This window comes from Melanotaenia boesemani, chromosome 2 (genome assembly GCF_017639745.1).
Source record: "Melanotaenia boesemani isolate fMelBoe1 chromosome 2, fMelBoe1.pri, whole genome shotgun sequence".
NCBI lineage: Eukaryota > Metazoa > Chordata > Actinopteri > Atheriniformes > Melanotaeniidae > Melanotaenia > Melanotaenia boesemani.
Genome location: NC_055683.1, coordinates 35,121,523 through 35,240,871, shown reverse-complemented (window position 1 = coordinate 35,240,871; position 119,349 = coordinate 35,121,523). Strand labels below are relative to the sequence as shown.

The window sequence follows — 119,349 nt, the reverse complement described above, 5'->3', positions numbered from 1 at the left end:
GCTTTTTGTTCTAGCAGTAATCTCCAGTTACTACAGGAGTTTAACATAGAATTTAAAAAAATGAAATTATGGTTTGATGGAAATAAATTATCATTAAATTTGACGAAAACCAAAATAATGGTGTTTGGAAATGATCGAACAATTTTGCAGAATGAAATTATGTTGGATGGGGTAGAGGTTGAAAGAGTGAATGAAATAAAATTTTCAGGGTTGATAATAGACAAACAAATTAGTTGGAAACAACACAAACAAATCCACAGTAAAGTTTCAAGAAGTTCAGCAGTATTAAATAAAGTAAAACGGAATCTACATCATAAATCACTACATATTCTATTGCTCATTAGTTCGTCCATATTTTAATTACTGTGCAGAAGTTTGGGGTAATAATTACAAAACAATAATACATCCACTATTTGTTCTCCAAAAGAAAGCTATAAGGATCATCCATGGGGTAGGTTACAGGGATCATACTAATTCATTATTTTTGCAGTCAAAATTATTAAAATGGAAAGACATTATTAATCTACAGACTATACAATTTTAAGGCAAAACACAAATTACTATCTGTAAATATTCAAAGACTGTTTACAGAGAGGGAAGGGGGTTATCTTTTGAGCAAGAAATTTAATTATAAGGTCATAAGGGTGAAAACAAGGAGAGGAGGAGAGGTTTCTGTATTTCTGTTTGTCGAGTAAAATTGTGGAATAAGTTGAATGTGGAACTCAAGCAATGTCCAAATTTAAAACAATTTAAAAAAATGTTTAAAGATATTACTTTCGCACATTATATGAATGAAGAAGCTTCTTTTTGAAATGTGTATTGTTTGGGTTGGTTTAAAATGAAATATCTAAATGAAATGCTTGCAATGGTTGAACAATATGAAATCATTTAAATGTGTACTACGACGCAGGGCTGTAAAGTTCAGATGGGAAACTAATAGGAAGTGAAAAATATTATTTTAACTTTGGAGAAGGGGTGGGATTTTACTTCTTCCCGCTCCTTTTCGAGCATGAACTTTGTTTAATTTTTCTTTTTTTGTATTTGGAATTTTCCTGGATGTACATTTGGTTTTGTATGTGCTCGAAATAAACTTACTACTACTACTACTATTACTACTACTAAATTCAAGTCAGCTTTACTTTTTTTTAGCACCAATTCATGAAAAAGTAATCTCAAGGCACTGTATAATCCAATTATAATCCAGTCAAATCAGATTTATTATATAATCTATAGCATCCAAATTTAATATAATTCTGTTAATTTAAATCAGTTCATTAAAAAAAAAAAACATCTAAGAAAATGTTCCCCGCTGAGACCCCTACAAAGCCTAAATCTACAAACCCCAAATAAATAATAATAATAAAAAAAAACCAAACAAAAAAAAAATAAAAATAACAGCAAAACATCAAAAACACAGATACACAAGGAAAGAGACAGAAAAGACCCATAAGGAGATACTCAATAAAGTACACAATGCACAAAATAACCATACAAATTTCTTTTAACTACAAAGTAATACAAACTACAAACCCATATGAAGCAAAAATAGAAAAGAACTACAAAAATAAAAACCAAGGGATAATATGGACAAAAATTGTCTTTAGAGAAGAAAAAAATAAATACAGACAAAAAAACAACATCAGTGAGGCAAAACTAAGAAATAACTACTCTAATGACTAAATAAAGGACAATAAAACAGTTAAATACAAAGAGTTAAACATGTTAAATTATCTATAAAAGACAAATTCCAGATTTATATATGAAGAAACATGAAAGAGGCAAAACAAAAAACTTCAAGACACAAATGACCACAAAAAGCACAGAAATTACATCACTACCTTACAAAGACATGTGTAATAAATACACAGATGAACAAAACCTAAACAAGATAGTCAAAAAAGACAAAATAAGAAGCAAAACCAGACAACTGAAAATAGATAAATTAAACCTACAAAGAGAAAAATGGAAATTAGCTTAACCAAAGAAAACAACAAAAAGAAAAAAAAAACAAACAAAAACAATGCAGATAAAAAAGACAAAACATTCAAAAACAGATTAAAAAAACTAATTTCATGACCACTGATACAGAAAATAACTGCAAAGAAAAAAAAACACTGATGACCACAAACATACAAAATAACTCTGGAGACAGAAATGATGATTAAAATGTAAAACTGCTAATAAATTTACATAAAGTGACTTTCAAGAGAGACAAAGCAGCTACAGAGAGACAAAACAGATTACTACAAAAATACAGAGAGAATAAAATTTCAGATTACCATCAACAAACAGAAAATGACCAGGAGCAAAACCAATATGGTGATAGTCCAGTTTCATGGATGAACAGCCCAATGGGGCACGCCAACATCTCTAAGTCATTTAATATAAATAAGTCATAAAGCTGAAAGATTTTACCTTATAAAGTAAAAACATTCTGGTGCAAATTAAGTTCTTTAACTGTTTCAAACTCTCATTTTATTGTGCAGTGTAGTTAATATTGCTTCAAAACTATGAACTTTCATTCTGCTGGACACTAGGAGATGAGGCGATGCACTTCCAAGCTAACAAGCTACAATTCACACTTGCTTCCGGACACTTCTCCTTCTAATATGATGAGATATTAAGTTACAGCCACTTTCCCATGCTTATTCTAAATGTAGCACAAACTGGTTGCCATGTGTTTCCACCTGCCATGGATGTTCACACAGCCATAGGTGAAACACACATTGGACACAGTTACATGTTAACTTGTAAGCAAAGCAGACAACCTCATGAGTTCCCGGAAGGTGGCTAAAATAACAAGCCTATGTCATGGTCTGTTATGTTACTTGTTTCGGTGGTTTTATGTTTTTTCTGCATACCCATGGCACTAAGACAAAGATTGCTGTTGCTCATAGGATTTTAAATATGAATTTAAAGACATTTAAAAGGTCTCAGCATTCAATCCTAAAATAAGTGCTGATTCAACACTAAAAAGGAATTCAAGGATTAAATTATGTAATGATTTCTAGGCCAAACTTACTTATTACTAGTACAGAATTTTACAGCATTTTAAAGTAGTGTGCAATAGTGACTTAGGGGAAATTTTCCATCTTTGTTGTACACTGTGATAGGCACTAACAAATAAACACAATGCTAGTATCCACTGCATGTTTACAGAATCCACATCAAAACAGAACGACAGCCAAGTCTGCTCTGATTGGACAGATCCAATAGGCTATTAAGACTCCGCCCACCATTTCACATTAACACGGTTAAAGTTTGAAAATCAAATTAAACATTTTGGATACCAGATGAATACAAACCCTCTGTTGTTTTCTATAATGCATATTTAATAATTTCCTGTGTAGTCTCCATATGTATTTTTTTTTTTTTTTTTTTATTTGCTGTCTACCTTTAAGTTTTCCTTTTGCACTGTTCAGCATATTGGGTTTAACATTTCATTAAAAAGATGCAGTGTAAATATAGTTGTATTGAATTTTGTTGAGTTCCCTTATAAAAAAAAAAAAGAGAGAGAGAGAGAAACGATTAAGAAAAACTGTCTGTACTGGCAATTGGCCTAATGTTTACCCAGAATTCGAACATCGCTGTAACCCTCAGTATTTTCTTTAAGTTGGGATGTTTATATTGTCCTGACATGTCTTTGACTTTAAGCCAGTTAATCTTACCAAGCGGTGCCTCAAAGGCCGATGTGAAGTCCAGGAAGATCCTGAAGGTCATCATCATGGAGACTTGGTTTTTATGTGATTTTTAAACAGAAACCCACATGATGATTTATTATTTCATGCTAAATCATCCCTGTCTCACTGAGCGCACTGATAAAATGATTCATCATGCTTAAATTATAAGCCTTCGCCCTGCTGAACATTCAACATGAACTGCAGCTGAAGACGCTTGTTAATGGTATGGAAGGCATGTAAAAATAGTACATGAGGATCATCACCTGTTGCTGCTGACATGTTCCTATTACCACTACAGATCCCGTGTCGTAAGTGTCAGGGACAGATCGATAATGAAGCTTGATTTGACATTTGAGCGACATAAGTGACATTGCCAAGTTTAGAGCTCGCTTCAGCAGCAGCTTCATCTGGATAAAAAGGAGTCTGAGCCCCCTGCAGGTGCTCAGTCGAAAGTCTGTGGTCTACTTGTCTCATCTACAGAGGTGGTTTGGAGCTGATTTTTCTCTGCTTATACAAAGAAAGGTTCATCCTTTAATTCAGCTGACCTGGGGCTTGCAAACCCGGTGAGTTACATGCACACATTTTTATAATTTAACAATTAAACAATTTAACATTTCACTAACATATTGTATTTCCTTCTCTAGGTGTCAACATGAGCTCAGATGCTGAGATGGCCCAGTATGGGCCAGCGGCCATCTTTCTCCGCAAACCCGAGAAGGAGCGAGTCGAGGCTCAGAACCGGCCGTTCGATGCCAGAACAGCCTGCTTTGTGCCCAACACCAAAGAGCTGTATATTAAGGGTCTGATCCAGAAGAGGGAAGGTGGCCAAGTCATTGTGAAGACTGAAGCTGATGAGGTGAACTTTCCTTCATACAACACAAGGCTGTCGGTTCAATTTTGACATATGTAGGGACATGAAAGTGTCCCAGAGACACCTGTCCTCCTGGACATTTTTAGTAACATGTAAATGAGTAAATAGGACATCTAAACAAGTAAAAGTTTAAAATGGAAAATATTCCATTCAGGGACAGACCATAAAGTTTCTGTTTGTTTGTATATTTGGTTAAGATATCTGTAACTGCACGAGTTAAATACATCTGTTCCCCATTTTATTTCACATCATAGTCCATGTAAAAAAAAAACAGTTTGTATGATGTGGTCATCAACATCACAGAAATGTACTTTAATCACACAATATCCACAGAAGAAATCCACAACTTATATTTATCAACCTAATTAAAGGAAAGGAAGGAAAATATTAACATTAAAAGTTTACATTACAAACACAGTGATATACCCCTTTTACAAAGTACATCATCATCATCCATATAGCTGTATATATTTTGAAAAATTAAATCTATAAGTGATCGCTTTGACTCATTGCTATTCCATAGAATTTGTTACGTTCGAGGGATGGCTCATTTTTACATGATTATTATTCTCATTTTAATTTAAATCATGTAAAAATGACTTTGGGATCTGTACCAAACAAAATCTTTTTATTTTATTTATTTATTTATATTTTTTTGTATGGACAGTGTTATGTGAAGGTCAGGTAAACAATTCAGTATTGTGACTTTCATTAAATTTCAATTAATTATGTAGTCCAACTGATTCATGCTAAGGAAACAAGTTTTTTGGCTTAGTGACTATTACTATTATCATCACTATTATTAATGACTTATTTGCAGCTGCAAAATATCTTTTGTGAGTTAAACTTTTATTTTGACTCACTCTAAAATAACTACTGATGTCCTCCTTTCTTTTCTTTGCTCCTGAAGTTCTGTTTGAAGACACAACCTCTGTTAGCGCTGCTCTCTGACGCTAGCTAATGCTAACCAGCAGCGCTAGCTCTTTCAACACAAGCTACATTTACATGGACAAGCAATGAGTCTATCTAATTGAAATCAGTCTAATATGAGATTCTAACAAAAATGGCCCATCAGATAAGCCGAAGTGTTTACATGATGCATTTTTATTCTGACTGGACGTTGGATTGAATCAAAAATGTAAAATGATGGGTACAATACAGGAGTTGCTAGATATTGGTAGTGACATGTCCCTGTCATCCCTACCCAATTCCACACCTATGATACATCAGTCAGTTGCTTTTTTTATTTTTGCAAACTGCACTTTAAATTAAAACTCACTTTTCCAGTTGACATTTTCTGTTTTAGTGTTTACTTTTCTTTTTATGTTCTTCTTATATATCTAGACTGTAACAGTCAAGGAGGAGGATTGCCATCCCATGAATCCTCCAAAGTATGACAAGATCGAGGACATGGCCATGATGACGCACCTCAACGAGCCCTCCGTGCTGTTTAACCTCAAAGACCGCTATGCCGCATGGATGATTTATGTCAGTAATAAGCTTCTCTTTTAGCCGACTCAGTGGTTATTTCTCATAGATCATGGATGTTCTCCTCCTGCAGACCTACTCCGGGCTCTTCTGTGTGACCGTGAACCCTTACAAGTGGCTGCCAGTCTATGACCCACAGGTGGTAGCGGCCTACAGAGGGAAGAAGCGCATGGAGGCCCCGCCACACATTTTCTCTGTTTCTGATAACGCATATCAGAATATGCTTACAGGTGAGAAATAGTACGACTCTGTTAAAACAAGGGCAGATGTTGCCAGATGTATGTGTTTAATGCTTTACTCTTCTATGTTAGATGCTGATAGACCAAGATTAATGAAGTACAGGTCACTCATATATCGCATTTATGTTCAAAGGCACTTTAGAAATTACACTCTTATTTAAAACTCATGTCCACAAAGCAGTCAAATGATGAAGGAAAATAATTCAAATAAATAAATAAATAAGTAAAAATAATAAGTTAATAAGTATTAAATAAGTAAAATCAGCTAAAAGTCTGGAAATTTAGAACTAATTTCTAATTAAACTCATTTGAATGATCAGTTCTCTGTCAATTTAAGTCCAAAAAGAGAAATGATAATGTGCTCTGTTCTCTGTAAAGTAAAATAATTGGAGGTTTTGTGGTTTTGTAATCAAGCAATTTTTCTTGATATTTGTGTTTGGTGAATTATTTCTTTATTGTAACAATGGTTCGTGGTAATAAATCTTATACTGTTAGAAAGCTCATTTATTTTCTTTCTAAAAGGAGCCACATTTATAAAGAAAATGTGTTTGTGGGATGAGCAGCAGAGTCGACTATGGGAGTTGTGCCTATGAAAAACTTTTCAAATCTTATCTGCCGTTGATAAACAGCTGATTCTGTTATTGACTCTTGTTCGTTGTTTACTGGACTGGATGATTGAAGTCCAAAGAAGTGGGACACTTTGACAAGTGAACACCTTCTTTATTTAACAAACAGGGACGTCAGTATCGTGTCGAAGAACTGTACACAGCCACAGCAGCCTGGCACCTCCTCATGCTGGTCACCAGCTTGATCACCTACTGCTGTGAGATGACATCCCATTAAATACCAATATTTATCACAAATCAGCCAATGTAGCCGTGTTGGTCACTCTGGCCAAATTCTGGAGGTAGTCTCTGATAAAGCCCGCTCTGTGAGGGCAGGTGTTGGCATCTTGGAAGACAGAGTTTGGTCAGAGACTGTGAAGAAATGGGATTACCACTGGTTGCAGAATCATCTTGATATCCTTCTTTACTTAAATCTCCAATGAGGATGAGACTTGTTTATCTTTCCAGAAGGTTAAAACATGTTAGTAGCAGAATAAACTGCATTGTATTGGCAGAGATTTACCTAGTTTTGTCATAGCCACACCCTGCATACTAACTCTGTTGCTCACAGCTACGAGCTAGTTCAGGCAGACAACTCAAGCTGCCATGCTGCATCACATGTGATCTGCTACATATCAAACACACCCATCCAATCTGGGGCCGTCTATTTAAGCTGCACACGTCTTCCTTTGCTGTTTGCTTCATGCTTGCTGCCAATATCGATGCTGCTGTTACTGCACATTGGATGCTTTTGTTTTAAGCCCCCCCAGCATCCACCTGTAGCTCCAGTTGAAAGAGGAAATGTTGTTCAGCATTCACTCCAAGACTTAATTGTTTAAATAATGTGCATTTACAAGGAGTGATGTAATCGGAACCTAACCACCAAGCTACAATGCTCCATAAAGCTTTTATCCATCAACTCATGAGTTGTCTGACTGAAATGCACTTTCCTTACAATTGTGGCTTCCTTTAAAACAGAAATAAACAGGCTTTCCAATACTACAACATTAATTGCCAAGAAGCACTGTTACAACAAAGAAATATCCCAACAAACAGTTTTTTCTTACTTACTTACTGGTGCTAAGTTGATATGCAAGTGCTTTTAATTGATTAAACTTTTTTCAAATGTCTTTGTTTCTGACAGATCGTGAGAATCAGTCTGTCCTGATCACGTGAGTTTGTTGCATGCAAATTTTAAAAAAAATGTGCCTCATACTAAAGGCTATTCAAAGAACTTTTGAGTGTGTTTTCAGGGATTTTCTTAGGTGTTTTGTATCATGTGTTGACAGTGGAGAATCTGGTGCAGGAAAGACAGTCAACACCAAGCGAGTCATCCAGTACTTTGCGACAATCGCAGTGTCTGGAGGCGACAAGAAGGAGCAAGCATCTGGCAAAATGCAGGTAATGGAGCAGAGGCAGTAAACCAGCTCTTTGCTTTACCTTTAACAAAATTATATTTGTGATTCTGATGGAAGTGGATTTTTTTGCTCAGGGGACGCTGGAGGATCAAATCATTTCCGCCAACCCTCTGCTAGAGGCTTTTGGGAATGCCAAGACTGTTAGAAATGACAATTCCTCTAGATTTGTAAGTTTTTATGTGGGAAAATATATTAAATAACAAATTATGACATAATTTACTTCAACCTTAAATGGCTTTCTTTAGTAACTTTTTTGATTTGACCGAATATTTTATATTTCAAAGGGTAAATTCATCAGAATTCACTTTGGAACAACAGGAAAACTGTCTTCAGCTGATATTGAAACCTGTGAGTTTGTGTCTCAAAACTTATACTTCTAGTAAGAATATATCCTGCATGCCATTAATCGTTGCCAGTAATTCTTTGCAGATTTGCTGGAAAAGTCAAGAGTCACTTTTCAGTTATCTGAAGAGAGGAGCTACCACATCTTCTATCAGATAATGACTGGGCACAAGCCAGAGCTCATAGGTACAGCAAGCATGGCCTTAAAGACACATGTAGATTTAAGACGGAATTTAAACAAATGCTGTTCCATTTGCTCTTCTCTGCAGAAATGCTCCTCATTACAACAAACCCATATGACTTCCCCATGATCAGTCAGGGACAGATCTCTGTGGCCAGCATCGATGACAAAGAGGAGCTGATGGCCACAGACGTGAGCAGGATCTCCACTTCTGAGCAATTCTTGCACACATTCATTCCCATCAGCTGATTGTTTCTCATTTAACAGACTGCCATTGATATCCTGGGCTTCACCAATGAAGAAAAAGTCTCCATCTACAAGCTGACAGGAGCTGTGATGCATTATGGGAACATGAAGTTCAAGCAGAAGCAGCGGGAGGAGCAGGCCGAGCCCGATGGCACTGAGGGTGAGACCTTTATTAGTTGTCAGAAAGGACGCAGGGGCTGTACGAACTGAAACATCCTGCTTGTTTTTCAGTGGCGGACAAAGTTGCTTTCCTCATGGGGCTGAACTCTGCTGATCTGCTGAAAGGCCTCTGCTACCCCCGAGTAAAAGTGGGGAATGAATTTGTCACCAAGAGTCAAACAGTCCCTCAGGTACAGTAACAATACTAATGAAAGTTTTTATTATCTATCTTAGGTCTATAATTATAATAGTGGACGAGTCACTCTACCAAAATATGCTGATCTGGAGCTGGTGTCTGACATTTAAACAGCTCTTTGTTTCAGTTAAAACATCAACCAAACCACCAAACACCAAACCAGAAAAAAATGGTTTAACACCAGTACCAACTCTTTCTTGGCCAGAGCAATGAAATATTTACATCAGAGGCAGGGGGCATAGGGTTATTGGGACCAACACGTTTAACAGTCTAAAACCAGCATCTAGTCAGCTTAACTCAAGGAAGAATATAAAAAAAACTCAAGTTTCAGCACGGTTCAGACATGTTTGTGAATGCAACTCAATGTGCCGCAGCGAGCAGTTGCCATTCTGTCTTTACTTGTCTGACGTTTTGTACACATTCTACGTCACTTCCTCTCTTTGGTTCACTGGATGGTCAGTTTGCTTTCACACTGTTAACAGACCAGCCCAGAGTTCACTTGTAAGTGGACCGAGAATCCTGGTTTTCAAGTGGATCAGAGTTTGCTTCTTTGGTCACATTCATGCTGATGTTGTTTGGTCTTGTTTAAACGATCCCTAGGCTGCTTCCACTAATAGTCCAGTTCGTTTGGAGCAGCAAGAAGAAGCATCCAGACTGTGGGGCAGACCAAAGAAGCAAACTTTTGTCTGCTAGTGAGACAGACTTTTTTCTTCTTCCACAGTGATTGTTTTGGGGAATACGTCCTCTAGTAAGCAGTTGTTGTAACTATATGATGTTGTCCAGGTGGTTTGGTCATTTTAAGTGAAGTGCAGTGTGAAAGCAAACCGAACCAAAGGGGAAAAAATATTCGGAATTCCCTGCCTAATCAAACTGAGTACCCCGGGTTATCCTGGTGTGGATGCACCCTAAAAGATCATCCCACCAAGTGAAACTTAAAATGTAGATATCATTCTGAATAGCTGCTCACCACAAAAGTACATTCCAGAAAATGGCAGCTAGAAAATTGCAAGAAGTGACATGATTGTCCAGGTTGGTTTTCACCGACTGAAAAACATTACAGGTCTCAAGTTTCTCTCATTGTCATCAGTATCTGGTCTCAAATACTTAAGATTGAACATTATGTCAGACTGAATTAAGACTCAATCCCAGTTCCTTCCTTTGCACCTTTTCTTTTGGGGATCTCTGAGTTTTGGTCATCCAAAGGCCTCTGTTGAAGGGCTGGATGACCGCTGACATGCAATAGGGCCAAGTAGTAGGATCAAGGAGGGACAGTGGAGCTGGGTCCCAATGGAGCAGAAAATTACATTAAACAGAATTATATTGTTTTACCTCATAAGGTCACCAATGCTGTTAGTGCTCTGGCCAAATCTGTGTATGAGAAGATGTTCTTGTGGATGGTAATCCGGATCAATGAGATGTTGGACACAAAGCAGCCAAGGCAGTTCTTCATCGGTGTGCTGGACATCGCCGGGTTTGAAATATTTGATGTGAGTTTCAACTCTCGATTTATGATTTCAGTTCCACAGGATTTACTTTTTCATGTTTAAGTCAAACATTCATGTTGATTTCTTTTTAAAGTTTAACAGCATGGAGCAACTTTGCATCAATTTCACCAACGAGAAGCTGCAACAGTTTTTCAACCATCATATGTTTGTACTGGAGCAAGAAGAGTACAAAAAGGAAGGGATTGACTGGGAGTTTATTGACTTCGGGATGGACCTGGCTGCCTGTATTGAGCTTATTGAAAAGGTAAATTAAGTCTACTGAACCCATAATGTGCAAACTTTATCATGGGTAACTCACATGTTCTAATAATGCACTCAACAGCCAATGGGCATCTTCTCCATCCTTGAAGAGGAGTGCATGTTCCCCAAGGCCACAGACATCTCCTTTAAGAACAAACTCTATGATCAACATCTTGGAAAAAATAATGCCTTCCAAAAGCCAAAAGTTGTCAAAGGCAAGCCTGAGGCTCATTTCACTCTGGTGCACTACGCGGGCACCGTGGACTACAACATCACTGGCTGGCTGGAGAAGAACAAGGACCCGCTGAACGAGTCGGTGGTGCAGCTTTACCAGAAGTCATCAATGAAACTGTTGTCGTACCTGTATGCCTCGTTTTCTGGAGGAGAAGGAGGTACAATGTTTGCAAAGTGGGGGGAGCGGACATGGAACCTCTGCAAGGCCTCAAACCATTGCAAATGTCGTCTTTTTGATAGAGTCAGGCGGGGATGCTGGAGGTGGCAAAGGTGGGAAGAAAGGAGGAAAGAAGAAGGGTGGCTCATTTCAGACTGTGTCTGCTGTTTTCAGGGTAGGAAATGATGATGATGATTACTGCATGTGCCTATTGTCCAAGGTGGAGCCGCCCTGTAGAGTTTTCACCGAGATCCACCTAATTTATTGATCACACCATATTATAAGCTGATGCAGCCTAACGGCCAGGTATAAGCATGTGCCTGCTATATTTTAGTTTTTTCCCTTTTTTGTACAAAGGATAAAGAAAAACTCTCTCAGAGTCAATCATAAATGGTGTCTCAGTAATTCTGTCCAGCAGAGTGACTCTAGCTTTGTCATTTACAATACAAACAAACATAATTTATGAGAAAAAAAAAAAAAAAAAAAAAAAAAAAAAACATATATATATATATATATATATATATATTAAAAGATTAAAAGATGATGAAATAAATACAAGTATATTGTATGTTTCTGTAAATAAAATAGTCAAATTTGTTATTAACCAAACTGAGCTGTACTCATTTTCAATAAACTTCATCACCTGTTTTGCCTATTAAAATATCTGGCACTTGTTTTTTTGAAGGAAAATCTCGGGAAGCTGATGACCAACCTGAGGAGCACCCATCCTCACTTTGTGCGATGCCTGATTCCAAATGAGATTAAAACACCAGGTACACACATTAGTCCAGTTCAAGATAAACGTTATGAAAGACATACCAGTTGATATGTGTTAACCTGAACACAGGCATCATGGACAACCACCTGGTCATCCATCAGCTACGCTGTAACGGCGTGTTGGAGGGTATCAGGATCTGCAGGAAGGGGTTCCCCAGCAGGATTCTTTATGCTGACTTCAAGCAGAGGTCAGCACTGAATCCTACCTTGAAGTACAATTTACAGCCAGCTAATAATTTAGATTTATTCAGATCATTCTAGTGTGTGATTACCTGTTTTTATCTACATCCAATCAGATACAGAATCCTAAATGCAAGCGCCATCCCAGAGGGTCAGTTCATCGATGGAAAGAAAGCTTCTGAGAAGCTTCTTGGTTCTATTGACATCGACCACACACAATACCGATTCGGCTCCACAAAAGTACGCGTCCAAATCAGTCACAGAGAACGATCAGCTGATTACTTTGAACTTTACTTTGACTTGGTACTGTTTTTTTTACCAAATTGTTGCAGGTGTTCTTCAAAGCTGGCTTGCTGGGAACTCTAGAGGAACTGCGAGATGAGAAGCTAGCTTCTCTCGTGACTCAGACTCAGGCTGTTTGTCGTGGATTTCTGATGAGGAAAGAATTCTCCAAATTGGTCGCACAAAAGTGAGAACATCATTAAACTACGTCTTCATTATCCATAGAAAACACTCAAATAAAAACCAAAATATGCTCATGGTTGTTTTCAGGGATTGCATCTGGACCCTGCAGTATAACCTCCGCTTATTCATGAATGTCAAACACTGGCCATGGATGAAACTGTTCTTTAAGATAAAGCCTCTTCTAAAGAGTGCAGAAACTGAAAAGGAGATGGCCACCATGAAGGAGGACTTCATCAAATGTAAGGACGATCTGGCAAAGTCAGAAGCCAAGAGGAAGGAGCTCGAGGAGAAAATGGTTTCTCTGCTGCAGGAGAAAAACAACCTCCTCCTGCAAGTACAGGCTGTGAGTATCAGCACACGAAAGCCACAGATCTCAGTCAAATCTGGGTGCACCTTATCATGCTTTAGCCCTGTTTTTCCCTCAGGATTCAGAAAACCTTTGCGATGCAGAGGAGAGATGCGAAGGACTGATCAAAAGCAAGATCCAGCTTGAGGCCAAACTCAAAGAGGTGACCGAGAGGCTGGAGGACGAAGAGGAGCTTAATGCGGAGCTGACGGCCAAGAAGCGGAAGCTGGAAGACGAATGCTCCGAGCTGAAGAAAGACATTGATGACCTGGAGATTACTCTGGCAAAAGTTGAGAAGGAGAAACATGCGACCGAAAACAAGGTTTGTGATGGAAAATTGACTTTTTGGCTGAAGCTGGTTTGAGGCTAAAACTGCAAACAGGGACAGAAATTAGGGAACCGATAACTAAAGACCTGATAATTAACTTATTCATGTGTTTGATCTGTTTGATCAGGTAATGTGCATGTTTGTTTTTTTAAACAGGGACAATGGGGTCTCATTAGAAGAGAATAACCGTTTATTAGTCATTAATTTGGAAGTTTTTAGCAGCAAACAAGTATACACATCAACACATCTAGGCCAGTGGCTCTCAAACTGTTTTCAACATTGTAGAATAATTTTTCAGTCCGGTGTTAAACAAAAATCTGTGACCTATCAGAATCTGTGACCACAGGGGGCGATAGTGTACATTTCGCTGCATGTACTAAGAAGACTAGCAAAGTTTTAAAAACACTTGCAATTAGGTCTCAGTTAATTGTAATGCAGGTACAGTAAAGTCATTCTGCAGAGAAATCTTCACTATCGCTTCCTGTGGTCACAGATTTTGGTGTAACACCGGTACCCCCTAAACCAGTGGTGTCAGTTTACATTTTACTTCAGAAACCACATACTTAACAGTTTGATCTCAGTTGGGCTGGACCGGTATAATAGCATCATAATAACCTATATATATAATCAAAACTCCTAATTTTTCCTTTGTTTTAGTGTACGTTATCAAGCTGTTTACATTTCATGAACTATTATTTTAGAAAACACTATTAACAACCTGACATTTTTGGAAACAATCAAGTGAAGTTTTATTAAAAGTTTGACTCTGTTAGACATTTACCTAGTTTTGTTAATTTATTTACATATTTATTTACTTTTAGATTACACTTCAGTAGTCCAATCTAGCTTTTTCCATCTCAGCAAGTTAGCAAAGCCGAACCTCCCTACTAATGTCTTTGATCATGTTATTCACCTGTCCATTACCTGCAGATTGGACGACTGCAACTCTGTTCTTTGGTTTGGATGAGTCCTCCATTCATTGTTTCCAGTTGGTCCCAAATGCAGTTGCATGTCTGCCAGCTGGTGCTAAACAAAAGGAGCTTATAACACCAGTGTTAGCGTCTCTTCACTGGCTTCCTGTTATATACAGCATCGAACTTGGAATTTTACTTTTTGTTTCTTCTTACTTTCTGAGCTGCTGATATTCATGCTCCAGCAGGAACCACAAGCCCCAGTTTTCAATTGATTTTAACCACTTAAATCTTGAGGTGACAGAGCCTTTTCTGTAGCAGGTCCCAGACTCTGGAATAGTCTTCCCCTAAATATCAGAGCGGCACAAACACTGGATCATTTAAAATTTCTACTCAAGATGCACTTTTATGAACTGGCTTTTGACTGAAACAGTCTTGTTTTTAAATATTTATTAGTTATCACTGATCTATTGCATGACTATTTAATTGTATTTTAGATTGCAAAGCACTTGGGGCAGCATGAGTTGAAAAGTGCTGTATAAGTAAATTTGGACTTGACCTTTCTTACATCTGTGATGAGGCTGACAACAGCAGTCATGAGAGGTTTAGTAGGTGGCAATGAGCTAAGCCAATCGTGATGTGTGGAGTGTAGAAGGTGAAGATCTGGTCAATCACTCCTTTTTGCTCCTACAGATTTGCATTTAGGCATAGCTCAGAAACTGTTGTCATTGTGTATGCAGTATGATTGAAATTCCACTTGAACATTTCTGTATATTTTGTTGTTTGCAGGTTAAAAACCTTGTAGACGAACTCGCTGGTCAGGATGAGAACATCACCAAACTGACCAAGGAAAAGAAAGCTCTCCACGAGGCCCATCAGCAAACACTGGATGATCTTCAAGCTGAAGAAGACAAAGTCAACTCCCTGACCAAAGCCAAGTCCAAGCTTGAGCAGCAAGTGGATGATGTGAGTTTCTGTAATACATAAAAAAGTTTGTGTTACTTGACGTCATGGTTAACGTTTGTAAATTGATTTGCTTTGATAGCTTGAGGGCTCATTGGAGCAAGAAAAGAAGATCCGCATGGATCTGGAGCGAGTCAAGAGGAAGCTGGAGGGGGATCTGAAGCTAACACAGGAATCCCTGATGGATCTAGAAAATGACAAACAACAATCTGAGGAGAAAATCAAGAAGTAAAACATGTTTCTCTTTCAAGACACAGAGTTAAAGCTTTAAACTGACTCCTGTATATCTTCTTGTCTTTGCAGAAAAGAATTTGAAAACAACCAGCTGCTCAGCAGGATCGTAGATGAGCAAACAATAAACAACCAGCTCCAAAAGAAGATGAAGGAGCTTCATGTAAGAGAACTTAGACTATAATTAGTTGTCCTTTCTTGAGGGGATTTACATTTCTTTCTGGTTTCAGGCTCGTATCGAGGAGCTAGAGGAGGAAGTCGAGGCTGAACGAACAGTCAGAGCCAAGATCGAGAAGCAGAGGTCCGACCTCACCAGGGAGATTGAGGAGATCAGCGAGAGGCTGGAGGAGGCCGGAGGAGCCACCGCCGCTCAGGTCGAGATGAACAAGAAGCGCGAAGCTGAGTTTCTCAAGCTGCGTCGTGACCTGGAGGAGTCCACGCTGCACCATGAGGCCACAACCGCCGCACTGCGCAAAAAGCAGGCGGACAGCATGGCCGAGCTGGGCGAGCAGATCGACAACCTCCAGCGGATCAAGCAGAAGCTGGAGAAAGAAAAAAGTGAACTGAAGATGGAGATTGATGATTTGGCCAGTAATATGGAGACAGTTGCAAAAGCAAAGGTGAGATTAATCCAAACTGAATTTGTGTATTAAAAAAAGGGACTCAACTCATTTCACTGCTTGCTTGAATTTATGATCATTTACATACTTTTAGGTAAACCTGGAGAAGATGTGTCGTACGCTCGAGGATCAGCTCATGGAGCTAAAGACCAAAAATGATGAAAACATGAGGCAAATCTCAGATCTGACCAATCAGAGAGCTCGTTTTCAGACTGAGAATGGTAATGCTGCATCCCCTTTTATTGCTTGTATCACATCTGACTCATTAGTTGTGAAGTGATGGTCAATTTAGTTCAATGTAGACTAGAGTGTGTTGAGTGGGGGAGTCCTTTAGTACTGGAGGCTGCAGGTTCTGTATGAACTACCAAGATTCATTAAGACCTAACAAAATATACTATGAAAGAATGACCACCAATGCACTTTTACCCTGAACCTAACCATTTTCACCCATTAACAAATGACATGCCAAATGCTGAAGTTGTGTAGACATGACTCATAAAAAGTGCTGAAAATTATGTTGAAAATGAGGGTCCTGAAACTGAGACTGCAGATTGGATCCCAAAACTACTGTTTCCAAGCCTTGTACTTCCTGTTTGCAATTCAAATTCAAATTCAAGGATTGAATTGGTATTTAGGTGAAATTCTCAATTCAATCCTGAATTTTGTACAAGCCTGCAACACATTAAGAAGTTATAGATGGCCAAGATTTTCCACGTTTTAATCTGCTTCTCTGTGTGGAAGCAACAGAGAGTTCCAGATATCTGTGAATGAAAGTGAACTGATGCATATTTCTCTAATTCATAGCTTGAACCTTTCTTGGTTGATGTACAGGGGTACAATGTAAAGGGGTCGGCATGGCTCAGTGGGTAGACAAGCCTGTCGAGCTTGTGTTGAGGTGTCCCTGAGCAAGACCCCGAACCCCAAATTGGTCCCAATGGGTTGTGGTTGAGCACCTTGCATGGGTGAATGGGTGAATGTGATGTATGATGTAAAGCGCTTTGAGTACTATTTCAGGTACAGAAAAGTGCTATATAAATACAGAGCATTTATATTAATCTATGCCCTCACATAGCTCAACTTTTTCAGGTATCTGTGTGTGAACTTGAACTTCTCACATCTTCCTTGCACGGCATTAGCCATTTGTTAGCTGGAAGAATGCTAACTTAGTATAAAGAGTTACATCTTGATAAGTTACAAGCTTTAACATATTTTTTTCCTTTTCTCGGTTACAGCTGAACTGTCCAGGCAAATGGAAGAAAGAGAAAGTCTCATCTCCCAACTGACCAGAGGAAAACAAGGATTCACAACTCACATTGACGAGTTAAAGCGGCTGATTGAGGAAGAAACAAAAGTAAACAAAGCTTCCACTAACAGACACGTCATGTCTCTGGTCTGTCTGCACAACATTTGATATATATGTCTTCTACAGGCCAAGAACGCCCTGGCTCACAGTCTGCAGTCTGCTCGCCACGACTGTGATCTTCTCCGGGAGCAGTACGAGGAGGAGCAGGAGGCCAAAGCTGAGCTGCAGCGCTGTTTGTCAAAGGCAAACACCGAAGTGGCTCTCTGGAGGAACAAATATGAGACCGATGCTATTCAACGCACCGAAGAGCTCGAAGAGGCAAAGTAATCACACCCCTCGATTAGATCAGCAGACCTAACTTTATTTTTTTTTTTTTTTTTTTTTTTTTTAACTTGTCTTGTCCAGCATCGTTGCAAACAGAATGATTGTCTGGCTGCTGTCTGGTGCTGGGCAATTTTACTCTATCAAGCAGGGATTTATACTACATGTATAAAGTCCCTCTTGATGACATGAAAAACTTTATTAAATCAGACTCTTAATGCTGGACTCGACCGGAGGGGACAGAGAGAGAGAGAGATAGAAAAGAAAGTAGAGAGAAGAGGGAGGGGAGAGAGAGGGACAGAAAGGGTGTGGGGAGTGCGGGTGGGGACTTAAAACATTATACAGAAAACCATGTAATCCATACTACTTGCAACATATATAGCTACGATCATCCTGGCCAGTAGGTCATTACACAACTAGTTGATAATAGTAACAATAATAATAATCACAATAATAGTAATAATAATAATAGTAGTAGTAATAATAATAAGAGTAAGAGTAATAATAATAATAAGAACAGAAATAATAAAAAAAAAAGAAAAAAAAAATATGATAATAGATATAAGTGAAACTGCTGTATTCAAGAACACGCGCAGAGAATCCTGTGTGGATATGCTGGAGAACTCGGCCACATGGCGACGCAAAGACTGTGTGGAGACGTTCAGGAAGGAGTGACCATGCAGAGTGATCATGCAGATGCCACCTCACTTGAACAGAGGCCAGAGTCAGGCCAGCGGTCCCGAGACCCAGGCCACCAGCCCCCCCATAGGCTACAGATCCCGACCGGTCCACAGAGACGACCACTCGCCCGCCCAGGAAGGCAGCAGCAGGAGACCCCAGCAGGAGCCGCCCCGCAGACACAGGGCACCGGCCCCGGCAGGCCGAGGCCAGCAGTCCCCGACCTAACTTTAAATATCACACATAATGAAGCATTTTGTGTTTTCATCTGCACAATATGGGTTTTCAAATATGTCCTTAATTACGAAGAGGAAATTTATTTGCACCAGCAGGTTTCAACCAAAACCAGTCGCTCAGCTAAACATTAAAGAACGTCTGCAGATTTATTCATTGCACACTACATACAGGAGCTTACTTCATAGTGCTAAAGTTGCTGTTTCCATTTAATTTAATTTTCATTTTAAAGAAATTTCTAAAGATATGACTAGGAAATCACCAGTAAGATCACTGGTAACTCCCACGGTGGCTGCATTTGACATCCTTAACCATTAACTTTTTGTATTTCACTTCTATTGATCAACATTTGGGTTTTTAAAAAATATTTCATCAATAGAAAGTACAAAAAAAAAGGTTTTTAGCTCATAAATCCAAGCTTTTGGAAAAAAAATTATGTCAGCAGCCTCATAAAAGTTAGTAAATTTACCAGATTTACTCTTGTAATGCTCTAGGACAGAAGCTTGAGAAGCCTTGTTTACACTGGGGCCCAACTTTTCCAATACAAAGTGGTTTGATGCCGCATTCAAATATTAACACTGTATTGGTTTAACTGATCTCGCTCTTTGTTTAATTTGTATTCAGTAACTAATCCAAGCTTACAATAAGATCATCACAAAGACATTTATGTATCACATGTAACTGAACCTGCACGGACAACAATAGACAGGGTAACAATTCATGTGGATAAAAATCAAGCTGCTACAAGAACATATATAAAACTTCAAGTCACGCTTAGTAACACAAAACTACTAATTATTCGATTTTACGACAAAACAAAAGGGAAAAATGGAACCGTAATCAACAAAATGAAACAGTGAAAAAAATATTTATAGTTTATTTATTTAAATAGAAAATGTTTAGATAATTTATTTAAATAAACTTCTGTAGTCCATACTTTTCATGAAAATTTCCCAACGTCTCCGCAAGCATTGGATGTTTGGTTTCTAGATGCTTTCTAGTGTTCAAAGCTTCAATGTTTCATTGCTGGATAGCGTTAGCTAACACCTCACACCCTGTTTTCTTGGTTCTTACCCCTAATCCCAAATCTGTATTGAAGAAATCGGTCTGTAAGTTTTGGGTAACCCTAGTCCTTAGTTTTTCCTTGTAAACATATATTAATAATTTTTGCCAAGGCTAGCAGCTAGCTGAACGTGTTCTTCTGTTCATTGGAGTTTGTTAAACGTCTGACTGACTTAATAATGCCACCAAGTGGTGGGAAGCTGCATTGCAACTGTTCTTCTCATGGATAGTGATGTCTTCAGTTGATAAATTGAAACTGAAAGTTTTTCACAGCCCTTTAGGTGGCACTTGAGGCCAAAGTATGTGGCGCAGCACCACGGTTAAGAATCATTGCCCCAGCACACTTCAATTTTATTTCAGTAACACAGTGAGAATATCTGCTGATAGGAACACAACCTGAAGGAATTCAGTGTTTTCCAGGTTTAGAAGGTGTAACAGTAACCACACAGAGTTTGGGGATACAAACCACGTTTGCTATCACTGACCTGCAACACAATATGCTACATGCTTGTTTTTCACTCCCTCCACCACCTCATCCTCCACCTAGGCTCCAGGTTAGAATTCCTCTCATCACTCCAAATTGAGGAAACACAATGAGTGATGGGGTCAGAGCCAAACTTCAGTCATATTCCTTTCATAAACATTTACCTGAGCTGTTTGACTGAACTTTAGTTTTACACGTTCTATTTTCTTCCGGTCAGGATTAGATTTTTTTAAAACTGGATTTTGGACAATGTGCTTGACAACTACAAAGTTTGTTTTTCTTTTTCCTGTAAAAAATTTTCTGTAAATTTTTTACAGGAAAAAACTCGCCCAGCGTCTCCAGGAGGCGGAGGAACAAATCGAAGCGGTGAACTCAAAGTGCGCTTCGCTCGAGAAAACCAAACAACGACTACAGAACGAGATGGAGGACTTGATGGTTGATGTGGAAAAGTCCAACAACTTGGCTGTCACGCTTGATAAGAAGCAGAGAAGCTTTGACAAGGTAACTTCTTACAGTTATTGTAAACACGTCAAACGTTTTCTCACATCTTTGACTCCTGCTTGCTAATGTTTGAATGAATTCAGATTTTGGCAGAGTGGAAGCAGAAGTACGAGGAGTCTCAGACAGAACTCGAAGGCACTCAGAAAGAATCTCGATCTTTGAGCACTGAGCTGTTTAAACTGAAGAATTCGTACGAGGAAGCCCTGGATCATCTGGAAACGATGAAGAGAGAAAATAAGAACCTGCAACGTGAGTGGCATCCTCTTGGTTTGTGAGATGCTGTGATTAAAACCAGTTGTTCTGAAAGCTTCCTGCAATCTGGTGTCTTAAATCACAGAAGAGATCTCAGATCTGACAGAACAGCTTGGAGAGACCGGAAAGATGATTCATGAGCTGGAGAAATTCAAGAAGCAGGTGGAGACGGAGAAATATGATATGCAAACTGCACTGGAAGAAGCTGAGGTAGAGATTATTATTGACTAACAAACACTAGTAATGTCTTTAGTAATATTAACTATCCATTTAAATGGAACAAATCTGTTTAAGACCTCTTTGGAGCAAGAGGAGTCGAAGATCCTGCGAGCACAGATGGATCTGAACCAGGTCAAGACTGAAGTTGATCGAAAAGTTGCAGAGAAAGACGAGGAGATCGAACAGCTGAGGACAAACAACCAGAGAGTGATGGAGTCCATGCAGACCACCCTGGATGCTGAGGTCCGGAGCCGGAAGGACGCTCTGAGAGTGAAGAAGAAGATGGAGGGAGACCTAAATGAGATGGAGATCCAGCTCAGCCATGCAAACAGGCAGGCGGCTGAGGCTCAGAAACAACTGAGGAACGTTCAGGGGCAACTCAAGGTACAACCACACATTACTGAGGTTCACTTATATACAGCACATACCCATGTAGAGCTGTGATTTCATTTCAATGTAAAGCCGGCCTTCCTGTCTTGTTGTTTGGAAAAAAAATAAAATCACTGAAATATCGCCATGGAAACTGTAGCAGGAGTGAATGTGTAGTAGGAAGCAATGCATGCAGGTTTAGGTAGGAAACATATAGATGATGGACTGTACATGCACAGATGAGCTGGGTAATGAAGACATGTAAGAGCTTCTCTTGTCTCCCTTCCGGATGATTTGTACATTGAGCTTCATAAGGCATGTTACAGGAACAAAGAAACAAAAGTCCCACTGGTGCTTTTTTTTGGTGTTTTTTGGTGCCTTTCTACCACATGCAAACATTGGTTTAGGGTACTGACAATGAACCTTTTAGAAAAAGCTTTCCAAAGTGAAGCTTTTCAGAAACTGTGTTATTTACATGTGGACAAGATAACCTAATCTTGTTTGGCATTAACAGATTGTACACCACCATCTACAGGGCAATTGCTAATCTTGTTAGCAGGGCTTTTCATGTGTTTGCATCTAAATATACGGTTAGTTGCTAATTATACTGAAGAACAAAGGTGTGATATCACGTTACTGAAGACAGTGTTACATAAACACAACTCCTACAACACAGAACCATTTTTTTGCACCATTTCCTGGATTAGCTGGACCAACGTGGCTTCAAAACCAGGGGATTGACTAGATTGACACTTTTTGGTTGGGATTCTGACATGCATGTGTTTTTGTGGAGACAAGATTTTTTAAGGTACTTAAATGGGAAAAACTCTGCTTTGCAAAATACCAATGTTAATGGAAAAATGTTGATGGACCAACTTTCAGACAGACTGTCATTATTAAAGCCACATAGCAAAATTAGAACGTGGAAATACCAGACAGAACAAACTAAATCACAGCTCTCTGGACATCATGTGAATCGTGTAGAGATGGTGGCAAACAGCAGACATTAAAACCCAAGTAAATGTATTTCCAGGATGCCCAAATACACCTGGATGACTCTGTTAGAGCACAAGATGACATGAAGGAGCAGGTGGCCATGATGGAGCGCAGGACAGCCTTGATGCAGGCCGAGATCGAAGAGCTCCGAGTGGCCGTGGAGCAGACGGAGCGCAGCCGCAAGATCGCTGAACAAGAGCTGGTCGATGCCAGCGAGCGTGCAGGACTTCTGCATTCCCAGGTTGTCTGATCCCACTTCCAGCTCATCAAACAATCCCTTCTGACTTGCTTAGTTTACTGATTGTCTGTACTGTTCTGCAGAACACCAGTCTTCTGAACACCAAAAAAAAAGCTTGAAGGAGATACGACTCAGCTTCACGGTGAAATAGAAGAAGCTGTCCAAGAGGCCAGAAACGCTGAGGAGAAGGCCAAGAAAGCCATTACTGATGTGAGGCTTGCTTCTGATCAGCTGGGCTTCTGTTTTGTTATTGAAGCTTAATGATTTGTGCTTGGACTCCTCCAGGCTGCCATGATGGCTGAAGAGTTGAGGAAGGAGCAGGACACAAGCGCTCATCTGGAGAGGATGAAGAAGAACCTGGAGGTTACGGTGAAAGACCTGCAGCAACGCTTGGATGAAGCTGAGAACTTGGCCATGAAGGGAGGAAAAAAACAGCTCCAGAAACTGGAGGCCAAGGTGTGTATACAGGATACACACATTTTAACAATAAACCTTCTACATTTAACTGGATCTGCATCAAAATGCTTTTACAACTTGTTTAATAGGTACATGTCATGGTAATAACTGCATGGTAACAAGAGCTGAGTTTTAAAAAATATAGATTAATCAACAATGCTTTGCTGTGGAGTGACTTCTGCATCAGTGACAGAGATGTAACATGGCTCAGGCATTTCAGTCTGGACTGAGACGAAGTACAAAAAACTCCAGGGTTCTGTCTGTAACGAGCACATGATAAAGTTTGCAGTTTGTAAAGTGGCAGCTGGAAAAACAATCTTTTAGTTTCATGAGCCAAAGCCCGAAGAAATCATCATTACATTTAACCCAGTAAAAAAATATATTGGGTGGCAGCTGGCTTCAACTTTAATTAGATTTATAAGTTTAATGTTTTTACTTCATTCTAAAGAAGAAAACTAAAAATCCAACAGAAATGTTCAAAATCTGTCCTCAGGTCCGTGAGCTGGAGAACGAGCTGGAAGCTGAGCAGAAACGCTCCACTGACGCCATCAAAGGAGTCCGTAAATATGAGAGGAGGGTCAAAGAGCTGACCTACCAGGTAAAGCTAAGTCACAAACCCGCACACATTTAACTTTTGGATATTTATCTGGGAAATATTTGTTTCCTTCAGTCTGAGGAAGACAAGAAGAACAACATTCGTCTGCAGGACTTAGTGGACAAGCTCCAGATTAAAATGAAAGCCTACAAACGACACGCTGAGGAAGCTGTGAGTCAAACACAATCCAGACATTCAGAGGTGCAGCGAAGCCTCAGATAACCAGTTCAATGAAAAAAAAAAAAAAAATCCACTTATTCCCAGGAGGAGCAGTGCAACGTGCACATGGCCAGATTCAGGAAGGCCCAGCATGAGCTGGAGGAAGCTGAGGAGAGAGCTGATGTAGCTGAATCGCTGGCCAACAAGATGCGAGCCAAGAGCCGAGAAACTGGGACGAAGGTAGCGTTCTCCAAAGTTTATGTACTGAAACATGGCAGCTGATAAACTGAGAGATCAGATTAAATCCTCCAAAAGAAAAACAGCTTCATAAAATAATTTTTTATCATCAATCCGTTTGTTTTCCAGGCTCCAGAGGGACCAGCTGAGTAGCATGAAGACTTCACCACCAGATACGAACCTGTGTGTCGCAGTATGATGAGCAGCACTATCATCTCACCTGCTGATGGGTAGCTTTATTATTTAGGTTTCAGTATAGGCTATTAACAGTGGTTAAAGCCTTAAATAAAAAAAACTATTTTTGCCATTGCATATATAAAAATTCAATGACATCATTTATGCACCTGCATGAAAAAATAGGATGTTAAATGCACATTTTTCTCTCACGTTAAAAGAAAATATAGCTTTTCCATACTGGCTGCAAGTAAAAAAAAGGTTGGAAGGTTAGTTTTTAAGTTACAAAGAGAAAACCGATGAATAAATTTCTTATTCTACGTTACTTACACCTTACTGACGTGGAAAACTTTCAAGAGCTTTGGAATTAAACAGGCCACAAAACTTCAGGTTTTCTGTTCGATCAGGTCAGTAACTCATCAACTACACACGTTCAACCACTTCTTGGGAATTCTGCACATCCTCCTTGGAGTTTTGTCCAATCAATGCAACTTTAATGCAGCTTTGATAAAACACACTGTTTTATCTTTTTCATTTTTCAGTTTTACTTCAATTACAACTATGTTTCAGATTTTGTACAGGCAGATGTGTTTATAGAACAGTAGAAAGCCTGCTCAAACCAAAGAAGAAGAGAAATGTGCACCTGCGGCCTAAAAACACCACCAAGGACTATAAACAACAGGTTTTCTGTATGAAAGTGAAGGTAAACTTTTCTTTTTTGGTCTTCCTGTTTGAACAATAAACTGCAGCTTCAATAAAATAAAGTTTAAATATCAGAATGTTAAATTTAATGAATTATTCAAAATGAGTTGAAGGTGTTTTTGCAAGAGAAAAGACAAATTAAAAACAACCATTTTTGTCACAACCTTTAATAAATTATTCTGCAAATTTGTCTGTTTTTGTTTGAAATTATAACAAACAAATCAATCAATCAATCAACCAGTCAATCAATCAAACAAACAAACAAACAATAAAACAAATAAATAAATAATGTTTACTGCTCTAACTCATCCTGATGCTCCCGGCAGATGTTTAATGGCCATATTAACATTTTCTTTAGCTACCTTTTTGCAGTTGCCTTCACTGCCAAGTTTAGTTGTTGTGCTTCATTTTTGCCTTTTTGTTTATTTTAGTTTTAGAGGAATATTAAAAGTTTTTCAAAATTACTTTTGTTTTCCCGTGTTTGTTGATCACATTTCAGCCACAAAATGACTCTGCTTCCATTCCACATACAGTAAGCTGTCAGTCACACAGGCCCAAAACACAACATTTTAGGACGCTATAAAACAAAATTATTATTCTTATGTTTATTTTGCAGACAATACAAACCAAAGATATTTACTATACTTTTTTATTTTGTTCATGAATAAAATACACCTCTGCATTTAGACCATCAACATATTACAAATTCTGCTGGTGCATTGAAACTTTTATTCCTTCTCAAACACTTGAATGATGAAGAGTTTCAGATCTTATTTGGCCCATTTTTCTTCCTAAAACATCCCACAGGAGCACAGGATCATCGTTGTCATAGTTTTTATTAAAATATTTTTACATGTTCTTTCTTAGTGTCATGTCAGAACTGCAGGCAGGCCAGTCTAGTATCCTCTTCTTCCTCACAGCACAGCATCCGTTTGAGATGAAAGTAGAATGTGTTTTTTTATCTTTATCTATTATAGAAAAAGCATGGATGTTGTCTTAGCAAGGATGTAGGTTTGATTTTGACTTTGGTACGGACATAAACATGTTCCAAAGTGTTTTGTTGTAGTTATCATAGACATTTATTTGCAGTATCATATAACTGAGTGGATATGACATCTGAACCATCAGATAATAACAATAAGTTTTTATGGAAAATATTCACAGCCTTGTCCGGGTGTTGCTTTTGTAGAAGATTACAGTGATCTTTTATCACCTGTATCCATTTTTTTAACTCACTACAAGCCCTAAAATGCTCCAATTTAAACTGTTTTTCTAATATATTTCAGGCCTTAAATTGTAAAATAGATGTAAATTAATGGAACTGACAAAAACAACATAAAATATATGTTGGGTTCACAAATGTAGTCATCACAGCAAGGAATTTTCCATCTTACCTCAACTTCTTTATGATTTGGGGTTGTAATAGCGTAACTATTTTGACATTGATATAATGAATCAAAGAATGGCGTTTTTTCATGTTTTTCATGTTTAATGCAATTAAGGCAACATACAACCACTACCACAAACAAACAAGAACAACACAAGTGGTTCTTGGAGATAAATGCTCTACTTAATATTTAAAGTCACAATGTGTAAAATGTGAAAACGTCTTTCTTTGGCGCCCTCTAGTGGAATGCTGTGACACAGCAACGGAAACCAAAACATCCTGCTGAGATGAAAGAGCTGAACCTGTTTTCCTGTAACCACAGTGGAATTTTAAATACAGTTATCACATAGATTTACACATAAAGTGAAATTAAAGTGAGGAAAGTTATTATTTTAAGAGTATGTTGCAAACTAGCTTAGTAAGTAAAGCAGAGGATATTGTCTTGATAGCAGTCATGACTACTCTCCAGTATCTTTTCCCTGAAAAAGAAAAAGGAAAATGTAAGTTAAGACCATAAACTCATATAAAACTAAACTTTATCAGTTTTAGGTTGGACCTATTTTTCCTACTTTAATTCTCAGTGTCTATATTCAACAAGATGTTGGAAACATTCCTCAGAGGTTTTGCTCCATATTGACATGACAGCATCACACAGTTGCTGCAGGTTTATTGGCTGCACATCCATGATGAGAATCTCCCGTTCCACCACATCCCAAAGCTGCTCTACTGGACTGAGATCTGGTGACTGTGGAGGCCATTAGAGTGTCAATAAATCAATTAAACTTTATTTATAAAGCACTTTTCACTCAGGAAACTCAGGAAACTAAAACACTGGGAATTTAAATAACAGATCTTTAGCTGAAAAACCTATAACTAAAAGTAAAACAGATAGAAAAAAAATAAAAGAAAAAATAATAGAAGATAGGTAAAATAAAACCCGGGTTGAATATTTAAACAAATTCCTTAATAATGTGAAAATTATGTGTTAAAAAAGTAATTACTAAATGAATTAGTAAAAACACAATCACAAAATAATAATAAAACCATATTTAAATAAAGAAATTTGGAGAAAAATAAATAAGTAAAACATCAATTATAAAGACTAAATATATTCAGTTAAAAGGTTTATTAAAACCATAAATCTTAAGTTTTCTTTTGAAGTTCTGTTTCCTCTAAAGCAGGTTTATATTTTGTTTCTTTATTAAAATTAATCTGACATTTTTTATGTGATTTACATGACAGAAAGTCAAAGCTGCTCACTGTGTCCACAGTGGAGTTCAGCCCTGATGCCTGATGCAATAACACACACAATGCAATGGCGCACACACAGGTTAGCACACGTCTACCAGCAAAACATCATAGTTTTTCTTAAAACTGCTCTGGTGTTGCGTTGTCCATCAAAGGAACGTGCAGCTGAACAAACGTATTTCACCTTAGAATGGATTCACTTTTCTTTCTCAGTCTTATAAAAGGCAGCACGTTTTCTGAGATCAGGACTTTGAGAATATTTAGGGCAACTACGCTGAATGAAAGGGTTTGTGTGGGGACATTTAAAAACTAACATATGTGTCTTTATCACTGCATTCCAGATATTTATAATAATTAGTCCACGATGAGATTTGGAAATACGACCTGACGTCATAGCTGAGTGTAGCTGTCACATAACAGTTAAATTATTTTATCTAAGTCATGTATTCATAAATTCTGCAACAGGTAGTTTACCCATTATAGCATTATAGTATGAATGTGTGTTCAGAGATGCTATTCTGCATATCTTGGTTGGAACCAGTGCTTATTTGGCTTCCTGTTTCCTTTCTATCATCTCCAACCGGTCTGTCCATTCTCCTTTGACCTCTGACATCAATAAGACATGTTGATCCAGAGAACTGCTGCCCACTGGATATTTTCTCTTCTTCAGACCATTCTCTGTAAACCCTAGAGATGGTTGTGTGTGAAAATCCCAGTAAATACTCAGACCAACAACCATGCCACGTTCAAAGTCACCTAAATCCTCTTTATTCCTCATTCTGATGCTCAGTTTAAACTTCAGCAAGTCTTCATCATGTCTACATGACTAGACGTATTAAATGCCACCATGTGATTGGCTGATGTGTTAAAAAGCAGTTGAATATGTGTACCTAATAATAAAGCAGCCAGTGAGTGTATACATGAGAGGTAATAACTGACTGACTCACCTTGCTTATGTCACGACTCTTGACTTTCATCTTATTGATCTGGGACTCGGCGATGTCGGCCCGCTCCTCAGCCTCCTCCAGCTCATGCTGCACCTTCCTCAGTTTAGTCAAATGCGTGTTGGCTTGTTCTTCCTGTCAGACGTTAAATAATTTATCAATAAAATGGTCACTTGAACTGATATTTGACAGAAAACAGATACAAACAACCACTTACAGCCTCTTCAGCCTGCCTCTTGTATGCTTTGACCTTCAGTTGGAGTTTGTCCACCAGGTCCTGCAGCCTCATCATGTTTTTCCTGTCCTCATCAGTCTGGTTTGTAGTTGCAGGAAACAATCATCTTTACATCTTTTAGTTATGAAACATTGTGTAGCTTTTAAACAAAAAGGAACATATTCTTTCCTACCTGATAGGTGAGCTCTTTGATCCTGCGCTCAAGTTTGCGTACACCTTTTACAGAATCGGACCCATGTCTTTGCTCCGCTTCGAGCTCGTTTTCAAGCTCCCGAACCTGCAAAAGAAGACGAGTAAGGTCAGTTGTTCCAGCCTCAACTTTATCAACAACTATTTTAAAATTTCACTCCATTTGTCCAAACATGATTTACCCTGGCTTCAAGCTTGTGGAGTTGCTTCTTCCCTCCTTTCATGGCCAGGTTCTCGGCCTCATCGAGACGTTGCTGCAGGTCTTTCACCGTCACCTCCAGGTTCTTCTTCATCCTCTCCAGGTGAGCGCTGGTGTCCTGCTCTTTTTTCAACTCCTCAGCCATCATGGCAGCCTGAAAAGATGCAGTAAAATGTCAGGTACCTTGCTGCTTTTCTCAGGACAGGACAAAAGATTGATCCACTTACATCAGTGATAGCCTTCTTGGCTTTCTCCTCAGCGTTCCTGGCTTCTTGGACGCTGTCGTCCATCTCACCCTGAATCTGAGACAGATCGGCCTCCAGCTTCTTCCGACTGTTGAGGAGGCTGGTGTTCTGTAAGCAATCAAATCAATCAGGATGCTGTCTGTGTGATGGAAAATGGGACATTAGCTTGAAACAGATTTCAAACTAGTCAGGTGAACGGACTTGGCGGCTGTAAAAGCTTATATTCTGAATAAAAAGTTAAAAATCTGAGTTGGAATTTAAGTAATAAATGGACATATACTGTATGTGTAAGTCACCTTTATTTTCAGTAGACATTTGGAGACCAAGCTGCTTGTTTAATTGCTTATATTCAAACATGTGAACTTTGCAGGATTCTTACAATGAGCAAGGTGGTAGCCAAACAAACCAAAATGGCGAAGAAAATGTGAGCTTGTTTTTTCAAAGTTTAGAAGGGTTTCCACACACAAGATACCTTAAAAAATTGGTGCATGTGATGACATGGATCCTTAAAGGCTACCCAGGCAATATTTATACTTTGGACAAATTTCTCTTGGAAATCACTTCAATTACCAAATATCTCAAACTATCTGCTGCTTCAGACGAGCAACCTCCCTGTTAAAATGTTATGGATCAGAACCTGCGAGTGAAGCAGCTGCACTCTCTCGCTGGCGTCCAGCAGCTCTTGCTCGGCCAGTCTGCGGCTCCTCTCCGTCTGCTCCAGCGCCGCTCGGATCTCCTCCATCTCAGCCTGCATCAGGTTATTCCTGCGCTCGGACACGGCAACTTGCTCTTTCATGTCATCGCTGCTTCTCAGAGCATCTTCAAGGTGAATCTGGACCTCCTACACAGTCAAAATAAGAAAAGATGCAACTCTTGATTTGATTCCATGAAGCCAACACGGCTCACTCGTTACACGTGCTGACTACATATCCCACCTTGAGCTGAACTTGGATGTTCCTCAGCTGTTTCTGAGCCTCAGCCGCCTGCCTGTTGGCATGGCTCAGTTGGATCTCCATCTCATTCAGATCTCCCTCCATCTTCTTCCTCACTCTGAGGGCATCGTTCCGGCTCCGGATCTCAGCGTCTAAATTACCCTGCATCGTGTCAATGACTCGTTGGCTGTTTCTCTTCAGCTGTTCGATCTCTTCGTCCTTCTCAGCGATCTTCTTGTCCACCTCAGACTTCACCTGGCTGAGCTCTAGCTGGACCCGCAAGATCTTGGATTCCTCGTGTTCAAGCGAAGCCTGAATACAGACGGGGGTTAAGCAGCCATACTTGCCTCAGATCTGAGAGATTTTAAGTTTGGTGATATTTTCTTACTTCTGCTTCTTCGAGACTCGTCTGAGCCTCTAACTTCTCCTGCTCGGCCTGTTTCTTTGATTTCTCAAGCTCGTGGATGGTTTTTCCCATCTCCCCCAGCTGCTCAGTGAGATCCATTATTTCCTCTGTCATAAAAAGAAAATATGCTGATCTGTTCTTTGCAAATAAAATAAAAAACACACTGACACGAGCATTGTTTTGGATTAATTCAAGGCTTTAACACACGTTGCAGGTTTTTATTCTCTCGTTTGAGGGTTTCCAGCTGATCCAGGCATTCCTCAAAGGCATTCTTCATCTTGAAGTTCTCTGTTCCCAAAGATCGCACCTCTTTTAGAGACGACTCCAGCTCTGCTTGACCCTCCTCATATTTCTGCTTCCACTCAGCCACGACCTGCAGGTAGAGACACAGTCAAATGCTCGGGACATGATTTGATTTCAGGTATGAAACCTCATATCCACAGAGCCTGAGGTTGCTTGGTTCAGCTTTATGACTGTGGAGCTGCTGTTTACTGAGTTTAGGGATGTTTTTAGGCTGATTGGAGACACATAGTCAAACATGAAAAAATCATAAAAAAAAACATGCCAGCAACTGGATATCAAAACATTGGCCATTTTGAATCAGACCATGCACCATGAAAAGCAAAAGAACATTATTGAGGGTAGTGAGGGAATAAAGAGAAAAAGTGACAAAGTAAGATATAAGAAAATAGTCCAACACTGGACTGATTTTTACCAGCTCGAAAGAGCTCAGAGAAGAGACAGGATGTAAGACGGTTGTTGAATTAGCCATCGTTAGGCGGCACTAAAGTGTAGAAATCTACCAAATATCAGTAGTGGTGCTTTAACATAATTATATCCCAACAAACAGATTGCGGTCCATGATGTAGCTTACAATGAGGACCTACATTTAATCAAAATGCTGCCATAAATTCATTAGTTTGTAAAGTTTAGCTATACTTTTAATTGACCTGGGTCCAGTTTTCTTTTAAGTTAGACTAGCCCAGAAAAAAAATGGTTTCTGATCAACTAACAACCACGAATAGGATATTATAAATGGACAGCATCTTAAGCTACTGATAAAAAATTTATGCAAAAATGGGTTTCATATGTTTTAACACACACATGAGGGAGTTTTTACCTTGATGTGGAATTAATGTGGAGCCTGCAGGACTGATACAAACTCTGAGGTATCAAACATGCTCCTTAAAAGACTAATCGCATGAATCATCAATTTCCACTATAGAATATTTCTGGTTTTTCCCTTCTGTATTGGAATGTTGAGTTTTGTTTATTGTTTTCATCCTTCAGGGGTTTTGTTTTCTGGTTCGAACCACCTTTTAGCCACATTTAATAACTGGGGATGTTCACTCTAAACCAGTTCATGAAAGTGTTTTTTCTATTTAGGAGCAAATGTTTGCTTCATAACTGCATGGAAATAACCTCTAACAGAAACAGTAAATTAACCATTTTCTTTAGTTTTAGCTTTTCAGTAATTCTTATCAGTTTCATTGTATTTTTTTAACCTTGTCAAAATTCCTCTGCCTCTTGTCCAGCGCAGCTGCAGCTGCATTAGACCTCTCCACATCCATCATTAGGTCCTCCACCTCTCCCTGCAGCCGCTGCTTAGTCTTTTCAAGAGAGGAACACTTAGAGTTAACGGCCTCTACAGCTTCTTCTGCATCCTGCAGACGGAGAGCCAACTTCTTCCTGTAGGAGAACATTTATCTTACTGTAAGATCCCACAAGAATCCCATCTGTCTCCAACTGATATAGAGCCTGTTCTTACTTGGCCTCCTCGAGCTCCTCAGTGCGCTGGATGGCATCCGTCTCGTATTTGGTTCTCCACTGAGCCACCTCGCTGTTGGCCTTAGACAAGCAGCGATGCAGCTCAGCTTTGGCCTCCTGCTCCTCCTCGTACTGCTCCCTCAGCAGCTCACAGTCGTGACGGGATGACTGCAAACTGTGTGCCAGGGCGTTTTTAGCCTAAATGGTGTGAAAAAAAACTGCTTTAGCACTTAAACTTTCTAACACGATCTTATGCCTCATCAGACTTTACCTTTACTTCCTCTTCATGAAGTCGCTTCAGCTCTTCGATCTGCTGAATAAAGGCTTGTTTTCCTCGAGTCAGCTGTGACATTAAAGACTCCTTTTCTTCAAGTTGGCGAGCCATCTCCACTGGGTAAGTATTTGGAGGGTTTATCATGTGGTCATGATGGGATAAAACATTACAGTTCTGATCAAATGGTTTTGGCAGTGACTTCAGTTTGGTGTTTCAGCAGTTTTAAAGAATATTTCTCCATGTTTCTGTTACATGTTGAAAAACACTAATGAGCATTTCCTATACTTGCAAGACATTTACTGGCAAAATAAACAAATAAATAATCATCACCTTCACCTTTAGAACTGTTACCCCTCATCTCCAACTGGGGCCATGCTGGGGCCATGCTGGGGCCCAACTTTTCCAGTACAAAGTGATCTGGGGCCTATCTTAACACTGCTGTGGTTTAATTGATCTCACTCTTGGTTTCATTTGTATTCAATAAATAAAGTAAATCCAGTTGTTATTTAACAGCTGAAACCTTGTGAAATATCACACGATGAAAAAAAAAAAAGACATGATCATATATATATATATATATATATATATATATATATATATATATATATATATATATATATATATATGATCCGGGGCAACATGGCTCAGTGGGTAGAGCGATTATCATGTAGTCCAAGGGTTGCCTGTTTGATCCCGGCCCATCGAGCTCATGTCGAGGTGTTCCTGAGAAAGACAACAAACTCCTAATTGCTCCTGATGGGTCATGGTTGAGCGCCTTGCATGGCAGATTCTTCCATCTGTGTGTGAATGTATGTGTGAATGTGATGTACATGTGAAGTGCTTTGGATAAAAGCGCTATGTAAGTACAGACCATTCACCATTTACCATATAAGATCATTGCAAATACATTTATATATCACCTCCTGAAACTACACAAGACACCCAATACGATAATAATTAATTTAACAAAATCAGGTGCCTACAAAATAAAACTTAAAAGCTCCAGTCAGGCTTATAAACAGAAAATCTTATAATATGCCACCATTTTTGTCTTCGCTCTTTCGTTTGAAATACTTCTTCATAAGTTTCGCTACAGGCTAGCAGCTAGCTGATTCTTCTTCTGCTTATTGAAGTTTGTTGAACAACTAACTGTCACATTACTGCCACCAAGTGGTGGGAAGCTGCATTGCAACTGAGCTTCTCATGATAACGGAAAAATATATCTTGTGTTGATATAACTACCGACGATTTCTGCCTCTTTATTTTGATGCCTATTAACTACATTTATTGGATGAAGCATGAACCTGCAGTGTGAACACCTGCTGGTGAATTTGGCTTGCAAGTACAACGCCTCCCCCCCAGCAGATGGTGCCCTAGGAGACCACCTATGCTGCATATAGGAAAGACCGGCACTGAACTGTACTCACCGTTTTCTGTTGTTAGACGAGCTTTCTGGCTTGAAAGGTCATTTATAAATCTCAGATGTTCCTCCTCTTTAGTTTTTACTTCACTCAGCTGATCTTCAAGTGAGCGGCACATTTTCTCTAAGTTCATCTTCACATTTGGAAAACAAAAAGAGCAGTTGCTTATCTGTTCAAACAGAGAAGTAATGTTTGAAGTTTCCAACCAACCTTTGCTTTAGCCATGGTTTCCATGTTGCTTGACACGTCATCCAGCTCCAGCCTCAGCTCGCTCTTCTCCTTCTCCAGTTTCTGCCTGACTCTCTGGATGTTATCCAGCTGGTCTCCCATCTCCGCTACGCTGTCGGCGTGTTTCTTGCGCAGAGCAGATGATGTAGCTTCGTGCTGCAGTGAAAATTCCTCCAACTCCCTGCGCAGTTTGAGGAACTCGGCTTCACGCTTCTTGTTCATCTCCACCTGAGCGGCGGTAGCTCCTCCAGCCTCCTCCAGCCTCTCTGTCATCTCCTCCAGTTCTCTGGACAGATCGGACCTTTGCTTCTCCACTTTGGCCCGAGCCGAGCGCTCGGCCTCGATTTCCTCCTCCAGCTCCTCAATTCGTGCCTGTATCGTGAATTTGTTTTAGTGGTTTTTGATACTCTGGGCTGCTGTCACAGCAGAGTTCACCATGTGGCTTTGCATTGGGGTGGTTTCGTACTGCTTACTGACAAGATTTTAACTCTGCCCTGCAACTTTTGGATTATTTTCTCCATTTAGTTCAAACCAAAGAGATAAAAGTTCACATAAAAAAGGCAGGCAAAGTTCCTGCACATAATATTTTACCAGTTACTTCTTAGTTGATACTTCAGATGTGGGAGAAACAGGGAGATAAAGACAAATTTGTGGCTTGGAGCCTCTGAAAACTCGTTTCTGGTCAGTTAACTCGCTCAGCAATACAGAAACTAAAACCCTTAAGACATATAAACTGGCTGCATTTCTCTCTCACTACTGGGCAGGTTTTCAGTTTTATAATATCTACCTCACCTGGAGCTCTTTGATTTTCTTCTGTAGCTGAGCGCTGAGAGCCTGCTCGTCTTCTATCTTCGTCTGAAGTTGTGACAACTCAAAGTCTTTCCTGTTAAGTGAAGCAAAAACTGTATTTTAATTGGACCAGCTGTTAGAAACATCACAGAGTGGCAGTTGATGGTTGTCTTTGCTGCTGGTTTTACAGCAAACAGAATAAAAATGTATTTTCTTGCTTTAACTGGCATAAATATCATTTATATCACTGTTTATAATTTTTAGTAAATTGTATTAGTGATGTGACTTATGTTGGAAATGGATTTTCATAATAATCTCAGGTGGGACGCAAACGTATGTTCCCTATTCCATATTGACCTTTTTTGTTTTGTTTACTCGATCTCTCAAAAGCATGAGGCAGAGAAGTTTTGTGATGTTGGAAGCCAATACACCAGTATTGTACATCTGGTGACCGTTTTGTACCCTAATGTTAAAGTAGAAAATGCCTGCTGTCACAGCCCAGGGAAGCTAATACTTTATCACACACACATATGTCAGAGGTAATGTGGGGTTCAGTGTCTTGCCCAAGAAAACTTCAACATATGGGGAAACCTGAATGGTTTACATCAACCTTCTGATTGGCAGACAACCACACGTCCTCCTGAGCTACAGCCAGGATGACGATAAAAATGAGAATAATGTAAAACAAATTCAACATTTTTACCATGTGTTAAATCATAGTAAAAAAATCAAAATGCACAATTATAAAGTTACATATAAAGTTTTTTTCTTTTCCTAAACACTGCACAAATGCATAGAGCAGGGGTGTCCAGCTCCGATCCTTGAGGGCCACAATCCTGCAGGTTTTCGAAACCTGTGCTCCAAAGGTTGCTCCAAAGATCGGTGCTCCAAAACCACCTGACTCAAATAATGAGTAATGAATAATGATTGTGCAAAAGCTAATAGGCTGTTGGATCTATTTAATTTGAGTCATGTGTTGAAACAGGAAAGACTGAAAACCTACAGGACAGCGGCCCTCAAGGACGGACTTTGGTCACCCCTGGCATAGAGATTTATTGAAATCTAGCTTGAATGTATAAAGGAACTGTATAGTCTTAATTTATGACTAAATCTTGTTCTTTTTATTTCTAACACAAACTATCTTTTGATATTGTACCCTAACATTTAGAAGAAACAATACAAATATGTACAAATTACTACTTAAGACATAAATGTACCTGTCAGGTCCTCAGATAGGTTGTGTACAAGGTAGATTGTACCTTGGGGGACAGAAATGTACTCCTACTGTACCTTTTTATCTGGAAGTGAAAGATGACTTCATTTGATTGAACTTAAGTGGATCCCCATAAAAAATGGTAGTAGGCTCTGGCAAAGGTAACCTATTAACTGTTACTGCCTCTGCCAAGACTTTCATAAAATCCACTCTGTCATCTTGAACTGCAGTTCTTGGGGCCACATATGGTGGTAGTCATTTCTGAAAGTGCTTGCTTGACTGGCCACAGTTGGTCTGGATGAGGCTCATTTCCATCATAAATCTGAAGACTCACAACACCCTTTTCTCCTAGCATTTTCCCGTTGTTTTCTAAAGAGAGCAGCCTCTTATTGCTCTCTTTCTAGCCTCTGTTCTGTTTCTTCTTTTTTTTCTTGAAGACGCCGAGGTGCAGCTGCTGCTTCTTGTTCTCAGTTTCAAGCCTCTGCAGCTTTTTTTGGTGACGCTCTACTTCAGCCATGATTTTCAACACTGTCTGTGTTGTTGCAAAACTCTACACCAGCTTCTTTTCTAGCTACTGAGGACATGTTAGAGTGAGTGGCACTAGCCTGGTAACAGTTTGAGACTGAATATGAAACACTGATGATGAAACTGATGATGCAAAAACAGAGCTGTCAATTGGCCAAATCAGCATCTCTTATTCTGTGCTGTCTGTCAGTGATTGATGTACAATCGTCCCTCTTGTATCACATTTTATGAGGTGGGATGAGTCTTTAGGTTTGCATCACAGACAACGTGCAACTGTTTCAAGACAAAACTCCTTAAAGCATTTTCATCGTATCTTAAACGCACCCTGGGAGCATTCTCTGTACCACTACATGAAAATAGCAGCACTCACACAAATAGTTTCTCTCTGATGCTCATATCAGTGTTTCCACATTGCAGCAGATGTAATTTTCAAAGCAGTTAACTTTACCAAATGCCTTACAAGATGGATGATAATTATACAAAATTCCAGGGGAATTGCAGGTCTTTGCCAAGAACAGGAGAAAACTGTGGATCCAGGCCAGTAAAAGAACTGACTGCAGTCCCAAGAGTCCCTGTAGTGGTTGCTTTATGTTTCAAAACACAAAACACTGATCCCAGAAGATTTACCTCTTAAAACGACACAGAGAGCATCAACATATTAATCCAAGGACTCGCCTGCATGCACATTTCCTTTGATAAAAACACTAAACATTCTCAGTGATGCATGTCAGTTCATCTAATTACTTAGTAATATGACAACAATTTAGTCTTTGGCTGGAACTGATTATATATATCAATAAGTCCGTCATGGACTCTAAAGGAATCTGGACGTAACCCTTTAATGCTGTATGTACTATATCTGATACAGTTTGCAAGACCTTTTGCAGCACTTTGTGGTAAAAATTTTGCTCAAAACCCTGTTGTACACAATTTGATACTTGTCTTCTACCCCCTGGTGGATACAATAATAATACAATAATCCTCTACAATAATTTTGACATATCACACTGTTAAAAATGGTAAACATAAAATATATATATACATATATATATATATATATATTGTATATATTACCCAAATTTCCCTGAGGACTCTCCAAAGGGATTAATAAAGTATTTCTATTCTATATATATTCATTTTGTTAAAAGGCCAAAAAGAAAAAGACTTCTGATAAAAAACAAAAAAGACTTTTCTCCCCATGTCTTCTATAGGTTGGGCTTTAAAGGGTTAAAAAGGCTGACAAATATGCAATATCCTGACACTATTCCAACAGGAAATGGTTTGAGGTATGTTGTACAGTAGGTGATATTTCTGTGGTCAACATTGTTACATAACGAGCCCAGTTAAACGTTATTACAATGCTGATGATGAAGGCAAATAAGGAGAGCAGAAATACGACTTCGAAAAATAAGATCAGTCAGAAATAATTTCCACTTACATGAATACTTCAAACCATAAAATAGTATATTATGAATTGAATATTTCATTACTGAGTCAGTGAAAAAGGCAAAATGAAAATGTGTCTGTTTTTTATAAGTTGATTACAATCTTATGACTGCCCTCTGGTTGCATGTGCATCAACTACATCACCTAGTTTGGGTTAGAAATAAGAAGTAAGTGATCGGGGAATTACTTCTGATGGTCAAATGAAATGAGAGTAACAAGCTGTAAATGCTAATACAAAGCTATTTGTTTTATGTTTATGTGTCCAATGGATAAAGACAGACATAATCATATATTTAGAGTTGTGCTTCAGCAAGTGGAGTAAGAAGGAAAGATTTCAGACTTTATCCCGAATCTGCAGCTGCAGGTTCGCCAGTGATGAGCCGGTGTTTGTTACTGACAGGACAGCAGTGAAATACGAAGCTGACTAGTAATGTGTAACCAACTGCCTCACATAGTAACTATCATAAAAACTTTTTAAAAAAGGAATGAAGTCTACGGAGGACCAAAAATGCCATAAATCAGCCAACTGATAAATCTATATGTTTTGTAAATCTTCAGTATAAATATTCATTTATTTATTCTTTGTTAACCTTTACTGATATCTTTGAATATTTATTCATAAAGGTATAAATCTATTTTCATTATTATTTTACATCATTACCATATAGCCAATAAATACAGACAATTTATTTTATAAATAAATAAATAATTTACTTTATCTATTTATGACAAGATGTATGTCATGCCTGCTCCACCTGCACCAGTACGCTCCTCTTCACCAGCCTACTGATCACCGGTCCTACAACTACATTACCCAGGATTCCTCTGTTCCCATCTCATCAGACTTCACCTGTCTCTTCTCCTCATCAGCCTGACAAGTTAAACCTGTTCTCCCCCCTACTTAAGCCTCTAGTAAACCTCAGTATTGTCTTGTCTTTAATCAGAGCTGTATTAAGCCTTTTCACATTTAGCCTGCGTTTGCATCCACCTTTCAGCCAATCCAACCTTACAATGTATTTGTTGCTTTTTTCCATTTATGAATATATTGGTTCATTTTCAATATTATGGTAACCTTATTATCGTGCAGCAAATATTTAAAAAAAATAAGTCAATGTAAAAATAAATAAAGAAAATAAATGAGGAAATAAATATATAGGTAAAAATATAAATGCAGAACTGCATAAATTTGCAAATAAATGAATTAATTACAAATACATAAAAATTTGTAGAAATAAATAGATACATAAATAGACTATACAAATGAATACATTTAGGAAAAGTAAACTGATGTATTGTAGAAATAAATAAGCACTTAAATTCATGCATAAAAACAAATAAAGACTTATTAACTTCAATGTCTAATTATGTCAATTTCCAAAATCAGTTAATCTCTCCATTAACTGATTGATTGATTAATTTAGCTATCTTTTTATTTAGGATCATAATATTTTCCAACCACCATAATGTTCGTGTCTGCAGGCAGTTCAACTATACTTGGAGTGTAACAACATCCTTATTTTACACTTCATCAGCTCTGTTAAGCACTTGCAATCTGCTTGAAAAAGTGCTTTATCAATAAAGACTGTAGTGAATGTAGTGAAGCATTCTTTGTTTAGACATCTGGACATAGACCTTCACTGACTGATTGATTGATTGAGTGATTGAGATTTTCTTGGCTTCACTAGGTTTTTCAGAGAGACAAAGTTTTCTGTTTCCATTCTACAACAACTAATTTTATAATGTCATAAAATAAAAGGAGTCTTTGTAGCAGCTTGCTCAGGACCATTTCAGTGTATTTACTGAGAATGCTGTAATACAGCTGTAATATAGCTAATTTAGCATAAAGATTTTAACTATTGCTGGCTTTGTAGCTGTTGTCTCAGTGTCTACTCCCACCTAAGGCAGCAGTTGATCCATCAGATTACTGGAATAAATAACCTAAATCAAATCACAAGTTACCTTCAGATTTACAACAGTTTGCTTATCAGTTACAGATGCTTATGACTGGTCTGATCAATAACTTGCTACAGAAAGTAGCTGCCGGCTTCTAAGTAGTCTGAATTTTGTAGTCTGAAAAGTTTTTACCTTTTTTATCTTTTGGTTTTGTGCTCAGCTGTTTTATGCAGATGGTTCCTAATCATCTGTTTGGTACAGTGGCCAGGAAGTGCAAAACAATACTTCATCCAGTGAAACACTTTTACAAGTTCCAATCTGGTAACAGCCGTTTAGTCTAATTTACCTCTTACCTCTTCTGTGTTTTCTCTGTTTTACCTCTGTCTTCCAAAGTTTGATTACTTGCAAAACAGGTTGGTGATTTACTCAAAAGTATATAAGTATTTTCCCACCCCTGAGTGCATTGTTTGTACATTTATGGCTGCTTTAAACTCTCTAAATTGTTCTTTGACCACCAAAGACAAAAACATTCTCTCCTTACTTCTTCAGCTTTTCATCCAGCTGTTGTTTTTCATTCTCCAGATCCATTATGGACTCCTGAGCAAGTTTGAGATCGCCCTCCAGCTTCCTCTTGGCTCTTTCCAGATCCATGCGGACCTTCTTCTCTTGTTCAAACGAACCTTCCAGCTAAAAGTGAAAGTCATCATGTACATTATAAAAATACCAATGTATAACACTACCTTTTTAGTCTATACTAGATTCTGAGCAACTCACATCATCAACTTGCTGTTCTAGTTTGTTTTTGGCTTTTGTCAAAGTGTTCATTTTGTCCTCCTCCGACTGAAGGTCATCCAGTGTTTGCTGATGTGCTTCCTGCAGAGCCTTCTTTTCCTTAGATAGTTTGGCAATGTTTTCATCTTGGCTCATGATTTCTTCAGTCAAGTTTTTCACCTAAAATGATTGTTCACAAAGACAATATAATGGTACTCCCCTCACAAAGTTGATCCATGTTTTGGTGGCTCACCTTGTTTTCTACAGCATGCTTCTCCTTTTCCACTTTTGCTAATGTGAGCTCCAAGTCGTCAATGTCTCTCTTCAGCTCGGAGCACTCATCTTCCAGCTTCCTCTTCTTAGCCGTCAGTTCGGCATTCACCTCCTCCTCATCTTCCAGTCTCTCTGTCACCTCCTTCAGCTTGGCCTCCAGCTGGATCTTACTTTTAATAAGCCCTTCACATCTTTCCTCTGCATCCACAAGATGGTCAGCTTCCTGAAAGCAAAATTATGCCCAACAATTGGAGCAAAGCAGCTATAACACTACTGTTTGTTAAAACTCTTTTTAGTTTAACTTACTGCCTGGACTTGAAGCAGGAGATCGTTCTTCTCTTGAACTATGGAGACCATCTTCTCCTCCAGCTCCTTCCGCCGGTTTTCTGACTTTGCTAGATCCTCCTTGAGTTTGGTGAAATCTACTTTCATTTGGGCCATTTCCTTCTCAGCCTCTGCACTCTTTAGAAGAGGTTTCAGTTTGAAATACAGCTTCATCCATGGCCAGTGTTTTACATTCATGAAAGAACGGAAGTTATACTGGATGGTGTAGATGGCCTCCCTGTTGGAGTAAAACATTTGTTGTAGGGACACTTCTACCACTGAAGATATTCAAACCGTGTTAACAATTCTGGATATTTGGAGGGTTAATGAGGTTAACATACCACAAAAATATGCTTTTTGCTTAAAAAAATCTCTAACTTAATAACCATATATGTTTATTCAAATAACAGCATTAGCAGCTAATACTTTACCTGCTACTCTATTCAGTTGGTTGCAGCAGAAGCCACTAAAATTGAGTACAACTGCTTGTAAGCGAAACCTGTCAAGCTAGATGTTTCCTCATTTCCACACTAAGCTAATCGACATGGGAGCTAGCTAACAGAGCCCTGCTTTATGCTAAGCTAAAGGACATGGCTGCTAGCCAGAGGCCATGTAGCTTAGTAAGTGAGCAGCAGAGTTGATATCCTGCTTTGTGCTTAGCTAAGCTAACTGGTTGCTACCTATAGCGTTGCAGTTCCTTTTTTGACTCCAGAGTAATTTCAGGGTAAAAAGTGGAAATACTGTGAAGGATAAATTATGAGAAAGCTATATAATTACAAGTATGTCTCCTTTTGGAAATAGCCCTGACCCATTGAGACATGGAAGGTGTGCTGCAATATTCAAGCAGTAGCAGATTTTAGGTTTGTTAGTCCATAACATAACACAAATTAACTCAGACAAGATGATGATCGACTGAATAGCGTTGTGGATCATTTAGAGGTCAAGTCAACACCTCAAACTCACTGTTGTGCTCCTCAAAATGTATGAATGTTTATTTGCAGTGAAAAGTTCACTGCCATTAGAGAATATAATTTTTATGAAGGCGTTTAGCAACAAAGTAACTTGTCTTGGTTGGTTGTATGAGTCAAAGAATGGCCCATCATGATGCCCATGAATCCATTGTAGGCTTAGTGGATATGGGTCATTATCAGTACCCTGACAGGTCTGCAGCTCTACAGCTTGTCAGTGGTCATAATATCTGATCTATGCAAATATAAATTAGGATGTAACAGTAAATAAACATGGTAGTCCCCACAAGTAGTTAAAAATAAGCACTTAATTTACTTAATCTTATTTAGGCTATGTTTTATAAACCAATTAATTTAAATATTTCTGTCTACATGCTGTAAGCTAATAATGCTAACCTTCTGCAAGTTTAACCCCACTACATCATAATGATATATGCACAGTATTTTTAAGAGTTTGTTTGTGCTTCAGACATTTTTTTATCCCTCATGCCTAAAAGCAGTAAAGGTGTTTACTTTCTGGCCATCATCTTCTGATACTCCAGCCGGATGAGATAACCACGACACAGAGCCTGAGTGGACATCACAACCTGGGCTAAACGCTCGTCCCTCATCTCCTCCAAAGCACCAAGCAGACCGGCTTTAAAAAACACCTGAAATGACACACAATTACCTTTGTTTTTCATTTGTTTACTGCTGTTAACTCTTAATTAATATGAATTCCAACCAGTCAAATACAAACCTTAGTGTGTCCGAACTTGTACTGGGTGTGATCCACGTCGATTGAGCCCAGCAGCTTCTCTGCAGCTTTTTTATTATCCATGAACTGCCCCTCAGGAACAGCGCTCGCATTAAGAATCCTGTATCTGAAAGAGAAATTTTAGAATTAAAAATGAGAGTGAACATTACAAAATATAGAAAAGGTAAAGCTTAAAAATCTAAATATAAAGATTTAGATCTGATCTGCCTTTGTTTGAAGTCCCCATAGATAATTCTGCTCGGAAATCCTTTCCTGCAGATCCGAATGCCTTCCAGCACACCGTTACAGCGCAACTGGTGAATAACCAATTGGTTTTCCATGACACCTGTAATTGGGTAATAATTATTTCCAGGCTTGCTGATGTGGTATGTTGTAAGTGTGTTAAAAAATGACGATATTTGGGAGAATGACCTGGTGTTTTGGTCTCATTTGGTATCAAGCATCGCACAAAGTGAGGATGGGTGGTTCTTAGATTAGTCATGAGCTTCCCAAGATTCTCCTGTTAGAAGATTTCAAGCATAAAAATGGCAGGATTTCTTAGTATAATTTTAGCTTTTCAAATTCCTGATTTTTGGGAATGTAGATGTCTCACCCTGAATAGAGCTGACACCGTTTGGAAAGATGCTCCCTTCTTCTTTGACCCTTTTTTGCTTCCACCCCCAGCAGCCTCTGCATTGATTAGAAATTTCTTGTCTCAACCTCAACACCTGAGCATAGAAGCTTATGGAAACTTTTGGATGGCTACTATTGAGCTCAGTCAAATAAAAATATAAGAATATCTATTTACCTTCTGCTGCAGAGAAGCTTGCATACAACATGGCCAGTGTTTTGTTTGGTGACTTCTGGTAAAGCTGCACCACTGACTCGTTCAGCGGGTCCTTGTTCTTCTCCAGCCAGCCAGTGATGTTGTAGTCCACGGTGCCGGCATAGTGCACCAAAGTGAAGTGAGCTTCTGGCTTCCCTTTCACTACTTTGGGCTTCAAGAAGCAGTTGTTCTTTCCAAGATGCTGGTCATAGAGTTTGTTCTTAAAAGATGTGTCTGATGATTTTGGGAACATGCACTCCTCTTCCAGGATGGAGAAGATGCCCATTGGCTGGGAAGCAAACCCCTCTTATTAGTAACAGTGAGACAACGGCAACATTATGAAGGCTAATATGTTATATTCAACAGTACCTTTTCAATGAGCTCAATGCAGGCGGCCAGATCCATACCAAAGTCAATAAATTCCCAATCAATGCCTTCCTTTTTATACTCCTCTTGCTCCAGGACGAACATGTGATGGTTGAAAAACTGTTGCAGCTTCTCGTTGGTGAAGTTAATGCAGAGTTGCTCCATGCTGTTGTACTAAACAAAATCAATACAGATGAAACATTCAAATAACAACACATTCTTCAGAGATAATTCTTACATATTGAGATTAAAGACCTACATCAAAAATCTCAAAGCCTGCGATGTCAAGAACTCCAATGAAATGTTGTCTGGACTGTTTGGTGTCGAGCTGCTGGTTGATTCGTACAACCATCCACAGAAACATCTTCTCGTAGACAGATTTGGCGAGAGCACCAATGGAGTTGTACACCTAGAAAGAAAATACAGGCAGCCATGGAAAGATTACTCATCAGGCTCATGTTCCTAAAGAGACATGATAACCAGGGTCCAGAGCTGCTGTTTATATTGAAAACATGGAAACTCTATTGGGTAAAAACGTATTTGTGTTACCATGTTTTGTGTTTTTACCAGCCGTGATGTAGGCATGACATAAATTACCAATGCAAAAATTGATTGGTTGTCTCACCTGCTGGACATTTTGTCCCTTGGTGACATACTCATTTCCAACCTTAACTCGAGGATAACACAAGTTTTTCAGCAGATCAGCAGAGTTCAGGCCCATCAGATACGCAGCTTTATCAGCTTCTGCAATCAAACAAAAATCCATCTTTTTTCTAATGTGCTTGTTATTCTGTCTTTTTAGGAATCAAAGTTGTGATGAATGTGCTCACCCTCAGTGCCATCGGGCTCGGCCTGCTCCTCCCGCTGTTTCTGCTTGAACTTCATGTTCCCGTAATGCATCACAGCTCCTGTCAGCTTGTAGGCTGATGCTTTTTCTTCAGCTGAGAAGCCCAGAATATCAAAAGCTTCCTGAGTTTTAAAAAGACACAAAATCATGTATTAAAAAAATAAATAAATAAATAAATTCAATGCAACAAATGCACTAATTTTATGGAATCAGCTCACATCTGTGGCCATTAACTCCTCTGCATCGTTGATGCTTTTGACGCTGATTTCACCCTGACTTATGAAGGCAAAATCAAAGGGGTTGGTGGTGATGAGAAGCAAATCTAAAGGACGTAAATGAAAAATTTGCATTAATGCATTACATTAAGGCATCTTGAAGTAAAGATAAAAAAACAAAAAAGTAAGGAAATTTGCGTTTGGTTGACTATTCCTCCCCTTCACCAATCTTACCTCCTCCTAACTTACTTTCAAAATTTGGGAGTAAAGAGTTTTTTAATAGTTAATTAAGAATGTGATGCCATCCCACAACAAAATGTGGCCAGGCTGGTAACCAACATGAGGATGAGGTGCCAAGTTGTTGTGGCTGTGTATGGATCCTCCACACAAAGAGGTCCCTGACTGGAAAATGGCTAGTATGTGTTGTTTTTCCTTATTACTGTGGAAGAATTCAATTATTTAATCCAATGGCTCCCAACCTATTTTCCTTGGGGATCACCATCATGCCAATACTAAAATGCTGTGACCCCCCGCCCCACTCCATGCTGAAACCATGCTTGGTTTTATGCTTTCAAAAGTAAGATTCTTGCCATAAATACTGTATTCTGTTCTTCCAAAAGCCAAAGTTAAATTAACAACATATAGCCTTACTTTTCTTAAAACAGGAACAATGTGTGGACATTAATTACAATGGCTTTGAATGCTCAAAGCCTTGGGAACCCCCTTGTGCTCTGAAGGACGCCAGGCGGGAACCACTGAGCAAATCAACCAAGAAACTCAGAACAAGAGTGGATACCAACAGGAAAATATTACAGGGGATTTTGTTATACTTTTGGGGGGCACCACACACATGTTTAGCTATGCTGCTTATTCCACAGAAGCACTGTCCTTACAATACCTCCTTGTAAGGGCCCATTTATACTTTATGCCAAAGGTGTCCAAAATTGCTCCCAAAGGGCCGCTGCCGGTTTTCAGTGTTATACCTGCTTCAACACACCTGACTCAAATTAAATAGATCCAACAGCCCTGTTCTGCACAATGATTAATTAATTTGAGTCGTGTGTTGGAGCAGGGATACATTGAAAGCCTGCAGGATTGTGGCCCTCGAGGACCATATACAGAGCTACTCGTCCGTCTCCTACGCCCTTTACATGCTTGATTTGGTCTGTTTCTATAACTCTTGCAGATGGGTATTGCAACACAGCAAACAGAGTAATACCACGGAAACTGTGGGGGCAGTGTTGAGCAGTATAGCTGACATGTGACCCAAGAAAGCAACAAAGATAAAGAAGAAGCCACAACGTACTTAATGGCGGCACAGATGACTACCATCTACTTCGCTGCCTCTTTTTATACCTCTTTCTGAGAATGAACATTATTACAATCTTGTCCACCGTCACCATGTTCACTATTGTCCAAAACTGACGTTGAAACTCAGAGGTGAAGTTTACCTTCGCACTGCCCTCTGGTGGATGCATTGGCTAACAACCATGACAACATAAGGAACGTATAACAGCGTGAGTACAGTTACTTTGAAACAGACACAGCTATTTATGTACATAATAGGAGCATAAATGGATGTTTAATACACCAACTGATATTAAATAGGAGACATATTCAACCAAAAATCCTTTTTTCACTAAATTTAGTTAAAAAACTAACTATACGACCAAATAAACAAGCAAATAAATGAATAAATAAACAAATAAAGTTAAAGAAAATTAAGCTTTTACCAATAAGTTCAGGCTTCTTGTTGCAAGTAAGCTGATAAAAAATGTGATAACTTCTCTCAGCTGCCAGCTGAAATGTTACTCTTGATTTCTCCAGCAGATCTGGAATCAGAAAAACAGTTAACTTAATAACTCAAATTTATTTTATTTCATTTTAAATACAGCATGAATTAATATGATATTTATTAGTATAAACTCACACGTTTCAATGTCGGCAGAGGCCAGTTTACCAGTGGTGCCGAAGTGTATTCGGATGAATTTACCCTGCAGACAGAAAAAGCTCTGGGGGTGTGATTCCAAATCAAATCAAATCAAATCAAATCAAATCAAATCAAATCAAATCAAATCAAATCAAATCAAATTTGTTCAGGCTCACTCACAAAGCGGGATGAGTTGTCGTTCCTTACAGTCTTGGCATTCCCAAAAGCTTCCAGAAGCGGGTTGGCCTGGATGATTTGGTCCTCCAGAGTCCCCTGATGAGGAGCGAATGTGTAAATGTGGTACCCACTAGTCTCCTAAAACAAACAGGACTGACTGTCTGTGAGATCACCTTCATGTTGTTGTTTGTCTCCTTTTTCTTGTCTGTTGCCACTGCGATTGTCGCAAAGTACTGAATGACACGCTTGGTGTTGACAGTCTTCCCAGCACCGGATTCTCCACTGTGGAAAACGATCCACATTCAGACTTTATCATCAGTCTAATGTCCTCACTGACACATAAAAGTTCAGTCAAACTTACGTAATGAGAATGGACTGATTCTCGCGATCTGAGGACACAAAAAAGGAGGTGAAATGTTGGTTCTTATGTCTGGAATTGCTCTGGTTTTTCTGCTACAGTACCAGTGAGCATGGACTGATAGGCGTTGTCAGAGAGAGCGAAGATGTGAGGGGGGACCTCCATCCTCTTCTTCCCTCTGTAGGCCTGGACCACCTCTGGGTTGTAGACCGGGAGCCACTTGTAAGGGTTTACAGTCACACAGAAGAGCCCGGAGTAGGTCTGCATGGGAAATACAACAATATAAACAGTTTAAATATTTTTCCAAAAAAAAAAAAAAAAAACTCAGCAGCTAACTTAAGGAAGATATAATGTTTATCAAATCTCTCCTTTATCAGCTTGAGACATTCAAACTCAAAACTGCTGCACTGTTACTAATCTGAGTTTTCAGATTTAGAATAAGCCCGTCACTTTGCTTCTCTTTGTTATTGTCTTGTGTCCATGCTGACATTTTAAGCCTTTTTCTTTTCATTCTTTTCCTTTTTAAGTGATTTTGTATATGTTTGTGGTAGTTTTTCATTTTGTTGTTTGTTTGTTTTGTTTTTGTCTCTTTTAGTTATTTTGCTTTTTTTTGTGCTTACATCTCTGTGGATACATCTCTTGTCAGGTTTGTATGTTGCACCTCTGTCAAGTTATTTTGTGTCCCATTACTGTCATTTTTCTCATTGTTGTTGTTGTTTATTGCCTCTTTGCAGCTTCTTTTTTAGTACTTCTTTGCAGTTTTGTCAAGCTTTTTATTCCTTTTGGCATCTTTTGGAAAAAATACTAGTAATTTTTTAAATCAAATCAAATCAAACTTAATTTATAAAGCCCTTTTCATGCCAAAGGCAATACAAAGTGCTTTACATGACTAAGAAATTTAAGCACAAATCATGCATGCTAAAAACAAAACAAGCCTTTACACAGCCAAACAGAATTACATAAAAATTAAAAACACTCATTAAGATCTTTCACACAGTCGTGCACACACAACAGGCAAGCCCCCCCCCGTTCTGAACAACATGACTCTTTAACTTCTGTCTCCAAGCTGATAGCATGTATCAAATAATAAAAGTAATAAATAAATTTAGCCATTTTCCTTCCCTGTGAGGATGTTTCTTTTATCCCATGAGAAGCTTTGTGCTTTGTTGTAGTTATCTTGTGGCTTTTGCTGTTGTTTTTCATATGGTAATTTGTTGTTCTATCTGACTTTTTGAAGTCACTGTTCTAAATCTAAATCTTGCTGTACTTCTGTACTGTATAGCTGTGTTTCATAAAGGTCTCTTGCATAATAATTTTTCCTTTGGTCTCATCTGCACTTTTGCCAATATGCATGTTCTGGTATGTGCTGATGTTTTTCTTTACAGATTGACCAGATCCTCGATAACCCAACACAGCCTTTTCTTCTTAAAAATTATGAGAAGTTACAAGCAGAATGGCAGTTGAGCACTGAGAACAGTGAGGTACTCAAAGTCCTTTAAGAACTATAATTAATGTTGCACCATGATCAACTCCCAGCACATTTATATGTTTTTATTTTCAACAATCAAAGATTATTTTATTCTACTCTACCTTTTTGTTTTTAGCCATATTTATTATTCTATATTGTTGTGTGTATTTGTGTTGTGTTCTTTCTGTAACACCATACATTGTTAGATGTGCAATAACCACATGAATTTCACCACATGGGTTAATAAAGTTTAACTTGACCTATTAAAATTTTAGGGGCATTGTGTTCTTGGTTTAAGACCTGTTCCCTGTAGGTTATTCAGTTCTCCTTCAACTACTGAATTAAAAAAGAATAAAACACTACATTGCTTTTTCATAATAAAGCTAAAATAAAAAGGCAAGGAGTTAGTTGAGCCCACAAAGAGCACCTTAACATGCATTATATTTGACTTACATAGATCATCCATGCTGCATATCGCTCCTTCAGGTTGAACAGCACTGCAGGCTCATGCAGGTGCGTCATCATCACCATGTCTTCAATCTTATCGAACTTAGGAGGGTTCATGGGAAACACTTGCTCCTCCTTCAAAGTTAAAACCTGAGACATTTCAGACATAAACATCTGTATTTATAGAGTGAAAATGAATTATTTAGAGCAGTTTGGCTAAAAGGTTGCAAGATACTCACAACAATCACATGTTCACAAAATAATTCAGATTTTTTAAATATTTCTGTGGTTTAAACAGAAGCAGAATCTTAAGCTCAGGGACGATGAAATGTCTCAGATATCTAATATAAAAGAAAGACCATTTTTATTGTCTATCTCAGACTCTAGTTTATCATCTGAGCTGTATATCAGTGTAACACTTCAGTCCACCCACTCTGTCATCTGTGGTCTTGACAGTGACCTTGTCGCCCACCCTGTCCTGGATCTCAGCCTTGACATACAGCTCTTTATCATCACTGACAAAGCACGCCGTCTTGCCGTCAAAAGGGCGGTTCTGAGCCTCGACTCGTTCCCTCTCAGACTTACGGAGGAACTGGGCCGCCTGCCCAAAAACTGCCATTTCCCCATCAGCACTCATTTTCTCCCTCGAAAAGAGACAGAGGTCCATCAGCATCACACTAGTTGTTCTGAAGCTGTTGAAAAGACACAAAGAGCAACATTATACTCACCCACTTTACTGCACCAGAACAGAAACAGGAGTTTTATCTTTTTTTTTTTTTAAGAGAAGAAACACAAAGTGCCAAAACTTTTCCAAAAATTGTGCACTGTAGCTGTTCCACCCTGCAGGAGCATCGTCCTGCAACAACAAACCAGTTACCCCTTTATATATCAGTCCATTGTCCTTGGTGCGAAGCATTCCTCCTTTACATGGCCATGCACCGGTAGAGTTACAGGAACCTGCTGCTTGACACCAACAAGGATTAAGCACAAGATGCAGCAGAGTTATATTTAGATTTTGACATCATAAAATGTCACATTTTAAAAATACAAAGAGCAACGTTTAAAAAATTATGTTAGATAAATGAACAATGAAAACAATGATTTACAAAAAACAAAGTAAAATGGAGAATAGCTATGATGGCAATATATGAAAATATAAACCAGGGGCAGAGCTAGAGGGGTGGCTGGGGTGGCACTGGCCACATCTGACATGTGATTGGACACCCCAGATGCCACCCAAGGTTATTAGGACTGGAGGAGGAGGACTATCCAGACACACATGGATAATCAGTTTGAAGTTAATATTTAAGTGGTTTTTTGGTTAATCATCCTTTAAAAATATTAACACCTGGCTGCACATTTCTGGAAGAGATTTCTGTCTTTGTGCAAGTACAACTACTGAAGCTATACTTGATGTTAGCAGGAAGCTACGTAACAGTGCTAATATAGTTATAAGGTAGCATTAGATTAGTTTTAGGATAATGTAGGGAAACTATGTCATATTTAGTTTTTATTGATTGTGATTAGGAACTACACATCAACTCAGTTAATCTAGATTTTCACATTGGAACTAAAAATAATTACAAAGATGCTCAAAGTGTACCTTAGCATCCACATTACTTAGTTCTGACTAAGCTAGCGCCACATGATCCAGTTAAGTTTAAAGGGAAGCTAGCAAGGTTGTTAGTCGATTTCAAAATTAGCTGCAGCATGAAAATATGAATAAATGTATCCTGTAACAGTCTGATTTTATAGACGAAGATATAGAACAAAGAGAAATTGAGATATTTCAGACTTTTTGTAAAGAGGAAGGATACAGATCAGGTGAAAACAGACCCCAGCCTCAGTATCAGCAGCCTGGCAGCTCCCAACATTGAGCAAGCTACACAAGGATCCAGTCCACCACCATCAAACAGTAAATCAGAGCTGGTAGGGGGAGAAGCCACTACGACCACATCAAGCTCCACATACTGCACCCCAAATCATTTATTTAAGGACCATTGAGGACAGATTTTCTGACAATTTATGTTGTAGAGGGGAAAAAAATGTCAAAAATAAGAGGAAGAAAATTATATTTAAATGTTTTAATTATTAAATAATCAATAATAATCTGAAATTATAAATAAAATATTTTAATTTAAATTTAATTACCTTGCAAAACACCCCCCCAAATAATTAGAATGATAAATCCTATAACCTCATTAAGAAATTTCCTGCAAAATTTACATTCATATTCTGCATTTCGCAGCTTTCATTACATGCTTCTGCAGATCTGTACATTTTTTTAACAAGTTAACGTGAGTGAGAGCCTGTTTTTATCCACACTTCAACTTAAAAAAGCTCAGTCACCACAACAGCTATAAACAGAGCTGACACAAAGCTGCAGGTTATTTATAAGAACTGTTTGAGAAATAAGCTGAGCATTCCTCTAGATTAAACAGCATGTCCAGAGCAGACTAAGGTGATTACTGCCCGGACACAAATGGGCAGACAACCTTTAAAAGTGGATTTGAAGAGGATTGATTATATTCCTTTTAGAGGATTATTGCTGGCAGCTGCTTCGGAAATAAAGTCCATCAAAGCCTGAGTGGGATACAGTTGTTTTAACAATGAGACTGAGGCAGCGGTCCAAACCAAACAGTCCAGAGTGAGGAGAGGAAGGACACTCAGTGATCTTCAGCACTGACCAATCACAGCTCACAGAGAACAGCCCTGTCAGTTGTTGGTTTCAAGTGAAGCCTTTGTTGGTGGTTATCAAGTCCTGTAGCTTTAATGTCACATCAAGGTGAAGTAAGGGACAGGACTTGAGGCAAGGGCCTGGTTTTATTGTTCATGAACTCGGCCTGTTTCCCCTTCAAATTTTTTTTTTCACATCACATAACACCACAGGTCATAAACATCTTTTAAACTGGTTTAGATTTCTGGAGTTTTCTGTAAAAACTTGATCATGTGTGGACATTTTTATTCAGGAAAATCTTTAAGGTTACATGGAAGAGGGTCAAGTGAGTGAGCTGATCTGATAAATAAAACCAGAATTGACCTTGACTACTGCTTTGTTGTCATCTTATAAGCTATTAGAAGGGATGTGAGATGAGACAAGAGATGTCTTATCAGAACATTTAGCAAGTTTTATGAGCTGAAATCTTTACTTTGTAAGCTTGAATCAGGTTTAAATTTTCCAAAAGAGATTACAGCCGTTGTACTGCACAGAGATGTTTTTAGTCACTTTAATCAAATCCTTGAAGTTCTGAGAGCAGGCTGGGGCATCCTGGTACAGGTATTGATAATTACAGAAAAAAGTAACTTTGAATTAAATTTGGATGATAATGAAAACACATTGATCTATCACTCATTAACCTTTTAACATCTGCCCTAAAATTATAAGTCCAAGAATTTAGGGGTATTTCCTTCTTTGCTATTGATGATTGGTGAGATTGATGTGAACATGGTGACATCATCATAATTCTATTGGATCCCACAAATAAAAAACAGGAGGTCAATCATGTAAATTGGCCAGTCCAAGATGGAGTTACAAGAGACCTAGAGAAAGTATACTTCCATGTTTGTGAAAGCATTAGCATTATGCATGGATTCACTTTTGTTTGCAATGTTTTTGTCCACTTTTTAGTAACCTTTAGATAAAATGGCATCCCCAAAGAAATGCTACACTACAGAAGAAATGCTTTAGAGGATTTTAAAGACAGAAGGACAGAGCTGTGTGTCCCAGATTCCACACTGGATGACGAAGACCTCACTCAATGCAAAAATATGCTAAACTGTGCTGAATTTAAAAACCTTTAACAATCTCTTTACAAAAACCTCCATTAATTTGCTCTGTTTCACTTCAGCACCATAACTCTTTGCACAGATTATGTACATATGTTGATTTATGGGTTTCTTGAGTCTTTTGTCTACTACAGCAGCAGTACAAAGGGGTCGTATACTATAAAATGCAAATATGCATATGCATATATATATATGTATGGATGTACATATATATATATATATGGTAAATTACTGTGATAACTTGTAGTGCAACAGGGCTTTGAGCAAAGTTTTTTTATGACAATGTGATGCAGTAGTTTTCAGAAATTGTATCCAATATGATACATCAGGCATTAGAGAGTCAAATTAATAAATCAGGAGCAACATTATTTAATAAAATATCCTTAATTTCTGATGTGTTTCCCTTACTGCTAGCATGTACTAGTGTAGTCTAACAACGAGTCTTTAAGCTGAGGACATGAAAATATAGAGAATATAGAGATTTAAATGGACTGTGTTCTGTGAAACTGCCATAAAAGAAATGATTACTAGTTTTAAAATGCAGAAAGTGGGGCTGGAGTTAGAGATCTGACTTTTTCCACTGCACTCTGTGTTTTGACTCAACTTTACTACTTGACTTGGTTTTCTGCTTTGTTTACGCTGCTGTTGTAGCTCCTCTACAGTAGTGGGATAAACCAGCTGTCATAGTTATGTTGAGAAACTGTGGTGGCACAGAGACCAGACACACAATTTCCCTGTGTGTGTCTGTGTGTGCGTGTGTGTGTGGGAAGAGTGGTTTGTGTATTGAGTGAACTTGCAACAGAGCAGTTTGATGATATTTTGGGATTTATTAGGATTAGGATTTATTATTTATTTATCATTTATTACTTTATTAGGTCCACCAGTTAGGCTGCTTTTTAACAAAAGTATCTAATCAGCCAATCACATGGCAGCAACTCAGGGCATCTAGTCACGTAGAAATATCCAGTAAGCAGCAGCTGTCTGGATCAGAATGTCTTGTTGATGTCAGAGGTCAGAGGAGAATGGACAGACTGGTTGGTGATGATAGAAAGGAAACAGGAAATCAAAAAAGGCTCCAACCAAGTATGCAGAATAGCATCTCTGAACACACACATCCAACCTTACAATTCACACAGACTCACTAAAACCTGATACTAGCAGACTGAAAAGGTTGCCTGGTCTGATGAGTTTACATTTCAGCTCCACATTCAGATGGTATGCTCAGAATTTGGTGGAAATTAAATGAAAGCATGGATCCATCTTCAGGCTGATGATGGTGGTGGCAAAACGGGGTTCACCATTCATCATAATAACACCTCACTGAGATTAAGATGATAAGAAGATACCTGCTGTAATAAGTTACTGACAGGACAGTAGGAAAATAAAACACAAAGTACAGAAGCTGAGAGCAGGCACATTCCAGATTCAGACTTTATTGATCCCAAAGGGCAATTCATTTGCAGCTCACCCACATCCACACATTACCAATCAGTCAACAGAACAATGGTCTACGTCAGCACCTGTAATTCTTTGGGCTGGCTCTGAGTGTGTATTCACATAAAAATAATTGGATTTTTTATGACCATAAAATGAGCATTTCAATCCAAAGCTGGAGCACCTGCCTGTAACTGCTTGAAGTTCAAATTTAAAATGAAATGATATGCATGTTAGAAACAAGACACAAGAAAATAAGATAAGATAAGATAAGATAAGATAAGATAAGATAAGATAAGATAAGATAAGATAAGATAAGATATGTCAAAGTTAATGCGTGACACAAAGTCCTTTAAACAACGCTTTTTTTAATGCACGATTAATGTACACATGATCTATGCCTACATAGTTTCAGGAAGTGATGCAGAAATAAGGTTGTAGTTCTGAAGCAAAAATGGACACAAAATGGATCTTTTACATGGCCAGCTTGGCCTCTGAAAGATGTCTCTCTGGACAAGACTAAGGTAGTTTTCATCTACTGTGGATGTGTACTGAGTTACCACCGTAGTATGTTGCGTCTGAAATACCACCTGCTGTGCAGCATACAGCTGATTCAGAGAGCCCTCCTCCTCCTCTAAAGACAGACTCTGATAAAGCTTCAGGCTGAGACGTCCTGATAAATACAAGCAGCAACCTTTCAACAGCTGATCTGGATAAACTAAAGAAGGTGGAAACAGTGCCAGAGCCCTGCAGGATATTTACTCCTGTTTGTAGTATGTTAGTTTCCAAATTTATGGTGAGGCTGTCAGACATGGTATGACAAAGAGTGTGTGTGTGTGTGTGTGTGTGTGTGTGTGTGTGTGTGTGTGTGTGTGTGTGTGTGTGTGTGTGTGTATAACGTCATTCAACCTAAGGTGAGTAAATATAACAAGTAACCAAAGTGCCTTATTCCTGAACTGCAGGTACAAAACTGCTTACATAAGTATTAAAAACATCATACAAATCTTGTTATGGTACATTTAGAAACAGATAAAAAAAAAATCTACAATTAATATGGAATTTACTGCCAGTTAATTCAGGACATTCATATATTCATATTCTGAATGACTGAGAGCCCGAAAGACAAGACTTTATAATCCCACAATAGGAAAATTTATTGTGCATCAGCAAAAAAGGACGCTGCAAGGGAAACAGAGGCGATAAGATACACAGTAACAACACAAACATCAGCGATCTGTTTCTACTGACTAATCAGTGGTAAATTTGGGACTTAAGATCTCATGTTCTGTGACATGGTCATTTTTAAGTACCACCTTTAGCATTGGAAACTGTCTGCATTCACATCGGCTCCTGTCACAAACGACTTCATTCTGCAGACACAGACCTCATCTGTTTGTGCTGAGTATGAGCAGGCCGACATTCAATTTATGCAGAGTCAATTCGATTAACAGAACACAACAAGCTGGCAAGACAGGAAAGTCCTTGTTGTGTCCCAGTACATTAATGCTCTGCCTGACAATGTCTGCTTTTGTGTTTTTTTCTGGCGCAGGCTGACAACCGCTGGACTTTTCTACCAAACAAAGGCTCATAGAAAACGTCTTGCATTGATCAAAACTAAAGCACCACTCACTGTCAGACATTTTATTGCTACAAGTGAGAAAAAAATGCTCTTAGTCTGAAAGATATTCAGTTTCTCTCTGTTCCCAGCTCAGCTGTGACTCCAGGCTTTGGATCATTGTGGAAAGTAATGAAATTTTATAATCCTTTCTGTCTTCGTGTTCATGCTTCCAGTGGCTCCTCCGCATAACAGCATGGTAAGAACTTCATTTTAATTTCCTCATGTGTTATAAATAACTGATCAGATAAACTTTAAAATATTAATCAAAATAGTTCACGCAGAGAAGCACAATTTGTTGCTGGATATTACATTTCAGAAAATTCCAGGAAAGATAACCAAAGATTAAATGCATTATATGTATATATATATATAAGTAGTACCTTCATAACTTTTAATGTTAGTGGAAACATACTGTTCCAGTAATCAGAGTAACTTTTATATGCTACAGTGATATAATATAGGAGACGTAAAAGAATTACTGTAGTAACACAAATTTCAAATGAAAGAACTAAAATAGTGATAGAAATATACCTATTCCTTTCTTTTTTGACAGAAAGCTTTGCCTTTAATGATCTTGGAAAGAATTTTACCAAACAAAGATGTCCAAAATCAGCTATTTCAGTCACTTTTCAGGAACACAGAACAAGCCCATTGGTTCATTAGTAAAATGCACTTGCACTAATTAAAGAAGCATGACTAGTGATGAGCTTAAACAACATTTGACCCTAAGTGCAGCATCACAAAGCTGCAAACACTGGTTCTTGTTAGATAACATTTTTATCTAACATTTCTTCTCCTTTGCTCATAAAATGCTGCAGCTTCAGTTTCAGGAGGCCGGATGATCAGCTGCAGCCCCCTCTTTCTTGCAGGAGCAAAAGCCAACCTGCATCACTATATGAACATTTAGCCTCAGAGAGAATAAAGGGCTCATTCTTTTTTTCCATGCCCTAAACATCAACATCCTGTGTGGACTGGTTGTACATTCCTCTTGGAGGCTTCCTCTTGTTTCTTTTATAATTGCTGCTGTTTTGAACTCTCGGTTTCTGCCTCGGGGCACCAAAACCAACCATGTGAAAAATTGTGTTCTTGTCAGACACTTAAAATTGCACAAAGGCTCTTTTCCCAGTTGATAATTTATGGTTGCTTAAACAATCGAATTGGATGAGGAAATTAGAAAGAATTACAATGGTTTTTCCAATGTAGCTGCTGGTTACAGTCCATTTTTTAAAACTAGGATGATGAGGTAAACTCCTCATTTTTATTCAGTACTAGACTAGGTTGAAATTATGAGGTTGTTGAATCCTGATTTCTATTCACAGGAATGAATTCCTTCCTTCCCTGTAAGTCCTCATAAACCAGCTGAAGCTCTCAAGAGCAGCGAGACATCTAATGCAACATGTCTTGTTAGTTTCTTTCACTTCCGTTTGCAGAGCTAAAAAGAGCAAAGCACATAACCTGATGTCAGGATTGCACTGAGAGCAGCCCCCAGGAGGACTGTAGGGTTCGGTAAGGGGTATCCTAAAGATCTTTGTGTAAGAGTTTCTATGAAAAATCAGACATTGGCTCTGCGTTTCCTTGCTAGCCAGAGGATGTGTGAAATCATTGCTAAAAAGAGATTTATGATTAAAATCTCATGATAAGGTCTTATCCTTAAATGTTGGAACCTTTCAGCTTCAACAAAGGAATTTTCTGATTTGGTTCGCTTTTATGGTCATGCTTTTTTGTAAGAGCTTTCACTTTTTTGCCTTTCTTAGTCTTCTTTCATCCAATGAGAACTTTCAGACAAATGTAGGAGAAGTCTTTACATAACTTGCAGACTGTACAGGGCCATAGATGTGTATAAAAATAGCCAACAGCACTTTGTGACGTACAGTTACTTTTCCATTTAGTCCCCATATTCAGTAGCAGTGGAAAGCATATCCACAAGGTTTTTATTTTGCATTTCCCAATTGAGTGCATAATGACAGGTGACAGCTCTGACTTGATTGTTAGCAATATGTAGTGAGAGCTGATTTTCAACACTTGCTAGCTTAGCTAGCTCACCAACAGTGTTAGTTTCATCAATGTTGTGCTGATGGTGTTTTTTTGGATGGGACTGCAAACTCAAGCTCAGCAAGTTCTGTCAAACTTCAAAAACCTTCACCTTCCTCTCATGTGATAGGGAGCGTGGCTTTAGCTATCATCTACGGTAAACAACAAACTTAGTTTGTCAGGTGACAAAGCTAACCATGGACTGCTGATTTGTGGAAGGACTTCCTGTTTGATGCTTTGCTCTCAGATGACATAGTTTTGGTAGACTTGTAATATGCTGGCTTACCTGGCTTTCCAGCTTGAGATGTCTGCCTGAACTAGCTAGCATCACTTCATTTTTACTGTATTAGTGTTAAATAGTGCAGCATCACACACTTTGTACCAAGAATAATGAAGCTTCTCTTGTTATGTTTTTGTTTTTTTCTGGTGGTTGGCAAACAGCTTGATGTCACCTTGTTATGGTAGTAAAGTTTTACTTCCAGGTACTGGTTAAAACATGACAGACATATAAAGAAACAGTTGCATAAACATATGATTTCCTGTAAGTAATGACAACTAAAAAATTTTTAAATCATTATACATCCCCACCTCAAACCATGATGACTTGTTTCCAGATGCGTGTTTTTGGCTCACATTTCCTTCTGTCAAATTAACAATTCTTTTTGGATGGATCACCAAGAAAATGTCTAGGTGAAGTTTGATTACGGTTTTCGTGGTTACCTCGTAGAATAACAATTAGCTTCCACTCCTCCTCGGTCATGGAGACTCAGTGACAACTTTTCAAACCTCTCTTAAGTTTTTCTCAGCAAGGTTGAGCCTGAGGTTAATCATTTAACCCCACAGCTATGGAGCTGCTGCATTTGTAGATGTTTTTTTTTTTCTTTTTTACAAGTAGCAATATGAGATAACTTCAAGTAAACAAGGGTTACTATGACCACATCCTCTTTTACATTCCGAAGTCAAGTTGTCTAAACATAATATACATCAAGAGCCTCCAGATAATTATTACATTCATTGTCCAGAAGTCAATTAATTCATTTTCAAAAGCTGATTATTATAAAATTGATAAAACGCTTAATGAAAACACACCGACTATAGCACACAGTCCAAAGTAAACACCTCAAATATTAATATTTGTTGTGGCAGCATAGATAAATGACTGAAAGGCATCAACTAATGGCCTTGGCTCTAAAATCAACCACACTGTAGCTGCTGGCTGCAGACAGTCAGAGCAGCATCATTAGATATGTTTTGGCTCCCCGTAGGCAGTGAAGCAAAGCTGTAAACACAACACCAGAGTGTGAGCACTGGTTTGATGAAAATCTGAGTTTACACATGCAATACACTAAGGGGCTGAGTTATGACGAGGGCAAAACTGCTGCGCTATTTAACATTTGCTGCGCAGTTTTGCTCTGGTTATGTTTCTACGATTAGCGCCTGATCTATTAAGACTGCTCCTGTTATCATTTGCGGAGCAAACAGCAGTATTTAAATGAGGATTTAGCGGCGCTGTTTGCTCTGTCATGTAAGGTTCTGGAGAGCAAGGAAACCGCAAACGCAAAATTAACTTTTATCCGATAGAAGTTGAGACAAATAAAGGAGACAAATAAAAATATTGGGGAAGTCGAGGAAAAAAATCTAAATGTCACCAGAAATGCTGCAATATAGTTTCATATTCAAGTTCAATTTATTTATAAGGCACACTAACAACAACCTTTAGGAACCAAGGTATTGTACATATAAAAACATGCAAGGAACAAATAAGAAATAATAAAGGTTTAAAAGCTATAAAGAAATAATAATAATAATAATAATAATAATAAAAGACAGGCATGATAAAGTCTTTAAACTTATCCAGCAATTCTAATATTGCAACGCTGGATCGTCTCCACAATCCTCTTCTCTGGCATTCTAAATATATTAATATAATAGAAAAAAATGCATTATCTTAGTCGCCTTTCATGGTGTCTGTGCCTCCTCCTTAAAATTATTACTGCAGCCATTGCGCGTATACTGTTGTGCCAATTAGCACCTGCTTTTCAGAAACGCTATTTTTAGAGCAAACATAAACACCGCAAACTATTTGCGGGCTACATGAATCCCACTGCTGCGCAAACCAGATTTATTTGCATAGTCTCCTCCCACTAATGTGCACTTTCTGGCCGGAACGCCCATAATGCAGTAGCTTCAGAAACGCAAAGTGGAGAGCGGCGCAGTTTTGCCAGGATAACTGACGCAGTTCCATGTTTGCGGCTTTGATAGATAAGCTTGGGCCGATTTTAGCGGAGCAAAGCCGTCTGCACCTGTTTTAGTACACGCAAAGCGTTAATAGATCAGGGCCAAAGAGTACTAAATAGAGAACATAAATTGATGAGAAAGATTAGAATAAATTGAAAATGCATTTCCATTTTATTTTCTTGAAGGAGTTTCACACAGAACCTTTTGATGGTTTCTGCCTTTAGCTTGTATGTTTCTTATTTTTCAGTCAGACAACTATAATCCCATCACTCCTTGTGCTACATTTTTCCTAATCAGTTAAATATTTGAAAGAATACTTAACAATATTTTCTCTTCTGTTTTGGAACCATGATAAATAATATTCCCCCTGTTTAATTAAATGTAAATAGTAAATAATAAAGTATAACTATGTAGGAGAATAGTGAAAGCTGCTAATTAAAAGTTGCATATTTATTGTGACAAAAACAAAGCCTTTAAAGAATATGTTATTGTTGTAAATACACAATAGAATATTAAAAAGATGAACGCTGGTTGGAGGGGCCCTCTGTGAAATTTTGCCTTGGGTTCCAAGAGGCTCTAGAATCTCCCCTGCTTAAAAACCTGCAACCAGTTATCAAGAACCAGTTCCAAATGGACTTTGTTTATATTCAAAAACTTCAAGGACTTTCATCAAATTGGCATTTAACTCAGAGGGAATCTGCACTCTGGACTGGTTTGATGGCACAGTGCTCAGCACTATCCTAAGGCTTAAAAATCAAACTTTTTCTTCCGAGGTCCCATGTCATATTTCACCCGAGCTTTACCTAACATGTACACCATGGCACCCACTAGCAACAATATGCAAGCAGATATAAAAACACTAGCCATTTTGATCTTGCATTGTAACTGATTTAGCAAAAGAAACACAAAACACATAAATCTAAGTTATATTTCTTGAGGCAGGTGATGCAGAAAAGATGGTTGGGAGGTAAAAAGAGCTCATGACACCAACTTGGTGAAAATTAAAAAAGTTTATTACAAAAAGTGGCGTCTAAAACAAATCTGCAGAATCTGTGAGAACTCCAACGCCTATAGAAGAAATCCCACTGACAGTCTGTCTCAGCTCTCCTTATTTTGAAAAACACACAAAGATATCTCTAACCTCACATCTAAGCCTGTCATAAGCATTGAAGGGACATACACCACTGTCCATGTATGAAGCAGGAAATTCATATAATACTCACAGAGAACATACCAGTACAACTTAAGTTGGCAGCTACATCTAAATTGGGTCATAACGCCTATGTGATGCTAAGGTGCAGACACTACAAAGACTAGATTGGAGGAAGAGAGGAAAAGAAACAGAGAAAGGGATAGAGCATGAGATAAGGTAAAAGTCAAGATATGACAGATAGGATGCAAGATGGATGCTAAATGAGATGTTGTCACTAAGAAAATCTGCAAAAGTTCTGTGATGTATTATGAAGGCATTTTTATAATCTGACAAACTGATTAGTTTCTATCAGGCTTCATGGCTAAATAAATCTATCATCCACATGTCATGCTGTGAGAAGTATCAATCCAAGTACAGAACTCTGAGGAACTCCATGGCTTACTCTGGTGTGAGGAAGACTCATCATTTACATTAACAAACTGAAATCTATCAGATAAATATGACCTAAACCAGCGTGACGTATTTATCTTAATCCCAATAACATGTTCAAGCCTCTGTAACAGAATAATGGGATCAATGATGTCGAATGCAGCAATGACACTTTTGGGATTACATTTACAGCATGACACAGAAAATAAATAAATACAGTTTTCAAAAGCGTAAAGCCTACTGGACACAAATGGAAAATAAAACAAAGACAGCTTGCTCACAACACACAATAACTGTCATCCATTCACATTAGTAGTGCATTATCAGATTTCTTGATAATTCTACAACTTAGCTTTCTTAGCTTAAATGTTTAGTTTAACTGGGCACAGTTTTAATTTGATAACTGAAGAGAGTTCAGTCAAAGTTCTCTGTTTTTATTTTCAGCCTTGTGACTCCCGGGTACTCATCAGGAGCTGGACAGGATACACTGCTCTGAGCTAAATTAGCCTCTGTATTATATGCACTACTTACCGCTGTCTTAAGCTCTTATTTGTCCGGTTTTTCCTTTTTTTTTCTCATGCCAGACAGAAACTTCTCTTCTGATGTGTTTGCTTATGTAAGACACACCACTGCTTGTAGCAAGACCGAGAGGTGTCTTTACAACCTCCATGTTGTCATTGCAACGATTCAAACTTGGTCAGTCCTTGGGGGAGGGGGCGCCTTCTGGCTCGGGGTCCCAAGCATTTGCCTTTCTTGCCTGTTGCTCGTAAGATCTGCTCATAAGATCAGCAAACGTAACACATTCTTGTTGTGTTTGCTTACAAGGGAGCCACTTTTAGCCACTGAAATCACTTTGTTTAGTTTAAGAAAAGATCTAATTCAGTTTAACAATAAGCTGCTTCAAGAACAATTAGTTAGATCTCTGAGAAGATAACAGGATGACAGAAGTAATGATCCATTTTTTATAGCAAGTGACACATCTGTTTCCTGTTTAATGTGTTGAGCATAAATCAAGGTGGAGATAATAAAGCAGCCATTTCTCTGAAATTAATTACCTCATGATATTAGTCATAAGAGGGTACCAGCAGCAAGACTGAAAATAAAAGGTTCTGATAAAGGTTTAGTTTAACTGGGACATCCATCCACCCCCGAACAACTCCCAGTTCTGACTATGGGGCTCTTGGATGTTATCTAACAAGTGAATACCTTTTCTTGAACATCATAAACTCTGTCAAATTACTCTTTAGATCATGAGAATGGTTTTGCTTTAACCCCGTCACAAGTGCTGGATGTCAACAGGAAGTCAGCTGGCTATAAGGGTCTCAGTCAGGAGGCAAAGCTGTTTATACATCCCAAAGTGCCCAGTACACTTTAAAACTCCCGGTCTTTCATAACTTCTTACCACCTTTGATGAGTACTGCAGCCACTGTAGGGTGATATTGACTGTAAACATATATTACTTCTGGGCTGCTGTCTTACATGACTGCAGGTTGCTTAGTGATGAAGTTTTAACAGAAGTGGTAATAAATTGCAGTACAAATAACCTCAGCTGCTGGTTTACACAAGAGAACAGAGTCTACAATGCACAGGTCAACTGTTAATGGAGTCATATCTTGTCTGTGCAGTAAACATCCTTTATGTGATACAGCAGGAAAACACCACTGCAGCTTTCTGCTGCTCTTCCTGCAAACTGCAGTCAGAGATAGAAAAGAAGCTGCGAGTCCCTTTAATGTTCCACATCAATCGACTCTTTCCACCCACTCTGCCCTGATGCCCAGACAAGCAAAGGAACATGATACAACTCTTTTATCATTCTGTCAATAATCTCCCCATTTATATATCTGCCCCATCCCATCCGCCCACCTCCCCTCTGATGTGTGATAGGAGAGCACCGTCCACAAGTTCGTCAGTCCCTCTGTCAGATTCAGCCTGCAGATCTGAGCGGGCCATGCGCTGCTGCAGCTAAAGATGAACAGCCAGCGATCCCTGTAGATTAAAAACGACTGCAGTCATTTCTGCTCTTGTGTGCTCAGAGCGCAGCCTGAATAAAATGGTTTTTTAGTGGTGGCAGCTCCTGGGGTTTGCTGATAAGGTGAAGTGAGCATTTATCAGTATTTATCCATTTAGTGGATCATATTTCACCAGATGAATAACACCATTATTTAGGAGGTGAAAACCGCTGAAAAGCAAAATGAGAATTTGATGCCAATAACATTACCTACTGCATGAGCCGTCATGACTCCAAGATTTACATTATTTATATTTACTGCATCTGCAAGCTTGTGGAGCTGCTATAGCTCTATATAAACATTAATTACACTGCAGCAATATCACATTATAGACTTCTATACTCAATATTTCCTTTATGAAGGAGAAATGAAGCTCTCCCTTTACAGTCTATTGGATCCTCAACTGTTTATCTCCATATCTTTACTCCGAATGGATTTAGCTTCATGTGCTCTGGATGAATCACTGATAACAACAGATTGTTGCCATGCAACACCCCTTATAGGGCACCGATAGCACTATCACACTGTGGAGAAAGTTAAAAACTGTTAATTATAAATATCATGCAGTTAACAAGTTGGAGGTGCAGTGATCTATGAGGACAAAAAGCATTGATTTAAGAGCTCTGTAAAAAGTTTAATTTGTGCTGTTGCCCCACAGATCAAAAGGAAAAACAACATTTCACAAAACCTATGCAGTTAACCTCATCATCACAAAGCATGTTTTTTCTGCCTCCAGTCAGAATGGACATGTTTAGGTTGTGTGTATAATCTTGGTCTCAAAAGAAAACAAGAGACGAGTGAGATTACAACAAAAGGGTCAGAAATAAAATATGTATTATTCAGTCAGAGTAAATTCACCTGGAACACAGATAGCAGAGGATAGCAGCCCAATTTTATCTTGGAATTAGTAAAGCAGTCCTTAGGAATGACTGAAGTGATGTCTGATGAGAAACTTTGTAAAAATAGGAGCTAAAAATCAGTTTTTCAGATGTTTTATTTGAGGTGTTACATAGGTAAATATCTCAGGAAGCCATCAGCTGAAGTTGATGATGGACGCCTCTATCAATGGTCAAGAGAATCCAGGGAAATCCCTCAAATTCACCCTAGAAACACCAAGAGGATCAAGAAAGAAATGAAGCCCAAGTATAGGAAGAGTAAATCCTTCACTATAAAACCTCCTTCATCTCCATGGAAACCAGCAGGACCTTCATGATTCATTTCAAACAAAGGCAGAGTCATAGGAGAACATGCTAGCAGAGTTTTTAGAGCTGGAATAAAACTTTTCACCACAAAACAGAAAAGTGTGACATAATATATAACTTAGTGATCACTTTTGTTTGCTACTGTTCAGCTGGTAGCTCTCACAGTGATGACTCAGCAGAGTCTCTGATTTCATATGACACCTTGTTTGTGTGGTTTGCTTTAAGTGGAGAAATTAGCAGAAGCTCTAAAGTGGACAGAGTTGTTCTCATGTTTTTCTTTCATTCCCATATAATTGCTTGGGGTTTGAACTGTGTTTGGTTTGGATGCCAATGCTTGTGAGAGTCTTTTAACTGATTTCTATCTGTCATTTTGGTATGCTGCATGTTAGAATTGCTGCTTCTTGATGTCTGCAAAGATCTCTTGTACTGCATGTATCACATATTGATCCCTATACAGGGGACTCAGAGGTTAAGAAAACACATAATATGATAAAAAAAAAAAGAGTCAAATGAAAATTATAAAATACTTTATTAATCCCAGAGGTAAATTGTAATTGTAACTGCAAAACCCACAAACATTCCCCAAACTCTAATTCTTAAAACCCAAGAAATCGGTTAATCACTTGCCAATCCAGATAAAGCAGAAATACATCTGAACTCTGAGTTTGTTGCATCTTTTTAAGTCAGTGGTTTAAGTAAAGAAAATTAACCCCTTGATGCACGAATTATTAAAAAGAATAATAAAAAAAATACTTCTATAGACATGTACAGTAATGTTTTTTCTTTATTTTTAATCTCATTTGAATTTTTCTTTATTTTCTTTATTTCTATTTATTCGATAGAAATATTTATAAAATGTAATAACAGAAATATACAAATATTCTATAAATATATAGCTATATCATTGTCTTGTCTTGTTTATTACTGAGGCTAACTTGATAGTTATGTATATGTGTTAGATTTTACAATCTATATATTCTACAGTGAGTGGTAGTGTATTAGATGACACACCAATGCCAACATCTACACCCATGCATATACAAGAAATCAGCCTTTAAATAGGCGCCCATTGGGGTGGACAATATGCATTAAAGGGTTAAGTTTCAATAATTAAAGAAGAAGATTAGTGTTCTGTGCTCTGAGACTCTGTGGATGTGGAAGTGGTTGCTTGGAACACTGACTTATTGATCTCAGATCAGTTCAATAAAACCAAACTAACAAGTCAAACAGTGACATGTTTTTTTAATCCCATTAAACCAGATAGATGTGAAATAAAATACACAGCAGATATTTAATGATTCAGTCACATTGCAGTTTTTAACTTAGTTATGAGATTAAATTAACAATACATCATTAATCCCAGAGGGAAATTATAATATTATAGTAAGTTGTTGTGTTTTTTTTGTTTTTTTTTTTCAACATGATTGATTTGTAATCCTTATATTCTCTGGCTGGGTAAGTCCTGCTGAGGATCCAGCCAAGACATCAGTCAAGCGTGATCAATAGGTTACAAATAGGAAAGGAGAGGCTTTCGTGGTATATCCATTAATCCCAGCTGTCCCCAGTCAAAGTGCATATAACTACCAGATTCTTTTAAAAAAAAGAGGCTCCGCAAATGTAGACCCCTTCAGCTCAGCACCTCAGTTAATTCAGACTTCAGAGATAACTTCTCTTCAGATTAAGGAAGCAATAAAAGATGTACTTCTTGGATGAGGCTTGGTTAGCTCATTCAATAATTAGCTAGAAACCTGTTAGGTATACTACATAGATAACTGTAACTATATATCGTTGCAGACTTATGTGAAGATAATTATTTCTAGTAAGTTTCCATAAAAAACTCCAAATCTTCTTCAGTGATTATTATTATTATTATTATTATTATTATTATTATTATTATTATTATTATTAGCTTGATAAAATGCATATTCAGGGATTTCTATAATTCTATAATTTTTAAAAGACCATTGGGGGAAAAAAGTTATTTTTTAAAACTCATCTGTCTCCTTGTGATATTCATTGTGCACCTTCCTGCCGTTGCCATTGTCCAGCAGCATCCCAAGGCTGAGAATTTACACTTCACAACTTTTTTTCCATGTTCTTGCACATTACTGTCCAGCGGCATTTCCGTCTGTGTCACTCACCAGCAACTGGATATCGATAATGGCCGTGTACAGTTTCATCAAAGAAATTCAGAAGGACATAACTGGAGGAAAAGAGGAAAGAAGAGAGAACAGGATGGAGCAAGAGAAGAGACAATTGTCAACTTTGGACTGACTTTTACTGGCTGGAGAGATCTCTGAGAAGAGACAGGATGCAGGACTGAATTAGTCTGTTAGCAGATACCTCAGTGAGAAAATCCGACAATTTTCAGTCGAGGGGATTTAAAATCACAAACAATTGAACACGAAAGGAAAATCTTGGAGAGTGAGTTTTATGATCCCTGTGTGTGGAGGAACTGATTGACGTCAAACTGCTGTGTTAAGATCCTCCTCCTTTATTTAATTTTCTGATCCGTTTTAAATAATCATGAATCTGTTAATTATGAACAGCCGTCTTTAAAAAAACATGGACATTTTAACTCAGTTTTGTGTCTGTTTTTATATTTGTTCTTGGAAACATGTTATCTGCTTTGCTGATGTCTCTGACACATTTTGTGAAATGAAGCGTAAATTTTGACCACTGTATTTTCATTGTTTTGACTGTGTCTTGATCTTCATACTCACCACTTTCAGTAATTAAAACATTTTAATATAGAAACACTGGAGACCATGTTAAATATAAGTACAAATTATATTATTTTATTCTTTTTATTACAGAATCAAGCAACCGTGAGCGCTGCTGGACTCAGGGAGGCAGGTGATAGGCAACCTCTTCCCCCAGGATGGAGCAGCTACACTTCCCCCGAGGGTCTGCAGTACTACGTCAACAGCTCCAGTAAAGGTGATCCTCACCACTGTTGATAATTAGATGAAAAGATAAGCACCTTTCATTTTTGTTCCACTACAGTAGCAGATTTCTTCTCTTAATTGCAGTTTCCCTCTGGGATTAATAAAGTATTTTTCATTTAATTTCATTTAAAAGATTCAGGCTAGTGAGTAAATACACAAAACAATGTTTTAACATTAATAATTTTAAGCATTTGGTCGAATGGAACTCAGAATGAACACAGAAATGATCCATTTTGAAGCAAAACTTTGCAGACTGGTAACAGGATCTCCATCTGAAACTAGTCTAATCAACATGAAAATCCATAATCAATAGCTAGTAATAAGTGAAGATCTAAAATATGACCGAATACAGTTGTTCTTTTAGTCTACAGTGATTTGAATCAAACTGGACTACTTGTTTCCTCAGGCTGTTCTCAGTAGCTTCCTCTCCAAACTGCTGATTAGAGTGGTTTAGCTTAGATTTTCCTGCATTTGCTCAGCTCTCTCCACCTTTACACAGTAAACTGAGGACTCATTATCATTCCTGCCCCATCATCGCATCTCATCAAGCCTGCAGATTCGATCCACTTTAATCTGATTATCTTAAATGTGCAGCATTTGAGGGCCAAATGGCGCTGTCAGGACCTCAGCAGTGAGATCAGAGGTAGAGGGATGTTTTTGCTGTTCGTCTTCGACTCTAATACGTTGCTCCCTTACAAGACGTTGAATATCTGTAGAGCCTCAAAGGCAGGCGACCTTTCACAAACATCTGCTGCGGTTTGTGTGTGTTTTACACTTCATTTAGGGAGGACTCTGGAGGGAAAGGACCGACTCCCACGGGAGAAACTGGGGCTGCAGCAACAACAACTCTGGCACTGATCACACTTTGCCCCACAGCAGAAACACATACACATCAAATGCACACGAGAAAAATTCACCTAAGATATTTTTACATTCGGAAGCCACATGCTGCAGCAGTCACTTTTCATTTGTTTAGCTTGTTGTTGTGTCATGTCAGAGAACAAAGCTTCAAAAAGCTGAAGCTCAGCGTGTGTGGATGTCAGCATAAAAATGTCAGCGTGCATCACAGTGTTTATTAGAAAGCTGCATGTTTTATTTAACAGAAAAGGTTCAGAAAGCAGATGATTGAAATATTTGTTCTTAATCCCTTTGGAGCTGCAGATATGACAGCAGGATTTTAAATCATGAGAAAGGAGGAGCTGAGTATTTAGAAACCATTACCATGGTCTGTTTAGCAAAGTAGTAACTGATAATAAAGCAGCTTGTAATTAACTTGCATATCTTTTTGGGTTCAGATTTGTGAAATCCTGTGCAGGCACCAACGTACAATGGCCCTTTCCACACGTATACAGGCATTTTGACAATCAAAGATTTTATTTGTCTTTATAACCCTAGATGCTACGCTGAGGTCATAAAGGGATGGACACGGTCAGCAGCAATGCTTAGGAAGGCTGTGGTGGTTAAACGATGCCACATCAGCACTAAGGGGTCCACAGTGTACCATTGAAAACACTCACACCTTTAAACCACCACCAGCCAAGTGTTGATTAAAAGCAGGATGGATCTTTTAATCATATTCTGAGACTAGCATCTGAAAGCGGAGCTGAAACAGAGAGTCATCAGACCAGGAAACGTTTTTCCATCTTCTATTGTCCAGTTTAGGAGTACTGTACTCCTACCCATGCCATGTTAAAAGTCTCTTAAATCCCCTTTCTTCCTCTTTCTGATGCTCAGTTTGAACTTCAGAAAGTCGTCTTCACCATGTTCACATGACTAAATGTACTGCTGCTGTGATTGGCCGATTAGATATTTGTGTAAACAAGGTGGAGCTAATAAAGAGATCAGTGATAGGCTAACAGTAAATTAGCTTTCAATAAAAACTTTCTGAATTTTTGAAACATTTGTGGAGCTGATGTGGAAGAGTGTGTGGAGTCCAATCAGGCCATTGATGCTGACCAATCAGAGAGACTGGTATTTGAGGCTAGAAGTAGACTTTAATTTATCAGGGAATCTGAAATAATGCAGAATCAAACTTCAGACATTTATATCTATTTGTTGCATGATTTGGGGTGGACTTTATTGTAAGTAAGTGGATTTTATTTATATGGCACTTTTCAAGAACAGATGTCACACAGTGCTTTACACTAAAAACACATAAACATACAATGAATATAAGAACTTAAAAACACTATTGCGAACCCAGTAAATAAAATAAACAATATAAAAATTCAATTAAATTGTAGAATTGTCACTTTAACAATAGGCATTAGTGTGAAAGTGTGTTAAAAATTCAGCTAAAAGTAAGATATTCTATGCTGTTTTTCATATTCAGGGAATCTGTAAATGAAAATGTACAAGCATCGCTGATTCTTGTTTTACTCTCCTTACACATTTGAATTTTTACTTTCTTGCCACCACAGTAATAGTTGTGCCAAGTATTTCCGCTGATCCAAGCTGCCGTGTTTTCATTTAGAAGAAACGGTTTTATTGTACAAGGGCCCACAGAGTTACATCACGGATATTATTAATATTAATGCTTCACAAAGTGGAATAATTTCTGATTACTTTTGTTTGTGTGACAGGTGGCTAGAACACAGGAAGTGAGTTGATAATTAATCTAAACGTCTTTTTTTCCCCAGAGGGTTCACATAAATGAATGAGGTCAATCTTCTATTTAAATCTTTAGCAGATGCTTCTTCTGTCTCCTTTTAATCCTTTTACCCTGTTCATTTGCAGAGATGTGGTTATGTAATAAAAAGGATCTGAATACTTTATTTCCTTCTAATAAAGTAGAACTGGCCAATCACATTAAAACTGCAGTGAACATTACAACACTTTGTGGTAATGATGCGAGATCTGTATGAAGTTACTTTTGTAGATTAAGTTTGCATTTTAAACTTACCCACGCAACTACTGTATATCTATTGCTGATGCTCTGTGAAATTCTGCCACTTTTTTTTTTCATTGCTGTCATCCTTCCTGTTTATATCCTTCCAGAAACAACATGGCAACGTCCCTCCTCGTCAGCTGATGCCCCACAGAGACCACTGGCACGACTGAACTCCTCACCATATGGTAAAACCAGGCCTCACTTCTCAGCCATCCATTTTTGGACACAAAACTCAGAAGCAAAAACATGAAGTAAACAACAAACAGCAACACAAAAAGAAAAAGTGAAAATAAAGATGGGAAAAAAATGAGTTTCATAGGAATTTATGTGGTAAAGAATAACTAAGGAAATTTGGTAGATGGCTGATAATCAGTGTTATTTCTGCAGTTATATTTAAATTGCTCCATTCATGAAGGCTGTTTTCTTTGGAGCTACAAGTCAGGACTTAATTTTTCCACATTAATGCAGTCAGTCAGATTCAGGCTTTTATAGCAATCATTCATCATCAGCACTAATCTGCTTATTATGCTGAGACCAGTTTCCTTCAGCTCAGTTTGACACGCCAGTGCTCACACTGTATCTTCAATAGACTCAGTAACGCTCACCTCATTTTTTTACAAACAAAACCTTCAACAAATCCCTAGTAATACATTTCTCTGCTATGTAATTATGAAGATTTGTAAGCACAACTGGAGGAAATCCTACTTTCTTAATGAGAGGCTTATTATGCTTCATCACTGCCAGCATCCTCACTGACTCGCCGCCATCGAGGCAGATAGCAGATGGTTTTCCTCTTCCTGCTGGCATGTGGCCCAAACACACTTAGAGGAAGAATGAGCAGAGAGGCAGTCAGCTGCAGGGGAGTTTGTCAGCATTTAACCAGACAAGTGCAGTCCTCCTCAAAAAGGAAAGACTTTTGATGTAGGCCAGGTTTAGACATGAGCTGCCCACATGGGTGTTTCAACCTCCGGACAGGAAACGTGGGATCTGACCGGCTGGTCTGGACAGAAGGGACGTGGATGCTGCTGGACTAAATTGCTGAGCAAATGCTGTAACGGAGGAGATGCTTAAACATGGAGAAAAGCCCATATGCTTACCTGCTTGTCTCTACTCTGTTTACTGGTCTTTTTGTTGATGTTTTCATTTCAAAACTGCAAAAGTTGCAGTCGTGGAGTCAAATGACATCCAGCTGCAGAAATGTTGCAGCAGCAAAACAGTGAACTTGTTTTTTCATTGTTTTTATTTGTTCATTGTTATTGGCTCAATTAATTATCAGTTAAAACTTCAGGAGGTCCTGGAAGTACAGATCTGAGTCTTTTCATGTATTTGTTTTTTTTTTTTTTTTTCCAGTCGGTAGTAGGTCAGTGGAAAACAAACAAGATGGCTGACCTTATGTAGTTCATTTCAAATCTTGTAGAAAATATGTTTCAATCCTGCTGTTTCATTTAAAATTCTGTTTTATTCATCCAGTCAGTACACAAAAAAAAAGTCTTAAGGCACAGTCCAGTTAAATATAATTCATTATTTGCCAATTCTATTAAAAACCAACAGACTCCACCAGGGTGGTGGGCAACTCCCCCTTTAAACAGGAAGGAAAAACCTCTAGAAGAGCCAGAACCAGAACGTGAAAATGGCTGACGTCTGCCTGGACCAGTCAGAGGTTAAAGAGGACAGGGCAGAGGGATCAAAAGCTACCTGCTGAGAATATAATGAGCACTACATTACATTATTACATTACAGGCATTTAAACAGCTGACTGAGAGTAGGTAGTAGCGTTAAGGGGCAAGGACCCAACTGGAAGTGTTAATATTAAAAATAAAGTTCTTAAAGGTCCCCATTGGGATGTGGAATTCAAATTGAGGCTTATTCCCTAGATGCCCTACCAACTGAGCAATCCAGCTACAAGACAACAGTTAATGATTATGTATGGGCAAATGTATGTTACACAATTGTACATGTTACTGTACACAGTACTATCGCTGTGAGTAGGATTTGAACCTACGAGGGGAAACCCCATTGGATTTCGAGTCCAACTCCTTAACCACTCGGCCATCACAGCTATAGCAGCATGACTATTGGATGGGTAAGGCTCACCCAGCTGGTCCTAACTATAAACTTAATCTAAAGCCCCATTTCAACCAGCAGATTCAGGTCAGTACAGGATGGTTTGGTGTAATTTGGTTTTGTAAATTCTGATCTCTGTTGCGTTTCCACAGCCAGCTGTACCTTTACCTGATAGGCTGCTCACATGGAACCCGTCTCCACTTTGGCCTTCAAAACTCTCGTTTGAATATTTGCTATTACCACTAAGATCTGCTCCTGTGGCAGTTCCACCCCGAGTCGTCTCGTAGGCTTCCATGCTCACCGCGGCAGCCCTCCTATTCTCGCGGCATAGCCCTTGCGGCTCCTGTTGCCAGCGATAGATGCATCAGCTACGTAATAGCTTTATGTCAAAGCTGCAACAATGGAGAATGTTGGACATCCAGAAGTTTGTCTTTTTGTGGCTTTAAACAGCACCATAGTTCTAAACATGGAGCTTTGCCGTTGTCAAGGAAGTGATGATTCTTTCGACCAATCAATGCACTGCAGCATGTCAAACTTCACCCTTTTAGGTCAGATCGGTAAGATTGGGGCCCTAACGGAAGGGTCCCAAAAGGTGGGGTAGTTCGAGTTGGATATTCTGGTGCTCTTTCCAGTTTTTGCCTGTGGAAACGTAAAAATAGATAAGTACCAACCTGTATTGTACTAATTAAGACCCATGGGCAGAAACAGGGCTTATAGGAAAGTTTGAAGCCTGATCTTAAAGGCAGAGAGAGTGTTTGCTTCCTGAACCCAAACTGGAAGCTGCCAAAGGCTCCACCTCCCACTTGACTTTTAGAACATCTAGAAACCACAAATAAAGCTGCAGTCTGTCAGCAAAGTACTCTGTTGGGAAAATACACGACTATGAGAGCTTTGACATAGAGCAGAGCTTGGTCACTAACAGCTTTATATGTGAAAAGAATTTTAAATTCTATTTTGGATTTAAGAGGGATCCAATTAAGAGGAGATAAAAGTGGAGGAAAATGATCTCTGCTGCTAATTTGCATCTGAACCCTCGCTGCAGCCTTTTGGATCAGCTGGAGACTTGTCAGGGCATACTGAGGACAGAAAAATAATTGCAGCAGTTCAATATGGAAGTAACAAATGCATGGAATAGTTTTTCTGGTAACACTACAGAAAAAAAATTAATTTTAATATTAAACTCCAGTATAAGATATTTGAACATATTTTAATGCATCAGCGACCAAATACTTGCTAAATGAATAGACTGATGTTCTTACTAGAGCATATCCTCCCTTAGCATGCCTCATATTTTCTGTTTATTAGTTCTTTGTTTCAACATTTCCCTCGCTAAAACACACATTGTCCTTGGTTAAAAAGATTTTTAAAATACAGGAAAATAACATGAACTTTAGTTGAATATGCGCTGGTTTATATATTTTCCACCTTCTTCTGTGAGATGAGGAGGTAGTGATCAGTTCACTAAAGTCATATGATTTGATCTCAGAGTTTTTTAATCTTGGTCATTCACAGCTTTATAGACCTTATTATTGTAGATATTTTCCATTTATATGTGCAGCTAATTTTTCTCTGCAATTACACACCAGTTTTGTTTTTTTGTTTTTTTTCTCAATTTAGGCTCAGTGCCTTGGAGACTTTTATGCAGACATGGAGAATAACTCTAAAGCAATTCACCCACAGTCAAATCAAATTTAGTTAATATGGATTTTAAAAGAAAGGACAATAAAAAAAAAAAAAAACAAACATTGTAATTAATAATCTAGTAACCTAGCCGATTAACCCACTCAGACCAAAGGCTTAAATAAAACCTTTTAAAAGCTTATTCACAATTTTTTTTATTTCTTTGCCTCTGAAGAAACGACAAAGAGAAAATTAAAAATATATACATATTAAGAATTTAAACATTCAGCTATTATTATGCCTGATTTTGTCTTTATGTTCAATATATTCTTAAAAAAAGAAAAAATAATAATTATATATCTTTAAATAACACAGTCATGCTCATATCAGACCTAAAAGTTAAAAGTGTTGTTTAAATTCAAAGTTTTCTGCAGATTAAACAAACACTGAGTTTTTATGGCATTAAAGTGTGGCTCTGACATATTTAGACAGAGCCAAAATGCTAACTATTTACTTCTGCTGTGCTCAGTGATCCAGTTTTGAGGTAGAACTTCACATTTCAGGCAGCATCAGGTGATCCAGAAGAGCCTGAAATTGTCTATTTTTATCCCACAGCTAACAACAAAGATCCCAGGAGACTTCCGTCTATCTTTTGTGCAGAAGTATTTCACTGCATGTGTCAGAAATCCATCAATATTCCGTTCTGTTGACAGAGGTTAACAGGGGTGATAAATTTCTTAATACCCCCTGTAAGGGAAAAACGATCATCTATTTTTGCAGTCGTCTGTTTGTGCTGAAGGCAGAGCGCTCTGACCAGCATCCCTGGCTGTGACGCGTGGCCTTCAGGGTCACACTCTACTGGGCTCACGTGTTTACTTTCAGCTGAAGATGGTCCAGCTTGATATGCAAGGAGCAGACAGCTCATGAATCACAGGCAATGAAGAACCATTATAGGGGCCTGTAGGTTGAAGCCGGGATGTTACCACAGAGCTGTGAACCCTTAAGGCTCATGGTTATTAATAACATTTCTCAGTATGGGTTGTTATGTGGATGTAAGGACAGGAAGTAACCTGTACAAACCTGAAATGAGAGCAGCGTAGGGCTAAGAATGTCAATTAAAAAAAAAAAAAAGCTGATGTTTGTGAATTTGCCAGGTTTAAAAAAAATGTATTGCCCTTACTTATTTTGAGTTACCTACCCATACAACTCTGTGTTAATTTCTCAAAATAACAGAGCTAATTTTATCAAGATAATAGAATAAGTTGTATGATTTTTATTTTTTTATTTTTTTAGATAATTTGTTTTCTCAACATAATGGGTTGATTATTTTTAAAACTAATAACGAGACAAGAGATAACGGGACACATTAACTCATGTTCAACGTTAATTTTCTTCTAAAAGAACTGATTAAAATATTACTTTATTATTGTAAAATTATGACTTTATTTTCGTAATATTATGACTTTATTCTCAAAGCCTGTGAAAAATAGTTTTCTAAATGTGGCCCTAATACTCCATCGTAGGCTGCCAATCAAAGAAGTTAATTTTGACACCAAAAATTTCAAATAATTGTAACTTATAAAAATTATTTTCAGTTAAAATAAAGTACAATCTATACAGATACAAAATATTCCTCCTCGTCTCTTTAAAAAATGTGAAAAGGTGTTAAAGGCTGGGATGGTAATGAATAATTTAAGCTAAATGAAAAAAAATGAAAATTTCACTGTCACTTTCAGTAAAAAAAGAAAGTAAACTGTCTCATATCTTCTATTGTAATGTTAACATTTTATTAAGTCTTTTATTGTTGTACAAGTTAACAGAATATAGTTTTTTTGTTGTAGGGCAGTTTTTTGTATGTTCTGAATTGTAAGTTGTTTATTCACCATCTGCTCAGCTTTCATGCTACTGCTGTAAAGTAAGACTCCAGCTGTTATTTTCTTCTGTAACGTGTAGTTAATTGTCTGTTTTTCTTGCAGCCAATGGATGCAGCAGCAGCACAAAAACCAGTCAGCCTCCGGAGACTGCTAAAGTTTCTCTGAGGAAACCTTTAATGTACAAGCAGGTAAGTGAAAGGAAGCTTTTGTGTGTTCAACAACGGGGGTGGGGGGGGGGTCTTACTGAGACAAAGGTTTTTCAGGTAAGTCAGGTTTAGTGTTCCTTGAAGCCTAGAATTAGCTCACTATATTAAGCTTATAATATTTTTTGTTTTGGTTGTTTTTGGTGCCATGTCTTTTAATTTAAAAAACACATCCTTCTCTTTTCAGTGCAATGTGCATAATGTGTGGCCTCAAGGGCCAATAAAAACATTATAAACCTGTATACGTCTACCTTTCCACCAAAAAGTATTTTTTTATATTTGGCAGTCCCAAAAATGGATATTTATGCTTTGAGATTTAACAGCACATCTTACTGAGTTTCAGCCATTACCTGTAATTGTAATGTTTACATGACAGTTGCATTAGAATTACACCACAGTCTGGGTAAGTTTGATTGTATCCATAAATTCCCTTTAACAGACACCTGCTGTGTAACTCTAATCCAACTGCTTGTACAACTTTTTAGATTAATTGCCTGGACCAACCTCGATCATTAATGTCTTGTGGCTGCACAGCTTCACAAGCATCAGAAATAAATCTAATTTTGTTATTTACAAGACAGTGTCATCCCTCATCCTCTGACCACCACAGGATGTTGACTGCTGTTTACTCCTCAGCTCGCTATTCTAAGCTGCAGGCAACAGCATGTGGACTATAATGGATTTAGCTGAATACGAAGCTAGCATTATTGTTAAACGTAATGTATTATTTTACTCTAAATGTTAATTTAAGTCGTCATTGCCCAGGCTGAGAAACCCAACTTCACAACACTTTGCCAGCCTATGAAAAACTTTACAGCAGTATTTTGCTTTTTTGCACCACACCACATGCTGGCAACTGGATATCAACACATTAGTCATTTTGAATGCATACTGTGGCTGATTCATGAAAGAAACCTAAGAGAATATTATCTGAGGAAATGAGGAAAAGAAAGACAGAAAGGTTCATAGCAAGCGATGATACAAGAGTAAACATCAGACTGTCTTACTGGCTGGAGAGATTCAAGAGAAGAGACGGGATGCAAGACGAACGCTGAATTAGCCATCACATCACTGATGATGGCACATCAGTGAGAAATTCTGCCAAAGTTTGGTCGTTAGGCTTTAAAAAGCAACAAAGTCCAAAAAGAAGACAGCTGGTGATTTGATGGATTATGTATGACACTTTCCACCAAGTTTGGCACCAAGATATGAAAGCTGTGGAGCGGTGTGTATCTCAACTGGTTTAGTGGGTGCCCCATGAACAGAACCTATACCTCCTCATCATTCCCCATTCTCATTGATACACTTTTTTGTCTAACTACTGTCAAATTAAGGCCACTACAGCCCAAAAGTCCTTAAAAAAGTTATGACAGCTGTGTATTTTCATTACCTCCTGGTTGGGTTTTGGCAGTAAAAAAGAGCTTGTTTACATTAAAAACTAGCATGATTTGGGCTAAAATACATTCTTTTTGCAAGGCCACATTTACCTTAATAGATGTTGTTTTGATGGTTGCCTTGGTGGCACATTAAGACAACACTTTGAAGCTTATTTATTGTCCCTCTCTTTAAGTAAATAGGTGCATTTGTTTCAAGCGTCATTCCCCACATTTTTTCATGAGTCCTTTATGTTGGCGTGGTTGCCAGGCAATACATCCCCTAGAGGGCAGTTCAGCGATCAACTTTGAGTTGCCATGTCAGTTTCAATAATAATATACATTAACAAAAAGGGTTGCAGTGGAGGAGATTATGATGATGCACACCCTAGAAAGAGATGGTGGTCTGTGTGGCCAATAAATGCATCACAGACTCTTTTTCTTTGTTGTTCCTTTTTTCAGTTGCACATCAGCAATACTGCACAACCCTGCCACCACAGTATCTGCCTGCATTTTTTGTTTTTTCTTTAGTTTACTCAAAGAAATTACTCAAAATTTATAACAAGGGGTCCAGTTTTGTTACAGATAAAAATGTTAATTGACAGAATATGGGCTAGCTATTCTTTACTTATATCAATATACAAATAAACAATTAACAGACACAAGATGCAATCCCAACATTCTGATTAATTTACATAATATACATGATTGAGACATAATAGAACATTTTTGCAACATCAATGAAAAGAAATCACCAGAATACAATGAAAGCCAGGTAAGAAAATATGCATCGATTCAAATAGGCAAAGCTTCTGATGTTATCAGTAAATTAGAAGTATAATTAAAGAAGTTGCATTTTTAGCTTTTTCTTAAAGATGGAGATGGGCTGGGACATTTTTACTTCCTCATCGAGCTAATTAAACCTGTAGTCCTCTGCACACAAAACTAAAGCTGGTACACGTAAACCTTCGTTTTTTTGTTTGTTTGTTTTTTATTTTCTTTTTTTTCCCCCCCAGTAATTCGGATTTTATTCCTCGTGGTATAAGTGTGCGTAGAAAGACTGCAATAAGGTTGCACAGTTTATGCTTGAGTTTATGGTTAACCTGGTACATCACAAAAGCATACTGAAGGTAATTATACTCTGCAAGCCTTAGGAGAAAGTGATGAAAACGCAATCTAATGCAAGAATTATAGTTCTATAATCCTTTTGTGTGTCTGTCTTTAGAGTACAAAGGCATTCATAGTAGCATTCAGTCATTCCCTGGTTGGGTTTAGGCAATAGCATTACTTGCTCAAGATAAAACATCACAGTCAGGACAAAAATATATTTTTTGTACTACGCTGCCGTTACCATTTTTGAGTCGAAGATGCCAGTTTGAAACTTCATATACATCTCTCACAACCACTTGTCAAGCCCGGCTTGTGAGGGTTTGACAAGAAGGAAGCGAGACAACAAGGGATGCCAATTAAAGTATAATTTATTAAGAAAAGTGACCAAAGTAAATAAACGGAGCTTAACAGTGTGTCCTATGTGTGTAATCCATAGCATCACCAGTGTATGGGAGTGTTGGTTGTGGGAACGTGTTGTGTGTGAAAGCTAAAGTGAACAAACTAATAAGTGCACAAACAAAGGAAAAGGAGTGCTGCAGGTGAGCGGGCTGGCGCGAGCAGAGAGCCAAAAGCCAGAGCGCAAGGGAGCCCACAGGTGTGAACGGCCTGGTAATTAATCCCAAGCGGGCCACGCCCCCGCCAGGTAGCACAGGAGGACTGGAGCAGTTGACTGGCCACCTGAGAAGAGGAGGACAGAGGCGGAGAGAGGAGGAGGCAGAGCTGGAGAAAGATCGGAAGCAAAAGTTAAAGCCCCCAGAAACAGACAAAATACAGCCTGCTCTGGGGTTGTCACACACTAGAGGTCACATATTCTTTGAACATGATCATGCTTTAGGTTGTTTTTGTCCCATGGAGCACAACCTCATGGAAACATACGTTCTCTTGGGCAGTTTACGCAAGCAAGAATTTATATTTGGAGAATTTCTGCTTTTATGAATTTAGTTTAAAACAAAGTCTAAAGCCCTTCATGGTCAAAATCTCTGCTCCTTCATCATACGTTAATGTAAAAATCATCCAACAACTCTTCATGTTGAAAGCAACACTTTCAGATGACAGTAGCATCTCTTCTCAGTGCAAGCAGTGCCGCTCCCGCAGCTCTGATGAACCTGGGCCAACACCGTTTGCTTGCCAGCCCACGTGACTAATTACGAGGCAGAAGAGGGCATGCCGAGTCATGATCACAAAGGAGAGAATCGATGGATGGAGAGTTGGGCCATATGGGCAGCTGATATTTGGACTCCACATGTCAGATTTTGTCAGAAAAGGGGCCAGCCAGAAAAATCCGAACTCACACAGGGAGCACCGGGGCGAAAGATCGCAAAGCCTGGGCTTGGATTTTCGAGCTAGGAGCTGCTCACCGCCATGTTTTGCACAGCGAAGGTGAGAACTCGGGTGCTTCTTGATGTTCAGGCTGTGATGTTGTTAGACCCGCGCAGGTACAAAAAGGTGTAAGTTGATCACGTGAGGCGCTGTTGCTGCTCTGCCCGGCATGACGCTTATGCTTGATGCTGCCTCGTGAGGAAGATGATGCTGTTTTTATCCAACTACACAGTCGCTGAATTTTCTCTTTTTTCCTTAACATAAAAACAATCAGAGAGGTTGCACCTGATTGGCTGCTGCCTTTTCCAGCATCATTTTTGTAATTAGTCTTTTAGATCCTCTCATGGCCATTTCCAGCAACCCAACCCCCACCACCAACACCTACAGCACTGCTGCTTCCTCCTCTTTCACTATCTTGTTCCCTGGGGAAGGAGGTGTGGTAAGCCTCATGTAAATAAATCCCCCTCCTCCTTTTCTTCTCACTCTCTTAACCCTGATTTTTTTTTCTCTACACTGGTTTTCCATCACAATCTCGCCTCCAGTATCTTCACTCATGAGCTGGCTCAGTGGTCTCTCTGTCTCTGAGGTGGAAGGAGGGTGAAGGTATGGTGGTGGTGGGGGCAGGCGGCCTTCTCGCAGCCTCCAACCTTTAAACTCATGTGACAGCAGCTTAACCGGAGGCTAGACTTCGTCACGCTCCCACAGCCACCACTGATTTCCCTCTGCAGCTCCCCCCTCCTCCTCTTTCTCCTCTTCATCTTCCTCACCCCTACACTACCTTCCCTCCCTCCCCCTCCCGCAACGCAACTCCTCTCCACTCACTACGCAGCTTGCGAGATTGAAGGCAGCCTCAGTGTGTGGAGGGAAAGAGAGGAGAGAGGCTTTCCCAGAATAGAGAAGCAGCAGGAGGAGGTGAGAGGGATGATGATGGAAGCCAGCTTTGACACTGAGGAGAGTTTTGACGATCCCTCCTGTCTCGCCCCGCAGCCCCCCGGCTCCGTGTCGCCAGCCAAACGGCAGATCAAGGAGGTCAAGGAGACTAAAACCACTGTGAGTATCCTGAAACTTATTCCTCATCATCTTCTTCTCTCTGCTTCTATCTTTTCATTCTCTTCTAATGAGTGACTGGAGCGCAAATCTCATGTTCTCTTCTTTGTCTTCTCCCATCTGTTGACACTGTGTTCAAGCTTGCAGCTCAAGTCATAATGGGTTCTCATGGAGTAGCATGGGGGGGTGGGGTATCCCTGCATATCTGCTGGCACATTATTCTGAATGAAGAAGCTGTCCAGCACTCATTTACATCTCTCTGACTTCTCGATCTATACTACTGAATTAATGCCTGTCAAAGATAAATGTATGCTCTAAGAACCTTCTTTCATTGAAGTGACTGAATTTTGAGGAGCTGATCTCGAAGACTGCAGACTCCCGTTGGTATTTTTAGAACCATCTGTCAGTCAGATAGAGTGAGCTCTGAGTATTTCTGTCATCCAGTTGTTGTTCTGCCTGGAACTGCATCCTTGTTTTTCATTCTCAAGGTGCTCTGCATGAAATCTGCTGGGGCAGCGCAGGTCAAACAGAAATTGGGACTTGAGCTCCCTTGTGGCTTACAGTGGATTTCTAGCTTCTCCTGAAGCAGCAGGAAGAAGACGCTCTTTGCTTCATCTCTGTGAAGTATACTGTAGCTTTCTGTCAAGATGCCCAGACAGTAGCTGTGGTTATGTAACCTCTCAGACCATAATGATAGCACTGGGAGGGGTGGAAGGTGTGGGGGCTTGGGGGGTGTTGGAGGTGTGATGGTGATGGGGAAAGTAGACAGAGACGCATTTGTGTCTCGCACTCGGTGGGCTCGCTGACCTGCTGCAGCCACGGGAGCCATCAGTCTGGCTATTGTCAAAAGAAAAAAAAAATCCCACCAGACCTGGAGAGATGCAGCAAGTCCAGTTACCATGGTGACAAAGGCAATAATGGGTGTTGAAATGGAAAACACAGCCACTGGAGAAGGGGGAAAGCCAGTCAGATTTTCACTGAAAACAACAAAAAGAGGTTCTTTTTTGGATTTTTCCAGCCTTTGAAAGGGTTCAACCACTCATAGATCTGTTGTTATGCATTGGCTTCACTTGAATCCCCTGAATTCTTTTGTAGAGCTTTGGAAGTTTAGCATTTTTAAGATCTGGAAACTGGATTGCAGAGAAGTTTTGAGTTGCAGCAACATAAATAAGATCCCCACACATACAAAACATCTCACCAACTGCTAGAAAAACACAGGTGAGAATGACTGCCTCTCAGAGGTGTCTTTTTGTGCACCTTACATTACACAACCCCATACAGTTGTCATGGAGACGCACACATCCATGACTGTAGGCAAAATGGGCCCATCCAGGATGCCGATTCTTCACGCATCAGAGAGAAGCAGCTGCCTTACAACCTTGTTTTCACCTTCAACGTGTGCATGACCGATCTGACCAAATTTCACTGCTGCGCCTTTTTAATCAAACACTGTCTCACGTGCAGCTCGGACTTGTTGCTATGCTGCGTGCGCTCAGCAGAGCGCATTTGGCTTTGTTAGAGAGGTTTGATTGGTGCATGAAGAAAGGGATGAAGTGAAAATAAAAACAAAATATGAGATTGTTTTGTCATTTGAAAGTGTATGTGTGGAGGAAGGGAGGAGAAAAAGGTCTTTTTTTTTCTTACAGCAAAAGTAATTTGTTGCTTAGCAACAGTGGCACAGCATCCTACAGTTTCATCTGCTGAAATATGCTGCTCGCAAATGGATGTTGGTTGTTTGACTGCCAAGCTATTATTTTTTACATCTCTCATGGGCTGTTTGATCTCAAAATGTGTTGTGATTCTTTTTCCTTTTATTCAGCAAAGAAAAAGGAGCAGAATGAAAATATAAACAGCAAAATATGTAATGGCATAAGCGCTGCCTGTAGCTTGGATACAAACCCTCATGAGGCTGAATGTTTATGAAGGCTGAATGATGACAAAATGTCCCAATTCACTCAACAAATATTCTTGTTATGTGTTACTCTCAGCTTTGTTTTGTGCTAAATTCAAACATTCAAAGGCCTGCAGCATCCAGGGTCTGATGGCATGACTTCAAACATTCCCCAGAATGGCCTCAGATCCCTCAGAGAGATTTATTCCATGCTGTGTCACAAAGGTAATCTCGATTAATATTTAATTCCCAACCCTGGAGAACCTCACTAAGCAGCCATAAAGGAGGAGTAAGTTAGCCAGACAAGCTTCCTGTAGATGAATGGTCTCATTCCAAGCGGGATGTGAGAGGCAGATAAACAGCAGTCATGATAGATGTGAAGCCACTGTAATGGAAAATCTGGTGCCCATGACAATCACTGCAATCTCTGAGGCAGAAAATGAACAAAGTGACTGGTTGGGACACAAAGTAAATCATACCACTGCTACTTCAGGTTACAACATGCTGCTTAGAGTTAATGCATGCGTTGTTTATGCAAAATCCTGTTTGCTATCAGTAAACTTTACCCACAGCTTGCCATGGTTCTTATTTTTTATGCTAGCTCAACAATAAAACAAGTATTACTCGTCTGTTTTTTGAAGTAGCTTTTTGAAGATGTTCAGATGAAGCGCTGCTGCAGCAGAGTGGAAGATGATGAGGTCAGCATCGAGTGTCCACTGGAACGCTTCATGCCCAGTGTCAGTGATGTTTAACGCTCCACAAAACTGTAATTATATGCAAACATGCACGCCAAAGGGAGAATCTCGTGACAGAGTTGCTGCACACATATTTTTTTAAATAAAGCAAATAGAGTATGTATGTGCATTATGAAAAGTATGATGCTACAGCACCTAAAATGTTAGTATATATAAGAACATCTACTGTTTTAACAAGGTTTGTAGGAGAGCTAATTAGCTTGCAGCATCATATTAAATAATCTAAGCATAACAAACAGCACAAATAAACAAACAGGGGATGTAAATATCTCAGCTCAGTTCAGGCCACAGCAGGCGAATATAGTGCAGCAGTAGAGCTTTAAAGCATGTTCTTCTTTTTGTTTGTGTGTTTTAAGTGGGCTTTTATGAAGCACTTATGTAGTCAGTTAAAGTTTATGTATGTATGTATGTCATGTAGTCAGGGTCTTAAAAGCAATAAACAGCCATCATAGTGCATTTTGAAAAAGCAAGGCATTCTCGTGGGAGAGTTAAGCTATGAGCTGCTCAAAACAGGAGAAAAGCTAATTTCCTGCCAACTAAATCAACTCAAATCTGAAAATGAGAGCTATATTGTGGATTTTTACGCCAGGTCTCATCAGTTAGGAATTGCTGCAGTTTCTTAGCTGAAGCATGCAGGTATAGCAACATAGTCTGTGTAAAACTGTGTTTTCTAACACTGTGTCACAGTATCTGCCATACTGCACTGACCCAGTCACTGTAAATGTCTGTGGCACACCTGACAAAGTGTAAAAATACATCATTTAAGTTCATGCTAGGTTGTTTTAATTGGGGAAAATTGCTCTTTATTGTGGTTTCGTTCTGAGCAGTTGTTCAAAGCTTTTTCCTGCAGAGTGTGCTGACTGTTGTTTAATGCCCTCCCAGACTTTAACTACTTAGTGTGACACAATATCTAAAAAAAAAAAAAGAAAGAAAAGAAAGAAAGAAAGAAATAAAAACAAAAGAAAAAGAAGAAGAAATGGGAACAATTTTTAATGCAAGAATTGGTGGGGACTAAAAACAAACCTGAAACCAACATTCTTCCTTGATTAGTAGATGTCTTAGAGAGCTGGTTGTTAATAAATAATGTGTATAAGCCTTTTATGTGGCCTAATATATTGTTTCACTCAAGGTTTTGTTGATTTTATTCTGTTTCACTAACAGTTTCAGAAAATGTGAAAAATTAACATGGTACATGTAAATAATTTTTAATTTATTTCAACCATATATTTTTATTTTATTTCGGTTAATTTTATTATTTTACTTTAATTTAATTAGCTATTTTACATAAATTCTAAATGTAGGAATAATCTTATCAGCAGATAAGTGTCAGGAAGTTGGGGATTTAATCATTAACATTACATAATATTTTTAAAGCTATAGAGAATCAAGAGATATCTCTTTATACAGGTATAAAGGCTGAAACCAGTGTTACATATACTCTATGTGAAAGAACTATTAAAACTATACAATATGTAATAGTGTGGGAGCGAAATGTTATCTCATCCAGACAAGCCTTTATCATGGAAAGCTTTGCTTATTTAAACAAAAACAACCACATTCTGCAGGTAATGCAAGAGCATGGATGCTAAACCCAGCAGCCTGCACTCCAGACCTGCAACCCGGTTAAAACATTTGAAGTATTATGAAGCATTACAACACAACTAACGGCGTCCTAAACTACAGAGCTGCTGTGATGCTTCAAGCAAAAATGGAAAAACCTTATTTTTTTAGGACTGCAGTGGTAAAGAAAGAAGAGCTGATTCTACAGAGTTAAATATAACCCTTTGCCAAGTTTTTTTAAAAGCACGATGCTGCCGTCAAATTTTAAATTAAAGTATACATTCAGCATCTTATATGTGCAAATGCAGAAATCATTGTTTTATTTCAAATTTATAGTGTGCTGGCTGTTTTTGAAACAGGGTTGCCAATGTGCTGCCTCTAAGGTGACATCAGATTAATCAATACATGTTTAACTGTAAAATCTATACTTTGTAAAGAGTAGTGAGAGAAGAACATTTCTCACTCAGCTTCTGCAGGGAGGATGATGCATTCAGATTAGACTTGACCTGTGCAGTGACACATTAGTGGAATAAGCACCTCTCTGATTTTCCCATTTATGCTTTAATAAATTTGAAGTGAAGCACTTTATATATTTGAAACCAGCTTTTACACATCGGCTTTAAGCACCTGACTGCCTTGCTTCATGCCTAAGCACTATGTAAATGATGCTGTTGGATGTTTAAAATCACCCCTGTCTTGTTTTGATTTGAAATGTGAGAAGCATCTCAGTTGAGTCAGCTGGTGGATGTTTGTCGTCAGTCTCTGTGACAGCAGCACTGAGCTGAACTCATGCTGTAAACACTGTGAGTCAGAGAGTTTCTGTGTGTTTGTGGGTGAAGCATCCTGGATGCCCATGCAGATGACATGGCTCAGAGAGTATCTTGCCATGCCAAGAGGGAGGGCTCACAGATGGTGAACATTACATAATTGAAGCCACGGGAATAATTGAAGACGCCACCGAGCATGGAGTCTGTATTCAGGCTGAGTGTTGGGGGTTTTTATCTGCTACAACACGTAGTCTCGAGAGTGTAATGTGTTTAATCTGAGGGACATAATAGTAAAAAGGTTTGTCTTTGTTTTTGGGTGGATATTGGCTGCTTCTGTCCCTCCCCTGAAGCCCCATGGGTCACCACATTCATGTGCTCGCATCTGACCTTTTCACTCTCATCTGCATGATCCAGAGGAAACTCTCATTTCAACATTTTACATCCTTCCTTCTGACTCTGTTCATCATTTACTCATAGAGTAAATAAAATTCAGTCTTTTTACTCCTCATCTTTGTTTTTTATTCTCTTGTGCTGCTTCAGATCAACTGTGTGACTTTCCCTCTTCCTGGAGAAGGTCCAGAGCAGCAGCTCCTCAAGCCCGACGAATGGAGCTACTGCGATTACTTCTGGGTAAGTTACTGTAACTAAAACACAACAACATCGCTGGTGCCATTATTAGGGCAAATTTAGCAGGTTTAGAGGCAAAATATTTTCTTTCATATGATATTAGACTACTCAGCAGCTTGCTACAGGGTTGCACCAGGGTGTAGATTGATTTATTTTTATTTAAGAAAGTAGAACAAGTTAAATAGGAATACATTTCATTATGCATGTGGCCTTTGATGGCAAATTTCACATAGATAGATAGACAGATTGATTGATTTTACTGTTATTGAAGACCCAGAAAATACCTTAATGGTTGTAACCTAAAGCTTTTCCATTTCCTGTTTTCTTTCTTTCTTTTTTTCCCCCCCAAAAGTCACCAAAATGACTAATTTTCTTTAGAAGAAGTATTTTAAAAGTTGAGGGATGCTTGCAGCTCTACTGTGTGCCATGAGAAAAACTGGAAATGCCTGGCTTCAAATTTAACTAAAACATCACATCATCCTTTGATTTTCCAACTTCTGTTTACTTTTAGAACAAGTTTTTGTTGGAAAATCTGTCTATATTGGATTATGTGCACTAGAAAATCGATTAATGTACTTTAATTCATGTAAACACAAAAATGATCTAGTTTAATGTCTCCCTAGCGGCTCTTGTAATTGTCATTTTCCATAAACATTGATCCCAAATTAGATTAGAATTGAAAAGCTCTTCAACCTTTGTAATTGACTGAAATTTGATCCAGACTTCCTTCTCATGTGCTATTGCCAGTCGTCATGTTGGGATGCTCTGGTGTGTCCATCTACTGACCTTCACGCTAGAAGCTGCTGTGTAGCACAAATCCAACACTTTTGTCCCTCATTTTCTGTCAGACACAAGATCCAACAATGTTTGACATTCATGTGCTACAAAACACACAGATAATGCTTGTCCACCCATCAGTGATTGACGCATAAACTCCAGCATGTGCCCTCCTCAACATGCCAGTGTGAATCATGTTACTGACTCACTACGATGAGCTCATTTTCACAAACCCCCGCAGAGCCTCACATGTAAACAACACAGAGGTGCCACCGGACTTTCTGCTCAATGTACCTGAACGATGCCCTCTTCTCCCTCAGGCCGACAAGAAGGACCTGCAGGGGACCACCTCAGTGGCAGGTTTCGAGGTTCTCCTGCAGAAGCAGCTGAAGGGGAAACAGATGCAGAAAGAGATGGCCGAGTTTATCCATGAGAGGTAAAAGCTTAACAGACTCACTCAAGAAAATCAGTTTGTTGCCAGCAGATTTAATTAACTGACTCAAGTGTCAGACGCAGAGCTCCTCTGGGGAATTAAAACCTCCACAAGAAGAAACAGAAAATTACTTTTTTCTTTAGCAGACTCAAGGTCACTGAGCTTGTTGATCAACTAGTAACCTCCTCTCTTAGAAAAATAAGCAACAACATTCTGTATATCCATCCATCCATCCATCCATTATCTTGACCGCTTATTCCATTTCGGGTCGCGGGTGAGCTGGAGCCTATCCCAGCATTTTAACAGGTGAGAGGCAGGGTACACCCTGGACAGGTCACCAGTCTGTCGCAGGGCCAAGACAGATAGAGACAAACAACCATTCACACACACACTCACTCCTACGGAGAATTTAGAGTGTCCAATTAACCTAACATGCATGTCTTTGGACGGTGGGAGGAAGCCGGAGAACCCGGAGAGAACCCACGCATACACGGGGAGAACATGCAAACTCCACACAGAAAGGCCACCACCCTCAAGGTTCGAACCTCCCCCCAGCCGAGATTCGAACCGGCGACCTTCTTGCTGTGAGGCTGCGGTGCATTGTATTGGCATTTGGGCAGGTGCTTTCTTTTGGACATGTAGGGTTTCCCAGGTTGCCAACTATATAACAGCATCAGGCTCACAGCACCATTTACAAACATTTTCTGCAAAGAATGTGTGATATTATGTGATATGTTTGTAAGACCTAACCATAATGCGTTCCTAGCTTAACCAAGTACTGTTAATACCTCACATTAATATTGAATTAAGTAGTAGTAGAGCAAAGGATGTCAAAATGATGTTACATCCCACTGCATAAAGATAACGGCTATAGAGGAGTTCCCTATGCATCTGAAAGTGATGATGACAGTGTACCCTGTGCAATAAAAACTGATGTGAAGAGTTCCTGACAAAATGCCAATATGTGACAAGCTGGGAATAAGAACGTCTGTGTTTTTAAACTATGACGCACCTCTGAGTTGCAGAGCATCGCTACTACCAAACACTGAGACACAAAGGGAAACTTTGGTGATTTGTTCTTCAGCTGTGGTAGAAGTAGTATTAAGAATTCCATTTAAGCAACACACACCAATATGAGAATATGAGCAAAAGTCCTGCATAAAAAAATTCAACCTAATAAAAAATGCATCAGAATGAGCAGCAGAATAGTTTTAAAATAAAAAAAAAAAGAAAAAGGTATCATTTTTACAGCTGTTGGTAATTGAGCAAGTTTAAACTATTATATTCATGGTTTTATTTACAAACTTGACTAGGGTCGTCCAATGGTTGAAAGGTTGCTGGTTTGATTCCCACTCCCCCAGTCATCTGTCATTGTGTGCTTGTGCAAGAAACTTCGCCTTCCTCGCCTCCAGCGTTGGCATTGCTGGTGTATGAATGTGGTTGAATGTATATGTGTGGGTATGTGCGTGCATGTGTGATTGTGTGAAAGAGATTATAATGAGGGGGGTCTTTTTAAATTGCTTTGTTATATGATTTTGTGTGTGAAGGCTTGTTTTATTTTGATATGCATTAATTGTTTCTATAATGTAAAGCACTGTGTGTTTCTGCGTGAAAAGCACTATATAAATAAAACTGATTTGATTTGAAAATACTTAAATATTGGTTCCTCAAAATTGGTCTTCCTGTTGCAGGAAATACTGCTGCACCAAATGCTGAATAATCTACTGAAAACAGTCCCCTGAGAAATGCATTATTTCCTTTTGTTTGAGTAAGATTATGTACAAACTAAAGTGAACACCTGTCACTAAGATAAATTACTTCTGAAGAGTAAAATATAAAAGTGGAATATTTCTGCTGTACTGCTGGAACAGCAATTAAACTGAAGCAAATAAGTAGTTTTGACTATTAAACCTTATTTGTACAAAATTTTAGATTTCTTTTAAGTTCAACCTGCCACTGAAGCAGCGTTCTGATAACACAAAGGTTACTTTGAGCCAACTCATCAGGGACATGTTCAGCTACATCATCCTGCTGTACATGGTATCAAGTTACCAGCACAACATTCCTGACCAAGTTGCATCATGATGGTGGGGAAACATAAGGGCACAGTGAAGGTGATTGTTATTCTCAGCAGGTTTCTAGTTGGGCTGTGCAGTGAGCTATAAAACCCTTTGTAGAGACAGATCAGCTAAAGCAGGATCAAGCGGAACAAACCTGGGCACATCATTATAGGAGAAATAAAGACCCAGACTCAATTCTGCATCTCCAAAGATGCAGAATATAATTAAAAAAGGCAAGGAGGCTCAAAGCATTAAAAGTCCTGTTCTAACCAGGGAGTCATCTGGCTAAGCCCACTCCCAGGTGATTTGAGCAGGAGAGGAAGTCCACCATTTGCACCCCTGGGCTGTGGACCACGCTGAATAAAAAAGGCTGCAAAGCCAGATACTTCGTGTTATCTGGGCATTGGCATCCTTCATGCAGTGTAACCACTGCAGGGGGGCGTGGTCTGAACGGAGGTTAAATGGGCCCACCAGCAGGTAATAACGGAGGGCATCGACCGACCACCGGATCACCAGGCACTCCTTTTTCACCATACTGTACCTGGTCTCCTGTTCCAACAGTATTCGACTCAGGAACAGTACAGGGCGGTCATCCCCCGCACCTGCTGAGACAGAACAGCCCCCAACTCTCTGCTCAACATGTTAGCCTGCAGAGTAAAAGGAAAAGAAAAGTCTGGTGTGTGTAACAGCAGTTTCCCACAGACAACCTGTTTAACCTGACCTGCCAATCATCTGAGGTGGCACCTGTTGTGTCCAAACAGACTTCAGACATGGCCACCTCCTTAGCACCACCCCTATTTTGACCTCACTGCATGAAAAGTAATAGCTTTGGAACATTAATAGCACAACTCATAATCTGGATACATTTTGTTTAACTTGCTCCTTATAGCGAAACTAGCAGACCTTAAGAAGATAGTTGGAAATTTTAGTAAATACAACTTGTAGACCCTCCCCATCCCTCTCTGCTGTGCGTCAGCTCTACCTCTGAAGCTTTGCCACATTCCTAGCTTCCTGAAGAAGAGACATGACATGCACACATGCAATAAACTACAGCAACTAGACAGTGTAAAATGACACTTTTTGTTTAAAGGATCCCATTCTTTGCTTTCTATCCCTGCACCCTGCATTTAAAGAGCTATATACCTCAAAAATCCCAACTTAATCCACACTAGAACTTCAAGAGCACCGCTAATTAACTTTTACATTCAATCGCATGTCTCATATGAGCTAATTGGCTCCAAAGTAGAAAAGAAAAAAGGAAAGTTCTATTCATGTCCTCACTTGAGTCGTGGGAAGTAGGTGAAGAACATCCTCTGAATATACTTGGAAGTTCTGCAAATCTTTAAAGCAGATTTTTTATTCAGTGCTGACCTTTTCTGCTGTGTTTCATCAAGCTGCTTAATGCCAGTGAGAATCTAAGCATTAAGTCAAAGAATGGGCCTTGTGACCTACTTTAGGTGACAGATTTACTCAGGTGTGGATGGTAAATGTGCAGCTGGTGGAGAGAGTGAACTTCACAAAGGGCACAAACATGGCAACCCTAGCTGAATGTCCCTCAGGGTAAATGTGAGCACATATCTCATTTCTGTCTCCAAAATGGAGATGGAGGCAAGGGTTGTCTAAAACTTAGCTAAAATACAATAGCATTGCTTACTGCTAAAGGGGGGTAAAAGTCACTATAGTGACAGCATTTTTTTTTTATTTCACTATCCTTCCTTTGAATAAGACAGCTGACTGCTTCACATATCTGTGTTTCAGGATAAAGATCGAAGAGGAATATGCCAAGAACCTCTCCAAGTTGTCTCTGAGCCCTCTGGCAGCACAGGAGGAAGGGTGAGTACTGTAAACAGAAGCTGAGAGATGAATCAGCGAGCACAGCTCAAAAGCTCCCTCTGCAAAACAGTAGACAGTGTCAGTAATTACCAGAGCTCCTTCTAAAAATAGGTCTTTCTAAAATAAATTTATACCCAGACTTCTTTTCCTGTGTTATGCTCCTTTCAAACAGCATCCCAGTCATGTTATCCTGCCATAAACATAGCACAGATATGTTTCCACAGGCCTCAGTGTTGGAAGATAGAAAAGTAAATACCTAGGAAGAGGAATGATGTGTTTGCTCTAGAATTGAAATATTGTTTTCAGAGCATTTCTGATGATTTAAATGATAAAATTAAATCAGCACAAACTAAAAACCACATTTCCATTAATTCACTGAAACATACTGTGTAGTGTTAAACCATCTGAAGAGCAGTCTGAGTGATCACACGTCTGCTGAGATGAAAGCCTGAGAGATTTTGCTTTTTAACATGTGGTTTGAAAATTCATTGAAAACCTTTGAAAGGACTGAGAAATGTTGCCCTGAATTGTGAAGGTTAGGCACTGAATTATTTCTCTCTTTTCTGTTTTTTAAGCATCTAGTTTGCTGTTAGCTACTTGGATGGCTATTTATTCTTAACATAATTAAGTAAGTAGTTAGATGCTAAAAATTAGATGCTTTTTTTCTATCTTAATGTATTAATTGTTGATATATTTAATGTGTTAAATTCTCTAAAATTATTTAATTACTTCACTGATTAATTTATAATTATGTTATATGTTAATCGGATTTTAAAAATGCAAAAATCTGTTTTGATGGTGTTGTTGAATTAGCGTGCCATTTAGCTAGCTAAGTGGTCAGATGCTAAAAGTTCCTCTGTAAGCATTTTTATTGTATTTATTGTTGATAATACATGTTTAATGTGTTAAATGCTTTTTCTAAAACAGTTTAAATCACCTTGTTTCATAGTGCTTATCATTGCTTAACTAACTTGCCATCTAGTGCATCTCATTTTTAGCTAGTCAGCTAGTTTTTAGCTACTTCAACTGTTTGCTGCCTTTGTCTTGTAAATTGTTCTTCACCTTTTCATCTGTGTTCTGTTTCTTCTGCCTTTTCCAAGCATTCATCTGTTAAGGTTGTCTTTCTGAGTGATTTCCTGGTTTTGATCCCTGTTTTATTTAATAAACCTCACCAATATTTTTCATGGCCAATCTTCAGTGTTTGGTCATCAATCATGTGAACCCATTACCATGTGGGAGGTTTAACCTTCAGCTTCTGTTGTAAATAAATGTTTTTCTTTCTGCTTCTAATCTTTCTATTTATATAACCATTGTTTATGTATCATAAAAATTTTGTAGTGGTTATTTTGCTGCAGAATTTAAAAGGTTTTAAAAGATGCATTTGTTGCATCATGCCTGAATGAACTAATGTTAAAACTGGTTCAGAAAACTGGTGTTTACTGTAGTAGTAAAATGTACATTTTTTGTTAGACAGACTGTCCAGATCTTGGAAGTTAGGTGGATTATTGGACAAAACAATCCAGTGCTCAAGTTATCCATACAATGTGAATACATTAAGTAAAAAGTAAAAATAAAATAGAAATTTGTGTACTGAAAACCTCTTTGAGGACCTGCTTGATGCAGTCAACTAAAAGTTGATCAGAAGGAGTGAACCTGGCAAATTACATAATATTTTTTTGTGAGAAATTATTTTTGTAATTACATGAGAAATGTTTTGCACTTGGCATTGTGTTGGAGCCAGAGATGATTTATACCCAGATTCTTGATAAAAACCCATGATAAAAAGCTGTAATTTGTAAAGTTATTTTAATATCTAAACTTTCCATTTCTGTGCCAACATTTGTTACATGCTGGATTCTCTTAATCTTTTCTCACCTTGAATTACTTTAGTGCTGACTCATTTTTTAGTGATAAGTTTGGTTTACTTTTTGCTTCATGGGGGAAAAACCCACAACAAAATAGATCTACATTTCTAAAGTTGCACCCAACCTGCTACAGTGCATTTGCTGAGTTTGCAGTGCTCTTGCAATATGAGTGCAAGAGTTCATTTATTTCATGCCGATGTCTTCTCAGGACTCTTGGAGAGGCTTGGACTCAGCTGAAGAAGAGTCTCCACGATGAAGCTGAAGTCCACCTCAAGTTCTCCAACAAAGTAACTTTTTTCTGTTTTTCTTTTTGTGGAATCCTACACCGATAGAAAATTTATTTATTTCTAAGCATTTTCTTAAAGACTGAACGAAATATCAGAATAAGTTCTCAATACTCTAAGCCAGCTGGAGTAACAGATAGTCCATCTTTCCACATCCTAAGGTGGTGGTCCTTGTTTACCTTTGCCTTCTCTATGCTGACCCTCCCCTAGTCTGATTACCAGCGATGCAGAAAGCACACACTAACTTCAAAAGCAGAAGTAGCCTCAGAGCTTTTCATAGCCCTCTGTTGTCTAATTAATTAGCTCCATGTTCTGACAAGCCCCCACCCAGGGCAATACAGGCTTGCTCCACAAGGGCTGTGTGCCACATTATCATAGGTGGAGGTAATCCACGGTCATGCAGGGCAAGTCTTATCTAGCCTGCAGATGCTTGTGCTCCTTTTGCTCTGAGTGCTCAATACGCTACATTTCAGCTTTGGCATCAACACATAATAAGTTTCTACATGGAGAAACAACACTGCTGACTGCCATTGTGCATTTATTGACCAAAGGAAAAAAAAACAAAACACTTTTTCACTGTAATGCATGAAGAGGAAAAGAGCAGCAGTGACTAACAGTGTAATTTATGATGATGCATTTGTCTTTGCACAACAGGAAAAAGGCTGTTAGTCATTGTAAAAAAAAAACAATTTAGATCCAGATGTATAAATTTTAGAAGTGGCAACAACTGAAAATAAATCATGATAATAAAACAGAAGTAAAAAGTAAATTGAGAAGCTGTGTTCATAAACAGTACCAGAAGATGGTGATGTCAGTCTTTGGAATTTTAACCATTTTTCAGATAACTTCAGATAAAACATACTGAGAAAGAAAGCTACGCAACCAGGTTTGCCATTTCTGCTCTGCAGCTTTTAGTTATCATCTACAGACTGACACAGATCAATCTGCAAAAAGGGTGCTGGCTCCCATGTTGGAAATCTTGATGGAGATGAAAGAATAATCAGTTTAAACCAAATTTGTTTAAATTTATGCACAACTCTCATAAGGTCCCACCATGGCATTTTAATGAGGTTGCGGTCCGGACTTGGATTGGACTATGGGATCATTGTCCTGTTGCTCAAATTGCAGCTTAACGTTGGCTGTCAGACAGATCAAATCAAATTTATTTGTATAGAACATTTAAAAAAGCAGCCTAAGTTAAACAAACTGCTGAACAATTTCCAGAAACAAAGGTAATGACAGAGTAAAATACTTACAAACAACTGATACAGTACATCTTTATGAAGATTAAGAACACCATTACCTTTATTTTGTATTACACACTTTATACTTATGTTGTGTGCGGACCTTTTCCATAGACGTGTAACTTTCTATACTTTTATACTGATGTAATGCCTTGTAAATACGGTGTGTGTTGAGTGTGTGTGTGTGTGTGTGTGTGTGTGTGTGTGTGTGTGTGTGTGTGTGTGTGTGTGTGTGTGTGTGTGTGTGTGTGTGTGTGTGTGTGTGTTCTTTTGTTTATGTTTTAGCATCTCCACCCAAGACAGATCTGTTGTATGTGCAAACTTACATAGCATTAAAGTCACATTCTGAGCTGGGTGCCACTTACCCTTTTAATTATAATGGATGCACTTGTGAGGATGGACTTATTTTTAGTTTACAGCTGTTACACTTAAACATTCAGCAGTTTTTCCTACAACATGCTTAGTAAATACATACACTATACTCTCTATTCATACCACAAAATAAGGCAGACTAAATAAAGTTTGTTATCTGAGACATATGTCCAAATGTTTGCATATTTAAATCAATATGTAGAAATATGGTACTCAAACAGTACAGAAAAACAGAAGAACACTATTACTACTCATAACACATATTAATATATACACTAAATATTATTATTAATATTATTTTTATTGAATCTGTTGTTATTGGTTCTACTACTGCTTTACAGCCCTATTATAGCATCATGTGTTGTTTAGGATGAAATTAAGTGGTATTATATAGACCAAGGGGGGGGGGGGGGGTTCCTTTTTAATTTTTATGTTTTGTCGTTATGATCAAATAAACTTTATCAATCAACCAATCAAACATAATTAATAGCTGGATGTTTTGTTTCCATAGCTACATACAGAGGTAGAGAAACCCTTGCTGACATTCAGAGGCGACAACTTCAAGAAAGACCTGAAGAAGTACGACCACCACATCGCCGACCTCAGGAAGCAGCTGGCAAGCCGGTTCGCCAGCGTGGAGAAGGTACTGCACTCATGAGGCTGCTCAGATGTGTACAAATGTCCAAAGCTGAATCCAGCAAAACACAAACACACACACACACATACATGAGTACTTGCTTGCATCAGAGAGATGACATAATGATAACTGCTCCAGGAACTCCTCCGCTCGGTCCATCATGGCCAGTGTTCTGTTGCTGCCTCCCACCCGCTGAATCAGTTCATGAATGGATGCCGCCTCTGTCCTCTCATGATGGTTTTGTTTTTCACTTTTATTTGAGTAACATGTTGTGGTGGGCGGCAGCAATATGTGAATGTTGTATTTTCACCAACAGAAGGAGGGAAAGTAGATGTAGAAACATGCTGGCTTCTTCTGCACTAATGTTAGAAACTGATGATTTTACTTGGGAACATAATGAGAATTAACAAAACATTAATTTGTTTTTTTTTCCTGTTTAACATGGCACATTAGGCTTGCAAAGAAAAAAATGGCACAGTTCCATCAAATCACCAGTTTATTCAAATATCCAAAGGAAAATTATATTAAATAAGTCTAATTCTATTCTGTTCTATCAGATGTGTCTAATCTAATGACAACAGGTCTTCCTTAAAGTCATTGTTGCGCCTTGAACAGTGTGAAAAAAAATCTGCTGCAGTGCACATGCTCACTTATGCACTGCATCCCTCAAATTTGAACTTTACCTTTTAGACAATAAAACTACTTTTTCTATTAACTTTTTATCAACATATGAAACACAACTGAATCAAGTGAAAAGCATTAATTTGTCAGCAGCTGTAACCGAAGTAGGGATGATTGTAGAACTGCTCAGACCTGGTGTTAACATCTGTCCGGGGTGATCCTTTCTAAACTGGCAGCACTGAAGACAGGCGTGAATGCACTGTGGACAGATTGTCCAGTGACAGGATCTGACCTTTCAGAGGTAGTCCAAGACACATTTCCCCATTAATTAGCATTCTGAAAAGAAATGTGTCCTGAGCCTCATTTAGGACCTGATTTAAAGTAACTCCTCTCACATAAAGTTTGTTGACTCACTTCTTCTGTTAAAAGCAACATTAAAAATCAAAGATTATGTTATATAAGGCCTCCTGGTAACACTGACCCATATTTACCTGACAAAATTGCTATTTATTTATTTATTCATTTATTTGCATTGACAAATGATAGTCAAATATAATTGCTTTAATTTATTCCTGCAGACTGATGTGTTGAACTTCTTGCACTGAGCTGAAGTGAAATTAGAGCTGACAGATAAGCCACTTGACAGCATTAACACCAAACACTAAATACATGAGACAAGTTAGCTCCACCCTGAAGGTTAATGCTATCAGGGTAAAACCAAAGTCAGATTAGAATTATAATTCATTTCCATATTATTACATACATCTTAAATTTATTTATTGCATAGGGAGCACTGTCACAATATTTTTTACCATGTTAGTTCACATCCTGGTAAAATCGATCATCTTTGTTTGATTTCGATGAGCTAGCTGGCTAGCATGGGCATCTCTATTATTTAGTGTAAGTCCTGCTGCTAGCCTAGCTAACCTAGCTAAATCAAACAAAAACATCAAGATGACAAGTTTCCCAATTTGTTAGTTAACAAGTTAAAAAATAACTTGAGAGAGGTTCCAATGTAGAAAATAGATTTACTTTAAATAAATGTAAATAGGGCCCTGCAATGGACTGGTGATTTGTCCAGGGTGTTCCCTGCCGCTCACCTGCTCAAATGCTGGGTTAGGCTCCAGCTTTCCCAATCCTTATTGGACAAAGTGGTATGAATGAATGAATGAATGAATGAATGAATGAATGAATGAATGAATGAATGAATGAAAATATCATTTTAACCAATAAAGTAATGAAGTTTGAAACAAACAATTCCTCTTGACTCAGAAACCATCTTTTCCAGCCAAGCGAGGCATGTGATTGGTTGGAATTGGGGCACATTTCTCTTGCTGCTGCAAGTTGAGTGAGTGTGTTAACAGAATTTATCAGATGGTCCAATAAGAATCATGACGCATCGTCATGTGTTGCATTGTTGCACATTGCTACTTTTTTTTAAAATCAAAGAATACAAGCAGTCAGATAATTATGAACTCCTTTTTTATTTAGAATTATTTTAGACATCGATCTGAATGTCCTCAATATGACAAGTTATTTGCACAATTATAAAAATGTTCAAAAATCATTTGTATGCACTCAGAATGTCCCTCTGCTGCTCAGGAATGATATTACACTGTAGTAACATCATGCACACGTGGACAAAATTGTTGGTACTCTTCGGTTGATGACAGAAAAACTCACAATGGTGACAGAAATAACTTGAATCTGACAAAAGTAATAATAAATAAAAATTCTATGAAATTTAACCAATGAAAGTCAGACATTGCTTTTCAACCATGCTTCAACAGAATTATTTAAATTAATTTAATATTTTGTTGTACAACCTTTTGAGACCAATCACTGCAATCAAACGATTCCTGTAACTGTAAATGAGACTTCTGCACCTCTCAACAGGTATTTTGGCCCACTCCTCATAAGCAAACTGCTCCAGTTGTCTCAGGTTTGAAGGAAGCCTTTTCCAGACAACATGTTTCAGCTCCTTCCAAAGATGCTCAATAGGATTTAGGTCAGGGCTCATAGAAGCCACTTTAGAATAGTCCAATGTTTTCCTCTTAGTCATTCTTGGGTGTTTTTAGCTGTGTTTTGGGTCATTGTCCTGTTGCAAGACCCATGATCTGCAACTGAGACCAAGCTTTCTGACACTGGCCAGCACATTTCTCTCTAGAATCCCTTGATAGTCTTGAGATTTCATTGTACCTGCACAGATTCAAGACACCCTGTACCAGATGCAGCAAAGCAGCCCCAGAACATAACAGAGCCTCCTCCATGTTCCACAGTAGGGACGGTGTTCTTTTCTTCATATGCTTCATTTTTCCATCTGTAAACATAGAGCTGATGTGACTTGGCAAAAACTTCCATTTTTGTCTCATCTGTCCATAGGACATTCTCCCAGAAGCTTTGTTGCTTGTCAACATGTAGTTTGGCAAATTCCAATCTGGCTTTTTATGATTTGTTTTCAACAATGGTGTCCTGCTTGGTCGTCTCCCATTAGGTCCACTTTGTTCCTTGACCTTGAAGTTCACCTTTAATCTCTTTAGAAGTTTTTCTGGGCTCTTTTGTTACCATTCGTATTATCCGTCTCTTTGATTTGTCATCAATTTTCCTCCTGCGGCCACATCCAGGGAGGTTGGCTACAGTCCCATGGATCTTACATTTCTGAATAATATGTGCAACTGTAATCACAGGAACATCAAGCTGCTTGGAGATGGTCTTATAGCCTTTACCTTTAACATGCTTGTCTGTAATTTTCTTTCTAATCTCCTGAGATGCTTTCCTTTGCTTCCTCTGGTCCATGTTGAGTGTGGTACACAACATGTCACACAGATGTTAATTAGTGGACACACCTTGGTTTAATATGTCCCTTTGGTCACATTATTTTCAGTCCACGTCTGTATGTATACCTTTAAACACTATTACAACATGACCTTGGAGAGGCACTTCTGCACAAAACAAGAGGAAAGACTCAATGAAATGGATTTAAAAAAGATTAGAGGATGAAACTGGCATCACGGCACAGATGCCATTAGCCAATATGAAAAGGCTGTAATGACTTGTAATAGACAAAGGTGCAGTAAATCTGAAGATTACGATGAGTGACTCATTGTTTTGTGGGTGTGTTTTTGTCGCAGGCCCGTAAAGCTCTGGCAGACCGGCAGAAGGATCTGGAGGTGAAGACTCAGCAGCTGGAGATCAAACTCAGCAACAAGACGGAGGAGGACATAAAGAAAGCCCGACGGAAATCCACCCAAGCAGGTCAGAGGTCAAAGAGGGCAGTCAGGGAGGAATGAAAGTTAGTTAGGACAGAAAAAGCTAAAGATTTAAGTTATCGGATGAATTGTTTGACATTATACTGAATAAGCCTGTGAATTAGTTAATTATTAAAGGACGACAAACATTTGTGTGCAGACTGAAGGTGACAGTTTATATTTAATGTAATACCCTGCTGACTGTGTTGATGCATGTTTACAACTAGATTTTGAAGGTTTTACAACATTAATGAAAGTTGGAAAAACAAAACAAAAGAGAAGCTCATTAAAAAAGAAGAAAAAAATAGATTCTGCCTGATCCTGGTTGTGTTTGACATTTTAATCAGAAAGGTCTCGGTCTAATCGTTCTCACTTACAGTTTCAGGACGAGCTCAGCAGGAACTAATCTTTCTCTGTTGCTCTCAGTAGATTAGTCACAGTTCACGGAGCTAATCAATAGCGCTCATAAGGCAGTTAGATGATGTCAGCCTCGCGCCGTTACCGCCTCCAGGTTGGGCGAGGTGTCAGAACGGCTTGCTGGCAAAAACGAGTGTGTTTCATCTGCTCTGAATGAAATTCAAAAAGCCACAGGGTCTGTGTTGGTGAATAGACGGCTGCAGTCGCAGTAAAAACCTGGAAGAAGACATCACAGCTCATCTGGATTTTAGATGAGATTGTACGTGTAAAACCTTCTGGAAATGCAAAAAGTAAACATACCACCATTGGGAGAATTCTGTTACATGAAGAAGCCTGTTGAGGAAAAATATAATAAAATTTAACCCTTATAACACTTGTTCTCCAGCCCCAAGCGATATCACTTCGTTCATCATCAGTGTCTCAGGAACAGTGGTATATAACTCTGTGGGGTTAATTGGGGTGGATAGCTTATGCTTTAGGTGATCCATGGAAGTTTTCCGGACATTTATATCCCATTCAGGAGGTTTAGAATCCAGCCACAAAATGTAGTGTTCATTCAGAGACTCCATATGGTAAATCCACAATGATCCAAAACACCATTATTTATCACATTTTCACAATATAAACAATATCAAAATCACTAGTAAGTTGCTGAAAAACCTCTGTTCTGACTCAGAAATCATGATGAATGCCTCTTCTCTCTTTCCACCAATCAGAGAGCTTAAATTGATGTTTAATGGTCAGGGGAGGCACTCATGATAAAGAAAAAAACATACAATAAATCCACTGATCTGTGTTAAAAATGCATTTTCAGTATGACTCTAACACGTTTTTGACAGTTTGTTAAGTAAAAATGGCCAAATTTGAGTATTTCCCGATCAAATCCAGTGCAGAAACCCCGGTGGAGGAACGGGCGAGCTGTGCCTCAGCTCTGACTGTGCCATCCAATACAAACTGGGTTGCATGACACGTGCCGTTTTCTGTTCCTCAGCATATCGCCAATATCAACTTTACAGAAATAGTTGTTGTTATATATATATATATATCTTTTATATTTATAATGGTACATATTTTTTGCTTTTCTTAGACTTTTTCTTGTAAATAATTTATATTGCACCTTCTTTCTGTGATGCATGTTCACCTTATTCTGTCTTTCTGCACTTTATTCTATAACCAAAGCTGCTGTAACAAGTGAATTTCTCCACTGTGAGATAATAAAGTCTAATCTAATCTAATCTAATCTAATCTAATCTAATCTCTATACACCATGACTCTCTACAGTCTGTGTAATGTATTTAATGTATTTGTGAGAGAAATATCCCCGTTTATCGTACAATAAAGTGCAGAGAAAAGTCAGCAGCTGAGGCAAACAGTACTCTGCCTCACCTCAAGGGGGAGCACTCACACACCAACACAGTGTGTGTGTGTTGCCAACTTAGCAACCTTTTTTTTTTGTTTGTTCGTTTTTTTGTTTTTTTTTAAGCGACTACTGACAAATCTAGTGACCTTTCAGTATTGGAGACTTTTGTAGACTGACATATATGAAAGTAGTTTATTCTTCTCAGTGAGGAGTGGACAGGCTCCTCTCCTGTCCAAAAGCAATCAGAAGAGGCTTCTGGCAGCAGCAGTAGCTGCATTCAGAGCAGGAGATGATCACCTGTTACATGACCAGGCTAAGAATGAAACGTTCAAAGCTGGTGCAGGATGATCGGATGATCTCACGCTGGCTTACCGTCAGACATTAATGTCTATTAATGAAGAGTGTGGAGAAAAACAAGTGTTGTGAAATGTTGCAGCCTCCCAATTAGAAAACAACCTACACTTAATAAAATTAAACTAGAACAAAAGAAAATATTAACCAAAGAATTTGTTTTATTTTTATTAGTTTTGGTCTTTTCAGTACTTACAATTGTAAATCAGTGCCTCACCAACTATAAAGTTCACCGCCCGTCACTGAATCAGGAGCAGCCAAAGATCAACAAGTAAGCGGAAAGTTCTTTGTGTCTGAAAAGAAGAAAAATAATGCTCCTCTATGGCTGGAATAAAGCCGAGAAGATGTTTCTGATGCACAGTGGCACCACAAAGCAGCTGAGCTAGAGTTGGTTTAGTGAGGATAGCAGGTAAATAGTAGCAGAAATGGTTGGAAATGTGGAAAACGTGTAAATTTGTAAATAGTTTCTGTTGTGCATTTGTTTTAATGCCAATGTGCAGATGAGAAAAGGCTTGGTCACTGGGGATGTGTGTCATCTCTACAAAGTTCTGTTAATAATAAATTCTGTTTTCTTCTTCTGGTCGGCCTTTATGCTGCTATATCTATTAATATATTCATTTTACATCATTTTAGCCTCATAATCTGACATCTGTGGCTGTCCTGAGAACATAATGTTTGGATGTTCACTGGGAATAAAAGGCTGAGCTTGTACATGCAGTTTTCCATAAAAAAATTACCAGGCAGCCCAAAAATGGCTTGAATTTAAAGGGTTAATATGCTTTTTCATCTTCATTATAATGTCCTAAGAATCTTTATACATTCTCTGTTTAGTAAAAACACATAATGATGATTTAAAAAGAGACATACAAACATGATACATGCACTAAAATCAAATATAGTCCCATTTAAATTCTAAAATTAGTGCCATTTTTTGGCAATGATGACATGCAAGCGATAAAGAAGCTAAACTCTTCACAGCCCAGACCTAAAAATGTCAAACACAAGAGAAAATGAAAGCAAGAAAGCAAAGATAATATAATATAACCTTATAGTCTAATAAAGGCTGAATAGGTGGACTTCACTGCATGATGAAACCCAGATTCATGTCCTGCAGCAGACTCGCTGAGTGGTGGTTTGTGAGCGCCCTCTGCTGGTTAGTTTGGGTGCTGCAGCAGAGAGCTGCATGCACAGCTGAAAAAGATGAGCATTTGAAAATTGTGTTGCATAGCATGAACTCACTTGTGGTAAATGCTGATCTTTGTTGAACTGTGTTTCTGTGTGTCTTCTCCAGGTGATGACCTGATGCGATGTGTGGATCTCTACAACCAAACCCAGTCCAAGTGGTTTGAGGAAATGGTCACCACCAGCATGGTAAATCTTCTCTTACACTGCTGTTTGTGCTTGTGAAAAAGATCTTAGAAAAATGACTATTTAGTGGCATGTGTCCACAAAGTCTGCAAAAGGTTATGATATTTTACATCTGCTTTAAATCTGAGCTACAAAACTTGATTAAGGTTGATATTTTTAATTCTCTAAATCTGTGAATGGTGCAATAAGGACTCCGTTTTCTCACTAAGTCTGAAGTCATTCTTGCAAATGTAAAAGCTGAGTTTGTGTTACTAGAAAACTTTTATAATAACAAAGTGATTTTTGCTTTGGTTAAACACAGAGTAATAAGTGACATTTTAGGGGTATTTTTGTGACATTTTAAGACGGGTGTGTCGGTTGCTCTGCAGGAGCTGGAGAAGCTGGAGGTGGAGCGGATCGAGTGGATTCAGCAGCATCTACGTCAGTACACAACTCTGCGGCATGAAACTGACATGTTCAACCAGAGTGTGAGTTTGTTTCCTTTTTTTCTTTTAAACTTGCCCTGTACAGCATCATAGCAAGCAGAATGAGAGTCTGGTTGCTGCGTTTTGCCGAACAAAATTCCCCTCCAAGGGGACGCTCATGGGTATGAGGCTTCTCTTGATACTCTGATTCATTTATTTACTTTGAATCATGGCATCTATGTAATCTTGCTGGACCTGACAGAAACAGAAAGAAACAGCAAGAAGGAGCAAAAGGGAAAGCAGTAAGAAGAAAGAGGAGACAAAAACACCACAGACAGAAGCAACAACCCTTCATTTGAAACTATCAACTTTATTCACCTCCTTCCTGTGTTTCACCACACTAAACCTGTTGTTTGACATGCAAAGCTAAAAGTAAAAGTCAGTCCATGTTGTTTGTTTGTTTTTTTTGTTTGTTTGTTTGTTTGTTTGTTTGTTTTTGTTGTTTTTTTGTTGTCACTGTTTTTAAAAGGAAAAAACAGGATTTGTTTGGAAAAAGCAGCAAAGTCCTGAAAAATTTAAATGTGAACTTTGACATCAACTTAAAGTCAAATTTTTAATTATTAAGCTTTACAGACAATCTTTGTATGAATTAGTGCTGAGTGTTTTAAAGGTCCCATATTATGCAAAATTCACTTTTTAATGGTTTTGGAACAGTCATACTGGTCCCCCCGCATGTGTAGGAGACCCGTAAGTGTGAAACTCTTTCAGGCGCTCTCTCTCCCCCCTGCTCCACCTCTAGGGAAGTAAGCGCTGAAATGAGCTTGTTTGAAAGCGTGTACGTTATGACGTCATAAGGGACAATAACCACTCCCCACAGAGCGATGGACCCTCCTCAGATATCTCTCCTTCTGGGTCCGACTCTGGCTCAAACTGGTAAGGGAGAACGACAGCGTCTCTACCAGTTGCCATAACGCTGCTGTTCACGAGAGCGGCATGAACGGGCATCATCCATGAACATAGTTACAAAAGAGGGGGAAAAAATTCAAGACAGGGACTAATGGAATGGCTGAAATTTTACTGGCTGGACGAGTAAAAGTCACACTAACCTTTCACTAACGTCCTGTTAGTCTTCTTGCTCGAACTTCTTCAGGAATGGGTTCCGGTGTTCCGGCGTTTGTTTATCCTTCACTACGCTGTAATCAGCGTCTAGTAACCGCTAAGGCCTAACCTGTCAATCACCTCATGACGGGCGATGCGATGGGCGGAGCCAACAGCTGAGCTGCTCCACCAGGGTTCCGCCCACCATAAACGGCACATTTCTGAAGCTGCTAAAAAGAGGGAGGTGAAGAGAAGCCGCTGCACTCAAACTGAGGGTCGATTTGTCCATACCATGGCGGAAATATTTCATTTAGATATTAATGAATGGTCTCAGATTGGGAATAAAGTGTATAATATGGGACCTTTAAGTTTTCATCAATCATCAGATTTAACAGAGTTTTGCTGCTTTTACTTGCACACAACCTACGCTGCATCCTGAGGCGAGTAGCAGACTGAACCCCCAGCGAGACGCCATCGCTTCTATCCGCCGCCCTGTGATCACCCCACGCCTCGGAGAACGCCGCGCTGGGGCTCGGAGGTGCTGAGTAAACGCCACAAATCTGATGAGACGTTTTCTGTCAGCTTTGTGGGAAAGTAGCATAACGCTGCTTCTCTGTGCTGTCAGGACAGATTCCACTCAGATGAACCAACAAAATGCATGTAGAGCCATTTAAAACATTTAATGCCTATTTTACGCATTTTTATCTAAAGTCATTCAAGGCTAAGAAAAAAAAATCCTAAATTGTTTTATTCATTACATTTTAACTTATTTGAGCTACAAAATGACTAAAGGAACGCAGTTCATGCATTAAATATTAGATATTTTTTGCATTTTCAAACCAGTGTGTTGAAAATGTGTTTATGTGTGAAAATGTGTGTTTAGAACATTATTCTAGATTTGAATTAAAATGTTTTCTTCATGTAGAAGAGGAGGGTGAGGTGGTATTTAAGTGGTTGCGAAAGAAAAAGCTAAAACATTGTTGTTAGCCGAATATAATCATAGTATAAAATGTTATTTTCAAGCCCTGTAACATTACCAAACCCTGTGGCCTCACGTTTTTGTCATTGTCTCTTCACCTTGTCTAAAAAGGATAAATGGAGTGAATATCTGTCTGGCGGATTCTTTGAATTCATTTTTACCTGGTTTGAAAGGACTGACTTTTTAACCATTCTTTACGAGTCTCTCACCTTAAATTGAGCATAATCTTTTGACAGCTCAGGACAGAGTCACGGACCTCTTTATACTTGTAAAGGTGCAGGTACTGATGCAATCTGTGGACACACCTTACGTCTCTGTGTAGTCCACTCGGTGAAGTGTTGTCCCCACCTGCTTGTCTTGCACAGCTGCCTATTCTGTGGACCAGTTCCTAAAGCTGGTAAACCAAGAGAATTGAAAGAATTCAGACCTGTCGTTTTAACATCTCTGTAATGAAACCGTTTACATCAGCATGGTCTGCATGCACAGACGACCTGCAGAGGTGCCTGGTGATATGGTCGGGTACCCTTGCAGGGTGTCTATGCATGTAAATTACTCTGATGTAAACAGTTTCGAAAGGTCTGATGTGACACCTGGGCACCTCGCCTCCCTTAAATGTGCTTGGAGATGAGTGGCATTCATTATCCAGATCTGCAGGGCACTGTTCACAATGAAGCAGTCATCAGTGCGTCCAATGTTCACTTCTATACCTTTCTGTGACTCTTTAAGTCTCTGTACTTCTGTTGCAACCTGTTGATGACACTGCAACTTTCTAAGCTCAATGCCCACTAAGGCACCATTGTTTTTCATGGGCCAGTAAGCATTTACTGAGGGACCACTGGGCTTCAGTGTTGTTCTCTGATGAAAGTAAATTCAAGCTGAGCAGAAATTATGGCTGTCAACAATGTTGGAGACATCAAGGAGAGCGCTATGTATCAGCCACTGGTGTTGGTGGGAAGTGTGGGAAGGTCTGTCTGGTCAATGTAGAACTGAACTACACTTGGTAAAGTGACAAGCCAATACTATCCGAATAACGAAATTAAGCCAATCATTGTGCCCCTGCATTAACAGCACAGGCCTAATTTCAGGTACATGGACGACGAGGCTCCAGCTCATCAAGGTTGCATCATTATGGAACGGCTGCTTTAGACTAGGGTACCTCAAATGGAGTGGCTCACATTTTCTCCAGACCTGAATCCCACAGAAAATCTATGGGATCAGCTGAGTTGCCATATAGAGGCTCGTAACTCTGTACCCCAGAACCTTAATAACCTGAGGGCTGCCTTCAAGAAGGGTGGGATGTCATGCCTCAGTAGGCAATAAGTCAACTTGTAAACAGCATGAGACGTCGTCAAGCTGAATTTTTTTTTTGTTGTTGTTGTGGTAAAGCACTGGTTTTGGCTTTTGGATCAATAAATTGTTTGAGATGAGGAAATTACCATTGCATGCTTTAACTTTAATGCCCGACTTTCATTATATAATATCACTGTAGCGTGAACTTTTTACAATTTACATGAATTTAATCCGAAAGCCAAATATCCATAACTTTTTGTAAGAAGCGTAAAATGATAAATGACGTTTGATGACATCTTGTGGATAACAGATGTAATCTGATGTCTTTCTCTGTGTTCCACAACAGACCTGAATATCCCTTGATTGTTGAAACTTAATGAGGTTTTATTATTGTTGATGTATTTCCAGACGGTGGAGCCGGTGGACCAGCTGCTGCAGAACGTGGATCCAGCCAAAGACAGAGAGCTGTGGGTGAAAGAGAACAAAACCAGCGAGGTTCGGCCTGTGGACATGGACATATAAACCGTCCAGACCCGGGATCGGCCGTCCTGTTTTTAGTATTATGGCACGTCCATAGAGTCCCAGAACATTTCTGATTCCACTGATCCACGGACGGTGCATGTTCAGACTCGTGAGGTCTGCTCATCCTCTCTGACTGGAATCATAAAGAGGAAAAAGGTTTAAACATAGTCTTGAATCCAGGAAACAGAAATGGATCAAAGTACCAGCATGCTCCTTCGAAATTTTAACCCTATCATAATCAACATTAGCTTATTGAATGCCATTAACGTACTATGCTGTTTACCTGTTGAAGTTGTAGAAAAAACAAACCTCTGTATTTTGATCTCTTCAGTTTTGCTTCAAACAAACATTCTTCCAGTTTGAGTAAACCAAACGGAGAAAAATGAAGTCTGATTATTGATATTATCTTTATTTTAGATACAGATACTGAAGCATACTGAGATCTCAGAGTGAATATGATATATTTTCATATTTTGCTGGCTCTTTTTGGTGGACCTGCATGTTTTGAATATCTTGCTTTTACCATAGACTGAGAGCTGCACAGTTTGTGGAACCATGATGGTTGTTTTACTGTAGTTTATTGAAATTGCACAAGGTCATCTGTATCTTGTTAATTTACGAACTTTGTCACAGGAAAAAGAAAACAAATAGTTGTACAGCATTATTATCCAGTAACCTCAATTGTTAAAAACAGTGTTTTGGAAGGCCACGAGTAACAACAAGTGGTCCATCAGATTTAGGCCAGGGTCTGTTCTGGATCAGTCTGGAAGTAAAAAGGTGGTCCAAGTTACACTGAAACACCTTTTAGTGCCTAACGGTTATATACCTGGAATGTCCTTGATATACTCTACTCTGCATTAGTGTACATTTTGTACATACCGGCTAGATGTATTTTGTTGTCAAGATGTTTTAACAGGCCGCAGATGTTTGGGCCGACGAGGTGTTTGCACTGTACATTGTTGTTTATGTTTGTTTTTTGGTAAATGTGCAGGAAATATCTTTACAGTGGTGTTTGGTAAAAGAGTCGACATGCAGCTAAATTCACCAAGATTTGGTTTATCCAGCTAAAACTTGGATAAAACCAGTTTGATCAGAGGCTGCATGTACAGTCCGTGTCTGTGTTTACACGTGGTCCGTCTGTCGTCTTTTTACATTAACTTGTGGTCTGTTTTTGTCCTGGGTTGATTTTGGATTGTTATTTTTTGCCTCCTGGTATGTTTAGATTTCCAAAACTAGGATTAAATAACAAATCCAGCTGCAAAGCACAAAAAATTATGTCACAAAAAAAGACAAATGTTTACCAGCTTCATCAAAAGCACACTAATTTGTTTTATGCTAAATCTATATTGGAACAAAAATTTCTGTTTTTTTCTTTAAGCCCAAACTTGCTTCATGCACAGGTATTAAATAGCGTATCTGTTGTAGAGGTTTTATCGGTGTGTGTCAATGTTGTGCATTAAGTGTAATTTTGTTCCAGCTAAATGTTCTTGGTAAGACTTCACGATGGCGTAACTGTTGAGTTAAAGCCCCTCACCCTCTGTGTGGTGAACATTTCCATTGAAGCCAATGTTTTAAGAATGTTTGATTATACGTGACCTCTATCCAGACCGTGTACTGAAGAATGCGGCATCCAAAATAAATCTCCTCTTTGAAAATGAAATGTCACAGTGTGTCATTATGTAACTGTACTGGGAAGATGGGATTTTGGTTACATCTAAATGGATGTTCAGTTTAAGTAATGAAATGCAAGACTTCATATTACAATAAAAAAAATTTAATCTGTATGTCATCCCCCAATCCAATGATTGTAGCTGGAATAGGATCTGCCCCCCCGCAACCCTCAATAAGATTAAGCCGATATGGTTTATTCCCTTAAAATGAAGCCTTTTGAACATCTGAACATAAACCTGCAAATTATTCAAGAATACTCAAATCAGGAGAAGCAGTGTAGTTTAATAACCAATCATACAAAAAAAACTTTATTAATACACTCACCAGCCACTTTATCAGCCCCACCTGTTCAACTGCTTGCAACGAAAATATCTAATCGGCCAATCACATGGCAGCAACTTGCTGACGTTCAGTCTGAGCATCGGAATGAGGAAGAAAGTGACCTTGAACTGCTGATCTACTAGGATTTTAACTCACAACCATCTCTAGGGTTTAGAGGATGGTCTAAAATAGATCAAATCTCCAGTTTGTTATTGTGGAAGAGCACCATACGTAGTTTTAGACTATATCATTGTAGACGTCTTTATGTTGCCGTATTGATGATTTTGGTGACTTCAAGTTGACAAAATAATTTAACTGTCTGGCAAAAGAAAGATTAAAATGTATTAATGAAAGCAGCTTAATTGGTAATTTGTCTTTATTAATATACAGTTGTGTGTTTTTTAATTATTTAAATATATATATATATATATACAGTACACACACACACTTTAGATCAGAGCATGTAGGCTTTTTGAGTTGTGTGTGTCTATATGCAGGGTTTGTTTTTATATGGGTGTGTTAGTCTGACTTTTAAAGTTTTAGTTTCATACCAACATGTTTACATGCATTTTAACTTGTGGTTTCAGTGTTATTTACTGTCATGTAAAGGTGCTGACGGAATACGTCTACAGTATGGGTCGTCCAGGTCATCCCCCCACTGTGAGACGTTTACCTGCCTGACATGTTTCAGACCAAATTCAATGTGCGAATGGTTGCACAACCACCTAGTAAGGGATAATTAAGGGTGAATTGTACAGTAAGTGTTTGGTAAGTGACACCTACTTCAACCTCCACTGTTTTTTAAACTGTTAAGTTCGAAGCAGAGTGGTATGCTGTGTTTAGAGAAGCTCCCTCTCAATTTCTCAAATAAACCTGCTACATTTTGCTAGGAGATCATATGGGAACCATTTTCCAAGCACGTGACAACACTCATGCTATGTTGGTGAAAAGACAGTTTGATTAACTTTATGTAGATTTATTCCACGAATCAAGGTAAGACAAACTTAAAGGTTTCCTGTTGATGTTTAAACTATTCCACAGATTGACAGTAGGTGGCAGCATTGTGCCATTAGAAATGAGCAACATTTATTTTAAAGACAAGAAAGAAGAACAGTATCCTCCATTCTACAGGATGAGTATGAAAACTATTCATGAGGATTCATTTTATTTTCTAAAATAAATCAACATCACATTCTTTGACTTGAAGAGCTACAATAACAAACACGAAGACAAGGCTAATTGTACACATTTTGTGTATATTCACTACTTTTAATGGCAGCCAAAGCTATCCCTGAATGGACGCCACAGAAAAGTGCTTAATAACAAGACCTTGTTTTTTTTTTTTTCTTTCAATCTCATTATTGATTAATGTGTTAAGATTGTCACAGCCTGATGGTAGCTGAGATAGGTTCTAATCTCCCCTGACCCTGAATTGGACAGACGGACAGATGAGTGTCCCTAAAAGGATGTGGACCTTAGTTTGTGAAATATTTAGGACCTATTCTTGGTCTTCTCAAAACACCCACAATCCACGTATTGTGTTCAATTAAAAGAAAAGCAAAGAGTAAACTACCTATACCATGGCTGCTGGCTTGCAGCTAACAACTGGTAAACACCTATGCCAGTGTGGTTGCCTAGTGAGGTTAGCTTGGGTCTAAAGGACCCAGGTCCAAGTCCTGGCAACGGAGGTGAACCACTGTACCACTGTGGGCCCTGAACCCTTGGTTCCACTGAAGGTGGAAGTGGAGCAGCTATGCCAAGCTTTCCACCTGCCACCCTGTCCCACCAGGAGCGTTTCAAAGCAGAGCGTCTCACTTGATCATGCAAGAATTGCAACATTGCACAATGGTTCACTCATGGGCATTTAAAAAGAACAATGAACCAGCAAAAGGTTATTTGGCCAGTCCTACTCCTGTCTCATGTGCTTCATAGCCACATCTTTATAATAGGGATGTGTGGTGTCATACAAAATGGTGTGAGTTTCCACCTCCTAGATCAACGTGTCATCGACCACGGTGTCAGGTATCAAGTGAGACCCTTTCTCACCTGACGGCTTGGTGCCCATGCTGCTGGTTATGATGTAATGGTTATGTTTCAGAGTAAAACGCAATCCAAAGTGCAGTCTGCACACATTGTTTTATTTTTAAAATCGACCAGATACACATTGCTTTTCATCAAGTGACTGCCTTCGATGTGTTAGTCAAAATATCGGATTCAGTACATTTAGAATTTATATATACAAAACATATGTTATTTCTTTTCCCTTCTAAGTTTTAGGCAATCAAATTACATGGAAAACTCAATATGTATTTCTACCATGTCACATGATTATGGTAACCCATCAGATGCCATGATGATGCTGCTAGTGTTAGTGATGATGTCTTTAAATGTTTTACTTTTTAATGCAGATTTTTAAGCACTATGTCTTATTGTATTCATAATGTTACCATTACATATTAGATTTTATTATATTCAATTTCAGAAATTTAAATAATAATTTGTAGTCTCGTAATTTTATCATTTTAAAAAAAATCACTTTACCTTATTTAATTCTTTCATTAATATAAATTACTATATTTTTTAGCATTTCTTTCAAGTGTTTGTTAATAACATTTATGAATATTTGCATACATATTATATTATTGCATACAACACAATTACTAATGGTTTTATATTGACTGGAAAAACGGGTATCACCCATCTCTACTTGTACACTTTCCACAGTAACTAGCTAAAGGGAGGGTCTTTAAAGGAGGAGGGCTGTAGCACAGCGGAGAGGGAGTGGGAGGGGCCTATAAGTTGTATTCTTTCAAATTTTTCCAAGTTCATACTCTTTTCTTCAGTGTACCAAATTCTGCTTTATTTAAAACATGGGGAAAATAACTAATAAAATTTTATGAGAATAAAATAAATAAAAAAAAACTGACTTCTTCAAGCCACATAAATCATTTTCATGTTATTTTAATTTTTAAATCTTTTTTTTTTTTTTTTTAACAAACATTTATGAGAGAATATCTACTTTTGGCAAGTAGTTACCGTCAATGATACAGAAAACTAGAAGAAAATAGTGTACCTGCAACTAAATATAATGAATCTGAAATAGAAAGTGTCTCCAAAGCCTATATAATCAGAACAAGCATAAGTAATTGTTTTAGTTTTTTGTCATTTATTATTCATCACTGAAGGCAAATGTATTTAATGAATATGCACTGTCATTGTATACGCCATGCTTAAATATTTCTTCTAATATATTGTCCTGATACAGTCATTACCCATTAAATGACCTAAAATCGTTTACACTATAAAAAAAAAATACAAAAAAAAACCAAACAAACCAAAAACAAAGTGGCAATGAGATAGATTTGAGTTGTACAGTGTGGTATATACAACTAATGGAGTATATTCAAGCAGTGTATTGTCTCCCGTGTCAAGCCCATATTATCCTAACTGGATACCCGAGTAAGGAGGTTGTTTGTTTCAAGTGACCTTCAGCTCCTAATAGGATTGGCTGATTCAGGCGGATTGTTAACCTGAGCCTAATTCTCTTCATAAGAAGCTCTGGCTATGACTTTTTCTCAATTAACCTAATGAGTGAATCCAAATATGAGAAAACCTGCTGGGAAGCTGCCAGAGTGAAGAAGACTGGCAAGCAAACACTCAAGGTGGCAGCAGAAGGGATTAGGATGCAAGAAATTTACCTGCTGTCACAGATTTAAGAAAAAAACACAGCTAGCAAGAATTGCTAGTCCAAAGTGTAACATCTAAACTGTGCAGCTACAGATATTCTCCAAAGATCGAATATTTCCTACCATCAAATCAGATAATTTAATTAGTTTTCAGGGTACAAAGTCAAGTAAAACACTGCTGTAACAGCATCACATGGAGAGAAATGTAGCTCAAACTGATGTTAAAATGTAAACAGAAAATGAAAGTCTTAGAACCATGCAAAGACAGCTTTTTCTGCCGCCTTTTTCTGTATTATTGCTTCTTCTCTTTCAGTTTGTCTTTAATTTTCTGTGGTTCGTCATATTGTATTAAGCGCAGGATGTCCTTGTTGTCCATCACGCCCTGAATGAATTCTCCCTCTGAGATTTTATCTGTAAAGACAACAGAAAAAGGCAAGTGTCAACAAATGCTGCTACTTCTTCAGTTTTAAGCAAACTTTTGTCTTAAATTACCATTTTCCTTCTTCCCAAAAAATGTCCAGATTTTTTCAGCCCTCTTCTCTGGTGTGTTTTCGTCTTCGGGGAGGTTCTTCTGGTCATCAGCAGGGATCATGTTGAATATTGACTGCAGGAGAGGAATATGGCTTTAAGATGCCTTCAGTGGTGGTAAATCCAATTATGAATTTTAAATGATTAAAGAAAGAGTACAGAATGATTTATATATAAAGTGTGGTATGCAACATGTGTTAGTTCCAGCGGCTCAGATATGATAGCCAGTTCCTTTTTCATGTCTTGTATCAGCATTAGTTGAAAATTTCAGGGTTGTAAATAACTAAATCTGGACAAATGAAATAAGTGCTTTTAAAAAACATAAAAAAGGCAGGAATACTCTCTGATTAGCAATTAAATTGTTTAGCAAAATAACTCATGAACTCACAGTTTTACAACCCAAGAGAGCAGTTTTCTTCTATTTTATAAACTATGTATAAGGAAATAAAAGATCTACCAAACACAAACAGCAAATAAACTCCATTTACGCCCTTTTTTTGTTTTGCTAAGCTGTGGAACAGTTTAAGCAAAAGCCCAATGAAGAAAGAAAAACATTAAATAATTACTAAACACATGATGGGATTTTTGGGAAAATATACCTCTAAAGAAGTAGATATGCTTCTTCAATATTAATAATAAATTATGCGTACCCTAACAATCTCTTGGATTTCATTTTTGCTGATGGTTCCATTGCCGTCCACGTCATAGAGGGCAAAGGCCCACTCCAGCTTCTGCAGAGTCTTTCCTCCAGAGGTGAGATGCAACGCGACAATGTACTCCTTAAAGTCCAATGTGCCATCTGCATTGGTGTCAAAACTTCTGAATACATGCCTTGCATATGCTGTGGGGTCTGCGCCTGGGAAAAAGCTGGCATAGATGCCCTCAAACTGTTCCTTGGTGATCTTCCCTGTGGGACACTCTTTCAGAAATGACTGGTACCAGGTGCAGAGCTCAACCTCGCTGTATTTGGTGTTGGACTTCAGTTCTTCCAGGAGCTCCTTTGACAGAGCACTGCTCTTTGTATTTCCCATCCTGCTCAATAAGGTGGAAAACTTTACCCTTCTTCCTCCTCTCCCGTGTTTGAGGAATAAACTTCTGCAGAGCTCGATGGCAATTCTCTGCCTCGCTGCTAAATGAGATTATGGTCATCACTAACTAAATCCAGACAGCTGTCCTTAAGAGGATAACCTCGTCACAGTGTTATGGCACCTTTGTGGAAGACGTGTTTAAATACAGAAGGTTAAAGCAGAAGTTTAACTCTTCTTTATATGTAAACCTTAAAGTCTTTTAGGGTGCAAGCGGATATAAACACATCGGTTGTTTTAAACATGCATAATGGCTGATTCAGCAAAGAAACACAAGAAGACATTATTTGGAGAAAGAAAAGAAAAGAATGAGAGGGACAGAGCAAGATAACACTGTATTTTACTGGCTGGATAGAGCTCAGAGTACATGTAAGATGCAAGATGGAAGCTAAATTAGCCAAAAATAGGGAGCATGTCACTGAGAAAATCTACAAATATTCTAGTGTGTCTTGAAGTGGACCAAAACACCGGAACTACATCACGCAGTTACAACAACTGCTCACAAGGGGGCGACATTCTCTTAAACAACCAGATAAAATAAGAAGAAAATTTGACTTGTTTATTGGTCAGGACCTAAGACTTCTTGTTTATTGCAAGTGAAAAATAGAGCAACAATAAATTTATTCAGTCTTGTGGTTTATTTTAAATTTGGTGTTCAAATCTCATGCAGTTTTCACCAGAATATATCCATTATGAGCAGCAAGAGAGCCAGAGACATGTTGCTCTATGACACTTCCTACATCACTTTCTCTCTGGTTCAAAGTGCCAGATAGTGGTGTTCACTCATTTTCTTTCCGATCTGATACCAAGTAAAATAAAAGCCAGTATCGTCGATTTCGATCCGATACAGATAATTTGTCCAGAAACTTATTGTGTTTGGAAATTCACTTTCAAAGCACCCAACACTGAGGGGAAAGGAAGTGGTAGTTACATTTTTATAGAATACTTTGTGAATCAAACTGAAATTACCAGTGAAATGCATAAATAAATATATAAATGTCACAATAATTAAATGTTTGCCAACACCTACATATTAAAATATTTATTCAACCATTTGTCTAAACAAATGAGAGGGATTGATGTTACTGTCTTTCTATCCTATTAAATATTTTTCATCTGTATTTTTAAAAACCATACAATGACTGTTGACTGAATATTTAATGACACCAGCCTCTGCAACATCCTCACACACTAAATCTGGGCCTGATGAATTGATGTAAACAGATCTCAGGGACATGTGTCACTCCAAGCTGAACTTATACAGATATTTATTGCACATTTAATACTGCACATAACAAAACAGGATGCAATAGACTTTAGAATGAGGGGAACTCCTGTTGTTTGAACATCAACACAAAAACCTAAACCTAGCAGACAGCTGAAAATCACTTTCCCAAAATGTAGCACCAGTGGTACACAGCTCTACATTTACTTCCTCTGAATAGTGGTTAGTACCTGCCTGCAGCATCAAAGGACTCCAAGAGTGATGTGTGTAACCCTTGCAGCACCTGTCTTACTAATTTTCTCCTCTTTTTGATGTGATTTTGCCAGGCAGAAGAAAAAGTAGTTCCTGATGCCTGATATTACAGTTACTTTCTACTATATTCTAGTTCAATCTAGAGTATTTTTCCCCCAAATCAGTAAAATATAGATATTTTAACATGAGAATCGATTCTGGAACATAAAAAGCTGCTATCGGTAGTATCTATATTTTGGTATTGATCGGCATGTCATTACTATGATGACAGAAAAAACATATGGTCTTTATCAGATCTTTGATTTCCTGCAACCTGCATATTACACTGTGTCATAATTTAACTAAGAAAAACTCTGGATGAACCTTCAGTGGACTGGTGACCTGTCCAGGGTATAACCTGCCTCTCTCTCCTAGGACCAGCTGGTAAAGCCTCCAGCCCATCCAAAACCTCTGCATAGGGATAAGCAATCATAGAAAACGGATGGATAGACAATGCAAAAGCAGTTTGTGAAGATGCACTTGATTAACTATCATCATAAGTGTGAGCACCTCTGTACGTTTTCTGCAGTTTTCTGATCTGATCAGATGTCAAGGAGGAAAGACATCAGCGATGATCTGCAATAGTCCAATGTTAGTAACAAAAGCACGGACTAGTTTTTTTCTGCATCATTCTAAGACAGGATGTCCTTTATTTAAACAATGTTACGTAGGTGGAGGAAGGTAGTTCTAGAAACCTGTTCTATATCTGAGTCAAAGGACAAATCCTTGTCAAAAATAAGTTGTTTATTTTCTATAGTACTGAAAGAAGGGTAATACCATCCAGATTAATTACAAAGTTAAACAATTTTTTAAAGGGAGAAAATTCAGTCATCCAGGCCTTTATGTCTAATATCTAATGCTGAGTTTTTAAAATATAGGCAAAGCCAAAATTAATAAAGGCAGATCTTTTGTTCTGTGTTATATTTTAGAATAATATAACATGGTTTTTAGTCAAGATTCAGCAGTCTGATGAGTTGAAAACAAGGCAGGGATATCGGCTAGAGCAAGGCAGTGGTAGGGA

General features: G+C 38.5%; 3 protein-coding genes, 1 long non-coding RNA gene, 1 other non-coding gene and 1 pseudogene across 5 annotated transcripts; 2 read left to right on the top strand and 4 right to left on the bottom strand.

Moving 5' to 3' along the window:
- Positions 1-4,332: 4,332 nt before the first annotated feature.
- Positions 4,333-25,469, top strand: LOC121648321 (annotated as a pseudogene).
- A 1,412-nt stretch (positions 25,470-26,881) lies between these two features.
- LOC121648315 (myosin-4-like) lies at positions 26,882-51,046 on the bottom strand. Its single transcript, XM_041998333.1, has 39 exons — positions 50,843-51,046; positions 50,416-50,559; positions 48,599-48,755; positions 48,498-48,525; positions 48,310-48,418; positions 48,140-48,232; positions 47,960-48,023; positions 47,763-47,861; positions 46,033-46,136; positions 45,798-45,936; positions 45,593-45,711; positions 45,227-45,376; positions 44,971-45,141; positions 44,584-44,890; positions 44,389-44,465; positions 44,208-44,295; positions 44,004-44,121; positions 43,779-43,902; positions 43,553-43,689; positions 42,054-42,309; positions 41,728-41,970; positions 41,478-41,654; positions 41,245-41,390; positions 35,630-35,720; positions 34,820-35,209; positions 34,616-34,742; positions 33,186-33,304; positions 32,916-33,112; positions 32,653-32,836; positions 31,355-31,520; positions 31,130-31,254; positions 30,745-31,053; positions 30,447-30,650; positions 29,792-29,917; positions 29,548-29,718; positions 29,349-29,453; positions 29,159-29,254; positions 28,945-29,076; positions 26,882-27,228 (listed from the first exon to the last, which is right to left on the bottom strand). Exons 1-39 carry the CDS (start codon positions 51,044-51,046, stop codon positions 27,208-27,210), a joined length of 5,817 nt encoding a protein of 1,938 aa, XP_041854267.1. The 3' UTR covers positions 26,882-27,207.
- A 6,349-nt stretch (positions 51,047-57,395) lies between these two features.
- On the top strand, positions 57,396-111,181 carry gas7a (growth arrest-specific 7a). The gene is made up of 14 exons (XM_041998434.1): positions 57,396-57,443; positions 69,126-69,249; positions 72,255-72,332; positions 77,808-77,893; positions 82,699-82,761; positions 88,272-88,361; positions 89,456-89,571; positions 93,387-93,461; positions 95,535-95,613; positions 97,738-97,869; positions 101,616-101,739; positions 105,152-105,231; positions 105,597-105,695; positions 109,408-111,181. The coding sequence occupies exons 1-14, from the start codon at positions 57,411-57,413 to the stop codon at positions 109,519-109,521; spliced, it is 1,293 nt and encodes a 430-aa protein (XP_041854368.1). The 5' UTR covers positions 57,396-57,410; the 3' UTR covers positions 109,522-111,181.
- Positions 74,125-74,206, bottom strand: trnas-cga. The gene has a single exon. It is a non-coding gene; the product is annotated as a tRNA-Ser (tRNA).
- LOC121648399 lies at positions 104,445-108,705 on the bottom strand. Its single transcript, XR_006011968.1, has 3 exons — positions 108,535-108,705; positions 108,020-108,021; positions 104,445-104,456 (listed from the first exon to the last, which is right to left on the bottom strand). It is a non-coding gene; the product is annotated as an uncharacterized LOC121648399 (long non-coding RNA).
- Positions 111,182-115,278: 4,097 nt separating the features above from the next.
- On the bottom strand, positions 115,279-116,793 carry rcvrna (recoverin a). The gene is made up of 3 exons (XM_041974178.1): positions 116,378-116,793; positions 115,692-115,803; positions 115,279-115,610 (listed from the first exon to the last, which is right to left on the bottom strand). The coding sequence occupies exons 1-3, from the start codon at positions 116,756-116,758 to the stop codon at positions 115,492-115,494; spliced, it is 612 nt and encodes a 203-aa protein (XP_041830112.1). The 5' UTR covers positions 116,759-116,793; the 3' UTR covers positions 115,279-115,491.
- Between the last annotated feature and the right edge of the window lie 2,556 nt (positions 116,794-119,349).

Coding starts and splice junctions, on each gene's coding strand:
- LOC121648315 (XM_041998333.1), bottom strand. CDS start 51,046: ATGAGTGCTGATGGGGAAATGGCAGTTTTTGGGCAGGCGGCCCAGTTC. Junction 47,862..47,959: donor CTCTGCCGACATTGAAACGT/GTGAGTTTATAC, acceptor TTCTGATTCCAG/ATCTGCTGGAGAAATCAAGA. Junction 45,712..45,797: donor CGAGCCCGATGGCACTGAGG/GTGAGCACATTC, acceptor GTTTGATTGCAG/AAGCTGATAAAGCTGCGTAT.
- gas7a (XM_041998434.1), top strand. CDS start 57,411: ATGCTTCCAGTGGCTCCTCCGCATAACAGCATG. Junction 89,572..93,386: donor GCCGAGTTTATCCATGAGAG/GTAAAAGCTTAA, acceptor TCTGTGTTTCAG/GATAAAGATCGAAGAGGAAT. Junction 101,740..105,151: donor ACGGAAATCCACCCAAGCAG/GTCAGAGGTCAA, acceptor TGTCTTCTCCAG/GTGATGACCTGATGCGATGT.
- rcvrna (XM_041974178.1), bottom strand. CDS start 116,758: ATGGGAAATACAAAGAGCAGTGCTCTGTCAAAGGAGCTCCTGGAAGAA. Junction 115,804..116,377: donor AAATCCAAGAGATTGTTAGG/GTACGCATAATT, acceptor CCTCTCCTGCAG/TCAATATTCAACATGATCCC. Junction 115,611..115,691: donor TTTTGGGAAGAAGGAAAATG/GTAATTTAAGAC, acceptor TTGTCTTTACAG/ATAAAATCTCAGAGGGAGAA.